The 111,222-nt window shown below is 45.8% G+C and overlaps 12 protein-coding genes and 1 long non-coding RNA gene across 25 annotated transcripts; 9 read left to right on the top strand and 4 right to left on the bottom strand.

The window, feature by feature from the left end:
- Positions 1-5,602: 5,602 nt before the first annotated feature.
- LOC111833727 (serine protease 27-like) lies at positions 5,603-17,537 on the bottom strand. The gene is made up of 6 exons (XM_023792287.2): positions 17,267-17,537; positions 9,848-9,865; positions 8,946-9,108; positions 6,664-6,932; positions 6,305-6,456; positions 5,603-6,171 (listed from the first exon to the last, which is right to left on the bottom strand). The coding sequence occupies exons 1-6, from the start codon at positions 17,319-17,321 to the stop codon at positions 5,845-5,847; spliced, it is 984 nt and encodes a 327-aa protein (XP_023648055.1). The 5' UTR covers positions 17,322-17,537; the 3' UTR covers positions 5,603-5,844.
- On the top strand, positions 17,481-23,767 carry LOC111833729 (uncharacterized). The gene is made up of 2 exons (XR_002835824.2): positions 17,481-17,617; positions 22,602-23,767. It is a non-coding gene; the product is annotated as an uncharacterized lncRNA (long non-coding RNA).
- Positions 23,768-26,317: 2,550 nt separating this feature from the next.
- Positions 26,318-37,635, top strand: LOC111833742 (serine/threonine-protein kinase TAO2). Of its 3 annotated transcripts, none has more exons than XM_023792317.2 (20): positions 26,318-26,735; positions 29,500-29,640; positions 29,756-29,827; positions 29,905-30,006; positions 30,078-30,123; positions 30,213-30,309; positions 30,398-30,511; positions 30,779-30,870; positions 31,217-31,310; positions 31,393-31,474; positions 31,613-31,780; positions 31,869-32,075; positions 32,160-32,300; positions 32,391-32,627; positions 32,699-32,827; positions 32,921-33,124; positions 33,204-33,443; positions 33,617-33,838; positions 34,114-34,296; positions 34,926-37,635. In XM_023792317.2, the coding sequence occupies exons 2-20, from the start codon at positions 29,509-29,511 to the stop codon at positions 35,760-35,762; spliced, it is 3,399 nt and encodes a 1,132-aa protein (XP_023648085.1). In that variant the 5' UTR covers positions 26,318-26,735; positions 29,500-29,508; the 3' UTR covers positions 35,763-37,635. The 3 variants fall into 3 exon arrangements, with proteins under 3 accessions (XP_023648085.1, XP_023648086.1, XP_023648081.1); XM_023792318.2 differs by having other exon boundaries at positions 33,617-33,829; XM_023792313.2 differs by having other exon boundaries at positions 31,869-32,300; positions 33,617-33,829.
- Positions 37,636-38,178: 543 nt separating this feature from the next.
- On the top strand, positions 38,179-40,894 carry cdipt (CDP-diacylglycerol--inositol 3-phosphatidyltransferase (phosphatidylinositol synthase)). Its single transcript, XM_023792319.2, has 6 exons — positions 38,179-38,392; positions 38,692-38,826; positions 38,932-39,085; positions 39,233-39,314; positions 39,388-39,469; positions 39,775-40,894. The coding sequence occupies exons 1-6, from the start codon at positions 38,350-38,352 to the stop codon at positions 39,918-39,920; spliced, it is 642 nt and encodes a 213-aa protein (XP_023648087.1). The 5' UTR covers positions 38,179-38,349; the 3' UTR covers positions 39,921-40,894.
- Positions 40,895-41,192: 298 nt separating this feature from the next.
- Positions 41,193-47,429, top strand: LOC111833737 (myc-associated zinc finger protein). Its single transcript, XM_023792299.2, has 7 exons — positions 41,193-42,230; positions 42,587-42,737; positions 42,855-43,213; positions 43,564-43,817; positions 43,914-43,977; positions 44,100-44,271; positions 45,519-47,429. The coding sequence occupies exons 1-7, from the start codon at positions 42,198-42,200 to the stop codon at positions 45,857-45,859; spliced, it is 1,374 nt and encodes a 457-aa protein (XP_023648067.1). The 5' UTR covers positions 41,193-42,197; the 3' UTR covers positions 45,860-47,429.
- Positions 47,430-47,727: 298 nt separating this feature from the next.
- nlk1 (nemo-like kinase, type 1) lies at positions 47,728-54,406 on the top strand. The gene is made up of 11 exons (XM_023792298.2): positions 47,728-49,040; positions 49,205-49,334; positions 49,512-49,567; positions 49,751-49,857; positions 50,440-50,525; positions 50,798-51,007; positions 51,195-51,296; positions 51,555-51,641; positions 51,800-51,998; positions 52,075-52,168; positions 52,363-54,406. Exons 1-11 carry the CDS (start codon positions 48,733-48,735, stop codon positions 52,409-52,411), a joined length of 1,428 nt encoding a protein of 475 aa, XP_023648066.1. The 5' UTR covers positions 47,728-48,732; the 3' UTR covers positions 52,412-54,406.
- A 5,089-nt stretch (positions 54,407-59,495) lies between these two features.
- On the top strand, positions 59,496-66,253 carry tlcd3ba (TLC domain containing 3Ba). Its single transcript, XM_023792354.2, has 6 exons — positions 59,496-60,026; positions 60,252-60,335; positions 61,814-62,036; positions 62,630-62,725; positions 63,956-64,065; positions 64,365-66,253. The coding sequence occupies exons 1-6, from the start codon at positions 59,902-59,904 to the stop codon at positions 64,627-64,629; spliced, it is 903 nt and encodes a 300-aa protein (XP_023648122.1). The 5' UTR covers positions 59,496-59,901; the 3' UTR covers positions 64,630-66,253.
- Positions 66,254-68,724: 2,471 nt separating this feature from the next.
- Positions 68,725-77,277, top strand: mvp (major vault protein). Of its 5 annotated transcripts, none has more exons than XM_072704818.1 (18): positions 68,725-68,883; positions 69,601-69,704; positions 70,342-70,516; positions 70,770-70,965; positions 71,091-71,214; positions 71,309-71,440; positions 71,534-71,628; positions 73,400-73,636; positions 73,723-73,881; positions 73,974-74,168; positions 74,296-74,534; positions 74,629-74,826; positions 74,917-75,061; positions 75,146-75,357; positions 75,857-75,973; positions 76,088-76,214; positions 76,443-76,631; positions 76,972-77,277. In XM_072704818.1, the coding sequence occupies exons 3-18, from the start codon at positions 70,347-70,349 to the stop codon at positions 77,089-77,091; spliced, it is 2,655 nt and encodes an 884-aa protein (XP_072560919.1). In that variant the 5' UTR covers positions 68,725-68,883; positions 69,601-69,704; positions 70,342-70,346; the 3' UTR covers positions 77,092-77,277. The 5 variants fall into 5 exon arrangements, with proteins under 5 accessions (XP_072560919.1, XP_072560920.1, XP_072560918.1 ...); XM_072704817.1 differs by having other exon boundaries at positions 68,726-68,883; positions 70,345-70,516; XM_072704819.1 differs by lacking the exon at positions 69,601-69,704.
- A 172-nt stretch (positions 77,278-77,449) lies between these two features.
- Positions 77,450-79,377, bottom strand: pagr1 (PAXIP1 associated glutamate-rich protein 1). Its single transcript, XM_023792344.1, has 5 exons — positions 79,283-79,377; positions 78,776-78,941; positions 78,366-78,687; positions 78,084-78,172; positions 77,450-77,977 (listed from the first exon to the last, which is right to left on the bottom strand). The coding sequence occupies exons 2-5, from the start codon at positions 78,936-78,938 to the stop codon at positions 77,730-77,732; spliced, it is 822 nt and encodes a 273-aa protein (XP_023648112.1). The 5' UTR covers positions 78,939-78,941; positions 79,283-79,377; the 3' UTR covers positions 77,450-77,729.
- Positions 79,378-79,450: 73 nt separating this feature from the next.
- kif22 (kinesin family member 22) lies at positions 79,451-88,992 on the top strand. 2 transcript variants are annotated; one of them, XM_023792296.1, is made up of 12 exons: positions 79,451-79,639; positions 85,560-85,761; positions 86,044-86,171; positions 86,478-86,632; positions 86,768-86,977; positions 87,055-87,575; positions 87,663-87,783; positions 87,883-88,024; positions 88,231-88,307; positions 88,386-88,604; positions 88,695-88,754; positions 88,831-88,992. In XM_023792296.1, exons 2-12 carry the CDS (start codon positions 85,562-85,564, stop codon positions 88,858-88,860), a joined length of 1,863 nt encoding a protein of 620 aa, XP_023648064.1. In that variant the 5' UTR covers positions 79,451-79,639; positions 85,560-85,561; the 3' UTR covers positions 88,861-88,992. The 2 variants fall into 2 exon arrangements, with proteins under 2 accessions (XP_023648064.1, XP_072561218.1); XM_072705117.1 differs by having other exon boundaries at positions 87,055-87,783.
- A 1,816-nt stretch (positions 88,993-90,808) lies between these two features.
- Positions 90,809-94,673, bottom strand: nfatc2ip (nuclear factor of activated T cells 2 interacting protein). The gene is made up of 9 exons (XM_023792347.2): positions 94,286-94,673; positions 93,952-94,071; positions 93,709-93,757; positions 93,368-93,491; positions 93,164-93,247; positions 92,752-92,968; positions 92,500-92,644; positions 91,257-91,366; positions 90,809-91,160 (listed from the first exon to the last, which is right to left on the bottom strand). Exons 1-9 carry the CDS (start codon positions 94,295-94,297, stop codon positions 90,999-91,001), a joined length of 1,023 nt encoding a protein of 340 aa, XP_023648115.1. The 5' UTR covers positions 94,298-94,673; the 3' UTR covers positions 90,809-90,998.
- A 256-nt stretch (positions 94,674-94,929) lies between these two features.
- Positions 94,930-99,037, bottom strand: sgf29 (SAGA complex associated factor 29). Of its 6 annotated transcripts, none has more exons than XM_023792350.2 (10): positions 98,964-99,037; positions 98,471-98,550; positions 98,003-98,078; positions 97,845-97,917; positions 96,788-96,852; positions 96,534-96,663; positions 96,275-96,421; positions 95,887-95,922; positions 95,393-95,558; positions 94,930-95,147 (listed from the first exon to the last, which is right to left on the bottom strand). In XM_023792350.2, the coding sequence occupies exons 2-10, from the start codon at positions 98,543-98,545 to the stop codon at positions 95,031-95,033; spliced, it is 885 nt and encodes a 294-aa protein (XP_023648118.1). In that variant the 5' UTR covers positions 98,546-98,550; positions 98,964-99,037; the 3' UTR covers positions 94,930-95,030. The 6 variants fall into 6 exon arrangements, with proteins under 6 accessions (XP_023648118.1, XP_023648121.1, XP_023648116.1 ...); XM_023792353.2 differs by having other exon boundaries at positions 98,471-98,526; positions 98,838-98,998; XM_023792348.2 differs by having other exon boundaries at positions 98,838-98,998.
- A 7,367-nt stretch (positions 99,038-106,404) lies between these two features.
- On the top strand, positions 106,405-107,272 carry nupr1b (nuclear protein 1b). Its single transcript, XM_023842734.2, has 3 exons — positions 106,405-106,617; positions 106,712-106,852; positions 106,939-107,272. Exons 1-2 carry the CDS (start codon positions 106,521-106,523, stop codon positions 106,837-106,839), a joined length of 225 nt encoding a protein of 74 aa, XP_023698502.1. The 5' UTR covers positions 106,405-106,520; the 3' UTR covers positions 106,840-106,852; positions 106,939-107,272.
- The last annotated feature ends 3,950 nt before the right edge of the window (positions 107,273-111,222 follow it).

Genomic DNA, 111,222 nt, shown 5'->3' on the forward strand with positions numbered 1-111,222 from the left:
CATCGAATTTTGTCTTTCCGAAATCAAACTATGGATGAGCCAAAAATGATAAGGCGGAATTAATTATCTTTGAGACAAAATCCACACTCAACAAAATTAGGCTAATTACCCTCGAGTTGGACCACATTACCATCTCCCCCTGTCATCTGGTTCACAAGCTTTGTCTTACCTTTGACCCGACCCTCTCATTTGCCACATACATACGTTCCATAGCAAAAACAGCTTTCTTCCATCTTCACAACATTGTCCAGCATAGGCCTTGCCTTTCTAACTGCTGCTGAGTCCCCCATTCACACCTTCATCTCTAGCCATCTTGACTACTACAACTCACTACTCGGTAGTTTCACTGCTAAATCTCTCCAGAACTTTGTCAGATCTTTGTTGCCTTTTGCTGCGATGACAGCCTTAATTCTTTTGAGGTATGTATGTAGAGGTTTTGCACATTGTTCAGTAGTGATTCTTCCCCATTCTTCTTGCCAGAATTTGTAGAGATCCTCTAGGTTGGTAGGACATTCCAGAACATTCACCTTTCTGTTTTTGAGGCTTTCTAGTGTCACTTTGGCCTTGTGTTTAAGGTCATCCCCGTAGCATGATGCTGCCACCACCATATTTCACCATAGACATGGTGTTTCTTGATGCATGTGCAGTGTTAGTGTCAGGATCCGTGCAGACGAGCGAGCGGGGAAGCAGGCGAGTCGAGCCGGTAATACTGACAAACGGGGTTTATTAAACAGACAGGAAGCACACCAGGTAAACCGACCTCTGAACATTACAATGACTAGGGATACTGACACAGACGTGGACTAAATGCACAAGTAAAGCCAGGATTCACAGGAAACAGGTGCACACAATCGGGAAGTAACACGAGGTAATGAGGTGGGCGTGGCACACAGGAGGGGCGAACGAGCAGGTCATGACAGTTAGTTTATGCTACACGTACCTCTTTGTAATATAGCCAAAAAGTTCTGTTTCGATCTCATCTGACCATAAAATCTTCTCCAACGTCTTTACTGGGTTTTTCTCATGCTCTGTAGGGAATGCCATACATGCTTGTGGACCTTCAGGAATAGCTTCTTTCTTGCTACCCTCCCGTAGAGGCCTGTTTTATGGAGAGCTCTTGAAATTGTGAACCCATGCAACTTCACTCCAGTTTCAGCCAAAGAGCACTGCAGACGTCTGAGAGTGACCGTTGGATTTTTAGCAGCCTTCTCTCGCCAGGTGACGTCTTGCTTTGATGCTTAGTTTTGAGCCTGTTCTAGTGAGGGTCTGCATGCTGATGAACCTTCCACTTTCTGATGATGAATCCAACAGTGCTTAATGGGACATTCAAACTGTTTGATATTTTTTGCAGCCATTTCCTGCCTTGTGCATCTCAATCACTTTGTTTCTCACATCTGCAGAATGGTCCTTTGTCTTCATTTTTGCACTGGTTGTCCAACAGACAATGGCCCTTCTAAAGGGTACTTCTCATATCCAGAGAGAAACCTTACATTTGGACTCACAAGTAGTACATAAGAACTATACAAATGAGAGGAGGCCATTCGGCCCATCGAGCTTGCTTGGGGAGAACTTAACTAATAGCTCAGAGTTGTTAAAATCTTATCTAGCTCTGATTTAAAGGAACCCAAGGATTCAGCTCGCACTACGTTATCAGGAAGACTATTCCATACTCTGACTACACGCTGTGTAAAGAAGTGCTTCCTTAAATCCAGTTTGAAATGTTCTCCCGCTAATTTCCACCTATGGCCACGAGTTCTTATATTTGAACTAATGCTGAAGTAACTATTCAGTTGAACAGCATCCAAACCTGTTAGAATCTTATAGACCTGGATCATGTCCCCCCTCAGTCTCCTTTGCTTGAGGCTGAACAGATTTAGCTCAACTAACCTTTCCTCGTATGACATTCCTCTAAGACCAGGAATCATTCTTGTGGCCCTATGCTGCACCTTTTCTAAGGCCGCAATGTCCTTTTTAAGATATGCTGACCAAACCTGCACGCAATATTCTAGGTGAGGTCTCACCAAGGAATTGTATAATCTTAGCATTACCTCCCTTGACTTAAACTCCACACACCTGGAGATATACCCCAACATCCTATTGGCCTTTTTTATTGCTTCCCCGCACTGGCGAGAATGAGACATGGAAGCATCAACATACACGCCAAGGTCTTTCTCATAATCAGCTACCTTTATTTCAGTAGGTCCCACAAAATATCTGTACTTTATATTTCTGCTCCTTACATTTGTCTATGTTAAATTTCATCTGCCAGGTGTCGGCCCAGTCACTAATTAAATCAAGATCCCGCTGTAGCCGCTGAGCCGCTAGTTCAGTATCTGCTACACCACCCACCTTGCTGTCATCTGCAAATTTCACCAGTTTACTGTATATATTGGTGTCTATATCATTTATGTAAATTAGGAACAATAGTGGTCCTAAAATTGAACCCTGCGGTACCCCACTATGAACGCAGGCCCACTGTGACATTGTGCCTCTTATAACTACTCGCTGCTTCCTATCTGTTAACCAGTTAAAAATCCAGGTCGCTACAGTTCCTAAAATACCTGTCGCTTTGAGTTTAAGTGAGAGTCTCTTGTGGGGGACAACATCAAAAGCCTTTTGGAAATCTAAGTAGATGACATCATAGGCCTTCTTATCATCAACTTCCTGAGTAGCTTCCTCAAAAAACTCCAACAGATTTGTTAAACAGGATCTACCTCTCCTAAATCCATGCTGGCTATCCCTCAAAATGTTATTTGAGTCCATGTAATCTACCATTTTCTCTTTGATTATAGCCTCCATAACTTTACCAGTTATACAAGTTAGACTGATTGGCCTATAGTTTGACAAATTACTTCTATCCCCTAATTAGTACCTAATTATGTTTAGTTATGGTCAAATAACTGTCACATTTGTGATTAATATGTCTTTTGTGTAAATCTAGAGCTTCCAAAGCACAGAGGTTTGAATACTTATGTAAAAAACATATATTAGGTTTTTTATTTTTATCTTTTTGATGTTAGTACACAACAGAATACACATTTGAGAATATACTGTAGCAAAAGAATTCTCAACCTAAATGTTGCTTGAGAACATAGTGTACATGTATTTTATACTCTAGACAATCGTCATGACTTTCAAGGGGGTTGAATACTTTTGCAAGCCACTGTATGTGAAGCCAAATGGATGCTAGTTCATTATGTATCCAGTCAATAACACGCAGGTGAGTAGCCAATTGATATTTCCAGATATCAAGGAGGCCGAGACCCTCCCTCAAATGGTGAGAGACACAAGGTAGCCATTTAAAGACGTGGTTTCTTCTTAGCCTATATAAACTAACTAAGCAAACTATGTAGGTTCTTGATAGTTCTGTGTGAGAATATAACAGGGACCATCTGAATTGGATAAAGTGACATATGAAGAATGTTCATTTTTAACAGAGCCAAACAACCCAACCAAGAGATAGGAAGAACATTCCATCTAACTAAGTCCAGCCAAATACGTTCAAATAGGGGAGTGAAATTTGTTGTATACATTTGGTCAAAAATGGGTGTTATAAGTATTACCAAATATACCATGCCATCTGGGGACTATTTGAAGGGGATGGAAGGAGAGGTCTGAGGTTCTTGTTTCAAACTGCCCAGAAGCATCACTTCCGACTTTATTCCCAAACTTTATTCAATAACTCGAGAAGGCACCAAACTTGGTCGCAGTAAGAATAGAGATGGATAGTTCAGGCTTAGTCAAGAAAATCAGAATATCATCTGCATAGAGGCTAATCTTATGCTGTCTATCTGCAACAGTTAAGCCATGTATGTCAGGGTTTGCTTTCACTACTTCAGCAAATGTCTCTATGGCTAAGGCGAAAAGTAAAAGTGAGAGAGGGAAAACTTGTCTCACACCTCTCTGAATGTGGAAATTGGGGAACCGCAAACCAAGAGTAAACCCAGATGACAGAGGGTCATTATAATCTTACATTTATTTGATGAATGTTTCACCTAAACCAAATTTATATAGTGCATGAAAATGTATGACCATTCAAAATGGTCAAATGCTTTCTCAGCATCTAATGACAAAACCATCCTCTCTATTGACTGCTGTTGAAAAATCTGTATTGTGTTCAGTAATCTATGCATGTTATTAGAAGAATGACGACCTTGTCACGGCGAGGCACACATGGGGAAAACACAAACTAAACGGACTAAGAGGTGCCTTCCCAGATTGCAATCTTTTAATAGCCATAAATACCTCTTTTCTAGATATGGGGGCATTAAGAGCAGATTTCTGATTCTCTGGCTTGACTGGGAGATTAAGAGAGGAGAAAAAAGTGTCCATTAGTTCTGGAGAATCCGAATGCATCTATCTATGGTGATTTATATAAATTTTTATTGAAGCACTTAAAGGCGTCATTAATGGTAGTCTTGTTATAAAATCGGGTTTTGCATCTGTAATTAAAGAAATAGTTTGTGAAGCTTCTTTTTTCTTATAATAAGTTAAACAATTCCCTGCTTTGTTGCCGTATTCATCAAGGTTTTCTTTAGCTCATCTGATTTTCCGCTCTGCATGTTTTGTTAAGAGGGAGTCCAAAGCAGAATGGATTGCAGTAATTTCCTTAAGTTTCCTTGAAGATGGGTTTGTCGTATAACCTCTTTCAGCCTGTTTGTTTGCTTCCTAAGATCCCCCATTTTCATTTTGCCTGCGCCTCCTACTAGACATATAAGATATGATGAGACCTCTCGAGAAGGTTTTTGCAGTTTCCCATAATAGTGATGGGTCATCTGTAGGGGTCGAGGTAATAGATAAAAAAGATTGAAAGTCTTCTGTAAAATAGGATACAATTGTAGAGCTCTGTAAGAGAATGCTCTGCAGCCAGCCGTAGGTCTTTCTACATTTGGTAATAATAGATAGCCTGCTCCTTGCAATCGAAACAGGCGAGGAGGGTTGTAAGAGATCAGTGGATCTCTAAGATTTTCAAGGCCATTCAGTACTTTATAAGTTAACAGCAGTATTTTGGTGTCAAACCAGGACAACTGGAAGCCAGTAAAGGAAGCATAGAACTGGGCTAATATGATAAAAAAAAATAGTTTTTGTGAGAACTCTGGCTACTGCATTTTGTATCAGCTGAAATGTATTTAAGGATCTAGATGGATAACTAGAAAGGGGGTGGTACAGAAATCCAGTCTGGAAAATATAAAGCCTTGTATTAGTCAGTGAAAGCATTTTCCAAAGATTGACTATTTTCCATAGATGGTAGAATACAATGCTAGTAATACTTCTTATGTGAGCACTGAAACATAGATCTGAAGTTGATTGACAGTATGTAGACAATTGTAGAGGTCTTGAAAAACAATTGCTGTCATGAAACACCAAAGCAGTTTTTTCCTCTCCAACAGTTAAATTGTATAAATGTATAAATTCACACTTTTAAACATAATGACAGCAGTTCTCATGGTACTCAAAACTGCGTTAAACATTTTAAAGAATGGCAGTCCTCTCAGTACTACAGAATAACACATGGATACCCCACTGTAGAAATGCATCTGGCCATTATGAATGGTGTGAATGCTTTGAGTGTTAATTATGAAATCACAGACACAGTAAAATCTTCAGTACAAGACACTCTTAATGAGTCATGGTTTTATTAGGCGATGAAGAGGAGGAAGTATTACAGTTAACAGTATAAGGGTATGCTTTTATTATTAAGTATTAATGTCGCACAGGCTGAAAGTTAAGATATAATTGCCCCAGAATTTCACAAGACTTTTATTTGTTACATCACTTTGGCATTTGACCTCCAGCACATAGCTGCTCACTGGTGTTTTTTCTAATGCCTAAAATGGTAAATGTTTACAATTTGAGGCAGGGATGCAACAGAGAAGGAGCTAAAGAGAGGAGAAGGGAGAGTAGGAGGAAGTTTGAGGCTCTGGTCATGGAGGAGGAGCTAAGACCAATTTCAGGACATGTGCTGTTACTATCATCTTTGCCACTGGAGGTGAAAGTGACAAAGCCTGTGTTGTTAGGGGTGATGGTGGAGATGATCCAGTTCTGATAATTTGACACCCTGGTGTAAACTCCAGGGAAGTCTGGTTCTGCACATCCGATACCAAAGCTGACAACCCCGGCCAGGACCCAGGCAGAGCCCAGCTGGGTCACCAGTGGACCCCCAGAGTCTCCCTGCAAATACATTCATATCGTAAGTACCAAAATCACCAACCATGAAATTCTTTCATATACCAACACTGAAGCCTGTAAGCACAGGGACAGCTCTCAGTTACATGCCCTGAAAATGACTGTGAAGCTGCTGTACCTGACATGAGTCCTTCCCTCCTTGTAGGAGACCAGCACATAACATGTTGTTCGTGATGTTGATGTTTGCTGTGCCGTAAAGGCAGCTACAGATCCTGTTTCCGACTATAGGAATCTGCACTTCCTGTAGAATCCCAGGTGATGGAAGGGAGACTGGTGTGAAAAAACATTTAGTTATGATGATAAGTGGGCTGACTGTGTTTTACAAAAGCTGACAGACCTGCATTGTGAAGTTTTGAAGGTAAACCTGCTTGAGCAGAGAACATTAAGAGCATTTCTTATAGGTAATGACAAAGATTCACTTTCAGCAATGGAAGGGCTATGGATTGGGCATGGGGTTTGGCGTATTTTCACACTGACCTTGAGAGCTGATGTCGCCCCAGCCAGTGACCCAGATCTCAGTGCCGTTGTAGATGGTGCTGTTACTGGCTGCCAGGCAGACGGGCTGGACGTAGTCGGTGAAGGTCACAGTGGCACTGAGCTGCATTAGAGCGATGTCATTATCGTGTGTCTGACTGTCGTAAAGCGGATGAACGATGACGCGGCTCACGACGCTGCCCTGTCCATTTGGGTTACTTCCCTCCTGGGTCTGCAGACCCACAAACACTTCCCAGTCATGAGGAGATTCACTGCGGTGGACAGAAAATTTTTAAAGACGCTTTTTATGTGAAGCTGAAGAGGATTATTGAGGAATGAATACACCATCGTCATCTTTCACCACAGTGATTCACTTTCTACCCTCATACCTCCAGGGCTAGATGACTCCAATCCCAGCCCCAGTTCTGTGTGTGCATGTGCGCGTGTGCGTGTGTGTGTGTGTGTGTGTGTGTGTATTTTGCACATCCTACATATGATTAAATGGGGTTTCTCATGACCATACAGTGCCCTCCACAATTATGGGCACCCCTTGTAATGATTTGTTAAAAGGGTTAGAAAAAATCCAGCTTTTGGTGAAGTAGCTTCAACTCACACTGAAAAAGTGAGAAAAATCCAACCTTACATTTAAATAAATGTATTCAAAGAGAAACAAAACCTTCATCTAGAAATAATTTTTTAACAAAAACACATGTGCCACAATTATTGGCACCCCTGTAAAATATACTAAACACAATGTAACTGAAGCATGTTTCCCATGCAAATTGTAGATCTTTGAGTTGATTGGGGTGTGTAGGAACCTTCAAGCTGTAATCCATGACTTCCTGATTAACTGAGGTGGAAACATGAGCAGATACAGAGGCCAAATTCCCTTAGTCATGCATCAACGAGGGAAAAATAAGAGAACGCACAAATCAAATGAGGGAGAAGTGTGACGACCTTCCTAAGTCATGGGTATAAAAAAATAATTACTCTCCTGAAAATGCCCATTTGTACTGCCCATAATAAAAAAGTTGTTGTCAACTGGAACTGTTACAAACCTGCCTGGAAGAGGACCCAAGTTTATTTTGCCCCCATACAGTGAAGGGGATCACAAGAGAGGCAAAATAATCGCCAAGGATCTTGGGGTCACCATGTCTCTGGAAAAAACATCAGACGCCACCTTCATGCTAACAGATTATTTGGAGGGTATGCCAGAAAGTAGCCTTGTCTGTCAGTTAACCACAAACGTAAGTGCCTGGAGTTCATGAAACGCTAATACAACTGGAACCCTGTTCTATGGTCTGAGAAACAAAAATGGAGCTTTTTGGCAATCAAAATTCAAGGTGGGTTTGGCGTTAAAAAAAAAAAAAAGAACGGCTATAATGAAAAGAACCAACTGTAACCAAAAGATCTCAACTGTAAAATATGGTGGAGGTTCTGTGATGTTGTGGGGCTGTTTTTCCTCCAAAGGCCCTGGAAACTTTACATGGCATTATGGACTCCATGAAATACCAGGACATTTTAAGTCAAAATTTGGCTGCCTCTGCCAGAAAACAAAAACTGGGCCATCATTGGATCTTCCAGCAGGACAGTGATCCTAAGCACATGTCCAAATCAACACAAAAATGGTTAACTGACCACAGAATCAAGCTTCTGCCATGGCCATCTCTGTCCCCCAACCTGAACTCCACTGAAAACCTGTGGGCTGAGCTGAAGATGAGAGTGTACAGGAGAGGGCCTCGGACCCTGGGTGATCTGGAGAGATTCTGTAAAGAGGAATGCTTGCATAATTCTCCAACCTTGCATAATGTTATACGAGACTCAGTGCTGTTAGACTGGCAAAGGGAGGCTGTACAAAGTATTAAATGCTGGGGTGCCAATAATTGTGGTGCAATTTTTGTTGAAAATAAGTATTTCTTTATGAAGGATTTGTTTTTCTTTGAATAAATTTGTTTCAATGAAAGGTTGGATTTTTGTTATTTTTTTCAGTGTGAGATGAAGGTACTTCACTAACAGGTGGATTTTTTCTGACCCTTTTTACAAATCTTTACAAGGGGTGCCTATAATTGTGGAGGGCATTGTATATTCCTCACAGAGTCTGAAAACATTATGTTACATGAATCAGTGTCTCTGAATTGCCCATAGTTAGTAATGCAGTTTCCTGCAATGGACGGGCATCCCATCCAATGTGTACCCTGGCTTGTGTCCTGTGTTCAGCTCCACTCTGAGACTGACCCGGATAAGCAGCTACAGAAGACAGATGTACATCATGTTTTTTTACTCACCTTCCGATGCAGTGGGCAGCAGTGACCACCCATATACTGTTGATGAGGGATCCTCCGCAGATGTGAGAGCCATTCTGTTTCAGACTGGCCTGCCAGGGCCAACTGCCCGGGGGTGCGTCCTCACCCCCCACTATCTTGGTGTTAAGTGGAGCCTGACCACACACTGGGAGGGGGGAGAGGTGAGCAGGTAAAGAGCTGAACATGAACAAACTGGCGAATTTTTGCTTATTTTAGAGGTTTTTTGACAGTCCAGTGGTGTTACATAGGTACTGAGTCCATGTATTGGAGGGATACAAGAGGCAGGTAGCTTAGCAATAACTTTATTTAGATTATATAACTGAACTGATTGATTCGCAACTGTATTGATGCAGTGCACTATATTGGTACAGGACTTTTGCTGAAGTACTTTATAAGTTTAGGCTTTATGAGTTTATGGCCAATACTCTGCAATATACCATTTAAAGACATTTAACATAGGGTGACCAGATAATCCATGTCAGGGAGGACATTCTGAGCTAGGACAGGAATTGTAAATTACCATTTCAATTAAACTGACCTGGATTTCACTTGAGCACCGAGTTCTTGCTGTGTGCTGATTGGTCAGTCTCCTATGATCATGCATGTGTCACTAATGCTAATGTGAAACAGCTGGATGAGTCTTTCAGTCAAGGAAACAAACCAGTCAAAGCACAAGAAGAGCTGAACTATTTAGCCGAGCACAGGAGCCTTTCAATTTGAAAGTAGTTTGTAAAACCCGAAGTAGCTCAAAGTGTCCTCCCTGACATGGATTATCTGGTCACCCTAATTTAACACATTATTTATTAATAAAAGTAAGTGCAAATGCATTGGCACACAAAGCAGTGGATAACTAAGAAGGAAAGACTGAAACGCAATAAACTTACCATTCTGTGCGAGCGATTCTGCAAAACAAACGGAAAAACTTTTTTATACTAATAAGCAAAGTCAAGGTCAAAGGTCAAAGTTTACTTCTATAGCATATTTAAAAGAACCAAAGTTAACCAAAGTGCTGAACAGGCACAAATTAACAGTAAATAATACAGAAACTAATAAAATGTTTTCAGACATATCAAGGATAAAAATAGAATAAACTATGAATGAATAGCTAAATAACTAAACACCTAGTCAAATAAATAAACAAATAAAAAGGCACACAGACAAATAAATAAATGCACAAATAGACAGACAGACAAAGAAATAAAATGAAATTTTGAGTTAGGAAAGTCAAAGATATCATGGTCCACTTTTATCAAACGCTATTTGAAATAGATGAAACTTTAATGCGGACTTTGATATTTCTACAGACAGGGCAGTTTTTAAAACTATTGCAAACGGTAATAATCTGTATGTCAATGTCGCCTGTCACCTAGTTTCAGGTGATGAGTTCAACCAGGAAATGATATGTGTCCTTTGTGCTGTGTAGTGAGTATGTAAGCTGTCTATGCACTGCACACATAATGAGATTGATGACAGGTCATGCCACCTGTACAAGATACAAGATACAAGATATCTTTATTGTCACTGTACAAGTACAATGAGATGTTTTGATCATCCTGTAGAAGCCTCAATAAAAACTACACAAGGCAGAGAGAGAGAGAGAGAGAGAGAGAGGTAAGGAGCGTGCACTGATACAGTGCATGTGTGAGGTAATTTTCCAGTGGCTGGAATGCCAATCCAACTATACAAGCTAAAAGAAAATTTAACGAAAAAAAGAAATAGTATATAGCAATGTACAATTACAAATACACAGTATAAAAGTATAAGAAGAATATTGCACATGAGTTATTGTACTGCAAGATAATGATCATAATCAATAGTATTGCACGGTATAATGGATTTCATAGAACATAATAGTGGTGATGAGATTAATGTGATAGCAGCTTCATCGTACAGTCAACATAGGTAGTTGAATGATGGCTAGGAGCCAGGACAGTTATAGTACATATTCTGGGTGTGTAGTGCCTGATGTCTGTGGTGTGGAAAGTCTCAGTTCAGTTTCGTGTGGTGCTGTTGTGAATGAGGGGATGAGCCCAGTATGTTTAGCAGTGTGACAGCCTGGGGTAGAAACTGTTCTGCAGTCTAGCTATGTGAATGTACAGGGATCTGTAATGTTTGCCAGTCGGCATAAGTGTGAAAAGTTTGTGCCCAGGGTGGGCTGGATCACTGCAGATGTTCCTGGCTTTGCAGTTACAGTTTGCAGTTACAGCAGTTACTGTTGCGAGGCAGTGATCCTTTGAGCTGTTTTGATGATGCTCTGGATGGCCTTCTTGTTCTCGGAGGTACTGTCTGGGTACCATGCTGTAATGCAGTATGTGATGATGGACTCTATGGCACACTTGTAGAAGTTGACCACCAGCTGTTGTGGAAGTTGTGCTTTCTTTATGCTTCTCAGTAAGTGAAGCCTCTGAAGTTCTTTTGTATTTGTTGACCAGGACAGGTCACGGCTGATTTACACACCAAGAAATCTAAAGTTCTGGACAGACTCCACCTTCTAGCTGCTGGTGTTGATAGGTTGATGGTCCTTATCTGTCAATCTCCTGAAGTCCAGGATCAGCTCCTTGGTTTTCTTCAGGTTGAGGGAAAGTTTGTTGTCCCAGCTCCTGCTCTCCAGGTTCTCAACCTCCTCTCTATAGGCTGACTAGTTTGACATCAGGCCTCACAGTGGTGTCATCTGCAAACTTGATTACGATGTTGGAATCATGAATGGGTTTGCAGTTGTGTGTGAAGAGGGAGTATAACAGAGGACTTGGCACACAGCCCTGTGGTGCTCCAGTGTGTAGTGTCAATGCAGTGGAGGAGTGCTTGCCCATGTGTACAGTCTGTGTTTTGCTGGTGAAAACGTCCAGAATTCAATTAGTCAGGTATGTGTTGAGGTTCAGGTTGATGCTAAGTTTTGTAGCCAGCTTGTTTGGGGTGTTGGTGTTGAAGGCGTAGCTGTAGTCAATGAACAGCATCTATACATAACTGTCTTTCTGTTCCAGATACAATAGGCCAGTGTGAAGGGCCAGTGAGGCAGCGTCCTCAGCTGACCTGTTTGCCCTGTAAACAAACTGGTGTTGGTCCCCGGAAGGTGGAATGTTTTTTTTTTATGTGAGTTAGGACCAATCTTTCAAAGCACTTCATGATCATGGGGATCAGGGCCACTGGACGATAGTCGTTCAGGGACCTGACCGCTGCTGGTTTTGGAACAGGGATGATGGTAGCAGTCTTGAGGCAGATGGGAACGATGGCCTGTTCTCAGATGTTGAACAGGCTGGTGAACACTGGTGCTGCCAACTGTCCCACGCAGTGCTTCAGGACCCACCCTGGAACCCCTTCCGGGCCAGCAGCTTTGTTGGGGTTGATGTGGCTTAGGGTCCTTCTCACCTTGTGTGGTGCCAATGTTAGAGAAGATGATGGGCAGTGGTAGCTTGTCAGGGAGAGATGGGTGAACTCCGTTTGTTAGGCTGCAGCTGCTGTTGCCTTTGTAGTCTGTGATGGACTTTATGCCTTGCCACATACAACGGAAGTCTGACCTGTTGAAGTGCTGCTCTATTCACATTTTGTAGTGGCGCTCTGCCTCTCTGATGCAGTGGTGAAGCCAGAAAATTATCAGTGGGGTGGCCAGGGTGGGACCAGAGGCATCTAAATATGAATATAAGGCATCTTGAAAATAAGGGAATATTTAGGTTAGATGCTTCCCAGGTTAGATGCCTCCCATGTGTCTTGCAGCTGCAGAGAAAAGTTCTGCCTCTAAAGAAATGAAATTCTGGGCAAGGAAAAAATACCAGAATAATGTAGATATTCTGGGGGTGGCCAAAAGGCTGACCAGGTTTCTGTCTAAGGTGGCCACAGCCACCCCTTGCCCCCCCTTGCCCCTTGGTCCTAGTAGTGATAACATTCTCCATACAGAAGATGATGTAGGCTAACACAGAGAAGGCATAGGCATTTAAGTCTATGTGGCTGTCCAGAGTGGCTTCTTCCATAAACAGGTCCCAGTTTCTGCTGTTAAACCACTCTTGTAGTTCGGCTATGACTGTCTCAGACCAGACATTTATGGTCTGTACTGTGGGCTTTGTCCTGGCAATGCAGGGTTTGTATGCAGGAGTCAGGAACAGTGCAATGTGATCCAACTGGTCGAGATGGGCGGAGAGCGACGCTATGTAAGCGTTTGCTACGTTACAGTAAGCATACTTCCATGCATTATTTCCGCTGGTTGCAAAATCAACAAAGTTGTAAAATTTGGGAAGCACAGACGTAAGGTTGCTATGATAAACAGTTTTGCAGTTCAATGGGTTCAATTTTCTGAAATCAGTGATTCTTACACATTAACCTTTACACATTAACCTTTACACATATGCTTAACCCCTGTTGTCATGTCCTGTCCGCCATGTCTGCCTGACCCTCCTGTCTCCTCCCTCACATGGACCTGATAGGCCATATCTGATGCTGTTTGTCTCGTCCTCCATCCTTGCTAGTCCGTGCCCATTCTAGCACTGTCATTTAGCCCCTCGCGGATTTGATAATCACCATTTCCTGTTTGTTTACATTAATGTATCATTCTGCTGCCCTCTGGAAGGCCTTACGGATCTATTGAGATGCGCACTGCTAAAAAGCTTCTACCCGAGCACAATCAAAGAACCTCCCCCGCCTCCCAGGGCATCAATGGAACAAAAATGCAATATCCTGGGGACTCATTATTGTAAATAGCACCATTCTGAAACTATTTATATACTCCCACCTTGTATAGGCATGCCCAAAGAAACACTCAAAGTTTATTGGCCCGTATTGCTAGTGTTCTTATTTTGAATGTGTGTAGCTTAATGTGCAGAGTTATGCTAGTGTTGTGTTGAATCTGTTTCAGAGGACACACCTAATTTCGTTGTGCATTCGTGCAATGACAATAAAATGTATTCTATTCTATTCAACATAAAACCCCGTTTCATTCGCCAAACGCCTGCCCTCGAGTTCTTCGTCCCGCTCATTATAACGAGACACGAATTCTTACCTCGATATAACAAAATACGAGATTATCTCGTTATAACGAGATATTAAAGTATCCGGTTATAACGTCATATGGAATAATCTAATCAAAACAATAAAATCTTGCGGTAATGTAATACTAATTTATCTGGTTAAAATAAGAATCTGAACGATTTAGTTAACACGCGTTTCTCCTTATAACGTAATGAGTTATGTTATGTTAGCCTATGTTTTATGTTGATTCGTTTACATAACTTGATCACGTTTTACTTTGTGCTGGGGACGAGATACTGCGAGTTTTAGGTTAGTAAATTTATTTGTTGAAATCTTTGTAATGAAGCATATTGTGTCTCCCATTCCATCTTGAATAATATTCTTCTATATCCGACAAGTACCCAAAGTTTCATCCAAATCTACGGTAGAATTTAGGAATTATGCTGAGGGATCGCTTTATCCCCACTGATGTCATTGTGCTCGAAGTCCATTCTCCACTCCGCCCCCCTCCACACAACTTGGTACCTCGTCTGAACACTGTGTTGGTTTGCACTATCTGCTCATTCATTCGCACGAGCTGTTCATGTTATACATTGTAAATCTCCTGTTTGCATCAATGCATCTTTTCATATTTCCTAGCACGATCTCATTCTCATTGTACTTCCTCTCCGCACCTAAGCCACGGACCACCTCGTAGGCCTATACTTGCTTATTTTCATATCTGTCATTTATTATAATTTATTGTATGTTTTAATTACACCTGGTTAGATGTTAACTGCATTTCAGTATGTACTCGGCAAATTTATATATAAGCCAGTATCACTATAAGTCGCCGTAAAACGTTTTTCTCGTTATATGTTAATTTCGACATATTAACTTAATTATGTCGAAATAATGACAAACATTTCGTTTTATCTTGGTGGCAGCAATTCGCTGCCGTATCTTTCATGTAAATGTGAACCTCTTGTATTTGGTATCTGATGTAAAATTATTTAAAATATGAAGGAATTAAGCGCGATAAAATTCTTTCCGATTCATAACACTCGACTTCGACAAGAACATTTGCTATGTTGGTAACACTGCTTGACGGGGTACGGCTTACAAATACTTAGTAATAACTCATGCATTTACTACTGAACAGAGCTGGAAATTTCAGGCCCAGAAAGTAAAAATCCAGTCCAAGATTTTGCTTCAACCAAGCAGCTGAGAACTCTGTGTCTGTGACTCTTTATGCTCAAATGGTTGGTTGAAACAAAATCTTACTTTACTTTCTGGACCTGAAATTTCCACCTCTGCTACTGAAGTACAAATCATGAACAAAAATAGTAACTGCTTGGGATTAAAGATGCATCATAATTCATTGATTACTTAAACGCACGTGATTACTATGAGTACTGAAGCGCTGAGTTCGGTTTAAATAGCCTAATGTCTACTGCGCAGATCCGCATTTATAGGGTGATCCAGGGGCGTCACTAGGTTTTAAGGACAGGGGGGGCTTAGCCCCCAAGAAATGCACACGATATGAACAAACGTAGCGCATGAGCACAAAATTTCACAAGCAGAAAACAAAGACTGAGAAATTGCTTTTCAACTTTTTTGGACAGATTAAACATCAAACGCCACCAATAGATTTGTTGTTTTATTTATGCTTTTTAATACAGTACAACAAGAAAACACAGGAAATGTGTTTGCTGCATTAACAACAAGAAAAAAACTGAAAATAAAGTACATAATTTTTATGGCTGCAATCACCAGTTACTTGGTGGGTGGAAGCATCAAAGAATGCCGTCTGTTTTTAAGAGTGGCAAATCGGTCAATCACTCTGTTGTGACTCAGATGCTGAAGCGTGTCTCGCAGAGTTATTTAAACGGTCCTGCGAAATTTCTGTTCGGTCCCGCCGACCCCAGGGGGTTAATTACATGGGACACTCTGCTGTTAGCTGGAGCTACAGTAACTAATTGTTATTACCAGCAGTGATGAAGACTTACTTTCTTGAAAAACTTGCGTATAGGCATGTTGTCTATGTGTGCAGCATGTACACTAGTGTGTCCGCAGGTGTAGATGCAGCGGAGTGTAAAGTAGCAGTGAAAACGTGTACTGGATTTTCAGTAATGTGGGCGTTCCCTATGAACAACTGGAACGGATTGGATAACGAAGCACTGACGCTACCTTAACACTGTTACAGATTTAGAATTAAGAATTTAGAATTAAGTGATCAGTGGTTATTGTCAACACACCACAGTACACAACAATGAAATGTGACCTCTGCATTTGACCCATATGTGACTTTCGTGACATAGCAGGGGGCAGCTAATTCAGCGCCCGGGGCGCAGTGCTTGGGGATGGTACCTTGCTCAGGGTACCTCAGTGGTGAGTTGCTGGTGGGGGATTTGAACCTGCAATCTTTCAATTACAAGTGCGTTACCCTAACCATCAAGCCACCACTGCCCACTATTTATGATCATATTCAAGTGAATAGTGACAGGTTTATATTATTATTTATTTAAACTCATATTCCTGCGTCGTTATATTGAATTTGTCTGCAATTTTTGTAAAAAAAATAAATAAAAAATAGGGTAAGTAAAAAAAAAAAAAAAACTTGAAAAAACACCAAATTATTTAGGGGGGGCTTAAGAATATTTTAGGGAGGCTTCAGCCACCCTAAAATAGGCCTAACGACGCCACTGTGGTGATCTGTTGATGCATTTCAAGGTCTTACTGGAATATGTAAATAAAAAGGCCTACTAATAAAAACGAAGCGCGATTACCGCTGATATATATTTAACAAGAATATAGCGCACACAGAATTTTCAATTTTTTCAAGTTTTGTCTTTGTATGTCTATAGATATGTGCAGTTACGTTTACTGCATTTGAAGTTTTTTTTGTTCTAAGTAGCCTACAGTTCAACTTAAATATTTATTTAAAAATTTGAATTGTTTTAACATTTTTACTCTTTTATCGCTTTTCATCGGCTAACTGATGTTTATCGGATGTTTAATTGACTGCATTTAAATCCCAGCGAGCCTTTTCTTATTTTAAAGTATCATAACCATTGTGTCATATTATTTGGAAAGCACGTCTGTCTGAACATCTAATACACCAGAAAAAGTCAAGATTCATTCTACACTAGAATGGCAGAAAACTGAATATTAATAATTTGCTTGTTTGGTGCAATGGGTGCTATCGCTTTAAAGACAAAAAAAATTGTTTACATCTCGACGAGGATAATTAATATAAATACAATTGGGTATGACAGGCCTATTTAATGACTGTTCATACGCTATTAGCTGTGTACCGCTGTAGGCATATAGTAAGTGAAAGGTTAGGATGCACGGTTCATGAGTACCTGCAGCCAGGAGAATTACCGCCGCTGCGGCGTAGGCGCTCTTCCACACAGTCATTTTATTCCGCTTCCCGGTATCTTCAATCAAAATTTTAAAATACTTTCTCCTTGTCTGCTGATTTTTATCAGCTCGTTTTTTTTATTTATATATTTACTAGTTTATTTTAAGTAAGCTATAGTATCCTATCTAAAAATCAAATATATGTGCGTAGTTTGACACAGAAGAGCGTCAGCTTCTCGGTAAAAGAGAGCTTGCAGCTAGGCCTATATATCTAAGTACTGTGAGAGAAACCAGCCCCATTTTGCCACGCCGTTAGTCTGCGGTCCACGCCTTTCCCGGGGGCCTCACCCAAGGTCAGGTTCATTTCTCGGATCATTATTTGATCGGCTCAATACTGAAATAAGGGGATGGGGGTAGGCGGCTAATCCAGCTGGTCTTGTTTGGGTATTAATACACATATTAACTTGAACGGGAGAGAACTTTGGTTGGGGGAACCTGATTAAAATGATACGTGTGCGGAAAGACAGGGGTAACTGATCATTTATCTTTATATGAATAAATGTAGCCTGCGCACTCTCACAAACGTGTTTCCAGCAGGTGTAACGAGTAAATCGCGAGCAATTGGTGTTCAGCAAATATTTTGTAATAAACGTGTGCTAAACATGGGGAAGTGCTAAACATCTGTAAGTCGGTACTGTAAAGTCTCTCGTACTTTTACAAAATTAGGTGAAATACCATACGTAAGTTTTGGGCTCCTCAGGTATTGTATAGCGTTGCTGTCTTCGTTTTGCTCTGTACAGTGAATTTTTGTTTTCTAAACATTGTTATCCACATTTTTGCAAGTAAAACATCGCCGGTATTTAATGCCTGGTTGTTTTGAGTTTACTTGTTTTCAATTATGGACACTGACCCCGAGAAAACCAAAGACTTCGTTGGTTTTTACGGTAAGTCTTGTTGCCATTAATTAAAGATGTAATATTTTAAATGCCTGAACTACGGTGACTTTAATACCAGGGATTATTCACTGCTCATGCAGATATTTAAGATTTTGCCCTCAGTGTAGACTATTGGAAAAGAATTGGTTTAATCGTTTGATTTACATCTTCTTGAAATGCCAAATGCATGCAGGGACGTACGTTTCATACTAACGTTTGGGGGTCGCGAAGGATATATTGGGGTTAGTGGTGCGACGTCACGTCGGTCTGCATAGCTACAGTTATTTTTTTATTAGTAAACTGATGCTGTTACATTTACCATATGTAAAAAGTCACATTCATCCTTCCATTTTTACTCATATTCATTTTCTCCCATAAAAACATCATAAGTTTCCGGGCAAACACAACAATTAAACGTAAAATAGCAACTATGACCTTCCCCTATAGAGATCCACAGAGGTAAATACAGAGGATCGGTTGAGTACCGAGGTGAAATCGGTTCTAGGTTGGCTCTTCGACAGATATTCAGATCCACACTCCCCACACCTAGCGGCAGTGTTTCACTCACGCTAACAGGTGTTATGCCGAAAAAAGCATCCGTAGAACAGGGTTCTTCAATTCTGGACCTCGATTCCAAATCCAGTCCGTGTTTTCAGTTCTCCCAGGTAGTTGTTTAATAATTACTGATTCTGATTGGTCAGAGGCTTCACGCCTGACTGACAGGTAAAGGAAGGCTGGAAAACCAGCAGTGCTCGGACCTCGAGGACCGTGAGTTGAATAACCCTGCCGTAGAATGATGTCTTTGGAGCACGCACCACTGAAAACAGCGAAAGGAAAGCTCTTTTTTGTAGTGCGTGAAAACGATCGTTTCTGTTTATGTAAACTCATAAAACGTATGCAACATATCATACGACACTATATATTTTGTTGAAATACAGATATACAACATATAAACAAATATATATGTGGATCTGAAAACTGCTACTTAATACTTCGGCTATCTCACGCATGTTAATATTGATTCAAAACTTCAAAACAGACATGAACTTGGCAACATAACGCCTGTTACATTATAAGTGTGTATCAGATGCACAGTAACTGTTCTTTTCACGAAGAAAAAAAAATATTGTTCAGTCTTTTAAAGACGTCTGTGGTCTCGTTAGAATGTATGGCTAAAATAGTGTTGCACCATGTAGCTCAGATGACACTTACTGTCTACAAACTGTATTAAAAACGTGTTTGCTGCTGGGGTCAGTGCAAATGAATGTAATGAAGAAGGGGGCGTGGGGATATATTTTTCATGTACTTGATGGTGGAAGCTACAGAAATCCAAAATTAAAGGGGATGCCTTTTTCGGCAACCAGCTGCCAGAAACGGCATCCCCTGTTAAATCTGCCTGTATTGTAGCTACACCCGTGAAACTTGCACAGGTTAATTAAATGGTAAATGGACTGCATTTATATAGCGCTTTTCTACTCCTACGAGTACTCAAAGCGCTTTACAATTCATGCCTCACATTCACCCAGTGGCGTCGTTAGACCTATTTTAGGGTGGCTGAAGCCTCCCTAAAATATTCTTAAGCCCCCCTAAATAATTTGGTGTTTTTTTCAAGTTTTTCTTTTTTACTTATCCTTTTTTTTTTTTTTTAACAAAAATTGCAGACAAATGCAATATAACGACGCAGGAATATGAGTTTAAATAAATAATAATATAAACCTGTCACTATTCACTTGAATATGATCATTAATCTGTTGGTTCCTTTCACTTTACAGTGTTAAGGTAGCCTCAGTGCTTCGTTATCCAATCCGTTCCAGTTGTTCAGTTGTCATTATGGAAAATCCAGTCCACGTTTTCACTGCTACTTTACACTCCGCTGCATCTACACCTGCGGACACACTAGTGTACATGCTGCACACATAGACAACATGCCTATACGCAAGTTTTTCAAGAAAGTAAGTCTTCATCACTGCTGGCAATAACAATTAGTTGGCTGCAGCTAACAGCAGAGAGTCCCATGTAATTAACCCCCTGGGGTCGGCGGGACCTAACATAAATTTCGCCGGACCGTTTAAATAACTCTGCGAGACACGCTTCAGCATCTGAGTCACAACAGAGTGATTGACCGATTTGCCACTCTTAAAAACAGACGGCATTCTTTGATGCTTCCACCCACCAAGTAACTGGTGATTGCAGCCATAAAAATTATAAACAATTATAAAACAATAAATCTATTGGTGGCCTAAGATGTTTAATCTGTCCAAAAAAGTTGAAAAGCAATTTCTCAGTCTTTGTTTTCTGTTTGTGAAATGTTGTACTCATGCGCTACGTTTGTTCATATCGTGTGTATTTCTTGGGGGCTAAGCCCCCCCCCCTCCCGCCCCCGTCCTTAAAACCTAGTGACGCCCCTGACATTTAACAATGCACGACAAACAGTACCATGACAGACGAACACAACGAGCATGTCACTCAATGAGAATGAATGATGCAACCGACTGGCTGCTTCTAGCGCCGAGGTGGTTAAAATGGTACGGTCCACACTAGGGGTGTCTGCCTTCATATCAAGGTGAGGTTAATTTTTCGGCATTACACCTGCATAAAGCAGTAGAAAGAGGCCCGCGTGGCTTAACAGGTGTTCCGGGCAATTCAGTTTCCCCATGTTTCCCCTTAAAATGCACGTTCACGAGCTAATTTGAAATCATCACGCCAGATGGCAGTGTTTCGAGAATTTCAATCCGGATTTGAAGCCTTTTTATATACATAAATATTCCGTTCATAATACACGTTTTAAACGTCAGGTAACCACGATTCTATTTCTTTCCTGCTCATATATGTCCTTGTGTATTATACCAGATTTATATGTGGAAAAAAGACATGGGCAAAATAGCTTCCCCAGCTATAACATATAAACAGTAATTCACAGGCACAACATTAAGCACACTGTTTTACCATGTACAATAATTTATTCTTGAACATATTTTTTAAAACTTTGAAATTTGAACCTAAGAATCATTTTCATCCTAATAACACATCTTGAATGTCTCAGACATTTTTATTCACACAGCATAAAAAAAATCCAGGTCTGTTGACTGAAAATAAAGAAAAATCTTGAATGTGTAGACCTATATTTCCATACAACACAAACACACTAATCCAGCTCCGTTGAATTAAAATAAATAAAAATAAATATATCTTCAGTTTTGCAGTACTTTTATTGTACATAACACCCACACACACAAGTAATGGCCGGCTGAATTAAAATAAATAAAAACCACAACGCAAAGCAACATTCAGGTCTCACAATGCAACATTCAGGTCTTTAATTAAAATAAATAAATTTTCAAAATAGTACCCTGAATTGTTCTGGCCTTTTTATTAACACCACACACAAAAAAAGTCCAGGTCTGTCGGCACAAGACAGATGGAACCACCTGTCACATCCAATACAGGGAATCTGGGTGAAAGTAGAAATTATTGACATAGTAAAAATAATAATAAAAACATCCTAGCTCATATAATTTGAACTTTTTTGGCTCAACCTCAGTGACATCCTAATAGAAGCAGAACTATGCTGAAAATACTTATTTGACAGTAACCATTGTTATGGTTATACTAATGTCTTTCATGTAAGTACCTAATTAGCAGTAGTTCCATAGCACATATAAATAAATTAAAACTGAACATTTTAAGTGTGAAGGAAAATGTTCTATTCTTAGATAAGCTAAAAGAAAAGCTGTTAGTAATGTAGCTATCCGTCTTTGTGTCCAGTAGGTATTACTGAGTAAAATGTAAAGTGAATATATTAATTCTGCCATACCCATGAGTTGTCGCCATCTATTTCACCACAGATAGAACACACTTCACTCAAGGTTACAAGGTCACACTCTGTACAGTTTACATCAGCTTCTTATAGAATCCTAATGATTACATTCTCTATGCATTATGAAGTGCTAAATAATATTCCATAATGCTTGTGCTTGCATGCTTACTGTAGCCAAGGAAGCCCATTCCATAAACCTCCTGGCACAGATTTTGTGCTGGGGTTATTGCCAGAGGAAGTCTGTAATTCTGCAGTTACTGAGTTGAGGCTGAGTTCCTGTTGTTCTTAAACATTTCCACTTTGCAGTAATACCACTTACAATTGACCATGGAATATCTAGAATTTTCACAAACTGACATGGCAAATGGGCAGTGGGCAGTTGTATACAGTCATGTACAACTGCACGGGACATAGGCAACCCCACCCTCCACGAGTCTCCTGCTGCCTTGCAGGATAGGTTTTGACAAACCAAAGGCTAGGGTGTTAACAAGGCACCTGAATGGGCGAAGCACCTTTCTGAGGTAGGTGACCGGCAAGGGCGGAAGAGTTCCTGGTCGAACTTAACGTCTACATGTTCACGACCAGGGCGAGTCACCTAGTGGAGGAGATCGGCTGTGGTCAAAGCTTGGAGAGGAGATGGACACCACCAGGCGACAATTGCCCAAGATACACCCATGATGCACGAAATCAACTATTCCATACCGGCTCCCGCATCATTGCTTCTGCTGTCTTCTCTCTGAGCCGCCGGAGGTTGTTGCGCACTTCTTGAGCCTGGTGCGCGTTGCCGGGCAGGGACATTTCCTTCAGGAGGTCCCTGCTCCGGTAAACGAGGGCATGGGCAGCTGAATCCTCCCAGACCTCGGGCTGCCGCAGCCAGTAGAGCATCTCATCGGTGAGCTCGAGGTACTCTTCATCAGTGAGGGCGGAAGCCTTTTCCTCACCGGCTTTAGGCTTCTTCTGTGGGAGGTCTGTCATGAACGATCGCGGTGCACGGAACTGGGAAGCAGGAGAGGAAGACAAAGGATCGGGTAACACGGATTTTATCGGGAGACGGCGCAGGGACATGTAACAAACCAAGGAACGCGCAACACCACACCATCAGACTACTGGACTTCAATGACAGACCTAGAGAAACAGACTCTAACATGGACTAAAATACACAGGACTCGATGGAAAAACAGGAAACAGTGGACATAACAAGTTTGATTCCACACGAGGTTAACGAGGGGGCGTGGCACACAGGAGGATCGGATAAGCAGGACATGACAATACTTCAACGTTGAAACAATAACACAATGCTATCTGGGTTACAAAGCTTTTCCGCTTGCCACTTTCTTCGTTTGTTGTGTCTTTGCTCGCAGGTCTCGAAGTGAATGTCTACCAGCCAGGGGCACGTTTTCCTGCTTTTGGGAAAGGCACCCTGAGGAGGGAGTTTAGAGTAAGCCATTTTAATGGAGGTAGGGGTTCTGTAGGTAAAAACTGTCTGAGGAAAAAATATATGTATATATAAAATTTGTGTGCGTGTATGTGTGTGTTTGTGATGAGGTATAGTCATTGTATGTGTTTTTTTAATACAGTGCTAAATGGTAAAATACATGGTGTTACATAACATCTTTTTAATTTACTGCAACAACATTGATTGAACCTTTTTATTGCAATAATTTTATGATATTCACGGTATGTATTGTTTTTTTATGCAGACACTGAAATAAAGCATGGGCAGAAGCATCTGCCTTTGCGTTTACACTGCCTCCCAGTGGTGAGACTCCCATAATACACCACAATTAGGCAGTTAACACCTTATTCTTGATTTTAGCAGAAGCCTGAAGGTGAGGAGGCCATCATCCACACAGCCCTAAGCAGCTGTCCTTGTGGGCCACAGGATTATGGGAATGACCTCTCAGTTTGTTTCCAGAAAATTCATTTAATTTATCTGACGTTTTTACTGAAAGCAACTTACAGTAGGGCTGTCTAGATGTTGTTGGACTGTCTTGGCTGACACACCTCTTCAACATAGCATGGAGGTTGGGGACAGTAAGTTTGGATTGGCAAGCAGTGGTGGTGGACCTGAGGATGTGCTCTAACTTCAGGGGGATCACACTCCTCTGCATGCCTCCCTGGGAAGGTCTATGCTGGGGTACTGGAGAGGAGGGTCCGCCTGTTGGTTGAGCCTCGGATCCAGAAGGAACAATGCAGATTCCGTCCTGGTTGTAGAATGCTGGACCAGCTTCTCGGGGGTCCTGTGGGGTGTGCTTCAGGAGTAAAGGGTATGGGGTCTGCTGTTGCAGGCCATCAGGTCCCTGTGTAAATGGAGCGAGAGTTTGGTTTACATTCCCAGTAGTAAGTCAGACTTGTTCCTGGTGGGTGACCTCAGGATCTCGTCTTTGCTTTTTGCAAATGATATGGTCCTGTTAGCTTAATCAGGCGGTGACCTGCAACATGCACTGGGGTAGTTTGCAGTTGAGTGTGAAGTGGCCGTGATGAGGATCAGCACCTCTAAGTCTGAGACCAAGGTTGTGAAACGGAAACGGGTGAGGGAAGAAGGGAGCGGGAGATTGATAGATGGATTGGTGCAGTGTCGACCTTAATGAGAATGCTCTACCATTCTGTTGTGGTAAAGAGAGAGCTGAGCCAAAAGGCAAAGCTATCGTTTTACCAGTCAATCTATATTCCTACCCTCACCTATGGTCACAAGCTTTGGGTAGTGACAGGGTGTTTGGGCTCAGCCCTTGAGATAGGGTGAGGAGCTCGGACATTGGTTGGGGGGGGTCTTAAAGTACAGCTGCTGCTCCTCTGCATTGAAAGGAACCTGTTGACATGGTTCGGGTATCTATCTAGGTTGCCTCCAGGATGTCTCTCTAGGGAGGTGTTTCGGGCATGTCCAACCGGGAGGAGGCCCCGGGGCAGATCCAGGACACGTTGGAGAGATTATAGCTCTCTGCTGGCCTGGAAGCACCTTGTATGTGTGGAGCTGGAAGAGGTGGCTCTGATATGCTCATACTCAAACTTCACCCCATCTGGTGTATTTCACTGCTAATGGGATCTCTAGACTCAAGATTTGCTCACTAATTCACTCGTTCTAGCAAAGTTAGAATAAAAGTGATTTGACTTGACATCTCATGTTCTTATCTGCAAGGCATTATGGGAATCGTGTCTTTGCAGTCAATCGTGTCTTGGTTACTGCACATTTACTTGAACACATGCCTCCCTGGTTGAGATGAGGGTCACCAGCACCAGCCGCTTATTACTCCACGGGCTGCGGGTGCCACCAGCTGTCCCCCCCCACGACCCCGTTCAGCTCCTGCCCCTGCTCCGTGTGCGCAGTTTGCATGGTTTCCCTATGCTATGTGGGTTTCCTCTCACAGTCAGGCTAATTGGTGGACTTGCTTGCTTTTAGTGTATATAGCATGTACCCTGTAATGGCTCAGAATCCTACACATGCTATCCCTGTGCCGCTTAATTAGTTGGACAAGGGATGCATAAATCGATACAGGCACTGATAACCCAAAGTAGAAAAGTAGTGGTCAGAATAATAAAAGCTGGAACACTGTCCACAAAAAAACTGATATGAGATTAAATACAGTTTCTTAATGCACAATGTGAGGCCAGTATCTGTCTAATGAAAGAAATGGGAGATACTTTAATAGACAAATAGCTGATTATGTTTACTTACATGTGCATTTTGCATGTTATGCGAAATACCCATGTTTTTAACGTTTTATAATAACTATAACAATGGTCGTTTCTCAAAAAACGTATGTGATGTGAAATTTTTGAAGTTATTTCTGTGCTCAGCATCACAAAATATACCTGGCACACTAAAACTTATGAAGAAAAACAAACAGTGTAATCTGTATTTCTATGTGTATTTTAAAAAGAATGAAGATGTTGCAGATTCTTCCTTTGCATCGCCCCCTAGTGGTAATACAATATCACCATATACGAGAATAAATGTATAAATAATAATATGCATCTCTTTAAATATTCAACGATAAACGTATGAAATGCATCTAATTACTTATAATGACATAGGCTATATATGTTTTAACACATTTAGGAGTAACCGATAACGTCCGGTAATGTACAATGATAGTCTTTCCCCCACGGATATCAATAACGTATCATTATCAGAAAGCCATTCGGCTAATTAATATTTTTAAATATTTCACCTTAAGCAAATTTTCCATGGCAGCAGAATAATTCCCCAGTCAAACATTTTTCATTCTAGACCTTATCAAGATGGCGAAATCTTGGGTTTTTCACCTTACAGGAAACACATCTTTTATAGCCATGGGCTTCACTTCCGGTTTCCGGCCGGCTCCCGCCCCATGTAGCCATTTTACATTTCTGAACAAAAAAACGGGTGAGACAGAACGGCACACAAGGAAATAGTGGAAATTCAGCTGCCAAAATAGTAGTAATAATGTGTCGAAATGCTGGTGTGATTATTAAAGTATGAAAAAAGCGAGCGGGTAAGGAGGAACACCAGCCGCGCCCTGCTTTAGAACAGAAAAGTAATAGTTAGCCAGCTAGCCGCGGGTAGCGATTGGAGCTGCCGGACCGAGAGAATCAATTCGGGAACAGGAAAGCGAGTAGCGGAGCGGCAGCTGACATGGCGAGGCCACACTGAGAAACGCCGTGTGCAAGCAACGAGTGGCGGCAACGTAAAGCCAGGCGGACGGGACGTGTCGTCGGGGTGTGGGAGAGCTGCCAGCCACGGTGAGTTTCCTCATTGCTCCTCGCGGGGAAAAGCGGCGCGCGCCCCGGTCGCCCGTTTGGCCGGCCTTCGCGGCCTGCGAAGCAGCTGTTAAGCGGCGAAATGATCCGCCGGTCTGCGCGCCCTCCGGCGAGTTCCGCTCTGTGCCTCATCTGCCGGCAGGTTAGCGGAGCCCGGCGCTCTTTTGAACAAACAGCGCGGCCCGGCCCGGCCGGGTTATATATAACCTGGTTAACTGTGCGCTGGATAGCTGGTTAAGCTAGATGCCTTCCGTAAGGGAGGGACCCGCACGGTTGGTAAATCATAGCCGCGTCCGTATCGGTTCCACGGTCTAGTATAACCTGTCTCATCCACCCGGTCTTCCCTTTATTCTCGCTGTCAGGGCGGTGATGTGTCAGGTCAGACCTCTGTCCGCCCTGTCAGACAGGATCGCTCCTTTCTTCTGTCTAACGCTTGTATGTCTGATCTGCTGTATTTTATCATTTTGGTATCACTGTAGCAGGGATGTTTATACTCAGATTTTAATCTTTGGTGAAATTCAGGTTTGCTTCCATCGCTGACACATTATGGGGCAGCATTTTAAGTTGCTGTTCACTGCGTTGATGCTTTCCTTGTAGCTCTTGAAGTTTGGTGGGAACGTGTCCCGATTTCCCTTGATCTCACGCTTGTCACAGCGCACCGTCAGCCTGTTTGCACCATTGCTGGTATTGCTTATCCTCTGCCGTGGGGGTCCCGTCGGCGCCCCCTCTTGGCCCGAGGGCGCGATCTGCTGTCTTTGTTTCGCTCCCGTGAAGGGACCCTTTGGTGATGGTGCTCATCACCGGGGTCACAGACGAGGCTGTGGATGGCGCCATCTCGCCTGTTTCTGATTGATATTTAGCGGAGATCCTGAAATGAGCTTTTTATTAAAAGACATCACAATAGCCCGGATTCTGGCAGGGTAAGCAAAGAGACACAGCAAAGGGAGCAGAATAAACACTAAACTTTTATAAAATCAAAAAAAAAAAAAAAAAAATCAACCAGTGTGAATAGGTGTAGACATGGCAACAAATACAAAGTATTTGTGTGAGTGTGAGTGAGCAAAATGTGCAGGTGAAATAAATCTGATGTATATAAATGTATAACGTGCTTAAAGTTAAAACTGTAAGAAATACTGCAGCGATAGATGAACTCTAATGTCCGGCAGGCACAGCCTTGGGCAGCCCTGATATTAGGACCCTTAATCTAATGTTCCTTCACACACCTCGAAACAAGGAGTCCTCCTCTGCAGACACTCCTCTGTGCCAGATCTATTTCATGGAGCGCAAGTGAGGTGTCACTCACCATGGCCGAGAGCTTGGCCAGAATTCTTCCCTCTGCCACCTCCTCCGGTGGGTCAGAGATGATTTCCAGCACTGAGCTGATCTTCCCGAGGAGTTTCTTCAGTCTGCTGGTGTCTCCGAGCTTCATGCTGATGGCAGTCTGCTCCTGCCAAGTGCACTAAAGGACCTGAGCCTCCTACTGTAGCTCTGTTCTTTCTTCTCCAGAGTGTCTCACACCAGTTGTTGTCCAGGAGTCCCCCTAGGCAGATGTAGGTCGGAACCATCTCGATGTCTGCACCATGGGGACAGGAGAGTCTTTTTCCTCATCAAAGGAGTAAAAGAGAAACACTGAATTTTTATGAAATGCAAAATTTTATTTACTTGACTTAAATTAACGAAGACTGTCAGTGCTGAACTTGGAAAAAAGCTTTTAGCTGAATTTATTTTCATTCAAGTTTTTCTTCTCAATGGAAATGCTTTAGGACATTTTAAGTTTGTTTTAGTTGGAGTTTTCAGTGATGCTTCAGTGGTCCGATGTTAACATTTTTAGATTGTCATTTTGTAAAGGTTACTGCGGCAACCACAACTTCTAATCATGTTCTTTGTTTTCACTGCATCCTGGGCTCATTTTGAATTCATAACTGACTGCAGAGGAGCTGGATTCAGTGGGGGTGGGGGGACCCAGCACCCAGGGCTCATGGGAAAGGGTGGGGGGTCTTTTACTTTAAATATCACAGCTTGGGAATGTTTAGAACATGCAGTTTAGCTGCAGTTATCAGGATTGTCAAGTTTCCCATGCAGATGGAATGACAGGAATGTTACGTATGTTACTGTTTGATGTTTCTTTGCTTAAAGCTGCAGGTGGCCCAGGTCTATAAATGTGTGCGAGACAGCAGCATGACTTTTCATGAGTTTTTCTGCATGTGTTGTGTAATATTAAATGCTTTATCTTTTATTATGTTGTTCCAGTTACGTCCTTCTCAGATTCTGCGAAGGGCATTCACTGTCAGTTATTAGTGTTGAATTCTGCGGTTATTGGGACGCCTCTCTGACTATTCAGGTGTCTGTTATGTCTCTGGCTCTCACTGCAGGCATGTGTTTCTGCGTTGGTAAATGCTCCAGCTTTTAAGCACTTCTCACTGTTTCCTGAGATGGCCATCTCACATTTTATGTAATACCGGCCTGTACTGCTCAGCAGGAAGCCACTGTACTGGTCAGCGGGGAATTTTTATGAAGTGCAGTAATGACCTTAGTGAGCTTTTTTTTTTATTGTATGTAAAAGTTCCTGCAGACGCATGTATCTCCCTACTTGGTGTATACATGCCTTGACTGAATGTACCTCTGCATGGGTTTCTCCACTGGGTGGCGCACTGGGGAATCAGTGACACCTCAGCTCAATCTGGCAGGGATGAGATTCTCGGCAGTGTTGGCACTCTGAGGGTGACAGTTTACTCCATTCCTACAGGAGCCAGCCATGCCATCCAGCGCCCGCACCGGGAGCCTGAAGGACCCAGAGGTGGCTGAGCTTTTCTCCAGGGATGACCCAGAGAAGCTCTTCGTTGACCTGCGGGAGATTGGGCACGGCAGCTTTGGGGCCGTCTACTTTGTAAGGCCTCTGGGGGTCTGCGGGGAGGGGGCTCCTGCTCTTTATGTGACCCTGCATGTAGAAAAGTCAGCCTGCTGATCCGTGAATGTGGCTGCCGCTTCTTGCTTTCTCGCAGGCCCGAGACATCCGGAACAATGAGGTGGTTGCCATCAAGAAGATGTCATATAGCGGAAAGCAGTCCAACGAGGTGAGCACGCGCCCCCCAGCAGGCTGGGAGTCTCCGTGCGGCTGTTGGCACTTTTTGAACCCTTTCTGTCTCCATAGAAATGGCAGGACATCATCAAAGAGGTGAAGTTCCTACAGAAGCTGCGTCATCCCAATACCATAGAGTACAGGGGGTGCTACCTGAGGGAGCACACAGCCTGGGTGAGTCCCGCACCTCCTGCCGTGCGCATGTGTGCGTGTGTGTGGTCTAACTTGCTCTCTCCCCGCACCAGCTGGTGATGGAGTACTGCCTGGGCTCTGCGTCTGACCTCCTCGAAGGTGAGGTGCTTTCTGAGCTGCTTCTCTTGGCTGTTTGCCGCCTTTCCCTTTGGCCAATGCTGGACACGTGTTTTTCAAAATTCACACAGTTCACAAGAAGCCTCTACAGGAAGTGGAAATAGCTGCTATTACCCATGGTGCACTGCAGGGCCTGGCATATCTGCACTCGCACAACATGATTCACAGGTGAGCCATCTTTGATGGGCACCCTGCAGTTGAATGTCAAACTTTGATGAAGTAACCCTAAGCCTAACCACCCACCCCCACCCCCCAGGGATGTGAAAGCAGGCAATATCTTACTGACAGAACCTGGTCAGGTGAAGCTAGGGGATTTTGGCTCCGCCTCCATCGTTGCACCTGCCAACTCATTTGTGGGCACCCCCTACTGGTGAGTATCCCCATCCTGGCCGGTGGGCGTGGCCTCTGGCAGTTAGAGTGACATTTTGTCCGAGCTGTGTTGTGCCATATGATGTGTTTTGAACAAAATCAGGCTTATTTATGCCTTCAGCACCTGGGCAGCTTGGTGGCCTTGAGCAAGCAATTAATTTAAGGATTGATACCTTACTAATTCTTCAGGGGGCAGAGTGTCTGTCTGTGTGTCTGTTTGCGTGCGTTTGCGTCTGTATGCGCATTCTGACTTCTCCCCCTGACCCAGGATGGCTCCGGAGGTGATCCTGGCCATGGATGAAGGGCAGTACGATGGAAAGGTGGATGTCTGGTCGCTGGGAATCACCTGCATTGAGCTGGGTAAGAGGGCGTGTGGCATTGTCCCTGTCTCTCTGTCGCTGTCTCTCTGTCCCTGTCTCTGTCCCTGTCTCTCTGTCCCTGTCTCCCTGTCTCTCTGTCCCTGTCTCTCTGTCCCTGTCTCTGTCCCTGTCTCTCTGTCCCTGTCTCCCTGTCTCTCTGTCGCTGTCTCTCTGTCGCTGTCTCTCTGTCGCTGTCTCTCTGTCGCTGTCTCTCTGTCCCTGTCTCTCTGTCCCTGTCTCCCTGTCCCTGTCTCCCTGTCTCTCTGTCTCTGTCTCTCTTACTGTTACCCTGCTGTGGCACATGCTCCCTCTCTCTCTCCCTGTCTGACTACATGCTCTTTTGCCAGCGGAGAGGAAGCCCCCCCTGTTCAACATGAATGCCATGAGTGCCTTGTACCACATTGCACAGAACGAAAGCCCCGTGCTGCAGTCCAACCACTGGTGAGCATGTCGCTTCCCATCAGGTGGCGTCCCGATTCTCGGCTGCCCGTGTCTCCACTGTACATCTTCCTCTGCTGCTCAGGTCTGACTACTTCAGAAACTTTGTGGACTCCTGTCTGCAGAAGATTCCCCAAGACAGACCTACCTCTGATGTTCTGCTCAAGGTGCGTCTCTCTCTGTCTGTTTCCCTCACTGTCAGTCTGTCTCTCTCCCTCTACCTGTCTGTCTCTGTCGTTCTCCGTCTATTCGTGTCTGTGTCCCGTAGAGAATGGAAATTTTAATTTCTTTGTTTAAACTTCCAGCATCGATTCCTGTGCAGAGAGCGCCCCCTCTCAGTCGTACTGGACTTGATCGCGCGCACAAAGGACGCCGTACGTGAGCTGGACAACCTGCAGTACCGGAAGATGAAGAAGATCCTGTTCCAGGAGACGCCCAATGGGCCAGCGCCGGAGGGCGGCGAGGAGGAGGAGGTATGCAGCATGGTTGCCCTTTTCTGACCGCGTGCGGGAGCCCATGTCCACGTCTGAGTGCCCCGCCCCCTGCGCCTGTGGCCCCCAGGAGGCGGAGCCGTACCTGCTGCGGACGGGCACCATCAACAGCATGGAGAGCTCGCACTCGGTGCCGTCCATGTCCATCAGCGCCAGCTCCCAGAGCAGCTCGGTGAACAGCCTGGCGGACGGCTCCGACGACAGCGGCGAGATGGCCATGATGCAGGAGGGCGAGCACACCGTCACCTCCAACAGCTCCGTCATCCACCGGCCCACCGTGAGCCCCCCCCCCGTTACATGCTCCCCATGCCCTCCAGTGCCTACCTGCCTTGACCACCATATCCCCCTCACACCTCCGAAGGGTCACGACAACATCTACGATGACCCATATCAGCCCGAGATGGACACACAGCAGCACCAGCAGCAGGCGTCATCTGCAGCTCGCCGGCGCACCTACTACCAGAACCCAGACCACTTTGCCACCATCCGCACCGCCTCTCTGGTAGTCATGGAAACAGCCCCCCCACCCCATATGACCTTTGTCCTGTGGCATCTCTGTGACCCCCACGATAACTCTTGTGTCGTCCTCTAGGTGACACGGCAGATCCAGGAGCACGAGCAGGGCTCCGCGCTGCGGGAGCAGATGTCGGGATACAAGCGCATGCGGCGGCAGCACCAGAAGCAGCTGATGGCGCTGGAGAACAAGCTGAAGGCCGAGATGGACGAGCACCAGCTGCGGCTGGACAAGGAGCTGGAGACGCAACGGAGCAGCTTCGCCATGGAGAGCGACAAGCTGGGCAAGAGGCACCAGGCCATCCTAGAGAAAGAGGTAAGCCAGCAGTCCAGGACTCGGGGCTGGTGTCCCACCGCTGCCTGCTGATCTTCGTCTCGTATCTGCAGACAAAGGCTGCACTGGCAGAGGAGAAGAAGTTCCAGCAGCACATCCTGACGCAGCAAAAGAAGGAACTCTCCACCCTGCTGGACTCCCAGAAGCGGCAGTACAGGCAGCGCAAGGAGCAGCTGAAGGAGGTACGGAGGTGCAGGTCTGCGTACGGCTCTCAGGGGGGGGGTCTTTGATCCAATCAGACTGACCTGACCGTACGTCTCGGCCTGTGTGTGCAGGAGCTGAGTGAGAACCAGTCGACCCCGAAGCGGGAGAAGCAGGAGTGGCTGGTTCGGCAGAAGGAGAATCTGCAGCAGGTGCAGGCGGAGGAGGAGGCAGAGCTGCTGCGCAGACAGAGGCAGTACTACGAGCTGCAGTGTCGACAGTACAAGAGGAAGATGCTGCTGGCCAGGCACAACCTGGAGCAGGATCTGCTCAGAGAGGTATGTTTGGACAGTGGCCAGCAGGGGGCATGGTGGGAAAGGCTCCGTGTAAATCTGAATGCATGCACCTGTCTTCTAGGACCTGAACAAGCGTCAGACGCAAAAGGACCTGGAGTGCGCCATGCTGCTGCGGCACCACGAGTCCACGCAGGAGCTGGAGTTCCGGCAGCTGGGCCTGGTGCAGCGTACACGCGCTGAGCTGATCCGCACGCAGCACCAGACTGAGCTGACCAACCAGATGGAGTACAACAAGCGGCGCGAGCAGGAGCTGCGGCAGAAGCACGCTGTCGAGGTGCGGCAGCAGCCCAAGAGCCTCAAGGTAAGACCAAGCGTGGGTTGTATGTGGAACAGGGAATATGATATGGGTGTGGACATGGGGTTCAGTCTGTGATGTGGGTGGCAGGACAGGGGGACTGTGATGTGGGTGGCAGGACAGGGGTGAGGACCATGATGGTAAAGTGACAAATTCACTGAATCAGAATTTCTCTTCAGTCCAAAGAACTGCAGATCAAGCGGCAGTTCCAGGACACGTGTAAGATTCAGACCCGGCAGTACAAGGCGCTGAGGAACCACCTGCTGGAGAGCACGCCCAAGTCGGAGCACAAGGCCATCCTCAAGCGGCTGAAGGAGGAGCAGACGCGCAAGCTGGCCATCCTAGCTGAGCAGTACGACCACTCCATCAACGACATGCTGTCCACACAGGCTGTGAGTAAGGCAAGCGACCCCCCCCCTCCCAGCACATAGACACGAAGAGAGGCAGAGATGGCCCCACCCGCTCTGGGGGCGGCCACTAAGTTCTCAGCTGACCTGGGCTTATGGTCAGGCAGGAGCTAAGAGAAGGGCAGTCTACGGACCGCCTGAGGTAGCCGGACGGTGAGGCCATGAAGTGGGCTGCCCGCAGCATGCTAGAGGCTACCCCCACCCCACCCCCCGCCTCACCCCCCCTCGTGCTGATGCCGCCTGCCTCGCCCCCTCTTCTCCCCTCACAGTTGCGATTGGACGAGACACAGGAGGAGGAGTGCCAAGCACTGAGAATGCAGCTGCAGCAGGAGCTGGAGCTGCTGAATGCCTATCAGAGCAAGATCAAGATGCAGACGGACTCGCAGCACGAGCGGGAGGTCAAGGAGCTGGAGCAGCGGGTGTCCATCCGCCGGGCGCTGCTGGAGCAGAGGGTGCGTCTGCTGGGCTGCAAATTCCAGCACACAGCTTCATAATCAGTAACACTGCTCAGCACATTTTACTTTCTTTGTCACATGCATCACAATAGGTGAATCTTAGTTTCTTTGTGCTAAATTCTTATATCTTATTGGGGTCTCCTTATCAGTCAAGGATTTTAAGTGACACAATTAAACTCCACTTTACATGTATTTACAGTATATGTCCAAAGTGACTCATCCAAAAGGTAGAAGTGTGATTTTTCTGCTGCACTTGGCCTCAGAAACATCCCTCTTAAGGGTCCAGCAGAATGCAGCCAGCATACTGAGACTCCACTAGCCTTGATATCATTTTTCCATATCAGTGGGAGAGAGAGAGCAGGAATCTCTCAACATGTCCAAATGTTAGTCTGTAAACTCATACTTACAGTACTTTAACAAATAGAAATAAAATTATTTTTCATAAATTTAATTTTATTGTGCCCGTGCGTTCTTAATAGGGAATGATATACTATCAGGATAACCTAAAAATGATGGCACTCAAAAACTATAAGTGCATGTCTGAAATCAGCAGAAAAGGTACCTAAAAGGAGACCCATTGTTGTTCTGTGACAAAAATCTTTGTTCTCTCCTCCCAATCGGCCCAGATCGAGGAGGAGATGGTGTCCCTGCAGAACGAACGTTCAGAGCGGATCCGGTCGCTGCTGGAACGCCAGGCCCGTGAGATCGAGGCCTTCGACTCGGAGAGCATGAGGCTGGGCTTCAGCAACATGGCGCTGACCAGCATTCCTGCTGAAGCCTTCAGCCAGGGCTACCCCAACCCGCCCCCATCCTCCTCAGGGGGCTGGCCCTCACAGCCCGTGCCCCGCTCCAGAAGCCACTGGACCCATGGCGTGCACCCCCACAACTCGGGGGCACCGCCTTCTTGGCGGAGTCAGAACAGCTGCATCGAGGCAGGTGGGGTGGTGGCGTTGTCGACGCCCTCGCACGGGCAGGTGGGCCGTGATGGGGCTCTCTACTCAATGTCCTCTTCGGCATCACACCGACACCACCATCACCTGCCACAGCACCACCATCACCAGAGCACCCCACACCTGTACCGGGAGCGGGAGTGGGTGGCTGGGAGTGGCCACCTGTCCCATGGCCACTCCCACTCTCGACACCTGTCCTCCCACTCTTCCTCCCAGTCCCTGGCGCTTCTGCCCCCGCCCCCACCTCCACCCCCCATATCTCTGTCCTCCTCCTCCCCCCCATCTTCCTCCTCCTCCTCCTCTTCCCAGGGGGGAGGTTATGGTGGCAGTGGAGGAGGGGGGCTGGTTGTGAGGGGGCCCAGTTTGATGGCCCTGAGGAACAGCCCCCAGCCTCTACGGAGGACGGCCTCTGGAAGCGGAGCTGCTGGGGCAGCGGCTGGTGAGGGCGGGCTGAGTCGGAGCACCTCGGTCACTTCCCATATATCCAATGGCTCCCACCTCTCCTACTCATAGAGGGGGTGCGGGGTATGGGGTGGGGGTCGCTGGGCTAGGCATGGGGCAGCAGGATGACCTTAGGCCAACACTATACCGGAATCTGACATGGGCTCTGAGTGAAGAGCAGGGGACATACTTTAGTTACAATGTTGTTTACAGAGAGGACAAGATGGAGGGACTGGTGCTAAATTGTGAGAGTCGGAGTGAATAGGGCCTTCAGAGGTGGAAAGAACAGAAAGCTAAGAACACAGTGTAAATACTGACTTTGAGATGGATCACACATGAACCTGACTATTATTAATAGTAATAATAGTTCATTTGAACCAGAGACACGTAGGTAGGATAGGTTTAGGGAAAGGTTGGGACAAACTTGGAAAATAAGCTGTTATTAAAGGGTTTTAACTTTTACAAATGCTTCACTGCCATCCAGTGGCTCAAAACATTCACTACAACTTCCCCGCTGCCTTTAAGGTCTCTTAAAGGGATCGCATGGATTGGCGTCACACTGGCCAAGCAATAAAAGCATTCGCATAAAGGTTGCGAGAACATGCTGCTTGGACAGAAACCTGGCCCATTCCTGCCCACACAAGGCACTGGGCATGTGTGAAAATGTGAAAAAAAAACAGCTCCCATCATTCCATAGCAAGCATACTGAGTATGTAAATATGATGTGTGTATGGGGCTCACATTTCAATGCATGAAATTAATGTACAGACAGCATTTGTATACATAACAGTACATGTTATATATATAAAGGTTTATTGACAGTAAACACTGTTCACTGTCCCACACTTTTGATTTATATTGTACTTGTATGTATATAAAGCACTAACTGAACACTTTTATATAGTAATAATAATAAATTTGATGTTATAGTATTGAAAAATTTTGGGGGAAAGTTTTTCAGTAAGTATTGCTACTATTATTATTATTATTACTACTACTACTGGAGTTGTTGAAACATTTGTGCACTAATTCTGTTATTTTTGTTTATTTTTTAAAGTTATTGCCAACGTTGACCACTAGGTGGGGAGTGTGAGAGATGTTACTGTGATAGACCATTTTTTATTTTTTGTTTAAATAAAGGACTACCTAACCCCAAATTCCCCACAAAGCCTGAAGGTAGGATTTTTTTGGACAGTGAATTGTCAGGGTTGTAGTACATTAGCGGCAGTATTAATTGTGTACAGGACAGTTTAAAATTTTAGCTGTGTATATATATATATTTATAGAGTACAGTAGTGTCACCAGTGCAAACCAGCAAATTTTGAGTCATCTTACTGTACTCATACATGTACTGGCTTTTTTGTTAAACACTAAAACAAAGGGGATGTGGGATATATATATTTTTTTTTTGTATTTTGAGCAGTTACACGGGATCTCTTCTGTAAACTGCACTGGGGAAAAACTGGACTGATAAGTACATATTGTGCCACTAAACACCCAACCAACCGTGTATTCCTGAAAGAGCGGAGGATATTATGGGTCAGCCAAATCAAGCCTGGTGTTCTGTGCCACAAACTGTCGAATTACACCCCTGACGTCACCTCGTTGGTGCTTAGGATAAAGCGTTCTCTGGCTCTCCTTGTGTGTGTATGTAATTACAGTGCTGAATGGAGGCTGGTGATGTCTAGCTTAAAGGTTGGTTTCTGGTTCCAGGTTATGGATGGATTTTGAAAGATTTTCCAATATTTTGCATAAACACTGCAACCAATGAGACTGCAGCAGCCCTGAAGGCCAGAGGAGAAGGTTTTGCTGCATGTGCTTAAAGTAGAGGCCACTGACAGCTTTACAGCTGAGCCATTTGCAGTCACAGGGAAGGGCTTAACAGAATTCATTGTACAGAAATTAACAAAACAATTTTAACAAAAATAAAAGATTTTAAACAATAGACATTGATGAGTGTTCATTGAGGCTTATTTTTTGTGATTGTTGTGAGGCAACAAATACTTTTGTGATAACACTGGACAGTGTGAATATGTTTTTTAAGGAAAAAAAACTAGCATTGATATTGTTCAAATTGAGAACCTAAGTATTTTTACGTCTCATTTCCAGTACGTGCTTTGATGCTCTACTGCGTACGCTTAAGTCAAAAGCATAGACCATGTTCCTTTGCTATGGTTAAGAATTGATTTAGAGCAGGGGAAGGTAATCATATCCTCAAAGGGCCAGTGTTTGTGCAAGTTTTTGGGATAACCTTTAGGACAGCTGTTTAAATCCAGGCCTGAGAACTCTTCAGCTAATCAGTTTTCTAATTAGGGAGTTGCAGTGAAAACCTGCACGCACAATGGCCTTTTCTGGATAAGACTGCCTGCCCCTGATTTTGACGAAAGAAGCTCTTTGCCGTTTAGGCAAACATCGCGCGAGTTCTCCAGCTGGACTACAAATTTAAAGGCGCTCCACCGCGTACTTGTCCCCTTGTCGTTTTCAAAATGGAGGCCGGAGAAATTTGGGTCCCTTAAAGGGATGGTCTACTGACGTTTACACCGCTCCGGAAGCTTGCCTGATTTCGCGCTAGAGCGGCGAAGGGGGCACAGTGTTTTAGTGTTTCGGAGGAAACAGTAGGAGACAGAAAGTATTATATAAACTTAAAACCATAGCTATAATGACGGAGGAAAACATTTTTTTGTTTGTCCCCAATTTGATAGGTGAGTTGATGCGTCTGGCGCTACACATAGATCGCGACCCATTTAAATAGGTTCTTCCAGTATCTACGTCAAGCGGAGAAGCTTGTAGAATGTTAAATGTTTTAGCTTTCTCCTTTAAGTTCCTGCTTTTGGCTATCCAAGCTAGGTTTGTGTGTTTTTTGCGGTGTTAGGCATTACAGGTAGTACGTGTTAAACGACGCGCCAATTAGTGATGTAAACATTGAGTTTCCGTAAATGAATATTCTGGCACTGTGCTGGGAAATGTCATCGTGGTGCTCCGTATCTGCTCCTTCTCCTAGGCTATGCCCGGATCGCGCTAGCCCTACTGGCTTTCTACCTCATGCCATCCTATCCAGTGCCGGCGATGTTCTTCTACCTGCTTAGCGCCTTGCTAGATGCCTTTGATGGCCATGCTGCCAGAGCTCTCAACCAAGGTAGGTGCTGGACTCGGTGCCAGTGTGCTGGCTGGCTATGGTTGTGTACTGTGGCTTGTATTCCACTCCTCCCGCTCTCCCTGGCTTGTGTGTTCCCTTGTGCAGGTACCAAATTCGGGGCCATGCTGGACATGCTGACGGACCGCTGTGCTACAATGTGCCTGCTGGTGAACCTGGCTCTGCTCTATCCCTCGTTCACCTTCCTCTTTCAGCTCAGCATGAGCCTGGATGTCGCCAGTCACTGGCTGCATCTGCACAGGTAGCAGCCCCAAAATACTCCGTAATCGTGCAGTCTGAGACATGTGTTGCTTTTTTCCAGGGTTGGAAACAATCCACCATTCCTCTCTCTGTCGTGTTGTTTTATTTTGTTGTTCCCTTCTGACGATCATCCTCTCACCCTCTTTAGTTCCATCATGAAGGGAGCATCTAGCCACAAGGCCATCGATCTGTCTGGGAACCCTGTTCTGCGGCTGTACTACACCTCTCGGGTAAGAGCGTCAGACACACACACCAAGGGGATGATGATGCTGCTCCCATGCTGACTGACCCCACCCCCCACAGCCGGTGCTGTTCTTCATGTGCATGGGCAATGAACTCTTCTACTGCCTCCTGTACATCCTGCACCTCCTGGAGGAGCCACAGGGTGAGCCAGTCGCCGTCACTCCTGAACCTCTTCATCCTTCCCTCTCTCTCCCTTTTCCTTCTGCCATTCTCCATCCTTTTGTCTTTCCTTATGCCTGTCTCTCTCTCCCTCTCTTTCTACCTTGGTTATTCTCACTCTTTCCTAGTCTCCCCCTTTGTCTTTCCTTCAGTATCTCTGTGTCACTCTCTTTCTCTCCCTCTGCCTCTCTTTCTCCTTCCCTTCTGCCTCTCCCTCTCTCCGTCTCTCCCTCCAATGCCATGTTCCACGGAGTGCTCTTTGTGATGCTGTTCTCCCCCGTCTGGCAGCATGGTTCCTGTGGCTGCTGGGCGTCTGTGGCGTCGTGTCTCTGATGAAGTCTGGGATCAGCCTGCTACACCTGATTACCGCGTCCAGGAACATGGCTGCCATCGACCTTGCAGAGAGAGAGGTGGAAAGAAGAAAGGATAACTGAGAGACAGACAGACTGGCTGGAATGAGATGCATGGTTGGGGGTGCAGTTTGGCAGCACCTGGAAAATAAAAATGGTGGATAGTAAATAATCAAGAAAGGTGAATTGTAAGGCAAATGTAGGGACCTTTTACATAAGGCTGTGAAACATCAACAAAGATATTTGGCTTTTTATGGTTTTTGTTTATAATACAAGAGTCCACGTATTTATGTTAAGTATTATATTGACAGTTTTTATTGGAAAAAATTGTATCTGTTCAAGTCTTATATAAATTATAACGATTAGCTGCGGCGTGCACTTCACAGGAAAGCCGCGTAAACCCACAGACCGGCAACAGTAGTAACGGGAGGCGCAGGGAAAGTTTGGGCGGCGAAATGAAATTGATGGGGCTGATTAAACCGGAAAGCAGGGTTTAGCAGGAAGACGGCCGATAGGGATGATGCAGACGAAGGATAAAAGGTATAACAACATAGAGCAGCTTAGAAGCTTTGAGTCAATTCCACCCGCATTTCACTGATTTATTATTATTTTATTATTAATGAATTTGTAATTGTGATTTTCGTTTGACGTTATGGTCATTTGTAGATCTTTTTAAGACTGAGTACATTCATTCCCTTCATTTTATAAAGAGTAAGGTTACCAATGTGATCTGCCGATTAAGTAATAGAAATAGATTGTTACTAGTTGGTTAGACTTAAAGTCGGGAGTGACCATCCGAGTCTCTTCCCTATACGCTTTATGAATGCACAAAACTTGCTCCGTTATAGAGATTATAGATATTTGCTTCTGTGACAGGAGTGAGCTTTATTTGTTAAGTTATATTTGAGAACGCTGGGTAGAGAAAAATTATATCATTTTCATCTTTTTATTTATTTATTTTTACGTTGGGTGCCTGTCATGAAAATAGAAGAGTACTGTTGAAATTCTGTGAAGTAAAAATGCTGTATCCTGCTCTAATAAAGACGTATTGGTCAGAATTACCGGATCTTAAGCTGTATTAAGTTTGCACGAAGAGGAGACGTAAAGTTCGGGTTGCAAATACACCTGTACTATTCTTATTGAATGCATTTTCTCAGTAATTGTGTATTGATTGAGAAAGACAGGGCTGAAATTAACATTTGCCGTCACATATTTCAGCTGCTGCGCAGGTTAGCATGATTTTTTTTTCCAGCTGCAAAATGGGTTATTATTATTGAGCTGCGGCGGTGTTCCACTTCGACAATTTCCATCGGCCAAATTCGTGACGGGAGGGGGTGGGGGCCGCAGGAAGGTGACGGCAGCGCGCGCGGCGAAGGAGGCCGACGGATGGCGGGGGGGCGAGCGGATTGAATACTTTCCCTTTAAAATAAGGGGGACATCGCGGTGAGGGAGAAACTGAGGGGGGAGAAAAGAAGAGATAAAAAAAGAAAAGAAGGAAAAAGGGAGGGAGGGAGAGAGATAGAGAAAAAAAAAAGAAAGATGACATCTTCTCAATTGAACACCCGAGGCGGAGTGACGGGTTGTGGCCGGAGGGGAGCGCTTTAGCCGGGGCCAAGACTTCACGCAACACCGAGGCTTTAATAAACACCCGCCCGGCCTGGCGGTGATAATATAAAATTGAAATAAAACAAACATTTTTTCTAAAAGAGCATTCTAAGGGAACAGGCTAATTATATTTCGTAACTTTTAAAATCTATTAATATGTATTTTTCACTTAAACAATCGCATTTTTGCATGATTTGAATGAACAACAGCTTATGCCTTGTGTTGGTAGCTAGCTAGCTGAAGTATGACCAGACAGTTAAAATGATGCACTCTTAGGTTTTGGTTGTATTTAATGTTTGCGGGGGTTTCGTGTGGCTCAGCTTACAAAAGTTAAAAACAAAATGTCTTCTACCTAACCAGCCAATATCCATCGCTGGTTATTATTAGGCAGATGACCGAATGGTTAGGTTAGTCAAGTAAAACTAATAATGTGGACTTTCAAAGGAAAATTGTAGGGGGAATATTTTAGTTGATATGAATGAAAGCTGTGACAGTAATATTAGCTAGCAAGCGGCTGCTGACAGAAAACAGCGGTTACGGTAATATTCTGATGAACTGGCGTTTGCTGTTCATTTTACTCAGTTAATTTTAATGCGTTATACTCTTGGACGAAATGGTGTTTTTATTCCGTCGGCAGCTAGAAGTTATGAACCCTTAATAAGGACTGTATTACGAAGACGGACAAACCACGAGTTTGTTTAATGATACTAAATGCAAAAATATTTTTGATAACTATTACTCTGACTACAGTTCAAAATGGATGCGGCTTGGAGTAATTTTTTATTTCAGGTGAGTTGTGGAAAATCGCATGCTGTGCTTTGTTTTCTGTCAGTAAGCGCCGTTGATATGAACGCATGTTGGACTATTGCATGAATATCGCCGACGTCGCGTTTTTTTGAAGAATACAAATATGAGCCTTGTTGTCAAAATAAAATCTCACATGCACTGTTGCATTTTTCTGGAGTTCGGTTATGTCTAAATGACATGTTCAAATGGACAGATTACTAACAAAATGATCATAAGTTGAGACCCGTATGGTTAAAATAAAAACACAACGTGTAGTAAGTGTGCATGTAGAAACAGCAGAGGTCCCAGGGTTCTGAGTTTTGCAGAGTTTTTTAAGTGATTCTTTTGGCCTTTTTAAGACACCACCTACCCAAACCCAAGCAGAGACAACTCTCCAATCAGATCTCCTCCCAGAACTTACGGGATCAGTGCAGAACCCGCCTACTGAACACATAGCCACACCCCCCTCGACGGTGGACACCGCTGCTCTAAATGAGGAACCTTTACCTGGTGAGAAGGGGTGAAGAGGAGAGCCTCCAGGTGCCTGCTCTGCTAATTTGAGCTCTGTGGCTGGAGCTGACTGCCCCCTTCTTCCTCCCCCTCTCTCTCTCTCTCTCTCTCACTCAGTGAAACCCGTGTCTCGTCCCTCACGTGCCGCTCACATCTGCCCGCTCTGTAACAAACAGTTCAAGAATAGCTACAACCTCCGTCGGCACCAGTCAGTCCACACAGGCATCCGAATGAAGGATCGAGTGATGAGGGACGACAGTGTGAAGGGGCTGCAAGCTGGAGCAGGGAGGACCACTGTCCCTCTTTCCCTGCTGCACCTCTCTGTTCCCCATCCCACTCCTGAGTCTGTCCCTCACCAGCCAATTCTTGGCACCCAGGATGTACAACCCATTTCCGTATCTATCACCACAGCAGCAGTCACCATGGCTGCATCTGTTCCTCCGTCAGCTGTCGTGGTTACTGGGGCAATGGGGCAGGTTGGTTTATGAGTATATGTGTGCAGCAGTGCCACAGGCTGTTGTGAAATTGTGCTAATTGGCAGGTTTTGGGTTTGTACTGTATGTGCATAGAATTGATCTCCATGTAGGGGATGTTTTGACATGCATGTCAGACATTAAACGTTGATCATGACCATTTTGTTAACTTATAATGAGAAAAGCCCGCCATTGAAAAATGGTGGGATCATTGCGTGCTATCAGCACCGAAAGTCATTTAAGCAGCCCAGTGTTTGGATCCTGCACATTATCAGAGCAGGTGCTGATACCTGTAGGGGACGCCCTTAGAGCACTGGAGAGAACAGTAACCATAACCATGCCTCACTTCACAGCGTCAGCCAAACCCAAATACGAGCGCAACCCCTGTACGCAAGAACCACGCCTGCGAAGCCTGTGGAAAGGCCTTTCGGGACGTGTACCACCTGAATCGGCACCGGCTGTCCCATTCGGACGAAAAGCCCTACTCCTGCCCCATCTGCCAGCAGCGCTTTAAGCGGAAAGACCGCATGAGTTACCATGTGCGCTCACACCAGGGTGGTGTTGAGAAGCCCTACGTGTGCCCCCACTGCGCCAAAGGCTTCTCACGGTACAGTAAGGCTGTCCAGGCGTGTGCTTGACATGTTAAGCCACCCCCGGGACCTTGGACCCTGCTTTGTCTAACTAGCTGCTTCTGTTGTCTCAGGCCGGACCACCTCAACAGCCATGTCAGACAAGTCCACTCCACCGAGAGACCATTTAAGTGTGAGGTAACCACTCCTCTCTCTATACTGCTCGATTACCCTCTGGTCCTTGACCTGTGTTTGTAAATGAGCCACTTGTCCATGTTTCACCGCATGTGCTCTCTGGTTGCGCTGGGCGTGGCGTGCAGACGTGCGAGTCTGCCTTCGCCACACGGGACCGCCTGCGCGCTCACATGATCCGGCATGAAGAGAAGGTGCCATGTCACATCTGCGGGAAGCTGCTGTCTGCTGCCTACATTACCGATCACATGCGAGTGCACGACCAGTCGCAGCACCACTCCTGCCACCTCTGTAACCGCAGTAAGTTTGCCTTTGTTTTCTGTATCCAAGTAGACATACATAAGAACATAAGAAATTTACAAACGAGAGGAGGCCATTCGGCCTATCAAGCTTGTTTGGGGAGAACTTAAATAATATCTCTGAATTGTTAAAATCATATCTAGCTCTGATTTAAAGGACCCCAGGGTTTTAGCTTGCACTACACTAACAGGAAGACTATTCCATACTCAAACTACACGCTGTGTAAAGAAGTGCTTTCTCAAATTCATTTTAATGTTCTCCCGCTAATTTCCACTTATGGCCACGAGTTCTAGTATTTGAACTAATATTGAAGTAGCCATTTGGCTAAACAGCATCCAGACCTGTTAGAATCTTATACACCTGGATCATGTCCCCCCTTAGTCTCCTTTGCTCGAGGCTAAATAGATTCAGTTCAGCTAACCTCTCCTCATAAGACCAGGAATCATTCTTGTAGCCCTACGTTGCACTCTTTCCAAGGTAGCGTGACCAAACCTGCACACAATATTCTAGGTGTGGTCTTACCAAGGAATTCTATAATCATAGAGTCACTTCCCTTGACACCTAGAGATGTAACCCAACATCCTATTGGCCTTTTTTATTGCCCCACACTAGCGAGAGTGGGACATGGAAGCATCAACATACACACCAAGGTCTTTCTCATAATCACTAATCAGCTACCTTTATTTCAGTGGAACCCATAAAATATCTGTACTTAGACGGATGGAGACCATCTGTGCTGCATGTGTCTGATTTCAACTGAGGTTCAAGTACAAGGAATGAGTCCTTGAATGTAGCCATTACATTAAACCACTGTTAAAATCACTTCAGAATGTGTTCCGCTGCTGATTAATAGGATCATTAGCTCTGTTATACGTGGGGCAGCACGTGGCTCAGTGGGCTAAGCCTGTGTGTCTGTGATTAGAAGGTCACCAGTTTGAACCCAGCTTTGGCATGTCTGCAGGTCCTTGAGCAAGATCCTTAACCTCCAGCTACCTGGCCACTGCAACAGGTGGCTACAAAGAGCAAGTTCTATAAAATATCAATAGAATTTCAATAAAGTATCAATTATTATTATTTATTGAAGCCCTGTTTGAATGTATATGTCAATCTCAAACGCAGACTGATTGTGTGTTCTGGGTTCCATTGGCAAGGCCTGCTTCACTCATTTTATTTCTTGGCATGGACCTTGACCATGTGCACAGTCTGCAAGTGTCTCTGGTAACTCCTATTGTTTTCTCTGGGACCAGGTTTCACCACCTTGACGTACCTGCGTGTCCACGCTCAGAAGCACCACGGCCAGGAGTGGAAGGAAAGCGAGGGCCAGAGGGGCGGTTTTGGGGGTACCGGCCCCGGGGGGGTTCTCCTGTGCCAGTTGTGCGGGGTGCAGTGCAAGACCCCCACGCAGCTGCAGGGTCACATGGGCACACACCGCACAGCCCAGAGCGACCCACAAGCTGCCACCAGTCCTGTGCCACCCACCACCTCGGCCCCCAGCAGCACCGTGTCCCTCAGCGCATGCGGGAGCACAGGTGCAGTGGGACTTCTGGTTTCGGACTGCTCTGGGATTGCTCCCCAGCCTCACAGCTAGCGGGGCTGGGGGGGTGGAACAAGATGACAGAGAGAAACAGGAGGGTGAAGCCAATCACTCGCTAGGAAAAAGATCCGGGCAGAGGTGTGTACACACTCACAGGTGAAGCACTGGCTGTTGCTGCACACGCATGGCGTGTTTTTGAGATGAGCGGTGTTCTTCATTCTGCACTCTCACCATTCTCTGTAGGCTCAGATAATAATAATAATAGATACTTTATTGATCCCCTTGGGGAAATTATCTTTACACCTCCCTCAACTTGCTCTTTTTTGTAAAGTAAGTTGTGTGTGAAGGGCAGCCTCCCATAGCAGCGCCCAGGGAGCTGGGGGTTAAGAGTCTTACTCAAGGACCTGCAGACGTGCTGAGGCTGGGTTTGAACTGGCAACCTTCTGATCACAGGCACACAGGCTTAGCCCACTGAGCCACACACTGCCCCCATATTCTGTTAGGATGTTAAACCACACAACATGAGAGTCCTTCTCCTTTATTGTTACTGCCTTGTTTTTTCACTTTTGGATCCAGACTCAGCCAGATAGCGTAGCATAGCAAAGCAGACCTCGCTGGTCCGTCCATGAGCCTGCCAATGCGATGACGTCACTGGAGCCAGGTGGAGGTAGTGACAATTGAGATGGAGCTGTCCTGGATGGTACGGACTCAATCCTACATTTGGACCAAAACTGCTCTCTCGGGAAGGCTTAGCAAATATTTATTCTCTCTAATAAATATTTGATAGGTAACTTATGTCAGCTACTCTGGTCTACTCACAAACAAAGCAAAAATGATCACTTCAAATAATAGAGAAATCGAAGTTGCATTAGGATGACTTCTTATTGAAAGGGACTGCTTCCCCTGGAGAGGTACCAGTTGATAACTAGGTAGGGCTTTGTCAAACACAGTGTAACTGACTTTTTAATATATATACCTGTATATATTTTAATGTAGCGTCTGGATTTTTTTTTAATGTCTTGTACTTCGTCACTGACTGGTTGAGGGTTGCTCCCAGCTATGATGGTAACGGTCTACTGGGAGAAGAAGAATAAACAAATAGATATTAAAATACATTTAAATACAGTACATGATACCAGAAAGCCCTCACTTCATGTTTCAGTCATTAACAGTGGCAAAAGACAGAAGTGAAATGGGAGTCTGGGAGTGAATTTGATCAAATCTGTATTCAATGTAATCTGTCCACCTCTGTTGAAATACTTTAATGGGTTGCTGACTGGTACTGTGCAGTACTATTTAACCCTGAGCTACTCTACACTATTATCAGTAAATTGAAAATACGGAGGACCTGCATAAATTTACCACGTCTGTATGTACATACAGATTTAAGCTATTGTCAGTTGCCTTCTACAGTCATTGTTATTATTGATGTTAATTTGTTAGCCTTAAGTTAAAATGAACAGAAAAGTTATATTGTGAACGTGTGTCAGGATGTGTGACATTGGTTCATCTGTACCTGTTAACGCTTGTTTAATGCCACTCCAGTGTTTGTGTTGCTATAATATTATGTATTAATCCCTGTATATATGAACGCTGCATCAATAATAATAACATTTACACTGGGTTAGGTGTCTGGCTGCATCCTTGCACATAATCACGATAACGGATAACCAATCAAGGTTGCACTTTCGTTGACTGCCTTGTTCTGCGCCCAGTGAACCACACAGCATCACGGCGGAGTGTTACCGGGTGAAACGCTTTATGCAGGGCCAAAATATTTAATGTATTATTGCATTTCCCAGATGTGCCGCCCCTTCATCCAAAAGGCAAAATAACGCAGTAATCCGTTTCTAGACACTTCTGCGATACACGGAACCCTGCCAATTTGCCTCCATTGTTTATATCGGAGGAACCCCTCCCCCACCGCTGTTCTTTAATCTTTCGCTTTTTTTCCTCCATCCCCCCAACTTCTCCTCCCACCATCACTCTCCCTCATATGCTGTCGGCCACTCTTGCACACAGCTGATTTTGAGGGAGTCGGGGAGATGAGTGTGATGAAATGAAACACTAGTCGCGGATCGCCTGAACGAACTGCTGCTGGAGTGGGGCTGTCTGTAGGTGCGCCTGTACCCCGCCGCAGTACGGACGCCTCGCATTTGCAATTTACTGCAGTTTCGTGTCGTTTTTATAGGTATTCAGGTAGAAGCGGCTCGACGTTTTCTACTGTAAAAAGTAGGTCATTGGAACCGTAACTTGCTATCCAGAGGATGTCTGCTTACAGAGCAGGATAAGATATTTCTAAAATAACTAAGGGCACTTAGCGGTACCCGGGTCATCTGCTGCGGGTAAATAGTATTTCTATAAGGGTCTTGCTTTGACTGGAACAACGCGAAACTTGCTCGAGGCTAGTGCTAGATGCTAACAATGCGATAATCACTTTAAATATCAGACTAAACTGTCAGTTTCGAACGTCCGTTAGCTTTTGACAATGGCGTGACTGGCTTGTAAAAAAACCGACATGGATACTCTGAAGCATTTCTTCAGCCGCACCGTCCGCAGATGAGTGTGCTGTGCCGGGCGTTAGCTAGCGGCCATGGCACCGGCTAGCTAGCTGGCTCCGTGGAGCCCGATTCAGGCCGGCCGGCTGCCCGTGCGGCGCCGCAGACACAGACTGTGCCTTTCGGGGAGTGTCTCAGCGTGATACGCCGTGTGGCGACTTTTAAAGGACCGTGGATGTGCCATTCGGCTAACTCGCAAGGCTAACTAGCGTTAGCAGTGATGGGCCATTGTTTACATCCGCTGCTTTAGGCTGAGCGGCCAAGCCGCAGCAGACGGCCGTCTTGCAGAAAGGATCGACGAGCCCCTGCATCGTTTTATCGCTTGTAATGTACAAAACGTCGGCGTGATTTAATCACTGGCTATTTAAAATGGCGTTTCACGGTACCAGCCGCCAGTCTGTGTGCGGCAACTTGTTTCCGGGGGCTGATTTAGGCCACAAATACTTCTGCGTCAACTCTTCGACCGGCACTACCTCGGCGGGCCTCGGCGCCACCCCGAGCTCGAGTGGGCCAGCTGCGCCAGCCGGAACCCCTCGCCACCCGGCTGCGCTAGGGGGAGGTACGGGGGGAGGAGCCGCTGTTCCACAGCCCCATAGCAACACCGCTAGCGAGGTGCCGAGCCCCGCTGAAATGGAGCCAGACCGACCTATTGGATATGGAGCTTTTGGTGTGGTTTGGTGAGTAAATTGAGTATCCAAATAAATTTAAATGTCTACATGCAAATAGGTTCTCCATCTGACCTCTGACTCATTCGTGCAAGCGTGTTTTGCATGATCTTATCTTATATGTGCCCCAGGATTTAGGAACACTGCAATATTACTGTGAACACTTCTTGCCCCAGGTCAGTGACAGACCCCCGAGATGGGAGGAGAGTGGCTCTGAAGAAGATGCCTAACGTCTTCCAGAACCTGGTGTCTTGCAAGAGGGTCTTCAGGGAGCTAAGGATGCTCTGCTTCTTCAAACATGATAATGTGAGAATTTGGGCTCTGTGCCCTGTACAGAAATGGGGTAAAGAATACAGAGAAATGGAGAACAGCATACTGTAATGTGCTGTGTTCCTGTGTATCCATGTAGCTAGACTGTATACAGCTTAAGAGCTGTGTGTGCAGCCAAGTAAGAGTGAAGATATGACTGTGCTGTTTCTGCAGGTTCTGTCAGCCCTTGATATTCTTCAGCCTCCCCAGATTGACTGCTTTGAGGAAATGTATCCTTTTGCTGAGAAGTCCTCTCCCATGTTTACCTGCCTTTCTGACTGTCCTTTTACTTGCAGTTTTATGTTGGGTATACTTTTCTCCCTGCTATCGCTCTTGACAGTCTCCCCACCATGGCCTCTTGGGTCATATTTTGTATGCAGTGGCAGTGTGTTTCCTTCACCTAGACCTCGCAGCTATGTCATTACGGAGCTGATGCAGAGTGACCTCCATAAGGTCATTGTGTCCCCACAGCCGCTCACCACAGACCATGTGAAAGTTTTCCTTTACCAGATACTCAGAGGTGAGGCAATATACAAAGCCTTTGAGGATTTATCAGATCCACTTGGTTATTTGGGAGATAATTGAGTGCAGATTTAAATGTGTCAAGTCTTCTTTATTTCCATGAAAGTGACATTTGTGGGTTTTTAATCAGGTTGAACTTGGAGCATCAGTTTTGGGTTTATGAGCCAGTCTCTGGTTTGGGGTTAAAAATAAACCAGAAATAGGTCACTGCTATATTATACAATAGAATTCTTCATCTGTCAGAATAATTGCCTGACCTTCTCAGACATTAAGATTGAAGTCCTGTTCAGAACTCCATTTTAAGCTGAACCGTGCTTCAAATGTTTAGAGCTACAGAGAATCCATTATCCTTCTGCTGCAGTGTTGTGTGTGAATCATTGTTTATTAGTGATGTTGAGTAGTTTCTGAAAATAAGTGCATCTTGTGATCATTTAATATGGTTCTTGGTGACGTACGGAAATCAAAGGATGTAAAGCATACTACTGGATTCCGTAACCTTGTATGTGAAATCAATTGAGGCCACATCCTGTATACGATGCAAGTGACGTGACATTAATGGTGATGCTACCTTGGTCCCCAGGGCTCAAGTACCTGCACTCTGCTGGAATCCTGCACAGAGACATTAAACCTGGGAACCTTCTGGTCAACAGCAACTGTCTTCTAAAGGTACTGTTCTCGGCATGCCTCTGCTATTGTCCTGCCAACACACCCTAAAACTTAATTTTGAAAGTGTGGGAAAACACTCTCCTGTCACTTAGCTGCTCCATTCTAGATGCTATAATGGGGTCCTCGTTTCACGCAGTCATCCTACTGACTGACATACAGTGGTAACTATAGATTTATATTGAGTGTAAACTCAATGTCACGTCAACCTCACTGTAAATCACATTCCTGTTTTGTAGTCAAATGTTATTTCCCAAATCATCCTGTGGTCTCAGATATGTGATTTTGGACTGGCCCGGGTGGAAGAGCCGGACCCATCTCGTCACATGACCCAGGAGGTGGTGACACAGTACTACCGGGCCCCAGAGGTTCTTATGGGCAGCCGGCACTACAGCGCGGCCATCGACGTCTGGTCTGTGGGTTGCATTTTCGCTGAGTTGCTGGGACGGCGTATCCTGTTTCAGGCCCAGACCCCCATCCAGCAGGTACTTCACAGGTTGGGCTGGGGTGTGGGTGGGTCCCTTTGTGTCTAACACAATAATTTAGTAAACAAAAATATGGTGAGTGTGCCAATGGTGACACCCCTTTAGTGTATGACATGCCACGTGCAGCACTTTACGTTCCTGCTGAGTCCTCATGATGCCAAACACCCCCCCCCCCCCCCCACCTTAGCTGGACCTCATCACAGATCTTCTGGGCACACCCCCTTTGTCAGCCATGGCGTCTGCCTGCGAGGGGGCACGGGCACATATCCTGAGGGGCCCCCAGAAGCCGGTGAGTGACACACACACACCCAAAGCCCCATGGCTCTGCCTACTTTGGATTGCTATGGATACTCAGTTGGGACAGGCTCTTTGCCTGATGTAGATGTGATCCTTTGTTCTTAAGATTGAAGACCTTTCACTGGCTTGTGCAGAAAGCATGTTAGAAAGCTTATTTACTTAGATGCACCCCAGAAAAAAAGTTAATAGGCAAGAAGTGTAGTAGTGAAGAATGGTGAAACTGGTCTGACACGTACTGCCCCCCCCCCAGCCTTCTCTGTCAGTCTTGTACATGCTGTCCGATGGTGCTACCCACGAGGCCGTTCACCTGCTGTGCCGAATGCTGGTCTTTGATCCTGTGAGTAATAAATTAGCTGGATTTAAATGCTTTTGTGAGGGGGGGTTGTTTATCAGCTCTGCTCCTTTGCACTCTTCTTTCTTTAAATCTGTCTGCATGCTCCGCAGGTCCAAATTGTGTTAGTCCTGGTTCTGACTGCTTATTGTACCATCCACCAGGCCAAGCGAATCTCCGGCAGTGACGCCCTATCGCACCCCTACCTGGATGAGGGCCGACTGCGCTACCACACCTGCATGTGCCAGTGCTGCTACTCAGTACCTAGTGGGCGGGTCTACACGCGTGACTTTGAGCCGTCAGCTGAGCGGCCCTTCAGCCACAGCTATGAACAGAGCCTGCTCTCCGTGTGGCAGGGAAAAGGTGCGTGGGCCGTGCTACTGTCTGAACCATAGGGCCACAGCCTTCCTGACACTTGTATGTCTCCCTTCCTCCTCAGAGCTCATCCACCGCTTCATCACTGAGCACCAGCAGGGCAAACGTGTCCCCCTGTGCATCAACCCCCAAAGCGCCGCCTTCAAGACCTTCATCAGGTAAGGAGGGGGCAACACCTGTCTCCACAGCAGCATCCAAACTATAAATGCTCCCTGTCCATTGTCACTGTTCTGTCAGTGTCCATATTGCCATACAATATCCATGGTACATTATCATCCATGACGTCTCTGGCCATGGTGAAACCCTTCTCCTGTTGGTAGGTTGGGGGGAGTAACGCTCTGTCCTTTTTCAGGTCCACAGCTTGGCATTCCTCCAAAGTATCCAGGAAAGAGGAGAGATGAAGGGGGCAGTGAGGGAGCAGAGGAGTGGGAAATGATGATTGGAAGGATGGATGTGGAATAAGATGGTAACTGCTTTTTGTGCTGCTTCTGCCATGAAAGTGCACAGCTCACTAAACGGACAAGCTCAGCATCTGAACTTAGAACTAAACTGAGTGCAGGGATGCCAGGGCCAGCGTGCCAGGACTGGAGTGCAGTGCTGGGGCCACTGGCCACTCTCTCAACTCAGCTTTGACCCCTTTACTCGCTGAAGTGTGATTTGTAAGCAACCTGTGCTGTGAGTAGCACAGTCCTTTGTTGTGCTGTGTGCTGCTGTACCTGCCTCCTGTGCTTCACCCCATGGCCATCTGGCATGTGACGTGGAAGACCATGACATGGCCATGCTTCCATGTGCTATGCTGATGTTTCAGGGCTGCATTTCTCCATCTCTGCTTTCTGGCTCATTTCACTGATTAAATTTGCCACTCGTTGAGAGATGTACTGATTTGAGAAAGGGACTCTTTAAATCTGTGTGACAGATTTAAAGGGGAAGATTTTAAAATGGAGTATTAGGGAGTGGCTGATCACTGGTGTTCACTGTGCTGAGGTGTATCTGAGGGTCCTGTGGCTCATTCTTAACACTGTTAGTTGACTTGGCATAACGTGTCAGGCCATCTTGTATCCTGGAGTGAAACCTCTGCTAGTTTGGTTTTTAGAATACATTTTCTTTTACTCTCTAAATTTAGTTGTAGGCTATGGTTGTGGCCATGTGTTTTAATGTTAAATTATACATTCATGTAATCAAAGTCCAATGAAAGCATTCTGATGTACTGTGCTGTTCGTAATATTTTGCTGACGTATGTTGAACTCCGTTGTTCGGTATACGGAGGTAACATTTAATTTGGTGTGTGTGTGTGTGTGTGTGTGTGTGTGTAGAGCATAGGAGAACATACAGCGCAAAACTGCTGTGAATTTTGTCATTACCTCAAAGCTCACGGGATCAAACAAAAAACCTCCAAGGAGACTGGCTTGTATATGCAATACTGGTCTTGTTCTGTACTGTACTGTAATATACGCTGTGCTGAGCTACACTGTACTGTAAGGCTTCACTCTCCCTGACGCTGAAGATTAGAGGAGCCACAGTGACAACAGGGAGCCCACAGGGGGAAACGGGTGGATGAGATGATGGAAAATGCTGCTGACTGTTCGTTTGTGGCCTGGGTTACAGGGCTCCTCTTCCCCATTGCAGAATTTGGGCCAGGTACACACGTTGTCCGCAAATGCGCCTGGGCGAGCTAACCTGTTTATGAAGGACCTTACCAGCCATCATCAGCTGGTGGGGGATTGAGGAAATTTTGCATGTCATGCTGCTGTGAAAACAGCACTGAACTCCATTCCCCACCAGAGGGGGTTATGGGTAAAGTGTTCTGATACTGAACGCAAACATTTTATACAACTACCCTTCTTCAGAAGGATCTCCTAACGGTTTAATTTGGCAGGTGTGCAATTGGAGTTTTAGCTATGAACCTTCTATAGGATGTGATTTAATTATTTCAGATATTTGTACATTTTTTGTTAGTTTTAGTTTGTCTGTGAATCTGTAATTTGAGTTTTGTGAGCAGTTTTGATTTGTTATCCTACTTTGATATTTTGTATGTGGGTGGGGTGGGGGGTGAGCTCAGAAGATGATGGGAGAGTGGTGTGTGTGTGTGTGTGTGTGTGAGAGAGAGAGAGAGAGAAAGAGAGAGAGTGTGTGTGGGGGGGAGGAAAGTGGCATAAAGGAGGGACTCCAGTTTTAGAAATGACCCTAGATGTGACACTTTTTGTTTCCTTAAAGAACCTGATAGTTGTGTTAAGATTATGATTCTGATAATGAACACTGTTTTTAAATGTTTGTGATATTTTCTGTCTTGCCATGTAAACATTGTTTTGCTTGTTTATCAACAAATACTTGAATTTCTTAAGGAAAGGATTACAGAGTGAAGTAGTAAATAAAAGAATAGACAGCGAAGACTTTAAGATGAGTTTCTTGATTCTTGTGTCCAGCAGTTCCAGTCCTGGTAAGGTTTGGGATGCCCTAAAGGGGTGTTAGTGCATCCACTGTGGAGTTGTCAATGGCCACACAGGTTTAGTTTCTGAGTAAATCATTCAAAAACATGCCCAGTAGTTTATGGGGAATCATTAGCTGGAGTCTTGGGTTTAGACGGTATGAACTGTTGGGCTTTTCCACTACGTCAAGTTTAACTGACACTAGTACTTAACCTGGATTTTTCCCAGAAATGTACCCTACTCTACTGCAGCATTCAGTGCCACTTCTGAGTCCTATACACATATTTTGGAAATGAGATATCAACATGTGGTCCCAGTACACAAAAGAAGTACGTGTCCTGAGTATAGAGCTTCTCCATAAGTGAACTCATTACATCCCAATGACATTACCGGAGGTGCAAATGAAGAATCTGCTCAACCGTGGTAGGGGGAGGGGGGAATTCCCGTTGGTATTAGCACCGAAAGGACGCCGAGGAAAGGGTGACTCACTAATGGTTCTAGTGGCAAGGTGAGTAGTAGAGATTTTGGTTTTTTGCAGCGTCATACCTATGCTGCCACAAATATGGTACCAAATCAACCCCCGACCGTGACACCGCACCAGGTAAATCCTCCTCAGGGTTCCCCGCCCCCGTCTAGCCGCGCTCACCTGCTCTACTCACCCGTTTGTGTTCGGTTGGTACATGCGATACAGTCCTTCACGATGTCGCATCTCTCGTTGTGGACACGTTTATAATGTAATAATGTAAATTATTGTCAGGGGGTAATCAACATACAATGGTTTATTAATACGTGACGATATAAGCTTGCGGCTCCGGAGATAAGCATTGACCTCGCAAAGCGATGCTGAGGTAATTCCTTATTCTGAACATACCAGTACAGGAAAGTGTCTACGCCCACAAATAGCGAATAGCCAATCGCCAATAGGCCAATCTCATCAGGTCACTTTATTTTAACTTTTAATTGGATAGGCCAATCGTCAGTCAATGCGATGACCAAAGAGGAAAAAGAGGCGCTGTTGTCACCATCCTGTTAACCCAATCGGCTGTTGGTTGCTAGGAGCGGCGGCGTATATTTGAAAGTAAAATAAATCCAATTTGGACACCGAGGGTGCAGGGGGGGTGTAAGGGAGGCAGTCACACGGTGAATCCTGCGACGGTCCACTGTGACTGCAGTCATGTCATATATATATATATATAAAAACACACACATTATATATATATATAGTCATGTCATTCATATATATATATATATATACATACACACACACACACATATATATATATATATATATATATATATATATATATATATATATATATATATATATATATATATATATATATATATGTATGTATATGTATGTATATATATATATATATGTATGTATATGTATGTGTATATATATATATATATGTATGTATATGTATGTATATATATATATATATATATATATATATATATATATATATATATATATATATATATATGTATGTATATATATGTATATAAAAAACACACACACGTACGTACGGAGTATAGGTACATTTCCAAAACACTTAATCAACGGTTGTTCTTGCTCGCTGATTTTTAATGCAGTAACTTTCACCCTAGTTGGGAGACAGGGCGCTACAGTCATCCCCAGCCGGGCCTTATCGACGTCTCCTGGTTCTCCCTCATTCTAAAGCGGCGAGCCAGGTGAGAGTGTTAAGCCAGGTAGTGCCCCGACGCGAGGTACCGACGCCCCCGTTACCATTAAGTCCATCGGTTGACATCGGTGATCCCTTTTCGGTGAAAGGGAAGCGGTTCTACAGTGGAGCGGTCGTCGTCACTTCGGCTCGGCATTGGATGAAGCCCCCCTCTCGGCATTCACCACCCCCCCTCATTTGTTAGCTAAACGACGACGGCGGCGGAGGGGAGGGGACAGAGGAGAGAGAGAAAAAGCAGGGCATGCTGCCGTGAGCCGCGGAGACGGATGGGCAGCCCGGAGGTGCTTGCTTTAGCAGCGCGTGGGGGTACAGCACGGCCCTGAGCGTGTGAATAAATAACATTTAAACCGAAATAACAGGTAGCGAAAATACATCAACGCGGGGCCGCGCGCGGAATATGCGCGTGCCATCAAAGCGGCCGGCCGAAGCGCGCGCGCCGTGCGGCTGCCGGATGCAGAAGCCCGATCGATAACGGAATGGTGGCGACGGGCCGGACGGACATGGGCAGAGGAGCCTAAGCGCCGAATCAGCACCGAGAGCTGGCGAAGAGCGCTACGGAGCGGCCGCACAGAGCCGCAGCCGGACGCAACGCGCTTTAAGCAGACCTCCCGTCGGCTGGCGTTTTCCCGAGCCGCTAAGGATTCCCGGTCCAAAACAAAAGGTAAACGGCGATTTTAGTTAAAACGGCAGCCCACGTGGACTTAGCCTTGTGTATAGCCGGGAGTCCGAAAGCTGTTGGCTAGCGCCCGGTTCCGATGGGCCGCGGAGCGTATGCCCCGGTGCTGCTGTCCCCGTACATGCAGACCCCGTGTATACCCCCCCACCCCCATCTCCCCGCCGCTTCAACACGCCTCTCCCGCATCCCCACCCGCGGCTTTGTTTGCACCTCGGCGCCCGGAGGATTTACACGGGTGCGGGTCTGTGAGGGCGGAGGGCCCCGGTGCTGCTCCAAAGACCGTGCGTCAAGAGCTCCTTTCATTGTCCGGCTGCCCACCAGCCTGCATGCGTGATGAAGCTGCCTGTCTGGGTCCGTTAGCTACACGGAGCAGACTTGTTAACGGGAGGACAAGGCGGTGCGTAGCCAGGTGCTGAAATCGCAGCCTGCAGCCAACACCGATCACGGCTGGTCCTTGTACGGGACAGACGGACCTGCGGCTCGCTGCTGGCCAGGCGCCCTTGTCGTCATTGTTGCGGCCGGATTGATTTGTTGCAGCCCTGCTGCACCGGTGTCCATCAGCCGAGGTTTTGGCTAGCTAGCAGGCTAGCGCATTGCGCATTTTGACAGCATCGGAGCGCCTGTTGGAACAGCGGTCCGCCGGGGCTTTCTATCCCTGAGCCCGAGGCGTTATATATTCGGGGCGCAAAAGTGCGGCTATTGTCTACTTACATCTAAATGCGTTTAATCATTTTGATGGTGCAGCTGTCCCTGCTACAAATTTGCACGTATATATTGTCTTTAAACGAAAGAGATGCACGCTTAGATCCATAGATAGTGTCATATCTAGGTTATTTTTTATAGAATTTGACCGTATTTTTGTCCCGTAGTAACACGTGTGACTGATGCGTGAACCTGTGGACGTTTATCGCGACCGTATTACTGCCGCCCCGACCCGCAGGAACAATAATGCGGCTTATTATATTGGGGCTTCCTCAGTTTTGTCGGCCGCCGTCGTGGGTTCTTCGTCTCTCCGTCTCTGTCTGTTACTATCTCCATCTCGGTAATCTTTTTAAATCTCCTGCTCCGTAATCCGTGCCAAATCTATTTCGGTTGGTCACCAAATCCCAACGCTGTGTGTGAAGATGCTGCCGTGAGGAGGAATCCCAAGGTTACCGGCGATTACTGCCTCACCGAAATACGCGAGCCGGGGATACTATGCGTGTGTTTTGTTTATATGTTCATCTCTAAGGAATGCTATATACACTCACCTAAAGGATTATTAGGAACACCTGTTCAATTTCTCATTAATGCAATTATTTTGGCAGTTGTTTCAATGCATTTAGGGGTGTGGTCCTGGTCAAGACAATCTCCTGAACTGAATGTCAGAATGGGAAAGAAAGGTGATTTAAGCAATTTTGAGCATGGCATTGTTGTTGGTGCCAGACGGGCCGGTCTGAGTATTTCACAATCTGCTCAGTTACTGGGACTTTCACGCACAACCATTTCTAGGGTTTACAAAGAATGATGTGCAAAGGGAAAAACATCCAGTAATGCGGCAGTCCTGTGGGCGAAAATGCCTTGTTGATGCTAGAGGTCAGAGGAGAATGGGCCGACTGATTCAAGCTGATAGAAGAGCAACTTTGACTGAAATAACCACTCATTACAACCGAGGTATGCAGCAAAGCATTTGTGAAGCCACAACACGCACAACCTTGAGGCAGATGGGCTACAACAGCAGAAGACCCCACCGGGTACCACTCATCTCCACTACAAATAGGAAAAAGAGGATACAATTTGCACGAGCTCACCAAAATTGGACAGTTGAAGACTGGAAAAATGTTGCCTGGTCTGATGAGTTTCGATATCTGTTGAGACATTCAAATGGTAGAGTCAGAATTTGGCGTAAACAGAATGAGAACATGGATCCATCATGCCTTGTTACCACTGTGAAGGCTGGTAGTGGTGTAATGGTGTGGGGGATGTTTTCTTGGCACACTTTAGGCCCCTTAGTGCCAATTGGGCATCGTTTAAATGCCACGGCCTACCTGAGCATTGTTTCTGACCATGTCCATCCCTTTATGACCACCATGTACCCATCCTCTGATGGCTACTTCCAGCAGGATAATGCACCATGTCACAAAGCTCGAATAATTTCAAATTGGTTTCTTGAACATGACAATGAGTTCACTGTACTACAATGGCCCCCACAGTCACCAGATCTCAACCCAATAGAGCATCTTTGGGATGTGGTGGAATGGGAGCTTCGTGCCCTGGATGTGCATCCCACAAATCTCCATCAACTGCAAGATGCTATCCTATCAATATGGGCCAACATTTCTAAAGAATGCTTTCGGCACCTTGTTGAATCAATGCCACGTAGAATTAAGGCAGTTCTGAAGGCGAAAGGGCGTCAAACACCGTATTAGTATGGTATTCCTAATAATCCTTTAGGTGAGTGTATACATTATACATTACTCGTATAGATTTAATGTCAAATTTCTGCCGCGTTAAAAGTTTGAGTTAGAGGTGAATATGTAACAGTATTGTAAATAAGATGTCACTTTTCTCTGCTGAGTTCATCTTCTGTTTCTCCTTGTCTGTCTTTTTGTCCTTTGTAGTTCGAAACAGTGTTTGACATCACTAAGGATTATCAAGTCCTGACCCTGGGTGGGGGGTGGGGGGGGTGGGAGGGGATTTAGGGACATTAGGAGCCAAGCCTTTAGAGCCTTTAAAATAAAAGTTTAATTAATTGTATAATTATCTGAAACCAGCTGAAGAGCAGAATGTTTTTGTCACTGTGTCTCTGAAACAAAATGAGATTTTGGAGAGACTGAATGTAAATGTAACGTTCCTCCTGAGCTCACAGAAGACTGAAATACTGGAAAAGAACTTTTATTAAACACAGCTGCCATTCTCTGAGGGTCGCTGTTCTTCCAGCATTCTTGTTAGAAAGGGTCTGTTTCTGAGCATCTTTCTGAAAGTTCACCCCGGGGACGCAAGGAGAAGGTACAAAAAGGCCATCAAAGCGGCCTCTTACCAGGGACACGGTGAGCGGGCACCGGTAGATTGGATTTCTCTCCCGGGACGGACCTCGTGGGACCATGTTGACAATCCTGGTTGCCGGATCCTTCTTCTTCCCGGGCCTGTTTGTGCTGTCGAAGCGATGCCTGAAACGCGTCCCGGGCCTGCGATGGAGCGAGGGGGACGCTGTCATCGTTTCTGCCAGGTGAACAGAGCACCAGCATGCAAATTATGGAACCCCGTGGGCTGCGGTCTATCCTATGCGTAGAAGCTTGTTTAGGAATTCAGTCATATTAACCATATCTCATACCATCTTAGTTTTTTTTTTTTTTTAAATAGTTACTTTGTTATTCTATGTTTTGATGAACTTGACATAATGGATACAACAGCTGCCCACGTGATTTCACTTTTCCTTGTCTCCGTCTACCAGGTTGGTCTCGTCCATCCAGGCGATTATGGCATCTTCAGCTGGTTACATCATCGCCTCGTCTTGTGAGGACATCATTGAGGATCAGTAAGTCAAAGCGTTTACTCAACTTACTAAAGTCCAAACCGGCCGCTGGTTTAACTGTTCTGGGTACAGTGACATTCGCCATGTAGGAGATTGTGACGATTCAGGTGGTGTGGTTGTGTGGCTTGGTGGAGGGGGGAGGTGAAGCTCAGCTCTGTTCTGACTGGGCGCTAGGCCGGGTGCTGGGACAATGCAGCAACACAGAGAGAGTCAAAAACATCATAGGGGCCTTTGTCCGATTGTCAGAGAGTCTGTGATATTTTCTGTGGCATCCTGACTCATGGTCTCCGTTTGAATCTGCCGATTTTAGGGGTGTGTGTGCTGGTCTGTGTGTGTGTGTGTGTGTGTGTGTGTGTCACCAAATATAGTATTCCCACCCCGTTCACCTTGTGTTCTTGTTCATCTAATTAAAATCTCAACCTAATTAGTTTCTATCCAGGAAATCCGAAGTGTGATTATAGTGTCATACTTTGAATGAAGGAGAAGGTTGTGCAGTTTCTGTAGGGTCGCTCTTAGGTCTGGGCTCATCCAAATTCATGTTTATAAATGGGTGAAAGTAATTGGTCATGGTCATTTGAAAACCTTTGGTAACGGTAAACAGACCTTACAAAAGGCTTATTTGATGTGGTTCTTCATGGTGATTTGTGTGAAATCTGGCAGAAATGATGAATTTTCATAGTGGACATTGTATTATTTCACACTGATCGGCAAACTGACATAGTAGGATTTCCCAGAGGTTCCCACATGGATGAATATTTTGCCCTGGAGTTGTTCTAGTAGGGTTATGAGGAAGCTGACTCCTGAGAGAGAGTGGGCAGAGTGGTACAGTGTCTGCTCGTTGATTGGGTGGAAGAAGTAGAAAAGAAACGATACAAACAAAGTGCCACACCTCTGAGCAGGGGGTACACAGATGTGCCCACAGCTACTGTCTTTATAGGTCCCGGGTTCGATTGGCTGCCTGGGGCCTTCCTGAGTGTCACCTGATCTTCCTGCTCACCTCCTGTGGGTTTCTGGTGACTGCTGTGGCTTCTTCTCGTACGAGCAGAGCGTGGGGGGGGGCCCTATCTGGAAGTCCCACTCAGCGGTCCACTGCAGTTCCATGGGGCGTTGAGCCATCACCGTGAGCGAGTCTCACTAGCCTGGGGAGCCAGCTGCTGAATCAGGCTTGCTCTCTGAAAGACGGATAAATCACTCAGTCTGGGGTAGGAGGCTGTGGCATTTGGCAGAATTTCAGTCTGTTCAGGGAACCAATCAGCCGTTGATTGACAAAGACGGGTATGCACGTGCGTGCGTGCACACACACACACTCACACACACACATACACACACACATACACACTATGGCTGTGGGTCCTCTGCCTCACCCTGAGAGTATTGTGTCTGTTGACAGTCACACATTGTTGGGCTGCTGTGTGAGTCCTGCCCCCTGCGTGCCCCTGTTAATATGCCCCTTCTCTCCATCTCCATCCTCGATGGCCCAGACACTGGCTGACCAGCTCCTACATCCTTTTCGCCGTGCCGTACTTCGTCTACGACATCTACGCCATGTTCATGTGCTACTGGCACAAGCTGCGGGTCAAAGGTCACGAAGACGGCTCGGCTCCCAGGGACCTCAGAACCGCCTTCAGCAGCTACCTGCGGCGGGAGTTCCTCATGGTGCTGCACCACGTTGTCATGGTCACCGTCTGCTTCCCGGTCTCTGTGGTAACTGTCACCATGGAGTTTAATGAGTTTACTTTATGCAACTTGGCCAATATAAAAATGTGTGTGCTTGTGCAAATGTGTGTGGATGTTGGAAAGGAGAGCTCCACCTTTCAAAACAGGAGCAGTGAAATTCAAATTGTGCTGATGAATGGATGGATGGATGGATGGATGGGTAAGATTAAAGGCCAATTTGTAGGCATAAGGTGGTTCTGGGCTATTTTGGGACAACAGAGGTGATGGGTAAGGTCACTCGCATGCAAACAGACATGCTCTAAGGCTTCTGATTGGTTCTTGGAGGCCAGTCTTGGCCCTTAGCCCCCTCGTGTCTAGTATTCCCTTTCACATGCGCTCTCCCTCTTCACCATCTTCCTTGCCGTCTCTATGCAAACGGCAGTTAATTGGCATAACCCTAAGATTGCGCGTTGTCATGGGTTGGACCTGGAGGGACCCCCAAGTGAGTGAGTGTGGCCAAGAGCTGCACTCAGTGCCGCCCCCTGCTGGAGGTCAGTCGCAATAGACGGCAGAGGTGAGGCCAGAGGTGCAGACCCCCCCCCTTGCTGCCCTGACGCGGCCCTCTCTCTTCTCCCCTTCAGTTCTGGCGCCAGGGGAAAGGTGATTACTTTCAAGGCGTCATGTTTCTGGCTGAGCTCAGCACCCCATCGGTCTGCCTGGGGAAGATCCTCATCCAGGTAAGGTTAGAGTTAGCGTGCCCCCGCCCGCTCGCTTGCTCGCCCTTCTATGCGTTCAGACCTTTTTTCAGCAAGCATAGCATTAAAATCGACCACTGTTGCTTGCTCTGGTCAGTGCGGCACTCAGCGGGTGATTGACGGGCTGATTTGTCCACGCTTCCATATTTGGATCATTGCAGCACCCATAAAATGTACTAAGAGGCTGGAGCGCTAATGCGCTAGCTGGGCCGCTTCCCTTAAGAGTCCGACGTCTTTGGGTTAAGTATGACTGCCCATTTAACGATCCATCAGGCCTGTAACGGACTGGACCTGTTTACTTGTGTGGGTCATAAATATTTAAGTGCATAATTACACCCCTTTCGTTGCCTGTGGTCGACTGCCTTCGTCACCACCCCCCCTCGCTACCCCCAGCCCCCGCTGTGTACCTTTAAATGCCTCAGAAAGTGAGAGCTCTGCACTTCAGTGGTGCTACGTCACAGGATGGCGCTCTGGCACCGGACAAGGTCTTACTAGCTGCTAATTTTGTTTGAAAGTGAAGTAGAGAGTTTCCGGATTGGCTGTGGTGTGCAGTGATGCTCCCCCATCCCCCCACCCCCTGAGTACAGGCCGTCTCAGAGCTTCAGGTGTGCGGGAACAGACAAAGTCATCCTGGAGGTCAGGTTAATGTGGCCTCGGCCCCACCAGGATGGGACGGGAGGAAGTGCAGGTCTGACTGGAGGGGGGGCCCTTTTAGATTAGGTTCTCTGCTAATGTCAGGTGCTATAAGGAGAGTAGCCCCTCCCCATTTCTGTTGACCATAGACACCCTTTCTTGGGCGGCCGGGTCTGATCCAGCTTACTGGTCAGAGCCATCTGGTTGCGCTCCCAAGGAACATCCTGCAAGTGGGGGCTGGTCACCATTCAGTTGTGCTCGGTCCTGTTATTCTAATCGCCTGTCATGCTGTTTATTCTCTGACGGCTGAACTGCTCTGCCTGCAGGCTTGCATGCGAGTATAATTTAACCAGATCAATTTCAGCCTGAATCAAGCATCACAATAACCTAAGCTGAGACTCCACACCTCGCCTGTCTGTGTGTCTGATCTGCTTTGCGTTTGTTTCCTAACGAAGTATCGGGGGCTGTGCTGCGCCCTTCTGCTCATTTACTTAGATGTCACCTGTGAGCCTCTCTCTCTTTTTCTCTCCCTCTCTCTTTCTCTCTTTCCCTCTCTCTTTCCCTCTCTCGTTCTCTCAGTACAAGCAACAACACACTCTCCTTCACAAAGTTAACGGATGTCTAATGCTGGTCACTTTCTTCATCTGCCGAGTCCTCCTCTTCCCCTACCTCTACTACGCTTACAGCAGGTACGTCCTCACTCCTCTCTCTCTGTCTCTCTCCGTCTTTCTCCCTCTCCCTCCCCCCGCATGCCAGGCTGGTGCCTGTGGGATTGCACCCGTGATCCAGCCCGTTGTGACTGGGCCGGGTGGCTTCGGATTTGGCTGTCCTCTAGCCGTGATCAGACTGATTAGTGTAGATGTTCCTGATTTCAGGGTAGAGGTGCAGATGCTGGTGTTGGTGTAGCTCCACTTGCCCCAGGGGGTCGGGTTTCCAGGGTCGTTGGCTCAAGGTCGTCTCTGCCAGCTGTGTTGCTTCTCTCCTCCAGATACGCCTCCATTCCATTCTACATGGTCCCGCTGATGGTGCCCTGGCAGTATAACCTGGGTGCAGGTCTCCTGATGGCCCCCCAGGTCTACTGGTTCTCCCTCATCTGCCGGGGGGCCTTTCGCCTCTTCACCAGGGCCCCGCGAGCCCCTCCGTCAGCCCCTTCCTCCATCGCAAAGGTTGACTTGGACGGCAGTGCCACCCAGCTGTCACCTGCCAATGGCTATAGCCCCCAGGAGACAGAGAGAGAGACTGACACACACTGAGGGGATGTGGGGGGGGGGGGGAGATTCAGATTGGGGAGGGGGGTTGGTGACTTGAGATCTTGGCAAGGGAATGTATTGTACTGTTTTGTTTAAATATTTATTTATTGTACCCTGTACCGAACTATGAAGGGGGTTGGTCTTGCACTGAATTATGGGTTGACAGTTCTGGGGGGTGGGTGCTGTGGGTGAGACAGCATGGACTTCTGCCTAGCTGGACAGCAAGTACACAGGGCAACACGCCACTCATCCAGTGAATGATTTTAAAGCATCAGGCATAGCAATGTATCATATGTACATGTTAGAGCGACTTGGAGCTACCAAATGGACAGTCAGTGTTTGAGCGCGATGCCGATCATCTCCTGTGACTCTGACAGGGCTGCGGCCGGCGCCTAGAGCTCCATATTATCCCAAGACCCCCAACCTGGCCGCATGCCCTCTGCCTTTGGCCCTCCGGTCACTCCTTCACCTTCGCGGTTTCCGCACAACGATTACGAAGAATGCGGAGTTCCCACAGACATGAAATGTAAAGCGTTGTACATAGTCAGTCTCTTGTGTCTTTACGTGCGTCACTCGTTAGTTTTATTTATGAGAAAGATCCGTCTATTTTGTTTAATTTATTCATATTTTATTTATTTGTAGTTTTATTTATTCATGAATTTCTTTAGTACGGGTAGTCATTGTTAATTTTAGGTGCCGGTTTTCCCAGCGTGTGTCTCGGTGTGAGGGCTGACCAGGCAGAGTCGTGTGGCCCCTCACACCTCTCTGCCCTTTAGCCCTCGAGTCGTACGTCGCTCATAAGCTATATCCACAGCTGTTATCTACCGTTGGAAGACGACAGCTGGACGTCGAATTCTTTCGTTCCCTCCCGTCGAGTAAGTATAGTCAGTACCAATGATCATGGCCGCTGCTGTGCAAACAGGGCCTTCAGTATAATGCAGTATTATGTAGCTTAGAGGGCGTGTGTCGCTGCGGTGCATACAAGCTGCAGTTACAGTACCAAGGCATAGCGTCAGAAGCCCGCAGCGAGGACGCCGTTAGCTTAGCGCGGGGTCCCCTTACACGCTATACCGATTTCCTCTTTCTTTCATATTGAAATGTCTTCATTTTGCTGTTCATGCGGTACAATGTTCCCAGACCCCAGTGTGACCTTTCAAAGCTTAAAAAAAAAAAAAAAAAAGTTGTTAATCACAGCTGCTGTACTATATGTTACAATATATCAAATGCCAAGTTGGGCAAAAGCGACACCCTGGGAGCAAGGTGAGGTGTGTCATGTGCGTAGTGTGCTGTCCTTCATTACACGGCACTGTGTTGTACTGCACATCCTACAATACTGCACGATAACGTAAGGATGATACTGTACCTTTGATTCAGGGAAAACAACACTTCCCGATTTTACCAGTTGCTATGGTACTGGAAAATGTTATTAAAACTATTTAAACAAGCATATTGTAACTTCTATAACTTGTTTATTTAAGTATTTATTTACTTTGGAGGATTAGAATGTACATATTTATACATATATAAATGATATATATTGTATCTGGTTCTGTTGCTGTTGATTGCTACCTACAGGCTGTTCTGTATCTCATATAATCTTGGCTAAAATATACTCCTGTCCTCTCTCTGTTAGTCTAAGCTCGTTATTACATCAGTGGGTGCAGCCGGGACCCAGGCATCCAAAGGCCTGCTCATATAGCCTAGCCTGGGCCTCTGGCTTCTCCCTGGCATCAAAGCAGAGTCTGCCCGTTTTTCTGCTGTCCCAGTCCTTTTTGATATTATTGACTTTTCTAGCCCCTTGACAAACGCTATTGTATTTCTGCAAGATCGGTATCTTTGTCCCACAAAAAAAACTACATAAATCATTAATGCCACTCACCGACTTTGCTTAGCTGCATTTAAACCTGGCACTTAACACTCTTTCCAGGAAATTGTGAATGAAGAAAATGTAAATATCAAGAATATACTCAGAAATATTAAGCACCCAGAAGTGATGGTCTGATTTGGATGTAATTTGGTACATGTGCAGAGCAGTGATGGGTATGTAAATGATTCGATTTGCAAGGAGCTGGCACGTCTAGTCACTAGACAACGAGGATGCCTCGTAGGCACATTAGACAGCATTACCAGCACTTGACAGAGTTTGATAAGGGTCGCATTGTGGGTTTGCATGAGGTTAGGTGGTCATATTGTGCAATTGCCTGGCGTGGGGAGAGGACCAATCTTGCCAATGCTGTGGAGAGACACACTGGTGTACCTCTGGTATCATGGTGTGGGCAGCCATAGGGTATGACTTCAGGTCATGTCTAGGGGTGATTTGGGGGACCCTGACAGCACAGCGCTACGACAGTGACATCCTGCGTCCGCATGTCTTACCCCTCCTGAGACAGCACCCTGGTACAGTCTTTCAACAAGATAACGCCCATCCACACACGGCACATGTGTCTATGGATTGCCTGCGTCATGTTGAGGTCATCCTGTGACCAGCCAGGTCCCCCGATCTTTCCCCAATTGAACATGTGTGGAATCAGCTCAGATGTCAACTCATACAGTGTCAATCTGGAGGATTTCGAGGGCCTGTTTCAACAGCTGTGGGCCGACTTGCCGCAGGAGAGGATACAACAGCTGTATAGGGTGACCAGATCATCCATGTCAGGGAGGACACTTTGAGCTACTTCGGGTTTTACAAACTACTTTCAAATTAAAAGGCTCCTGTGCTCGGCTAAATAGTTCAGCTCATCTTGTGCTTTGAGTGGTTTGTTTCCTTGATTGAAAGACTCATCCAGCTGGTTCACATTGACATTAGTGACACATGCATGATTATAGGAGACTGACCAATCAGCACACAGCAAGAACTCAGTGCTCAAGTGAAATCCAGGTCTGTTTACAATTCCTGTCCTAGCTCAGGGTGTCCTCCCTGACATGGATTATCTGGTCACCCTACGGCTGTATGACTCCCTTCCACACCGTATCGCTGAATTTATCCAGGCCTGGGAGGCACACCCTACTGACATGGGACCAGCAGTGTGGCCACACTGCCAACTTGTCCATCTGATATTATAATCATTGTGATACAGTCACATGACCTTTCACCTCATGCTAATTCATTTAATTTCTACCACTCCGTCTGGGCGAATGACACTTTTTTTTTTTTAATAATTTGAGGGAGATGGGCGCACGAAGCCGTCCCTTTAGACCAGGGGTGTCGAACTCCAGTCTTGGAGGGCCGGAGCCCTGTATAACTTAGTTCTTTTCCTGTTCCACAACAAATTATTCTGCTCAAGAGCTGTGTGGTAATTAGCACAAGGAGTTGAATCAGGTATGTTAAATGAAGGGAAACCCAAAAATGTGCAGGGCTCTGGCCCCCCAGGACTGGAGTTTGACACCCATGCTTTAGACTGTGGGCCTCTATAGCCATTTCATCCTTCGTTATATAAAAGCTTGTGCTATTTAAACACGTCCTAGATCAAGTCCCAGGGAGGTGGCGGCGAGCGCCCGGTGGAGCCGAGCGGAAACCAAGGAACCGCGGCGGGTACGGGGACCTTATCATGAGAGACTGCGGGGTCTGTGCTTGGGGGTTTTCTTTCTGTTTATGCTGCATCGCGTCCACGGAACTGTTGTGATGTTTATATATATATATATATATACACAGACCCCGTGGCAGTGCTCCGCCATCCGTCCCGGTGTTTATATATATATATATATATATATATATATATATATATATTTAAATCAGTGACTTGAATACAAAAGAGGACTCTGAGCTAGGACAGGAATTGTAAATAACCATTTCAATTAAACAGACATGGATTTCACTTGAGCACTGAGTTCTTGCTGTGTGCTGATTGGTCAGTCTCCTATAATCATGCATGTGTCACTAATGTCAATGTGAACTAGCTGGATGAGTCTCTCAATCAAGGAAACAAACCAGTCAAAGCACAAGATGAGCAGAACTATTTAGCCGAGCACAGGAGCCTTTTAATTTGAAAGTAGTTTGTAAAACCCGAAGTTGCTCAAAGTGTCCTCCCTGACATGGATTATCTGGTCACCCTATCACTGCCCGTATGGTAAATAAACCGGGGCGGTGATGGAGGGGATCGGCTTTCTTCCGGCCCGGACATTGCAGGCTGCCCGGGGTTGTACGCTTGACGCAGCCTTCCGCTTCTCCGCCTCCTCGACATAAGGAACTAGGCTGTCGCCTAGGGGCGGCACAACTGCTCACTATTACTGCGCTGACGTCTAAGCCCAAACCAGCAGGTAAGTAAGGCTGTGTCGGGGCCGCGTCCTTCGCTGCGTCGGTGCTACCTCCCCGGTCTTCCCAGCTATCGTTGGATAAGCGACGCCTTTGCGGAAGTCGCCGAGCCACGACGCGTTTATATCGGTCTGTGCGAGGATTAAGTCATACCCTTACTAAGCTCCGTGTGTCGCCAATGCAGCACTGCGTTAAGTGGACGGTCTCTTATAAATAACCATGACATCTTAGATTTTTCGGAACCCTAAATATGCCAGGACTTAGTCTATTTAGCAGACGATTTTCTTCAAACCGACGTACAAGTGAAGCAAATAGCAAAACAAACACATACAAATATGTAATGAGTAAGACACTCCCGTCAACATCTTTAGTTCCCCTGGGCTAAATTAACGTGCAGAGCTATATGTCCAAGCTGACTGATAGCTCTCGCGCTGCTTGTATCTGCATTGTCAAAGGGAGGCGGTAACACAGGGGTGTCAAACTCCGGTCCTGGGGGGCTGGAACCGTGTGTAGCTTAGTTCTTTCCCTGTTCCATAACAAATGATTCAGCTCAAGAGCTATGTGGTAATTAACGCAAGAAGTTGAATCAAGTGTATTAAATGAGGGGAAACCCAAAAATGTGCAGGGCTCCGGCCCTCTAGGACTGGAGTTTGACACCCGTGCTGTAACACGTCAGTACCATTGTATCAGTTCCCAATTAGTTTGGCTTTGTTTTGTTAAAGGTCAGTAAAGACAGATATTTAATCACATGCAAGGTAAGCCCATCCCAGTAGATAAACGTTTGTGGACACAGGAATCTGAGTGCCTGCTTGTTCAGCCAGTAAAGGTAGGTAAACAATTGCATCATGCTACTTGCCAGTTGCTAAAACCTGCCCATCCTTCTGATCTTTGCTCTCTTACTCTGTTATTACACCTATAAACCAATAAATCGTGAACACTCATTGCTGTCCTCGGCAATAGCAGTGTAACAGTAATGGTGGTTTTTATAAATAGTAATACTCTAATTGCATCTCATATTTTAATATGAATTGTAAGAAGTGGCTTATCTTATTGAAGTGCAGGTTTTGGTTTAAGACCAGACCCAACCCTATTTGTGTAGTTGGGAGTAGTGTCAACGTGCATTGTGTGAATTTTTTTTTATTCATTTATCTTTTTGTGTTTGTCAAAAAGTGCATGTACAGTTGATCCACCTAAACCGATACTGGTAGAACTGGTTTCTGAGGATTGCTGTGGATCCAGAGCGATTGCTTGAGTTGGTCTGTTCATTTCTATTTGGTTTAGCATGTGGCTGAACAGCGACTCATTCTGATTTGTCCAGCCGCTTTTGTGGCAGCTGCTGCTATTTCAGATCCTCTTGCTGACTTTTCTGCACTGGCCCCTTGACGTCGATCTTGCATGGCTGCCATGTCACACGTCAGTTATCTGAGGGGTTTGTTCTGCTAATACGGTGTCCTCCTTCCCAGCAGAGATGTCACAGAGAAGGTCCGGAAATAAAGCTTCAGAGGATATGGACACCCAGGTCGAGCAATCAATCATCCGCATTCCTCCCCACCACTATATCCATGTCCTGGATCAGAATACGAATATCGCCAGAGTGGAGGTGGGGCCTCGCACCTACATCCGACAGGACAACGAAAGGTCAGAGGAGGCTGGGAGTCATCCACTCTCCCGGCAAATGGCTGCCACACTTCAACTATAACTCAATCCACAAATTCCCGTGCTGCTTCTTCTGGGATATTGCAGAGTTCTTTATGTGATTATTGCGGTCATGTAATAACAGACACCAGAAAGCTCATTAAATCCGAATACCATTTGTGGTCCAGAGAATGTTAAGATCCGGCAGGTGATCTGAAGGCATGCTGACCGCTATGTACCCTGCCCTTTCCCCCAGAGTGCTGTTCGCACCCCTGCGCATGACCATGGTGCCCCCCCGCCACTACTGCGTGGTCCTGAACCCCGTGGTCCGTGATGACCAAGGCCAGGTCCAGTTTGACCAGCTGGGCCAGGCCAAGCTGCGTCACGCCGACCTGGAGATCCGCCTGGCCCAGGACCCCTTCCCTCTCTACCCAGGGGAGCAAATCCAGCAGGTGAGCCCCTCCGTACCGCCGCCACTCATCACTTATCTGACCCTGAAGGACTCTCATGACACCTGTGATGCTTTATGAATCACCCCCCACCCCCCTGACCTCCGCAACCCTTGGCTCCCCACCAGGACGTGACGCCGCTGCAGATCGTCTTCCCAAACACAGCACTGCGCCTCCAGGCGCTGCTGGATTTTGAGGATGAGGATGACGAGAAGCGGCTGGCTGGGGATGAGTGGCTCTTCGAGGGCCCAGGTGGGTATGGGTGCGGCCCATGGGCCAGTCCAGGTGTCCGGCGGGTGGGCATGCTCAGAATAAAGCACGCCTTGTTTTGGCCCCTTTGTGACAGGGACCTACATACCCCGGAAGGAGGTGGAGGTGCTGGAGACGGTGAAGGCCACGGTGATCAGGGAAAACCAGGCCATCCGTCTCCGAGCCCGCAAGGAAGGCACAGACAGGGGGGGCGTCCACAGGGTCACAGGTAAGTGCCCAAACCCCCACCTTCTCTCCTGCCCCTGTGTGACTCAGACCTACAGCTCTCAGCTGATTGGTCCCTTTTCTGCATGTCACTCAGGGGAGGAGTGGATGGTGAAAAAGGTGGGAGCATACCTGCCAGGGGTCTATGAGGAGGTGATGGACATCGTCAATGCTTTCATCCTGACCGACAAGGTGAGTCTGTACCAGCACGTGCCAGCGAGTCAGGGCCCACATCGCGGGCACACAGCTGTCAGGGAGCCAGCCTAGGTAGACTGTGAGGAATAGATGCAAAATACAAGCGTGTCCAGTGATGCCAAGGGATTCTTACTAAGGAGTAGCTGCTGAAGATGGAGAAGGTGACCCGTCATTACCCTGAGGGCCCCAGCGTTCCTGGATGGAGATGGTGTTGATGTTTCAAGCTGCATGATGATGTAGGGGTGACTGGGAAGGCAAGAAACTGGGGCTTGACAGGCCTACTCTGTGGGCTAAGCCTCTGTGTCTGTGATCAGAAGGTTGCTGGTTTGAGCCCGACCCTGCCACGTCTGCGAGTCTTTGAGCGAGGCCCTTGCACCCCTCCCCAGCTCCCTGGGTACTGCTACGGGTGGCTGTCCTTCACGGCCAGCTTGCACTTACCTACAGAGAGCGGGGTGGGGGGTGTGTGTGAAGAAAATGTCTCCACAGGGATCAATAAAGTGTCATTTATTAAATTAAAATTCTAGGGCTGTATGATATCCTCCTGAGACCCCACCCATTCATTTATGTCCATTGTAGTGGACATTTTGTTTTTGCATCCATCTTTTCACTGATGTTGGGAAACATATTTACTCCTCTTGTAAACTAGAGGACATGCTGTGAAATTAAAAATTAAAATAAATGTAAAAAATCTAAATTGTAAGTTGTCTTATTTCCTCCAAAGACAAATAACCTAAAATTGAAGGGCACTTTCCTCCTTGGGTCTCAGGAGGATATTGGAAATTTTCAAATATCGCGATGTGACTTTATTGTAATAAAATATTGGGGCATTTATAAAGTAAAAAAGGAGTTAAAAATTTCTCACAAACCTGTCAAGGAGTGATTTAAACGGCAAGGATGAAAATGCTTATGATTGTCTCTGAGAACGCGTGCAGCGCTCCTGCAAAAGCAGTGGAGGTAAATTTTAAATTGATTATTTAAATGTGAACTAGATAGTCATGAAAAGGAATAGGCCTAATCATTAAGACTGCAAATCTTGCTAAATATTTTTTTCCTGAAATGGTTTAAGGAAACTTAAACCCTTTGTTCTATAATCTCAACCTAGCTAACTTGCAGTCATTGCAGCGTAAGAATTGTATGTGCATAAAATGTGACGTTGATATTAATATCTTGCCACGCCCAGCCATAAAATGAACTACATTGTTCAAATTCAGTACAAAATACGCTGCTTTGCGTTGTGATGTCATTCAGCGCCAATACCAGTTTTTACACCAGTAGAAAACCAACACCTTGAAGTACCCTACTTTTTTTGGTAATTTAAAATTTTTTTTTTTTTTGAAGTACCAAAAGTACGGTACCTGGTGTGGTGGACAAACGCCCAAAGGTCCCTCATTGAGGCTACAGTGCCATTGAGACAGACCAAAAGCCGTCCCTGTGGCACTAAGCTGAGAGAAGCTGAACAAGAGGAGCTGTAATATGAGAAGAGATGTCCGCAATGCAGCTCTTGTAGATCCTGGGGTGGCTACAGTATTCAGGAGGCTGGTCTGGCTCCGAAAGCGGGTGGGTGAGAGGGTACAGGAGGTTATTCTGTGTGACAAAATCAGAAACTCGATTGAGGACAGAACGTTCACAGGCAACGTGGGAGGCCGTGCAGGGCCTCTGCTCAAACCCTGAGCCACCGTTCTGTCAGTGTCGGGCTTGCTGCTGAATTCTCTCCATTGTCACTCCAGCCCTGACTCTCACGTTTGTCTTTTTGTTTCCCCCCCCCCAGAAAGCACTGCATGTGCGTGCCCTGCGCCCATTCCGCGATGCGGGCGGTCGCGAGCGCCGCACGGGGGAGGAGTGGCTGGTAACGGTGGCCGATCGCGAGGCGCACATTCCGTCGGTGGCCGAGGAGGTGGTGGGTGTGGTGGATGTGACCACGCTGAGCAGCCGGCAATACTGCGTCATCCTGGACCCCGTGGGGGGTGATGGGAAGCCCCAGCTGGGCCAGCGGAAGGTGGTCAAGGTGTGAGAGTCACCGCCATGGCCTTCCTGCCTTCTGATGGCTCAAGGTCTATGACACTGACCCCCTACCCCATTCGCTTCCCCCAGGGCGAGCGCTCCTTCTTCCTGCAGCCTGGCGAGCATCTGGAGAACGGAATCCAAGACATCTACATCCTGTCTGCAGAGGAGGGGCTGGTTCTCCGGGCTTTGGAGGCTTTCATGGATACCGAGGCAGTGGAGGTGGGGGGTGATTCAGGAGAGGGAGAGGTAGATGGAGGAAGGGGGTTTTAAGAGTCTTTCTCTCTTTTTCACCCCAGCCTGCTGTTCATTTAATGCCCAATATTATATTCATCTTTTAGGAGGATGAACTGAAGGAAGAGGGGGTGAGCCAGTCGAAAAAAGGTGGGGTGGTCCGTCGCCCCGGCGACCGCTGGATGCTGCAGGGCCCCATCGAATATGTGCCTCCGGTCACCGTGGAGGTGCTGATGCGCCGGCAGGCCATCCCACTGGACGAGAATGAGGGAATCTACGTGCGGGACATCAGGACGGGGAAGGTGAGGGCAACTGAGCTGGAGTGAGCAAGCGACAAACCACGGGCAGCAGGGGAGGGAAGGAGGGTGACAAGCTAACGCCCAGCCCTGTGCCCCCCCCCCCATCCCCTTACCCCATGGATATCATCAGGTCCGTGCCGTGATTGGTCACACCTACATCCTGACCCAAGACGAGGAGCTGTGGGAGAAGGAGCTCCCGGACAAGGTGGAGACGCTCCTGGGCTCGGGCCGGGACGCCCTGGCAGACCGCTCACACAGGGGGGGTCCAAATGAGGACAGGATGCCGAGGGACAAGACCCGGGTGGTGTCCTACCGGGTGCCCCACAATGCCGCCGTGCAGGTGTACGACTACAGGGAGAAGACGGCCAGGTATGCACACGCCCCCCCCCCTGCCGCTGCCTCCCTATCTCACTATCCCACTCTGAGCCGGTGCGGTGTTTCCGGGTCCTTCCCCATCCCCCAGGGTGGTGTTCGGGCCTGAGATGGTGATGCTGGGACCAGATGAGCAGTTCACGGTGCTGTCGCTGTCTGGGGACAAGCCCAAACGGCCAAACGTCATCAAGGCGCTGTGCCTACTGCTGGGGCCCGACTTCTGCACCGACATCATCACCATCGAGACTGCCGACCACGCCCGCCTGCAGCTCCAACTCTCCTACAACTGGTACGGCCCGTGCCAGCGCCTCCAGAAGGGGGTGCTTGTGCCCATCCTGTTCCCTGCCCTGCTCACCTCCCCCATCCCTCCTCCTCTCAGGCACTTTGACATCAAGCCGCAGTCAGACCCGGCACAGGCAGCGACCCTCTTCTCGGTGCCGGACTTTGTGGGCGACGCCTGCAAGGCCATCGCGTCCCGGGTGCGAGGAGCTGTGGCGTCCGTGCAGTTCGACGACTTCCACAAGGTGCCCCCCCCCCCCCCCACAGTTCCCTCCATGCCAGTCCCCCCTCCTCTGCAGTTCTGACCCGTCCTCCCACCCTCCTTCCAGAACTCGAACAGGATCATCTGCACGGCCGTCTTCGGCTTTGACGACAAGCTAGCGGTGCGGCCCAACCTACGCTTCAGCCAGAACGGCCTGGTCATCAGCAGCGTGGACATACAGTCGGTGGAACCGGTGGACCAGCGGACACGGGACGCGCTGCAGAAGAGCGTGCAGCTGGCCATCGAGATCACCACTAACTCCCAGGAGGCCACTGCGCGGTGCGCACCCCCCACCCCCTCAGCTCCAGCCTGGGCTCTAACTTCCGTTTGCATGAGATCCTGGCTTCCTGCAGCCTTCAAAGACTCCCCCTCCACCCCTCCATACCCAAAGCTCCTCTAATTTGCCCCCCCCCCCCCCCCAGTCGCCCCCTGAACAGACTGACTGATTCCCTGCCCCCCCTTGTTCTCTCTCTTGATGAAAGCATCTTCACAGGTCCTGGCCTGGCTGGTAGGTGAGGATTTGGTAGCGGATGCTAACAGGAAGTGTCTCCCTGCAGGTGCTCGGTGGCCCCCACCATGCCGGCTGGGACGTGCGGGGGGGTGACACTCCCTTTCTCTCGCTCTCTCTCTTCCTCTCTGCTACTTCTCATGCAGTTTTGCTACAGTTGATCATTTTTGTGTAATTCACTGGAGCTTCTTGGGACACTACTGGGGAAGCATAAGCCCTGTACATCAATAGCCCCACACCCTCGCTGACCACGCCCACCTCTCTCCACAGCCACGAGGCTGAGCGGCTGGAGCAGGAGGCCAAGGGCCGCCTGGAGCGCCAGAAGATCATGGACCAGGCGGAGGCTGAGCGGGCCCGCAAGGAGCTGCTGGAGCTGGAGGCGCTCAGGTAACTGCAGCGCCACCTTCAGGCAGAATGCCTTTCTCATCAATCCATCCGCCTCGTGTATCTCTGCGTGAGCACCTTCCAAAGCGTGTGTCTGCGTGTGCATCCTACCCCCAGCGCGGCTGTGGAGAGTACCGGTGCGGCCAAGGCCGAAGCCCAGTCCCGCGCCGAGGCAGCCCGCATCCAGGGCGAGGCGGCCGTCGAGGAGGCCAAGCTCAAGGTGGAAGCCCTCAGGATCGAGGGGGTGAGGATTCTCCCCACGTCTACACTCCCACATTCAGTACTTAAAGGGTTCAGTTAATAGGTTAAATCTATGGAAACCACTTGGATGAATATTTCCAGCCTCCATTCAGCTTCCCCTTTCAGTCCCCAGTGATGGGTCATGCTCACCCTGTCCAGCAGCACTGTGGTTTTCTTCAAATTCAGTGTCATGCTGCTGACAGAGCCAGCTCTGTCCCCATTCCCCCCCCAGGAGGCGGAGCTGGCCCGTCTGGCCAAGGCACGCGAACAGGAACTGAACTACAAGCTGCAGCTGAACCAGCAGGAGTGGCAGAAGCAGGAGAAGCTGGCACAGATTGAGATGGTGCGCTTCAAGGACATGATGCAGAGCCTGGGCGCCGACACCCTCAAGGAGATGTCCAGGGCAGGACCTGAGCTACAGGTAACGCCACCCCCCAGCGTGAAGCCCCACAGGGCAAGTCCTGAGCTGTAGGCACAGGCTCTGCTCCTGAGCCCAGAGAAGTCCACACACCCCAGCTTTCCTGTTTCACTGATCCTAACTCCCTACAGCTTTCAAAGCACCTCCCCCCTTAATTTGCACTCCAAGTTGCCTCCTCTAAACATGTCCGTGGTCTTTTAATGGGGGCATCTTAGCAGCTCCTGGCTGAGGTAGCGGATGCTGGCAGAAAGAGTCTCCCTGCAGGGACCTGCTCCTCCTTTCATCCTGCCGCTTCCTGTCCTGTGTGTTCGGGACTCTGACTCCCTCTCTTCTGCCCCCTCAGGTGAAGCTGCTCCAGTCACTGGGTCTTAAATCCACCCTGATTACAGATGGGTCAGCTCCCATCAACCTCTTCAGTACCGCGAGCGGCCTGCTGGGTAACCTGCAGGGCAAGGTGGAGTGAGACGACGGGAAGGGAGGAACTGTCCAGCCAGTGTGGAAACCAAAGCCGAATATGCCTGCTGCCCAGAAGTGCTCCGAAACACTACCCTGATACTGATATGCTACTTACAGGGAAAAGCCTCATTGTTCAGATTGTGCCTTAAGATGTAACCTTTAAACATAAATATAAGCAAGTATAAAATCTCCATTGAAGCAGTCACTCTGTCTGTGCTGTGACCCCTGCACCCTCCTGAATACTTGAGGATCACCTGATTTGTGTATTAATGATGCACATGCTCACTGAGCACATCTAACCACAAGAGGAAAATCATTTTAAATATTACCCATGTGAAAAAAGTCATGAGATGAAGATGCCACTATAAGATTATTATAAACAAGTTTATTAGAAAGACAAAGGAGACGCATTGTATAAAAGTATTATTTACAAAATCAGTTGTGTGGGTTGGAATCCTCTCCCCCAAGGGATCAGTGTGCAGAACTGAAAATGAATCCCAGAAACGTACGTTGGCCGGGCAATGCTTTCTGGTGATGAGTGGAGGAGCCTGCTGTCTGGCACCTTCTGGTCTGTCCATTAACAGCCCCGTCTGCCCTGCCCCCTGCTTCCCAAACAAAGGGCCGGTGACCCAAGCAGCTGCCTGCTCAGTAGCGCCTCTGTCTGGGGGAGAAAATGGCGCTGGGGTCGCTGTCACGCTCCCTCTCCTTTTCTCTCTCCTTCTGTGAGTTTGGGGACAGGCGCCCCCCTGCATCCCCTGGCCGGCCCCTCTCGGTCCTGAAGAGGTCACGGCCTGTGCGCAGAATGTGCTCCTCCATCTTGCGGTGCCTCTTCATGTCGGACAGCACCTTGTCCAGCCGGGCCTCCCGGCGCACGGTAGAACGGCCTGAGGAGCCTGCAAAAGAGTGGGGTCAGACCATGGGGCCCAAATACATGCATGGGGGATGTGGCTCACAGGGACCTTGGCGCCAGCATGCAGATCTACATGACAGCGGAAGTACCTGGCAGTCGGCGTCGGTTGATGTAGGTGTTCTTGGGCGTGGTGAGTGAAGGCTCATCATCAAAGTCAAATTCTGTGGGACTGGGGATCCTGAGGACAGACGAGAGTGTTACACACCATAGGCCGTGCTTGGCCTGTGGAGACCCAGCCTGGGTTCTCATTTGCCTATCTTCCCCACCCCCCATAAAACCTCCATGTAAAGTGCTCCTCTGCAATGCAAAGCTGCATGCTGCCCTGCATTTGCATGGAGCTCCAGCTCTCCCCCCTCATTCCCCACACTCACTTGCGCTGGCGCTCCTCCTTCTCTCGCTCCTCCTCAGAGTCACCGGCATCTCTCTCAGGTGAGGGCGTGTACTGTGGGGTGAGAGGACGCCGCGGCAGGGGGATCCAGTTCAGCTCCAGACCATCCCCCTTGGCTAGGATCTCGTACAGGCGCTTGACTTCCAAAGGCGGAGGCGTCCAGTTCTTGGGATCCTCTATTTCCTCATCACTGCATGGCACCTCCCATTCCTCCTCTTCCTGTTCTGTATTTACACTTTCCTGCTTTCCATCATCCTTCATTTCTTGATCATACCCGTCCTCTGTCGCTTCTTCCTTGTCACTGACTAAACCGGACGCGTAAGGGATTTCATTAGCATTAGATTAACGTTCAAATACACAGCGACTTGTTAGTAGATACAATTACTGGTGTACCTTTTCTCTCTCCATCGTTCTCTGTCTCCTCATTTGTTTCGGTTTCCTCTTCCACCGGTTCGTCTCGTTCTTTGTCTACTTCCACCTTCCCCTCCCTCGCTGACTCCGTTTCCTTCTTGTCCCCGACCCCCAGAGATTCCAGACCCTCTGCCACAGACTGCATCACCTGGCAGAAGTAGGGTGACAGATGCATGAAACTGTAATCAAGGACTGCAAAATGCGTCTAAGCCCCAAAAGCAAAGCGAAGACGACATTACCTGTGGCCGATTAATAACTAGATAGAAACAACATATCCTGTCCACCTACCTTTGCTCAGCTTGGACTTAAACGTACAAATAAACAAACAATATCGGAACACAATGGAATGACATTTATAGATGTAATTATTCCGTATTCACTGATGTTTACAATTTGAAACTGCCATTTTAAAATAAAAGTTTAAATATCCCATGAATTTTTACATTTGAATTCGTGTAAGAATTAAATTATATATTAAGTGATAAATACCAATGCTTCTCGGTTTTTAATGAGCAGACCTCTTCTTTCAATCGAATTGTTATTGTAAAAGTACAGGACTCCGTCACGTTATTTGTGCGTCGACAGGTGTGATTGGTCAAAGATACGTTCAGGACGGACGCTTTGCTTATGACGTTTTGCGCCGTGATTGGTCGGCTATACGTCGCAAAATTTTAAAATTATTGTTGGAGAGGTCCTGCAGCGGTGAAATTGTGTAGAGCTGTGGGAATGATGGTTTAGGTAAATATTCATAGTCTTCACCCTTTCAAAGTTTTTTTTTTAACGTCGCGTTCCATATTTTCAAATATCGGTATTATAAAGGCCCCAGCTTTGAAGAGCCAGCAGACGGTGAGTGTGCTTCGGGTCACCGAGCGAGTACTTCATGGGAGGTTTAAAGGCCTCCGGATGGCCTGATGGGAGCTGCCGTTTGAGATGTAGAGCAATACCGCTGCATGTCTCTGTTATTTGATGTAGCCACGAAACTGTTTTGCTGGTTTTTTATAGACTGGACACCATTACTCTCGTTTCTGTGTGTTTTTTTTTTTTTTTTTTTTACCGAAAGACATTGTGCTTGCGGATGTATAAAATAGAGGGTCTGTGATGATTTTTGCATCTTTAAAGATGTAAGCTTTTCATCAGGCATCATGGCATAATAAAAGCGGCAACCTAATTAATTATTATAGTATTACAGAATATGTATTGTAGTATTATAGAATAAGTATGTCAGATAGGCTTGCTTTATTGACATGACCATAGGAAACAAAGCATCCTTGGCGAACAAAACGCGTACCTATAGGCAGAGGTGTGCAGTAATGCGCTACACGTACTCCGTCATACTTACTTGAGTACCTTTTTGTGGAAAAGTATTTTACCGATATGTTTTTCCAAGTGAGTTCTTATTTGAGTAGAAAAGGGAAAAAATCGTACTTTTTGCTCCGTTACATTTGCCTGAATTGATCTCGCTATTCGATTCTTTCTCCCGCATCTCTCCGTTTCTGTAAATTCTGTATTCTGGACAATTCCAATTTGAGTAGTGTTGGGTTCAGCCACCCTCCGGGTCCGTGATGATAAGGGATCCACACCAGAGACGAGGAGTAGTTGCATGTCAACAGTTTATTCAGATCGATCTGGGAGCCACACTCTGACATACATTCAGCATGTACAGTACGAAGCTCGAACCATAGTTGTCGGCTCTGTCTCTTTATAGACCCTCCGGGGTGTTCCCCCCCTTCTCGGTACTTTTCCATCTACGTGACTACAACATATTTTGACATTTGCTCTAGTTAGTCAGTGAGTACATGTCCCCCCCCCCCCCTTTACGTTAAGCAAAAGTTAAAATAAGTATTGCTTATAGGATCTGTTCCTGTTTTCCAGCTGTCTGAGACGAGGTCACCCTGACCTGCTCGCACACTGTCAATTCCTGATTTCTGTTAGCTGCATTATTTTAGAATCAACCCCCTCCTTTCATCATGCCCTGCTTTAAGCTATATTCTCCTTTTCTTCTATTCATTGTATGTTCTTTATAATTCTATTGAATCCCACAGTAGTAAGAATGATAATTCCACAAATGTAATTACAATGTGATTTGGTAAAAGGACAATTCAAAATATCTTCAAATACATTTTGACTAGTAAAATTACATTTGAGATCTATAATTACGTCTCAAGTATACTGATTCAACTCGTCACGCATACAGAATAATTCTTGATATCTTAATATTTTGACTAAAATAATTATTTTAAATATCTGAATTACAGTTTGGACTAGACCAATATGTTGTGCATGACGTGACTGATCCAAAACTACATATGCCTAATTAAAAAATGGTGGTTAGCATTGTGCACAATATTGAACGAAAGTGCCATGAAATTGAAAGAACTTTCAAAATAAAGGGGTAATAAATAAGAACATAAGAACTATACAAACGAGAGGAGGCCATTCGGCCCATCGAGCTTGCTTGGGGAGAACTTAACTAATAGCTCAGAGTTGTTAAAATCTTATCTAGCTCTGATTTAAAGGAACCCAAGGATTCAGCTTGCACTACACTAGCAGGAAGACTATTCCATACTCTGACTACACGCTGTGTAAAGAAGTGCTTCCTTAAATCCAGTTTGAAATGTTCTCCCGCTAATTTCCACCTATGGCCACGAGTTCTTGTATTTGAACTAATGCTGAAGTAACTATTTGGTTGAACAGCATCCAAACCTGTTAGAATCTTATAGACCTGGATCATGTCCCCCCTCAGTCTCCTTTGCTTGAGGCTGAATAGATTTAGCTCAACTAACCTTTCCTCGTATGACTTTCCTCTAAGACCAGGAATCATTCTTGTGGCCCTACGCTGCACCTTTTCTAAGGCCGCAATGTCCTTTTTTAAGATATGGTGACCAAACCTGCACATAATATTCTAGGTGAGGTCTCACCAAGGAATTGTATAATCTTAGCATTACCTCCCTTGACTTAAACTCCACACACCTGGAGATATACCCCAACATCCTATTGGCCTTTTTTATTGCTTCCCCGCACTGGCGAGAATGAGACATGGAAGCATCAACATACACGTCAAGGTCTTTCTCATAATCAGCCACCTTTATTTCAGTAGGTCCCGTAAAATACCTGTACTTTATATTTCTGCTCCCTACATGGAGTACCTTACATTTGTCTTTGTTAAATTTCATCTTCCAGGTTTCGGCCCAGTCACTAATTAAATCAAGATCCCGCTGTAGCTGCTGAACCACTAGTTCAGTATCTACTACACCACCCACCTTGGTGTCATCTGCAAATTTCACCAGTTTACTGTATATATTGGTGTCTATAACACTAGTATAAGTGTTATTGTTCTGTGTTTATTCACTCATTGCATTCCATTTTCCCGACATCTGTTTCCACTAATTAACATAATTGTCCCTATATAATATGTTGCTGAGGGTATTAACTGCTTGCAGTAGTAATAGTAGAACGTTTTATGCGCATGTATGTAACTTGGGAAGTTGTGGTGCACACCGGAAAAAGCCACTGTGTATTTCTTGTCCTGTGTGTGCCGTTACAGCCCTTGTCTTTACCTTACTTTACATGTAGACCTGAAATGCTCTTCAGCAAAATCTGTTTTAAAATCGCGATAGATATCGAATCGGCAAACGTCGATAAAACGTCGATTCCCACTTATAAATAGTAGTGATGCTCCGATTGATCGGCCACCGATCATGATCGGCCGATATTGACTAAAAATAGCTTGATCGGCGAACCCCAAAAGCGCCGATCAAAAAAGCCGATCACTTGACGTAAATTACTCGCGCGACTTTTTCACACGGGCATGCACGGCGCACAGGTAAACAACAGCGGAGCGGAGCTTACTAGTGGCAACATGAGTTCTCCCGTCTGGAAGTTTTTCAAAGTGTCCGATAAAGACGTAAAGTTAGCCGTTTGCAATGTATGTCGTGATGAAATCCCTCGAGGTGGAAGCAAGCAACTGCATTTTAACACCACTAACATGATTAGGCATCTTAGAACACGCCATACAACTGAATATGCCGAGTATGAGAAACTAAACCACTCTGCTCTCGGGGAACATTTCATGTGTTGACCCTGGAGGTGTCAGGCAACAGTGCTGACCAAAGTGTCACTGCCCCTCCTTCAGTGTGGGGCGCCAAGTGTCAAGCGCTTGATTCTTAAAGATCTTGACTGTAGCCTATTTCTACAGTTTTTTTTTTTTTTCAATATAGTTAATTTAGAGTTAGTTTCATTTCTACAAATGGTGCAAACTCTGCTAGATTATAGATAAAAGATTCCCATTCCCCTGCCATTCTGTGATCGGCAATCGGTAGATCATGATCTTGGTGATCGGTGATCGGCCCCAAAAATGCTGATCGGAGCATCTCTAATAAATAGGGTACACAGATCGTTAGTTATTGTCCGCGGTTTCTGCTATCCATGATAGGGTGGAGCTTAAACAGCCAGAAAAAAACAAAATTTTCTTAGCTGTATCTAGTCTTCGGTTATAAGGTCACTGAGTTCTTGAATAAGTGCTACCCCACCTTCTGCATGACCATTCGGTGAGTGGCTCATTGGGTTAAGTCCCTGTACCCTTGAGCAGAAGACCATTGGTTCAATCCCTAGCCTCAGCAGAACAGTCACACATCCGTGGGCCCTTGAGCAAGGCCTTTGAGGTGCATCCATCTGCAGTGCCACAGGACCATGGCATCACGACAATCTCAAGCCAACGGTCATGCCCACAGTTTCAGGAAAGAACTTACATGATATGGGGGACTTACAAGATGTACAGATGACCCAGTGAGTATTTATTGTTGTTTAGATTATCCAGTCACAGCAACTAAGAGCTGAAGGATCTTAGCTGTTACTAGTCAAACAGAATATCTACAAACACTGCGCATGTCTATGGGTTTATAAGCAGAAGGCATCTGTGTAGAAACACATAAACGTTAGGTTTCGCAATGCACTGACTTGAGAATAAAAGAAAAGAACATTAACTGCCAGACATATAATAATATTAACAAATATTTCAAAACGACAGTGTAAACAACAGTAAATGCTTACGTGTCATCTGCCGTCTTTACATTTTATAACCATAACCCCCATCACGCATGTTCCATCCTGAAACTGGTCGTAAAACTGTTGGCCTAAAACTGTGGTGACATCACGGTTCTGCAGATTGATGATATTGAGGCCGTTACCTCCATATCCAGAACCACATTGGCTGATCCTGTGCTGTAACCCCCAAACTATGGAAAGCACAGTGGCATATGAAAGAGAGAAATTCCAGTGTACCTGTTCTCGTACAAATGCACAATAGAGTACTTATCATCATTCACACACTCATGGCATGAACTGTCTTGCTGTTACACCAGTGCCTCCCAAGTCTGGGCCCACACTGGAAAATGCATGCAGAAGCTCCAACAGTTCAAACAGTGTCATGGACTTTGCTGAGAAGAAATCTTTGAATTTCTTTTCCACGAATGACTGCACAGTTATTCATTTGATATGATCCTGCTGACCCGGCTCAATGTAAACCTCATTTGTTATGGAATTTACCATCTGTCTCTTGGTTGCTGAAGTTACTGTGCTGCCGTAAAAGGGTAAACCTGCCAGTTCGGGTAAGCGATTGGAAAATTTGAGTGATGGAGCTTTTGATATTGCTGGACTGATTGTGGAATAGCCAAGAAGTGATTTCAGCAGTAGAAAGTCACTATGGCGCACTGTCTGCTAGAAATTTTGTAGTAGTTCACGGTGATCCAGACGTATTTGATGGATCGGGTATGACTGATCCATGTACGACACTGACTTATTTAGGTTTTGGCAGTCTCTAAGAAGAGAGCTCCTATTTCATGTTAAACCTATTTGCACAATCAATTGCACAACAGCTCTTTCTCATTTTCGATGTGTTTTTTGCGCCATTCAAGCGGAACGCTAATGGTAATCACTAAAGGTAAAAAGATGTTGGTTGTGTGGTGGTACTTTTTGCAGTTTAAAGTCCAACATCTTTATTACACATAAAGATACGCGAAATTTTATACAGATCACTTACTCTTCGGTCATATAGTACTGAAAAGCCAGCATCCAGACAAATGTTTCACCCGTCATCTAAACCCTGGTGATGATTGTGCATGTTATATAATCGCGATTACATTGTGACATGATCACGACAGCCCTACTCACCAGTTCACATGATACTACCCAATATACAGTCGCTAGGCCTATTGTCAGATAATTAAATTTAAATGTGGCTAATACGCATTTATTACATACACATTATGGACAAAGGTATTGGGACACACCTCTTAGTCATTGTTTTTTCCAGACCCATTGCCACTGATGAATAATGAAGTACCTAATGCAGGCAGACATGTGCCTGAAGAGCTCCATGAATTCAAGCATGGTACTGTCATAGGATACCGCCTTTGCCATATTCCTTCCTCACTAGGTATTCCACTGTCAACTGTAAGTGGAATTATTGCGAAGCGGAAGTGTTTAGGAACAACAGATACTCAGGGCTACTCAGGGCTGCCCAACCCTGCCCCTGGAGATCTACCCCCCTGCAGGACTTAGGTGCCACCCTAGTTTGACACGCCTGATACAGATACACAGTCCCTTCAGTAGCATCTCATTATTAAAGCCAGCTGTGTTGAAGATGGTGGATAGGTCCTCTGTCAGTTGGTTCTGCTCACTAAGTGTGGGCACATCTGTGCCCCTCATCCCAGCCTGTGACTGGGATCTTGGTGTGACCCCTAGCTGTGTCTCCACATTCCCCTCCTAGACATGGCCCAGCGTGTGCCCGTGAGCGAAGCCTGTGGGCCTGCGGCCTCCAAGCGGGTGTCCCGGGTTCGAGTGGCAGTGCGTCTGCGGCCCTACATGGAGAAGCAGGACAAGAAAGCCGAGGGGCCATGTGTCAGGGGCCTGGGGCCACAAAGCTTGGAGATCGTTAACTGGAGGAATGCCACAGAGACCCTGCAGTACCAGTCAGTGTGACCGCTCTCTCTCTCTGTCTCTGTCTTGATGAAAGCATCTTAACAGGTCCTGGCTTTACTCGTAGGTGAGGATTTGGTAGCGGATGCTGACAGGAAGTGTCTCCCTACTGATGCCCGCCGGCTCCCCCTTGTGCCGGCCGGGACATGTGGGGAAGGGGACAGCCAGGCACGCTTGGGCACTCGAGGCCCGCGTGTGGCAGTGATAATGATCCCTTTGTGTGCGGTGATGGCAGCAGACTGAAGCTGTCCCCTAAGGCCTCTCCCTGTCGCCAGGTTCGATGCCTTCCATGGAGAACAGGCGAGCCAGCAGGAGATCTTCCTGTCCTCGGTGAAGCCCGTCCTCCCTCATGTACTGAGCGGCCAGAACGCCAGCGTCTTCGCCTATGGCCCCACGGGTGCAGGTATGGCGCCCTCCAGAGGCTGATGGGGGTAATCTAATCTCCAAACTGCCTAATGCAGGGGTGGGGAATCTTATCCACAAAGGGCCGGTGTCTATGCAGGTTTTCGCTGCAACTCCCTAATTAGGTCACTAATTAGAGGACTGGTTGGCTGAAGAGTCCTCACACCTGGGTTTCAACAGCTGACCTAAAGGTTATCCCAAAAACCTGCGTACACACCGGCCCTTTGCGGATTAGATTGGCCACCCCTGCCCTAGTGTGAGGCAGGGGCATCAGTGACAGTGCTGTGCTCTGTCCCCTATCCTGCAGGGAAGACGCACACCATGCTGGGCAATCCCGAGGAGCCCGGGCTTATCCCACGGGCTGTGCGGGAGGTGTTCAGCTTGGCGACAGAGCGTGAGCGGGAGTCCGCAGATTGGACATATAGCGTTGGGATGTCCTACCTGGAGATCTACAATGAAAAGGTAATGGGGGGGATTTAGGTGGATTAAAGTGACGCACGTTGGGTTAAGCCGTGTGGAGTGTTTGCTCGCTCCAGACAAACCGAAGCCTGGCATCAGGTGACATCACCGCTCTGCTCCTCACGCCTTGCCCATCAGGTGCTGGACCTGCTGTCACCAGGCAGCACAGATCTGCCAATCAGAGAGGACAAGGACAGGAACATCGTGGTCCAGGGCCTGACCCACATGCCTATCGACTCCTTCTCGCATTTCCATGCCCTGTTCGCCCCGGCCAGCCTGAACCGGACCACTGCCTCCACCAAGCTGAACCAGAGGTCCAGTCGCAGCCACGCCATCCTGCTGATCAAGGTGCTGTCCCGCTAGGGCTGCAGGGGGTAATGTCCAGTTGATGTGTTGACTGACTCCTCCCCCCCCTCCCTTGGCAGGTGGTGAGGAGTCTGAAGAGCCCCCCCTATAGGCAGCAGATGGGAAAGTTGTACCTGGTGGACCTGGCAGGTTCGGAGGATAACCGGCGGACGGGAAACCAGGGCCTGCGCTTGAAGGAGAGCGGCGCCATCAATCTGTCGCTCTTCACACTCAGCAAGGTGGTGGACGCGCTGAATGTGGGCGGGGCTGGCCGCGTGCCCTACCGCGACAGCAAGCTCACACGCCTGCTGCAAGACTCGCTGGGGGGCTCCGCCCACTCGGTCATGATCGCTAACATCGCGCCCGAATACAAGTACTACTTCGATACCTTCAGTGCCCTCAACTTCGCTGCCAAGTCCAAGCTCATCGTGAACCGGCCCTTTGTCAGAGAGGCCGTGCCCAGCTGCGCCCCCACTGTGCCAGTAAAGAGGCCCCGTGACGAACAGGGGCCCCGGGCAGCCAGCGAACCCCACAGGAAGAGGTCCAAGGAGGGGGCCGGAGACGAGCACGATGGGGACCCCGGACAGGGGCGCCCCTGCAGGTGTGTGGGTGAGCATTTGCTGACGGATGCTGGCAGGAAGTGCACCCCCAAGCTGAGCTCATGTCCACTCCATCGCCCCCCACCCAGCCCCCCGGTGTCATCGGTGCTAGAACGGCTGCTGGCCCTGGAGAAGCTGATGATGGGCTCACCGGAGCGGGAGAGGCTGAAGCTGCTGAAGACGGTGGCTGAGTCCCGCAAGGAGATTCAGGCAAGGCCACTCGGCGTGGCCGTGAGCAGGGCACACACACACACACACACACACGCACGCACACTCGGAGCCCACTGACCCTCTCACCCCACCCCACAGGAGCTGAGGAGGAAGCAGCAGGAGCTGGAGAGCCGGGCCCTGGTCATTAACACCAGTGACAAGGCCGTCCCCCCCTTCCACAGGAAACAGTCCACCGCAGCCCGGCCCAAGAAGCAGCAGGCTGTAGTGCCCCCGCTGCAAGGTTAGTTGGCGCCCCCTGCTGGAGAGCTTCATCCTCACACTTATCTTTGTGTTCCTGTTATGATGGTACTCGTCCCTTGCTGGTGATCCATGTCTATGCCCCTCTCCTCCTCGGCCGTGGGCTCCCTGCCGCAACAAAGTTGCTGCTGCACACTCAGGACGTTTAAAGTGTCCTCTATCGTTGTCATGACGACCCATCTCCCTCAGTGTTGCAGCCTGTCCCGCCCACGTCAGTCTGCAAGCCGCTGCTGTGCGCCAGCGTGAAGAGTCAGCAGGTCACAAAGGTCAGTCAGTATACCTTTGTCTCGGCGTGTGCAAGTGAGTTTCCCCGAAGGCGATTCACACCCTGGCTCCCCCTGCAGGCTTTGAAGGGGAAGGAGAATAAACAAGCAGGCTCATGTGGCTCAGAAGGAGACTGGGCGTCACGGCTGGACCCCACAATGCTGGAGCGATCCCGGCAGCAGATCCTCAGTGTACTCAACACTGGTACCCTGAGGGAGCTGAAAGGACTACAACTGATCGGCGACAAAAAGGCTAAGCTTATCCAGGGCTGGAGGGAGATCCATGGCAGTTTCGCACAGGTATTGCCTCCTGCTGTTCAGCTTGGCCCCCTGTGAGCCTGCAGTCACACTCCGACATGCCTGATGTGACTCCTGCCCTCCTTTGTGCAGGTGGAGGACCTGCAGCGCATTGAAGGTATCACAGCCAAGAGATTCAGCTCCTTCTTAAAGGTGAGCTTCGCTGCAGCTGGTTGGCTTTGAGGGGGAGCTGTCTGAAATGGTCTAACCTCCTGTTTCTGCTTCACAGGCCAACGTCCTCTGCTCAGTTGGGAAATAAATGTGTCTGTGTGTTTTTTTATTTTAGATTTTTTTTTTAAATCGCATTTCTGAAGGATATGGCTTTGGGGGAGGGGGAGTCTCTTTTCATTCTCTTATGTCAAATTAAAATGCCCTTCGTGTTTTATGGAAATATACATGGTCATTGCGCAATTTCTGTGGCAGTTCACTTGTCCTATGTTAAAGAACCCTGACCTTTATGATCTCTTTACATGCCAGTGTTATTCCCATGCCAAAGATGCTAACCGGGCAAAAGGGTGTGTGTGTGTGTGTGTGCGCACATTAGGGCTATTTTTAAAGGTGGCAGTGTACTTCAAACGACGTCTGGGTTAAAGCGAAATCAAACATCAGCGAGAACAATCTGTCCCACACTTAAAACGATGCCGCCTCTTTGTTCATTCAGTGTCATGCCACAACCCTGGAGGGAGCAGAGTGTTTTTGGTGGAGCAGACTCACATACAGAGTGCAAACAAACCTATCATGGCAAGTGCACAAGTCATTTTAACAAAGGAGCTGGAAGTTGCTCTACTAAAAAAACCAACAGCTACTATTGGTTTAACACTAGAAGTGGCACAGATAGGGATGCCAACAATTTAAACGACACTCAGTTACACGCTAACAAACACATGCATTGCACGGCAAATCTACTGTTAGTTTGACATAAATGTGCATGATAATTTACAGATATGTGTGGTGTGATGCAAAGCATACTTGTAACTGTGTAATTAGTCCAGCTAACCAACCCCCACGGTGTCACATTTACCTTAGCCAGTCGTGAACAGGGTGGAATCACAACAGAAAGTTTGCCTGGAGGACCTTGCACAGTTGGTGCGTTGAAATGATCATTGTAGTGGTTACACAATGGCGTATTGCTAAAGTGGCGATTCCATCGGAAGTATATGGCCACCTTTATATGAACAGGCTACAGTGTTCTATTTCAGTCACCTGTGGGCTGGGACAACATGTTAGTAAACAGTGTTGCAGTTGGAAGGAGGAGGTAAATGCAAACCACCACACAGCAAACCACCTTGGGGATGAGAACCTAAGTGCAGCCATGCAGCGGGTCATACCTCAGCACCACACCAGTCCAAATGGACCAATGTGAGTTTTTCCTGGTGGCTGGGGTGTCAATCCTGCCACCAACCCCCAAGCTTTCCTGCAAGTTGGAGGACCTCCTTACAGAGCTGGATATAGATTAACGTCATACCCAGGATGAAGCAATTGCAGGTTAAGGGCCTTGTTCAAGGGCCCAACAGAGTAGGATCACTCCTAGCATTCTCAGGATTCGAACTGGCAACCTTCCAATTGCTGGGACAAATCTTTAATCTCAGAGCCACCACTCTGCCCGACCGTTGGAAGGGATAAAAGTTAAATACGTTGAATGTAAATGTAGTTCTGTCCCTGGTTATGTGTAATACATAGCAGTAATGGTGCCTTTGATTAGCATTGCTGTAGCATCAAACAGGCAATGGATCTCAGTATGAGCACGCGCAGTGGTATGCCTCACTTGTATGTCGCTTTGGACAAAAGCATCTACTCGGTATGTAATACTCGCTGTTTATTTTCTGTCTGCTGCCAGTAATTAGATATGTCATTTATGTCTCGTGTATAACAAGCCTCTTGGCAGAGTGCCAGTGCAGCTTGACGTTCGACTCATTAATGGCCCCTCCCTGTTTCTCATGGCTCCGCCCACCATTTTTACAAAACTCCCCAGGGGCTGCTACTAGGCGCTACAGTAATAATGTAATCATCTGAAATGCACTCCCCCAGGGGAGCCTTAATGTGTCCGAGCTGCTGAATTAATGAAGAACCCCACCCCCACCCCGGTTGAGGTTTCAAAGCACCCCCCCCCTCCCCCAGCACTGAGGATTTGACTGGGGTCCACTGCCTCCCCCCTCCACACCTGTCGCTTTTTATGTTTTTCTCTAAATGACTACAGACTGACAATATTCAACTTAGTTTTTTTTTTTATTCCAAATGTCATACCTCCCCCTCAAAGACAAAGAAATTAAAATTTAATGAGATTCATATACACAAATGCATTAATATCAGAAGGTGGGGGACGTGCAGTTTACGCACAAACACTGTGGCTCAGCGTAATGGGATAGACCTGAGATGCACCACATCTGACTGCTGCCGTTAGGTCCACACTTCAATGACATCACCATCCTCCATGTCCAGCTGTGCGGGCGTCTGGCTGGGAATCACCTTAGAGCCGTCAAACAGGAAGTGGACTTTCCTCTGTGAGCTGGCAGCCATTTGTGACAGGTACTGGGAGAGGATAGAGCCGAGAGGGGCCTCCTGGGAAGGGAGGGAACGAGAGCCACATCACGCCTACAGAACCACACATAGGACGGTTACAATCCTGACCCCAAAACCAACAGCCCACTTACATACCTTATGAATGGAGAAGTCTTGGCTGGAGCCTTTGTCTTTGCCCTGCAGGCGCAAGGTGATGACATCACCGCTCTTTTCTGTGTCCACCTCATCATGCAGCACCACACAGTCTGAAAGCAAGAGAAACAAGGAGACTGATAGCTGCATATAGATCTCAGTGCAGCGACATATAAACGCAAACCCCTGCATCAGGAATTTAGAGGTTGTAGATAAGGGTTGCTGCTTGCTACGAATGACATCCAGACGAAACGATATGGAACACGTCAGCGAGAACAATCTGTCACAAACTTAAAATGACGCTGCCACCTTATCTGCTCTATGTCACACCTCAATCCTAGAGGGCAGAGAATGTTTTTTGATGCAGCAGACCTATACACAAAGAACTAATCGTATGCATTTATTCAATTACATAATTTCCATTTGAAGTATTCCATCACCTTAAATGCTACATGGAGAACATTATACGATAGCTGGCGTGAAAAGGGGTTAAATCAGGATCCAAGAGGAGCGGGAGCCTTGTCAGGTATAAGGGAGTCCTGAATAAGCGGCTCTACATTAATATAGAAGATTAACTTATAAGCTAATGATCAGTCTTAAATATACAGTATGTTCATTTGTTGCCATGTTGTGTTGGCACTTTAAAACAATATAAAATAGGCTAAAAATGTAATCAAAAACCCTCAAATGTTTTGAGACATATATAAACGAAACATAAAAATGCATCAAAATGGCTGATCACTACAAGTAATATTCTTCCTTATTCATTTGTAATAATGCATTATATCATCAAGTAATTCACAGAGTGCTTCTCAGACGTCTTACCTCTAGCAGATGCTAGATAGTAAGAAGTTTTGCCGGCAGTTTCATTAAGTGAAATAAGTAAAGATACAAAAACACAGAATTCAAGGCGTCATGCAGGAATATCTAATCCACTCAAGAAGTCAGAGGGACTAACAAAAATGAACATTAAAGCTGATGGAAAAAAAAATAGCACAAAACTGATCTTTTATCAGAAAGTTCACTTTAGATATTTACCAAATTTTGGGACATTAAGACCAAAGGTTAACGTTGAAGGAGGCAGAGCTGCACTCCGGCAAGGTACGATTTGGACATGAGGAGGAAGAGCACACATTTTTTAAATATTTAAAATGGCGGTTCAGATAAACATGACATTAGAAAAGACAGAATCCAACAGTTAAAAGACAATCATCAGCAGGTCAGGCTGTGTGAAAGAGGCTCTCACCGATGATGTCAGCAATTCCCAAGCCCAGCACACTAGGCGTGCTCTCAACAGGAAGCTCTGTGTCATTCCTTAGCAGCAGGATACGCTGGGGCGGGACACTCAATTTGACGGACATCTGGCTCACTGCCGTCCTCAGGGGACTCGTCTGCAATTGATCCCCCTGGCTGTTAAGTGTCTGTACAGGATGGCTCTGAATGTGCTGCACAACCATGTGATAAAGCCTGCAAGCAGCCCACAGAGTTGGCCCCTTACCGAACGAATGGGGACCTTGTGCACATCGGCACGGTAACGGATCTTGAGCGATATCTCCCTGGGTTTCTCACACTGGGCCGGTGCCGAAAGCCGGTCAGACACCACAATGATGTCATCATCTTCACTGTCGCTCAGCTTGCCTCGATCGGAGCTCGTCTCGCCCGAGTCACCAGGCAAGAACAGCGAGTCCAAAGCGTTAAGTTTCCTATTGATCTCTCTGGAAAAAGAGAGAGGAAGAAAAAGGACAGGGGATGAGTGGTGAAACTGACGAAAATGGTGTACTGCAGGGAGAAAGACGGAGAGAGATGGGGTCCAGGCTGCTTGTAGAGAGTGCAGACGCTTTGCGTGTCAGTACAGCCTGAAAAATTACCTTTACCCTTGATTATTACTATCTGAGTTATCATCTGCTCACCGAATCTTACAACTCGCTCGGGTGCTGGCTTTGACCACAGGACTCTGGGGTGGGGAGGGTGGAGATGGAGACCGAAAACTTCCACTTGGATAAAAGAAAAAAAACAGAAAGCAAAGCTTGTTAGGCGAATCATCGGCAATGGCAGACACACTGGGCTCAGAGAGCGGCCGCAGCTCGCCCTCTGGGGACGGCCATGTTCCTCACAGCTGTGCAATAGCTTCAGACTCTTCCTCCGAATCTGAAAGGTCGATGCAGACTGGCTTGTCTTTCTTGCTGGGGGGGGACTGTGACCCAGGCCAGATGTTCAGCTCTCCTGCACCATCGCTGACTGGAAGGAAGAGAAGACCCTCAGAGGATCACGTGATGCCATTACAGTCACACCCCCAGAGTCTCATATGATCCATATCTGCAAGTGTGTTCAACTTTAGAGGCAGTGATGCAACAAACCTCCAGCATATTTACACCCAACAAAGCAGGCTGGCTAAAATATTTTCCAGACCACCACAGATCATGGACCTGTTGTCAGATCAGGAGTGTGTGTTTACCTGAGGTGTGGATGGGGATAGATGGGTTTAACTTCAGGCAGCTGTTCACCTGAATCCACAAAAAGAAACTCCAGTAAATGACAAACCCATCATCTCTTAATGCCAGTATTCATTTCACTTACTGGTAAGGTATTTCTATAAATTAACACTGCAGGTTTAGGTTAATTAATCCCAGGACATGCGAATCCAATGCGAAACGCACTGAGGTTCGGGTAACGAAGGCTGTCAGGTTGTCAGACTCGCCTTGTTGGAGTAAATAGGCACCGTCACCACGGCCGACGGGTCGAGAATGCGCCGCCTTTTAGCGGGCTGTTTGAATTCAGGGGTGGCGCTCGCTTCGGCCCCGCTGTTACTGCCTGAAACCTGCGGGGATGATTAAGGTGAGAAGGAAAGAGAAACTATCCTCAAACAATTACCCTACACATTCCCCAGCTGCGCCTAGCTTAGCCAGCTAGCCTGTCATTCTGAACATATATCATCGGTAGATTTTTCACGCCCCAACCCCGGTTGTCTGTTCTTCCCGGCTAAACACAAAAATACACATTTTTAATTTCTCTTTGCGCCAAAGCAAACTTACCGTCTCGGCCATCACCCTCGGTTACGACGCAGGACAATACTCATTTCTTTCCCCAAGTTGAGGCGTGAAATGTTCTTTAAGTTCTTAAGTCTGCTTTAGATTACTATTGGCTAAAATTAAAGCTTATCACCTAGCATTGATTTCATTGGACAATCTACGTAAGAGGCGGGCTTAATTGCAAAATTTATCGGCGGGGATATAATGTACGCTGGGTATTGAAGTTCCAGTAACAAAGCGGCAGTGATTCATCCGATGTGTTTCACCTTCGCTTATTTTGTTTCAATATTACTTTTTAAACTTATTGCAACGTGACACCATTTAAAATAATTGCATGATGCTGTATAGGATAACGGATGACTAGCCATATGTCTAATTAAACATAATCAACATTTGGATTATGATGATGTGAATTATAAGGTAAATTTACTTTAATGTGGAAAGAAATTTAAACATTCACAATTATTTTTAAATGTGTATATCTTTACTATCTTTGGTAATCCTAAGAAGCCAGAAGTGTCTCAGTAACAATGCAACATGCACCCTGCCACCAAATCATCATTAAACTGATCCCTGTTTTTAAACTTTTAAGTTCGTATATACTGCCCCCCACGCCCCCCACCCTGAATGCAGAAACACTGCATTGATGAAAAGCTCATAAGCAACTTTTATTTAACACCATACTTCACATAAAGACACACTGACACATATAAAGCACCCCCCCCCCCCCAGCAGAAACACGCCTCCTTCACTTCTTCTTGTTCTCCTTGCAGGCCACCACGTATCTCTGGGCCACGTTGAGAGGAGGGGAGTACCCATCAGCGTAGGACGTGTCCTCAAACAGCACAGAGTAATCATCCTGGGGCTGTCACGGTGACGGTAAACACTGTTAGCCAGCCATGCTAACGGCCTCACATACTGCTGCAGCACGGTAACATATAATGCAGGGACTTCTTAAGCCTGTCGGTCTGCACCTCCAAGAGCAGGTAGTTAACAGAAGGCTGGGTTACTTACCAACAGTTAACATACTAAATGTGAAGAGGTAAAACAACATAAAACAGGCAGAGCCTTGACGCACTCAGTCACACGGTCTCCCAGTGTGGTCCTTACCCGGTGCGGCGGTGTGTGGATTAGTGCTCGGTAGAAGCATGTGGTCTGGGGGTACAGAGCCAGGACGAGGTGGTCTTTGCTGAAGAGCGCCTCGGGGTCTGTCTCTGGGTTGGCCTTCCACTGTGGCAAAGGAATGATTCTCCTTCTGCTCAAAGTGTGTCTCCTGCTGGGACATCGGGGGTGGGGTGAGGGGTTAACCAGACACCACACACACAGACACCCTGACAGAGTCAGCTCTGACACACTCAGAGTGTGAGTCTCATACCTCCTCTACTCAGACTCTCAGCGTCCACCTCGTCACACAGTGACATCATGGGCGTTAAACATGTAACAAAGCACTCTGACCTGAAACTCTAAAAATACCAACTCAGCTTCTACAGGCGTAGGAAACTAGAGGAGGCTGACCTCAAGACGATGTCACTCGGTCGATCAACAATCAGAAAATGCCGATAGCAGTTATACGTCTCACACACCACCGAAGAAGCCATACTCACTCTTTGCCCTCCTCATCAATGTCGTCCACTTCATACCTGAGTGTGAGAAACAGTGATGATTCTTCTCCCCATCCTTCATGTTCTTTTAAGTTCCCTGCAGCACTGCTGTGTGGCCTCATCCCACATCAGCTGCTTGGCATTTAGGTCTTGTGACCGTGCAGGCCAGGTCGTCACTTTCACCTTTACATCATCTCACTTTTTCTTCACATACGACAGCATGATTTATAATGACCTGCCTTAACCTTAACCAGAAATGCAGAGACGTACAGTATTTTGAGGGGTGATGCGTCTCAAACTCAGTAACACAGTTTTCCCACAGCCTGATTTTTAGACACATCACACCTCATGTTCTCACACCCCACTGCAGACCCTCCTCTTCCTGGCTTACTTGTTGGTGGAGTGGCTATAGCTGACAACCTCAGCCAGGATCCACTGCTCGTCGCCATCCACGGCCTTCACCCGAGCCGCCACCTTGTCTCCTGGCTTGGCCACATAGTCGCTGCTGGCAGGAATCGCCCCGCACAGGGGGGGTGGGCTGAGAGAAGGGGGAGGGGTAGGTATACTGTTCACACAGTAATTGACTGCGATGGGCCTGCAATGACAAGTCCCAGGCTCCCTCATCATCACACCCCCTGGTGGGTATTCACCTTTCCCCTGGCTTGCCGATCCAGAGGGGCAGTGTCATGGCAGACTGCTGCAGGAGGGTCATCAGCACGCCCCTACGCATGGTCTTCCTGGGGGGGTCGCTGTCACTGTACACCCCCGCCATTTTCGCTGCTGTTAGTCAGAGTGGTGCATGAAAGGGAGTGAGACACAGAGCACATAGAGGCCTGCCGCAGGCATTCAAAGACACGCTTTTGTACGCATGGACTCGCATGCATGAATGAGGTCATACACTGACCGATGCGTCTTTCCTCCAGAAGGGATTTTATCTCAGCAATCTTGTCCAAAGCATGTCGAAGTATGCTGTAGAGTAAAGGGCAGGAAAGTCAAGAAGTATACTGCAGAATAAAGGGAGAGACAGACAGGAAGTATACTGCAGAATAAAGGGAGAGACAGACAGGAAGTATACTGCAGAATAAAGGGAGAGACAGACAGGAAGTATACTGCAGAATAAAGGGAGAGACAGACAGGAAGTATACTGCAGAATAAAGGGAGAGACAGACAGGAAGTATACTGCAGAATAAAGGGAGAGACAGACAGGAAGTATACTGCAGAATAAAGGGAGAGACAGACAGGAAGTATACTGCAGAATAAAGGGCAAAACAGTCGAGATGTATACTGGAATATAAAGGGTGAGAGTCAGGAAGCATATTGCAGAGTAAACAGCAAGAAAATCAGTATACTGCAGAATAAAGGGCAAGAAAGTCAGTATACTGCAGAGTAAAGTGCAAGACAGGAAAACATCTCATATAAGCATACTAAATATTATAAGCAACAGTTATAACTTTGAGAGTGTATTAAGCCAACTTTGGAAATAGACAAGACAATTTTGTGAAACAGGACTGTGAGAAATATGTGATATGGCCAAGGACATTAGACACATCACACTTCCATATTCTCCCTAGCTAGGGAGAATATGGCCTGTATCAGACTGACCATGGACCCCCCAATCGTTCACTGGCAGGCCAAATAATTACAAATAATTTACAAAGTAATGAGGAACCTCACCGTCAGCCACAATTTGGAAAACAACTGAAGTATTAAAAGAGCTGAGACTTTGGTGGAAACTTGGGAAAGCAATGCTGAGACAGTTAGTGTCTGAGCTTCCTTTCAATCAATCAACGATTAGTCAGTCTAATTATAGACACAAATACCGCAAATAAAAATATGAATGATATGCAATCATTCACTGGCGCAACAATTTAAGTGAATGTTCAATTCTGCTGCTCGAAAACAAGAGAAAAGCAGGAGAGGAGAGCCGAGCCACAAGCGAGCACTATCAGGCAGGCGATCACCTGCACTCCGCCTCCGCGTCGGCTTTCGCTGTGGTGTACAGTCCACGCAGCTTGGTCCGGTAGTATGGAGAGGCTGGGGAGAGCCAAAAATATGCATCAGAGAAACAGAAACAGAGACAGGCAGACAGACACAGAAAGACAGAAAGGAGAAAGCTCACTTTTGTTTTCTGTCTGCATTCGTTCATGGGTCTTCTGGATGTTGAGCAGGTTGTGTTCACTCCGAGATCGCTCCTCCTGACACGCAGAGAGTGTTCATCAATATTAGTGCAGGGCTGCCAAATTTGGTCAGCTGGCTGAAGTGAGATTCGAGACTCAATACAAGTCTGCACACACATGCACATGCATTTACATGTATGTAACAGTTTAATTACCTTGTAAAGTCTGTAGGATTTGCAAACTACCCCAACGCTTTTGATGCTAACTTCAGGATTATAATGAAATAATATAAATTTGCAGTACGATTTCTTCGTTGGCAACCCTGTTACTGTTATACACGCGGGTAAGGCATCATCTCTTTTTTCAAGAATTCCCAAATACCAATGAACATGTTGAAAAGGGGACCTTAAACACACTGTCTCTCAGACGTACAGACATACACAGAGCATATCAACCCGACTACGTTTTACCTGCGTCTGTTTGATGAGCTGGTGCAGTTCAGTCAGATATTCTGCTATTTTGGTGTCTGTCGATACAAGAGCCATTGTACCTAAGAGGTTGAGAAATCGACCCCCGCATTAACACTAAACACATAAGGGGAGATCGCCGCTACTCAGGTTAAATCAACATCAAGTCGCTCGGTAACTGCAGTTATACATGTCATCAAATTTGTCACGTATCTCCCTGCAAACTCCACGTTGCATTCTGCTAAATAAACATTATCCACAAAAAGATTTAACTCTAAAATCAGTTATTTTATGAAGTATACGGTGCAGAATTACGTCATCTCTTTGCCAGTGCAAATCTAATCACGCGAAGTAATATTTTAAAACGTACATCAAATTACATTCAGTACGTAGTTTAGAAGTGGCATAAAGTGCGCAATCACAATTATTTCAAGATTTCCATATGTAGCTTAGCACAGACAACCGCGGCTCACAAGGAAGTATTTGGATCACGCACAGCAGGGCCTTAGGAGACTACGGCACTTCCAGAGGGACAAATATTACAAACGTTATTTTAACAACTCATTTTCTGTTTCGAAATCGAAAACGTGTGAAAGTTTTCGGTTGGTTTTTCAGTTCTGTTCTTTTTAGTGATTCATATGTTTCAGATCTGTTTTATTTCTGGCTATTAATCACATTAACGGACTGTAACCTTTTAGATACTACAGACGTGCATTTTGTTGAAGTAAAAACGAAATGAAGAGCAAACGTTTCGCTTGTGTGTGTTTCTCCCAACGTGGTATGTTTGCGTTTCCTTTCTCGCAAACTTAAGACCAAAATATAGAAACAAAACTGTAGAACCAAAACTATAGGTCTAAGTGATATCCAACATTTTCTTATTAATGTTATATTATTCTTTTATTTTTGAGAATGACTTTTTTTGAGTTCTTGTTATTTAATCAAAGTATATGATGATTGATTGACATATATCTATGATTCATTTCTTAGTCAATGCAATATATAGGCTACATGTGGGGTGATTCATTCATAAATGGATTTGTTTATTCTATATCTAGCTGTCAGCGTTTAACGTTCGCGTATTACAAATAGTTATATCTCCGCCTATTTTGTCCTGCAAAGAATTAACGATTTTAGGAACGAAATAACAGACGTCACGTATGTTCTTATGACGTCGCGAATGCTAGAGGGCTGAATTTTCCTATGGTTCCTTGGTTAAACGGAGGATCGAGTCAAAGCAAATTCGTGAAATTTTGAGGGAAAAAATCGTATTTTTACAAAATGAACATGATGGAAACCAAATCACTGTTAAAGTGTTATATTAAACTGAATCATCTTAACATAATAATCATTACAGCAGTTAAGCCCTGATTCTTTTTCAGTTATATCACACTCAATAAAGCATATTAATCGGATTGTTTTTCTTTTGGTACTTGCAATACTCCTAACAAATATATAATAAGGCATACTCTCTTTAACAAATAACTGAAAGTTAAAAATACAGTAATATCGCATTTTTAAATATGGGTTTTAAAAAAGGAAAAGTGAGAGTATTAAAGGAGAGAAGATGTGAGCGAGGGAGGTGGCACGTGACGGAGGAGCGGTAAGTACACCGTGTTCCGTGTGTCACGAAGTGCAAACTGGCCCGGTACTTTTCCACCTTGCAGCTGCACGTTTGCTGTCAAAACAATCAGGTCACATGATCTGTCCAAGCACGATCGTTTCACAATCTGTTGTCAAAAACCTGTACAGCAAGCAAATTCTTTCGAAAGTTTGGGATGTAGACAAGGGCGTAACTTTGGCTGGAACATTGGGGGGGTCGAGGTCTCCACCCATTACAGGGGAAACATGATTATTGGGGGGGGTTATATTGGCTAGATCTGATTATTGGAAGGGGGGGGGGGGGTCATGACCCCCCTAACCACCCTGGAAATTACGCCCATGGATGTAGAACAAGATTGAGACTCACGTCAGAGCTGGGTCAGAATGATTTGCTGTGGGGGACCAAAATGTCCAGGACCGATTTTTAATTCCAGTCCTGGCCTGCTCACTATATCATGACAGTGTGTAGTTAGTTTTACTACATCACCTCTATCATGAACAGTGTTGATAGTAACGCGTTACTTTATACTTCCACTACTTACCAAGTAATGTAACTAATTACTTTTTCAAATTAAATAACACATTTAAAATTTAAATGGGCTCGTTACTTTTGTTTTGCGTGAAAATATTAATGAACAAATTCAGCTAGCCTATTCCCGTAATTTCCTGTTTATGACCTAACATCATCCGCCCTTACAGTGGCGCAATGAAATGGGTACAGTGATAGATAAATTTTGGCAGTTGTATTGTCTCGCAGTACCACAGCAGCAAGACTAAAATAATTTAATTACCTAAATAGCACACCTGCATAGGTATGATATTTGCACCATGCTTTAAAATCCATTGCCAAGGCATTTAGGCTACCTGTAAATTATATATGTTCACTGACTGTAAATTGTTTAACTTGAGAGACACCATCGGCCGGAACCACAGTTCTTGTGTGACTTGACCAATAAATATGATTCTGATTAATCTGGTTCTGATCTCACTGAGGTCATTTACTTCTTCTGTTTACCCCGCGTTCTCATTAGAACCATATACCAAACAAACTATTTCACTGATTAAACATTATATGTTTATTAATTTAGGCCTTAATGTTGATAATTGGCCTAAATGGACCACGATCATTTAACGACGTTCCGGTGTAAAACCAGCGATGTGTGCTGTCTGGGTATGTATGCATTAATAAGAGAATTGAAGTAATGCAAAAGTTACTTTCTCTAGTAGCTAATTACTTTTATATGCAGTGATTGGTAAAGCAATTGAAATACTTTCGAATGAAGCAACAAGTAATTGTAACTAATTACTAATTTTCAGTAACTCGCACAATACTGATCCTGAACGCACAATACTGATCTATGTCTTTTGATTCTTATATTGCACTGCCTTGTGCTGTATTTAAAAGCAAAAGTAATTAATTGTCATTGTTGACACACCACAGCCCAACAGTGAAATGTGTCCACTGCATTTAACCTATGTGACATAGTAGTGGGTAGCTATTATTTAGTGAAAGCGGTAGCTTACTGGTCGGGATTCTAACCAGCAATCTTTACATCACAAGTGTTATGTCTTGAGACATCCTTAATTATCTTGGTATCAAGATGTTGTGCATATGCATGGATGTTGCATTGTTGGTTGCTTGTGGTGTCAGTTCTCTGCTCCCTTCTAGAAACCAGCAATGAAGAAAACCAGGGGACGGAGACCTGCTTGTTAACAAGACCAGTTTTGATTGGCTGAGAGACACTGAGGTTGGGGATAAAAGCCTGGCCGCTCATGCCCCTGAGACAGAGTCAACGCTCTGTTACTGTTGACTGGTTGGTTGTTGTGGTTGGTTTGCCCAGGTGCAGACTGGTTATTGGTTGAGGTTATTTGGCCTGGTTTAGAGTATGGTGTGCTGTAAGCAATGTTTATTTCCTTTTTTTTTCTTTCTTTGTTGTAATTAGGCCTTTTGGGAGCTTGGTAGGGAGGTGGGTGCCATTTTTGTTTGAGTGTGCTTTTCTCTTGTTTTTGGTTAGTTAGGGAGTGAGGGCAGTTTCTGTTAACTTGTTTATTTTTGTGTTTTGAGGTAAGGTAGTTCCTCTCCGAATAGCTAGTCTTGGTTGGTTTGATATTTTGGCCTTTCCCTTTCCTGAGGTTTATGTTATGCTCCCAACCTTTGTAAATAGCTGTGTTGATTAAAAACTTTTGTAATCTGAGAATTTCTCCTTTTTGTTTGTTTCTATTATGGCGTCCTAACCCCGGGACCGCTTAGTTGTGCAGGGTGCCGTAAGACAAGCATACTTCCCTAACCATGAGGCCACTACAGCCCCAATAAAGTGTATGACAACATCACGGACAGGATTTGAACCTGTGTGGGGAAATCCCATCCCAAAGATGGGGCAAGATGAACTGCTAGGGTGGGGGAAAGAAGGGAAAAGGAGAGGGGAAAGAGGAGAAGAGAGAAAAATGAGGAAATACATATATAATCCTATACAAATAAAACATGTCTATTTCCATAAAATACAGTCTTTTACTCACTTTTAACCTTTCTCCAGAAAACATTTATTTTCTGATGTTTATGTATCCAAAATTCAAGCAGAAATTGACAAATATCTTTTGACTGGACACATTTATCAGAAACATTTGCTTATATAACAATAATAAAAACTACACTTGAAGTTGTTTTGCGAAAACAGAAAAAAACAATTCGAGTAATTGCCACAACATTAGGAGTGGCAAAATCCACAGTTTGGTACATCCTGAGGAAGAAAGAAAGCATTGGTGAACTCAGCAACGCAAAAAGGCCTGGACGTCCACGGATGACAACAGTGGCGGATGATTGCAGAATCATTTCCATGATGAAGAGAAACCCCTTCGTAACAGCCAACCAAGTGAACAACACTCTCCAGGAGATAGGTGTATCAATATCCAAGACTACCATAAAGAGAAGACTGCATGAAAGCAAATATAGAGGGTTCACCGCAAGATGCAAGCCACTCATAAGCCTTAAGAATAGAAAGGCTAGATTGGACTTTGCAAAAAAACATCTAAAAAAGCCAGCACAGTTCAGGAACAGCATTCTTTGGACAGATGAAACCAACCTCAAACTGTATCAGAATGATGGAAAGAAAAAAGTATGGAGAAGGGCTGGAACAGCTTATGATCCAAAGAACACTGCATCATCTGTAAAACATGGTGGAGGCAGTGTGATGGCTTGGGCGTGCATGGCTGCCAGTGGCTGCCAGTGGCACTGGGTCTTTAGTGTTTCTTGATGATGTGACACAGGATGGCAGCCGAATGAATGTTGAGATGTTCAGAGACATCATGTCTGATCAAATCCAGCCAAATTGATTGAGCGGTGTCTCATAGTACAGATGGACAATGACCCAAAACACATAGTAAAAGCAACCCAGGACTTTATTAAAGCAGAGAAGTGGAATATTCTCGAATGGTCAAGTCAGTCATCTGATCTCAACCCCATTAGCATGCATTTCACTTGCTAAAGAATAAACTACAGACAGAAAGACCCTCAAACAAACAGCAACTGAAAGCTGCTGCAGTAAAGGCCTGGCAGAGCATTAAAAAGGAGGAAACCCAGCGTCTGGTCATGTCCATGAGTTCATGACTTCAGGCAGTCATTGCCTGTGAAGGGTTTTCAACTAAGTATTAGAATTGAACATTTTATTTGCAGTTATATTAATTTGTCCAATTACTTATGAGCCCCTGAAAGGAAGGGATTGTGTAGAAAAATTACTTTAGGTCCCCACATTTTTGTGCAATGTTTTTGTTCTACCCACTGAATTAAAGCTTGAAAGTCTGCACTTCAACTGCATCTGACTTGTTTCTTTTAAAATGTATTATGGTAATGTACAGAACTTAAAAATTTAAAAACTTTGTCCAAATATTTATGGTCCTGGCTGTAACGGTTGTATTTCCACACAATACCATCTTTTCATTCACTTTTATCCTTTTCTTCAGAACAACTATTAATTTCTGTCTCTGTGGGCTCTCTCCCTGATGCACCTGTCTGCTGAGCTGACTGAAAAAAAGTTATTTCTTGTTTGAAAATAACTTCTTGACTTCACTTTTAGCAACTGTAAACAATCCAAGCACTACTACATTTCCTATGCAAAAATGATATCAAAATAAAGAGTTTGTAAACATTTTAGCCAACAAATAGGCTCCAGACTGACCGTGGCCCTGAATATGATAAGCGGTTTCAGAAAATGGATGGATGGATGGATGGCATTTTCCCTTGAACTTTTCCATGACTGACTGGCATATTTCCATGACTATGTTTTTGTTTAAACTTCAGTCTACATAATACACAAGAATTAAAATCTGTGGAAAATGTTTTAATTACATGATTTTTAATTTTAATTACATGACGTGAACAAGACGTGAAATGATTACGTTATGCCCTGAATTTAATGCATTTAACAAAATCTATTTTTTCTGAATTTATTTTACATTGATCACATATTATTATGCTGTGTTATAAAATTCCATGACTTTTCCAAAACTTTCTGGGTTTTTTATTCAAAAACCTTTCCAGGCCTGGAATTTTCTTTCTTTTTTTTTTCCAAAACGTATGAACCTTGAAAATATATCAAAATTAAATATGATCATCCTTATGGTATCCGCATGTACAGAGGATTTTTCCCCCCCAAAGATGTCATGTTCTCGGACTTGGTGGTTGTATGGAGGAGTCAATGGACAGCTGTCAATGTTTTTAATGTCAGCTTTCCATTTGCTGGCCCCCAGCTTCTTACCTATGGAAAACCGGTACTTCCCCTGGGCATACAGGTACAGGATACCTGCCCAGTAGGCGTCGGGTTTAACTTTCTTGGTCATTTCTGTAAATGTCAAATATCTGGGTAAATGCGAGACAACTTTTTGAGCTTCCTAATGATACGTCACCCGGCAACTTTCCTGCTTTTCCCCTGCAGTTCGTATAGTTTGTACGTACATTGTTTATTATTTGAATCGTTCAAAACATGGATAAAATATAAACTACACAAGATTCACGAGTATCTTACAAGCGCATTTTTGAGGACGATTCTGGAAACAGGTAAACTGACAATTTCAGTAAATAAAAATAAAAATATTCTAAGATTCATAAATGCATAAACCAGCTTGTACATACCGCTTTTAGTCCTATCAGTCTCTCACTCTTTTTTTTATTGAATATGCAAGTACATAATATACATCAAGTGTAAACATCTTGTATATACAAATCAGTAGTTACGTCAGGGGAGAAGACAAATAAAATAAAATGGAAAAAATAAAGAAAGAGGAGAAAGAAAATTACATAAATGTATTTTAAAGCAGAAAAAGATTGTTCTGACAGCCTTCTTGTTCAGTGAGCAGGAAATGAAGGAGATGCAATGTTTTACATTAATAGACAGGTCAATAAAAGCAGGTTTTATATTCTGGAATTTTGACTTGTGAATGTAAAACTTGGCAGTGGGCCACCGTGACCATGACTTGCCGTATGATTCACAAGAATTTCACTAGCCTATATATTCACGTGACAGTTAAACTTAATAGCCTAGGTCGACTCATTCGCTAATCAACAACAACAACAAATTTATTTTTGTATAGCGCATTATCACAACATTACATCGTCTCAAAGCGCTTTACAGCATCCCCACCCAAAGCCCCCAGTGAGTAAGCCATAGGCGACAGTGGCAAGGAAAAACTCCCAAGAAGGAAGAAACCTCGGGAGGGACCAGACTCAAAGGGGGAGCCCATCCTCCAGGGGCTGGCAGGGAGAGTCAAATACAGTAAATTTTGAGACACAAACGGGGAGCAGGGGGAAGATGGCAAGCCGGTGAATCGCCAGGCAACTAGATGGCAGGGAGCGGGTCATACAAGGAAGATGACACAGGCAGAACGGCAAGCCGTCTAGTGTTGTCCTACTTTGCGTTGAGTAAATAACAGCAACGCATTCGTTGTTATCTAGTACAACATGAAACGGACCGTACGAAATAAAATAAAATATGGCACATAATCATGATCAAGTGCAGATAAAGAATTGAGGACATATAGGAACAAAAAAGAAGGTTGAGTGGATCAGAGAAATGGAAAGAGAAAGTCAATTGATGATAAGATTAATAAACATTGACTTCGATGTAAACACGAAACAGTTACAAAGAAAGAAAGAAAAAGAAAGAAAGACAAATTCTCAAACAATGGCATATGAATTACTTCAGTACTTCAGTTTGTACGGGCGCCGAGTGTTGAGCAAACATTAACTAAAGCTGATGCAACTTTGAGTCAAATGTTTACCGTTGAGTCACGGAAGGGAAATCGGGCCAAGGCGAAGGACGGAGGGCGGAGACACGGTTATAAAAGAGCCCAGAGCCATGCAGAGAAAAACAAAAACAAGGGACCCGGGAGACAATCACTCCACAGCAGCTCTGCAGAGTAATACACTTCAAAAAGCCACTGCTCTTTTTCATTTCATCGAAAGATGAGTTTTGTGGAAGTTAAGAATCTGGAGCCCACCACATTTGAGGCGAACTACTATGATGAATATGACTATTACAATCTGACCGATCGCTACTGCGGTAAGACAATGCGTTTTGTGCGTTTATGTACACGTATATTACTTAGGCTACGCATGTATTTATGTACAGTAGGTGTGTCACTCTCCCCTCCCAGGTGGTGCCAGCCGCAAGGGCCGCACGAAGCGCGAAGCGGACTGTAACACCAACAGACCCTCCCCGGCGGGTCACGAGCGCAAGATAGCGGAGAAACTGCAGAACTCCAAGAGGAGGGCAAAGGAGTGAGGGATGGCACATTGTGAGTCTCTACGTAACGTGCCCCATATCATTTTGTCAATGCGGTTCATGCAGGATATGATGTCAACCTCTTCAATGTCCTCTCAGAGCACACCGGACAGATGAATCTGGCAATGGACCACAAGTCGCCTTGGCGACAGATGACGGCAGAGAACAAGCAGACTGCAAGAGCCGAGCTGAGGCTTGGACAGAAGTCTGGCCGGCTGATGGAAAGCGAACATTAAAACGTGACGAAGCTGCGTCGCTTCAGACTGAGAACAGATGGCTTTTCACGAAGGGGTTAAATTAAGATGTGCTTCGTGTGTGTGTAGCGTCGGCAACCTGACTCTTTGTGTATGGTGTACATGGCTGGAGGAAAATCAATCAATTGTGTTTTTCTCACAATTGTAAAGTAATTCTGAAAATAAACGTGTTAAACCTCGATCAGTGTTTTTGTCTATTCACATATTCATTTTTCTTTAAACTTCTACTTCTTTGTTTGTTCTTTTGTGTTTTGGTTTTTATAATGTTCTCCACTGACGGATGTGTGGAAAAGTCAGGTCTGTCAGAAGTGGTCTGGTTACTAATTACCCGAATATCATGAAAACTCTGACGGTGACAAGTCCGGTCGGGTCTTTGTTCAGTTGTTGTAGATCCGCGCTCGGAAGTACCGAACATGGCCAGAGGGTGGTAGTATTGAGCTGTGTTAGCATGTGTGTAAAAGGCCCCCCTTTTACTTCATGTAGCATCAAAGTATACTACATAGGCCTACATACACTCACCTAAAGGATTATTAGGAACACCATACTAATACGGTGTTTGACCCCCTTTCGCCTTCAGAACTGCCTTAATTCTACGTGGCATTGATTCAACAAGGTGCTGAAAGCATTCTTTAGAAATGTTGGCCCATATTGATAGGATAGAATCTTGCAGTTGATGGAGATTTGTGGGATGCACATCCAGGGCACGAAGCTCCCGTTCCACCACATGCCAAAGATGCTCTATTGAGTTGAGATCTGGTGACTGTGGGGGCCATTTTAGTACAGTGAACTCATTGTCATGTTCAAGAAACCAATTTGAAATGATTCGAGCTTTGTGACATGGTGCATTATCCTGTTGGAAGTAGCCATCAGAGGATGGGTACATGGTGGTCATAAAGGGATGGACATGGTCAGAAACAATGCTCAGGTAGGCCGTGGCATTTAAACGATGCCCAATTGGCACTAAGGGGCCTAAAGTGTGCCAAGAAAACATCCCCCACACCATTACACCACCACCAGCCTTCACAGTGGTAACAAGGCATGATGGATCCATGTTCTCATTCTGTTTACGCCAAATTCTGACTCTACCATTTGAATGTCTCAACAGAAATCGAGACTCATCAGACCAGGCAACATTTTTCCAGTCTTCAACTGCCCAATTTTGGTGAGCTCGTGCAAATTGTAGCCTCTTTTTCATATTTGTAGTGGAGATGAGTGGTACCCGGTGGGGTCTTCTGCTGTTGTAGCTCATCCGCCTCAAGGTTGTACGTGTTGTGGCTTCACAAATGCTTTTCTGCATACCTCGGTTGTAACGAGTGGTTATTTCAGTCAAAGTTGCTCTTCTATCAGCTTGAATCAGTCGGCCCATTCTCCTCTGACCTCGAGCATCAACAAGGCATTTTCGCCCACAGGACTGCCACATACTGGATGTTTTTCCCTTTGCACACCATTCTTTGTAAACCCTAGAAATGTTTGTGCGTGAAAATCCCAGTAACTGAGCAGATTGTGAAATACTCAGACCGGCCCGCCAGGCACCAACAACCATGCCACGCTCAAAATTGCTTAAATCACCTTTCTTTCCCATTCTGACATTCAGTTTGGAGTTCAGGAGATTGTCTTGACCAGGACCACACCCCTAAATGCATTGAAGCAACTGCCATGTGATTGGTTGATTAGATAATTGCATTAATGAGAAATTGAACAGGTGTTCCTAATAATCCTTTAGGTGAGTGTATATTGTAGCTGCCATTAGCCATTATATTTCTATGGATTAATCTACCGACTATTTTACCGATTGGTCGATTAATCAAAATGATTCATTTTCCTCCAGAAAATGAAATTGGCTATTTAATTTAATTTTGAAAACAACAAACTGTATGTCATTGCAGGGCTTTAGATAATGTACCAATTTATATGTAAAATATGGTTTAACTAGAGTTTGTTACAGTAGTCTTGTAGTACTCGGGACTGGTCTTGGTCTCGAGACCACTTTTTGGCGGGTTTGGTCTCGCCTCGTAACCAACTTATTTTTACACGGTCTTGTCTCAGTCTCGGATATAGAGGACTCGAGGTTTTATTTCAAGACCAGCCAAGACCACTAATCAAAACGCCTCAGTATTTATCACAACGGCTTAATATTCATCTGCTCGTTATCCGAGAGAACCCGATCGACAAACGCAAAATGCGTGGAATTTCGCACCCAAATTAGTCTCAGGCTCTTAACTTTGGATACGTATAATGCACAGACATGAATCGCATATCTTTGCAATCGAGAGAACGTACTCGATCCAGTCGTCCAAGTTGCAGCGTTGTGTGCTAAAATATTAGAGTATCCTGAGCGTAATGCACATTTTCCAAGAAAAAGCAACGCTACTAATACATAAAACATCGATATTATTCACATTGGACGGAAAAGAAAGCGCATTTTTGCTTCCGCAATGATCCACGCACTACTCTTCTGTGAAAAAATACTGGTAACACTTTACTTAGAACAGTCGTTATATTGCATTATACCTACCTTCATAAGGCATTATAACACATTCATAAAGTATTACAAACACGGTTATATCTATTCACAAATAAGTCTATAAATAAATGGATAGAAAACACTCAAAAATGGGCCTCAATTAGCATTACATACTGTAGCAGTGTGGGTCCAGCTTTCCCACATTTTTTGGGTGTGTTGCTGCTGTCTCATGCTGTCTTTGAATAGAAATAACGACAAAATGCAGAATTCTATTTATTATGAAGACAATTACTTGAAATGTTCGCGATATTTATTTACAGAGGTTTGTATGTATATGTTCGTTATCGAGCTCCGTCAAAACAGTCGAAATAGAATATGCCCATCGTGTAATTGGAACACCTCCCACATGTAAACACAATGAAGTGCTACAGCTTTGGTTTGTTGTTTGAGGTTAAAATGCCGACTTAAACTTTCATTCTCAAATTTCAGTTTACCAATCACAGCGCATATAGGCAGAAAAAGGATTGCGATAAACATAAGTATTTAGACTCTGAAACTGTCTCTTATGTCCGTTATGTCCGTGTTTATTCATTGAATCAAAAACTAAACAATGCTGTTCTATCTAATTGCTTTCAGATGTTATAAAGTAATACATACATTATATATATATATATATATATATATATATATATACATTAATTAATGTGTGTATATATATATATATATATATATATATATATATATATATATATATATATATAATTATGCATTGCTGTGTATCAGACAACCTCAACAATTTACCAAATGGATGCAAAATGAAAGATATTCATTTCCATCTGGCACTAACCATGTATTCCTTCATAATACTAAGCTATAAGAAGGTCCCCAATGAAACCCCTGCATTCACACATCATCGAGATTCTAATCTCAACATTTATAAGCAAATATTTGTAGTGCCCGCAAATTTTTATATTAGATGAGACTAAAAATTCAGAAATTTCAATAGGTGCAAGTAGTTTTTCCTCATAAGAAGGATGATATCAAGACTCTGTCAGCATTTACACATCAAATTATGCCATTTCTGAATAGCCCAGCATATCCAGAAAACAAAACCATAAAGTATATGTGGCTAATTCATGTACATACAGTGTAATAAGCCTAAAATCAAAGGGATAGAAAAATGTATGGGGTTCAAAGGGTTAACACAGTACTGTGATTGGGTACAAAATGTCCTGCTACAAAGTACAAATGCAACCGGTAATGTGTGTCTTATTTGAAAAAATGTTAGATTTGTACAGAAACATTTATATTGAAATTTTAAGGAAAAAATGTCAATGGTTCAAATTATACTGTGACACAAATTTTAGGCCATACTGCCTAGCCAAAAGATGGTGCCTATGTTCTATATTTTATAGTGTTGTTTTATGCAATCTGTTTATGATCTTGACTTGGTCTCGCCCTGCCTTGTCTTGGTCTCCATACACTCTGGTCTTTGTAATGACTTGGTCTCAGTTTAGGTGATCTCGATGATGTCACCAGGTTACAGTACTGTAACATTAAATGTCAGGCAGCACTGTACAGTAATGCTATCTACAGCTCTGCCCAATCCCTGCAGTGCACTTGCCCTGAGACATTTTTCCATTGAACCAACAGGCAAAATGAGAC

The sequence above is a fragment of the Paramormyrops kingsleyae genome, chromosome 22, assembly GCF_048594095.1.
Source record: "Paramormyrops kingsleyae isolate MSU_618 chromosome 22, PKINGS_0.4, whole genome shotgun sequence".
Classification (NCBI taxonomy): domain Eukaryota; kingdom Metazoa; phylum Chordata; class Actinopteri; order Osteoglossiformes; family Mormyridae; genus Paramormyrops; species Paramormyrops kingsleyae.

Excerpts from the sequence above, each read along its gene's own strand:
- LOC111833742 (XM_023792313.2), top strand. The coding sequence starts at position 29,509 with ATGCCATCCAGCGCCCGCACCGGGAGCCTGAAGGACCCAGAGGTGGCT. Across the intron at positions 31,475-31,612 it reads CCTCTGATGTTCTGCTCAAG|CATCGATTCCTGTGCAGAGA; the intron begins GTGCGTCTCTCT and ends TTAAACTTCCAG. Across the intron at positions 32,628-32,698 it reads AGGCCATCCTAGAGAAAGAG|ACAAAGGCTGCACTGGCAGA; the intron begins GTAAGCCAGCAG and ends TCGTATCTGCAG.
- cdipt (XM_023792319.2), top strand. The coding sequence starts at position 38,350 with ATGACGGAGGAAAACATTTTTTTGTTTGTCCCCAATTTGATAG. Across the intron at positions 38,393-38,691 it reads GTTTGTCCCCAATTTGATAG|GCTATGCCCGGATCGCGCTA; the intron begins GTGAGTTGATGC and ends TCCTTCTCCTAG. Across the intron at positions 38,827-38,931 it reads TGCCAGAGCTCTCAACCAAG|GTACCAAATTCGGGGCCATG; the intron begins GTAGGTGCTGGA and ends TCCCTTGTGCAG.
- pagr1 (XM_023792344.1), bottom strand. The coding sequence starts at position 78,938 with ATGCAGTCTGTGGCAGAGGGTCTGGAATCTCTGGGGGTCGGGGACAAG. Across the intron at positions 78,173-78,365 it reads AAGGAGGAGCGCCAGCGCAA|GATCCCCAGTCCCACAGAAT; the intron begins GTGAGTGTGGGG and ends GTCTGTCCTCAG. Across the intron at positions 77,978-78,083 it reads CAACCGACGCCGACTGCCAG|GCTCCTCAGGCCGTTCTACC; the intron begins GTACTTCCGCTG and ends ACTCTTTTGCAG.
- LOC111833727 (XM_023792287.2), bottom strand. The coding sequence starts at position 17,321 with ATGACTGTGTGGAAGAGCGCCTACGCCGCAGCGGCGGTAATTCTCCTG. Across the intron at positions 6,933-8,945 it reads GCTGCCCACTGCATCGGAAG|TGAATCTCCTCATGACTGGG; the intron begins GTGAGTAAAAAA and ends TGTCCACCGCAG. Across the intron at positions 6,172-6,304 it reads GAGGGAAGGACTCATGTCAG|GGAGACTCTGGGGGTCCACT; the intron begins GTACAGCAGCTT and ends ATGTATTTGCAG.
- nlk1 (XM_023792298.2), top strand. The coding sequence starts at position 48,733 with ATGGCGTTTCACGGTACCAGCCGCCAGTCTGTGTGCGGCAACTTGTTT. Across the intron at positions 51,008-51,194 it reads CCCAGACCCCCATCCAGCAG|CTGGACCTCATCACAGATCT; the intron begins GTACTTCACAGG and ends CCCCCACCTTAG. Across the intron at positions 51,999-52,074 it reads CTCCGTGTGGCAGGGAAAAG|AGCTCATCCACCGCTTCATC; the intron begins GTGCGTGGGCCG and ends CTTCCTCCTCAG.
- nupr1b (XM_023842734.2), top strand. The coding sequence starts at position 106,521 with ATGAGTTTTGTGGAAGTTAAGAATCTGGAGCCCACCACATTTGAGGCG. Across the intron at positions 106,618-106,711 it reads TCTGACCGATCGCTACTGCG|GTGGTGCCAGCCGCAAGGGC; the intron begins GTAAGACAATGC and ends CTCCCCTCCCAG.
- LOC111833737 (XM_023792299.2), top strand. The coding sequence starts at position 42,198 with ATGGATGCGGCTTGGAGTAATTTTTTATTTCAG. Across the intron at positions 43,818-43,913 it reads TGCGCCAAAGGCTTCTCACG|GCCGGACCACCTCAACAGCC; the intron begins GTACAGTAAGGC and ends CTGTTGTCTCAG. Across the intron at positions 44,272-45,518 it reads CTGCCACCTCTGTAACCGCA|GTTTCACCACCTTGACGTAC; the intron begins GTAAGTTTGCCT and ends CTCTGGGACCAG.
- nfatc2ip (XM_023792347.2), bottom strand. Across the intron at positions 93,492-93,708 it reads TATCCCCATCCACACCTCAG|TCAGCGATGGTGCAGGAGAG; the intron begins GTAAACACACAC and ends TCTTCCTTCCAG. Across the intron at positions 91,161-91,256 it reads AAGACTTCTCCATTCATAAG|GAGGCCCCTCTCGGCTCTAT; the intron begins GTATGTAAGTGG and ends CTCCCTTCCCAG.
- kif22 (XM_072705117.1), top strand. The coding sequence starts at position 85,562 with ATGGCCCAGCGTGTGCCCGTGAGCGAAGCCTGTGGGCCTGCGGCCTCC. Across the intron at positions 85,762-86,043 it reads ACAGAGACCCTGCAGTACCA|GTTCGATGCCTTCCATGGAG; the intron begins GTCAGTGTGACC and ends CCCTGTCGCCAG. Across the intron at positions 88,025-88,230 it reads TGTAGTGCCCCCGCTGCAAG|TGTTGCAGCCTGTCCCGCCC; the intron begins GTTAGTTGGCGC and ends CATCTCCCTCAG.
- mvp (XM_072704818.1), top strand. The coding sequence starts at position 70,347 with ATGTCACAGAGAAGGTCCGGAAATAAAGCTTCAGAGGATATGGACACC. Across the intron at positions 70,966-71,090 it reads CAGGGGAGCAAATCCAGCAG|GACGTGACGCCGCTGCAGAT; the intron begins GTGAGCCCCTCC and ends GCTCCCCACCAG. Across the intron at positions 74,827-74,916 it reads CTCCAACTCTCCTACAACTG|GCACTTTGACATCAAGCCGC; the intron begins GTACGGCCCGTG and ends TCCTCCTCTCAG.
- tlcd3ba (XM_023792354.2), top strand. The coding sequence starts at position 59,902 with ATGTTGACAATCCTGGTTGCCGGATCCTTCTTCTTCCCGGGCCTGTTT. Across the intron at positions 62,037-62,629 it reads TCTGCTTCCCGGTCTCTGTG|TTCTGGCGCCAGGGGAAAGG; the intron begins GTAACTGTCACC and ends TCTCCCCTTCAG. Across the intron at positions 62,726-63,955 it reads TGGGGAAGATCCTCATCCAG|TACAAGCAACAACACACTCT; the intron begins GTAAGGTTAGAG and ends TCGTTCTCTCAG.
- sgf29 (XM_023792350.2), bottom strand. The coding sequence starts at position 98,545 with ATGGCTCTTGTATCGACAGACACCAAAATAGCAGAATATCTGACTGAA. Across the intron at positions 97,918-98,002 it reads AATGCAGACAGAAAACAAAA|CCTCTCCATACTACCGGACC; the intron begins GTGAGCTTTCTC and ends GGCTCTCCCCAG. Across the intron at positions 95,559-95,886 it reads ATTGATGAGGAGGGCAAAGA|CAGGAGACACACTTTGAGCA; the intron begins GTGAGTATGGCT and ends CCGATGTCCCAG.